The 142,787-nt window shown below is 45.3% G+C and overlaps 4 protein-coding genes and 3 pseudogenes across 9 annotated transcripts; all 7 read right to left on the reverse strand.

Moving 5' to 3' along the window:
• Positions 1-20,494: 20,494 nt before the first annotated feature.
• On the reverse strand, positions 20,495-31,946 carry LOC111755550 (leukocyte immunoglobulin-like receptor subfamily A member 6; annotated as a pseudogene).
• A 6,623-nt stretch (positions 31,947-38,569) lies between these two features.
• On the reverse strand, positions 38,570-45,375 carry LOC101787420 (leukocyte immunoglobulin-like receptor subfamily A member 5; annotated as a pseudogene).
• Positions 45,376-57,705: 12,330 nt separating this feature from the next.
• On the reverse strand, positions 57,706-60,419 carry LOC106025054 (leukocyte immunoglobulin-like receptor subfamily A member 5; annotated as a pseudogene).
• Positions 60,420-60,562: 143 nt separating this feature from the next.
• Positions 60,563-64,849, reverse strand: LOC100726540 (leukocyte immunoglobulin-like receptor subfamily A member 5). Of its 3 annotated transcripts, XM_063253272.1 has the most exons (6): positions 64,738-64,849; positions 64,543-64,578; positions 64,068-64,352; positions 63,622-63,924; positions 62,633-62,866; positions 60,984-61,119 (listed from the first exon to the last, which is right to left on the reverse strand). In XM_063253272.1, the coding sequence occupies exons 1-5, from the start codon at positions 64,769-64,771 to the stop codon at positions 62,706-62,708; spliced, it is 819 nt and encodes a 272-aa protein (XP_063109342.1). In that variant the 5' UTR covers positions 64,772-64,849; the 3' UTR covers positions 60,984-61,119; positions 62,633-62,705. The 3 variants fall into 3 exon arrangements, with proteins under 3 accessions (XP_063109341.1, XP_063109342.1, XP_063109340.1); XM_063253270.1 differs by lacking the exon at positions 64,738-64,849 and having other exon boundaries at positions 64,543-64,731; XM_063253271.1 differs by lacking the exons at positions 62,633-62,866; positions 64,738-64,849 and having other exon boundaries at positions 60,563-61,119; positions 64,543-64,731.
• Positions 64,850-102,086: 37,237 nt separating this feature from the next.
• LOC134476912 (leukocyte immunoglobulin-like receptor subfamily B member 4) lies at positions 102,087-107,126 on the reverse strand. 2 transcript variants are annotated; one of them, XR_010048720.1, is made up of 5 exons: positions 106,902-107,126; positions 104,689-106,303; positions 103,934-103,986; positions 102,778-102,909; positions 102,087-102,700 (listed from the first exon to the last, which is right to left on the reverse strand). XR_010048720.1 is itself a non-coding variant. In XM_063253274.1 (5 exons), exons 2-5 carry the CDS (start codon positions 104,774-104,776, stop codon positions 102,575-102,577), a joined length of 399 nt encoding a protein of 132 aa, XP_063109344.1. In that variant the 5' UTR covers positions 104,777-106,303; positions 106,441-106,722; the 3' UTR covers positions 102,087-102,574. The 2 variants fall into 2 exon arrangements, 1 of the variants encoding a protein (XP_063109344.1); XM_063253274.1 differs by lacking the exon at positions 106,902-107,126 and adding an exon at positions 106,441-106,722.
• A 1,760-nt stretch (positions 107,127-108,886) lies between these two features.
• LOC100726268 (leukocyte immunoglobulin-like receptor subfamily A member 5) lies at positions 108,887-119,321 on the reverse strand. The gene is made up of 9 exons (XM_023563214.2): positions 119,024-119,321; positions 118,889-118,924; positions 118,465-118,743; positions 118,044-118,346; positions 117,638-117,748; positions 117,216-117,344; positions 116,970-117,016; positions 115,960-116,115; positions 108,887-115,881 (listed from the first exon to the last, which is right to left on the reverse strand). Exons 1-9 carry the CDS (start codon positions 119,052-119,054, stop codon positions 115,690-115,692), a joined length of 1,284 nt encoding a protein of 427 aa, XP_023418982.2. The 5' UTR covers positions 119,055-119,321; the 3' UTR covers positions 108,887-115,689.
• A 9,704-nt stretch (positions 119,322-129,025) lies between these two features.
• LOC100725991 (leukocyte immunoglobulin-like receptor subfamily A member 6) lies at positions 129,026-134,946 on the reverse strand. Of its 3 annotated transcripts, none has more exons than XM_063253277.1 (6): positions 134,750-134,946; positions 134,615-134,650; positions 134,191-134,469; positions 133,770-134,072; positions 133,368-133,466; positions 129,026-129,991 (listed from the first exon to the last, which is right to left on the reverse strand). In XM_063253277.1, exons 1-6 carry the CDS (start codon positions 134,778-134,780, stop codon positions 129,963-129,965), a joined length of 777 nt encoding a protein of 258 aa, XP_063109347.1. In that variant the 5' UTR covers positions 134,781-134,946; the 3' UTR covers positions 129,026-129,962. The 3 variants fall into 3 exon arrangements, with proteins under 3 accessions (XP_063109347.1, XP_063109346.1, XP_063109345.1); XM_063253276.1 differs by lacking the exon at positions 129,026-129,991 and adding an exon at positions 131,326-132,149; XM_063253275.1 differs by lacking the exon at positions 129,026-129,991 and having other exon boundaries at positions 132,008-133,466.
• Positions 134,947-142,787: the final 7,841 nt, after the last annotated feature.

A 142,787-nucleotide genomic window follows, 5' to 3' on the forward strand; every position in this document is an offset into this window, starting at 1 on the left:
CATGCTTGGGTACTGGACTGAGTAAGGGTTTCCCTTCCCCAGCTCTCCTTGCTCTTTCTACTCTGTCTCCATGATTGTTTCTGTGTTGCTGTCCCCTCTTCCTGTGTCTGCCCACATTCTCTTGTGCCTTTTTCAGTTCCTGTCTCTAGAAACTGACTCCATGCCCTGGGGTGCCTTTGGCATCTGCTGCTTGAACCTGGGCCACTGAGGCTACACCTTAAGCCTCTATCAGCAGCACAGGCCATGCTCTTGTGGACCAAGTGGAATCCCTGGAAGGATGCAGAGCAGGTGACATGGTCCTCCCTAGTGTCACCAACTCAGCTCCTGGAAGGATCCATTGCCATGTCTATGCCTTCTCTATACTCTAGCCTCCATGGGGCAGCCCTGGGGCTGGGTCCAGGAGCTCCCCACTCCTAGCCTGGTGGTAGCTTAGGCATCTGGCCCTTCTGACCTCTGGGTCTAACTGGCCTCTCAAGTTAGCGTCCTAATTTGGCCGTGTTCTGGGAACCTGGGTGAGTTGCTTAAAATAGCACAGATGTGCTCCTTACGGGCTCTGCTGTCAGAAGCCGGGGGTGGCGGTGCTGCACTGGCCAGGTTGGCTCATTGCTCCTGGGAGCCAGGGGAGAATCCACTCCTTTGCTCTGCAGCTTTCAGAGGCTTCTGTGTCCTTGGCTCACAGCTCCTACTCCCCCTGCAGAGCTATCGTGGCTGGTGGGGTCTCTCAGGCTCCACTGACCTCTCTCCCCAAACTCATCCTCTCTCCTGTGGGGCCTTGTGGTCACTCAGAGCCCTCTGGATAAGTCAGGAAGTCTTCCATTGCAAAGGCAGCTCAGCAGCTCCCTGAATTCCTCCTCCCCTCCTTCCCATCACATGATCCAATGCACACAACTGCAGGGTTAGATTGTGGACATCCTTTTGGAGCCATTGCTCTGCCTAGCATAGGACCCAGTTCCCTATCCCAAATCCTCCTTTCCTAAACACCTGAGATTGTCCTGGTCACTCTCCTTGGGCCCTGAAAGACACTTGTTCTGGAAAACAAGGCGGGGCAAAGCACTGCATTCAGGACATGAGCTGTCTGACCTGTAATTGTGAGGACCAGAGGGTCGCTGGGTGCTGAGAATCTGTGAGGAGAATGGAGAAAAGAAGAGGAACATCTGTAGGACCCTGCGTGTGTTGGTGTCACAGGCCCCAAGAGGACATCTTTCTGGAATATCCTATCCTCGATCTCTGGGACATGAGACCTGTCTTCCTTGTAGAGTTGGAATGCGTCAAACCCTTGAGAAGAGTCACATTTGAGAACCACGTGCTCTCCTTGAGGAATGATGGAGCTGGGCGGGGCGGACAAGGTGGGCTTGTCAGGATGTCCTGAGGATAAGGGGGCACAGGCTCCAAGAGGCAGATGTGAGGGGCCCCCATCCCTGTGCTCTGCCTCCTCTTCTTTTCCTGTCTGAGGCTCCTTTCCGTATCAGTGGTGCTGAAGCTACAGGGAGACCCCTATCACACAGACACTGCCTGTCTTCCTGCAGTCAAGTATGGAACCTGGGGATTTTAAGCATTACAGAATAATTTGCGCTTAGTAGGTTTGGTCCTGCAGAGTCAGTTATCCACAACAGGCCAGCTGAGATGTGGCAGAAGGCAAGGCCTGTGCAAATGAGGTGATGCCAGCTGGAGAGAGATGCCAGCAAGAGTGTGGAGCTGGAGTCCTCTGCTGTCACAATCACCCACCCAGAGACCCAGCTGCGCACAAGCACGGGTGCACTGCTGTGAATGTCCTAGGCCTCAGGGCCAAAGCACGGAGCATCACTGCGGGAGAAAGAGAGGGGCAAGTCTTCTGGTCACGAGCCCTGCCTCAGGCCTCTGCAGTGCTGTGTATGCAAAGACATCCTGGTTCTGTGGTCTCTGCTTCAGGACAGGTGAGCTGAAGGCTCATGTTGCACTTCTCTCCTATTCTGGGACCATTTGTGGGTGCTTGTGTGAAAACTTGGGGAGGAATAACAGGGTCAGACCATTTAATGCTGATTGGAGACTAAAGATGCGTGTGGGGCTCACAGTGGCCTGCACAGGAATCTTGGGAGTTTATTCAGAGATGCAGGTGCTGCTCCAGAGAACACAGCAGCCCAGCATTGCAGGAAACACTGTGCAGGCTCAAGACAACAGCATCATTCAGCCAGGCACTACTTGCAGTCCCGGTCCAGCCAGGGACAACCACAGATCCCAGCCCGCTGCTGCACCTGACGGTGAGTGTAGCCCGCAACCTCGCTGGACTGCGCAACAAGACTGTAGACCTCGGATCAGGAGCAGCAGGTCTGGTGAGGAAATGTGACACTGGGTCCTTCTAGAATCCAAGGCCAGCATGAGCAGGTCCATCACCCAGAGACCAGCTGCAGGAGCCAGAAGAGGAGCTCATGTCCTCAGACATGCAAGTGTCAATGTGAGCTCACAGGGATTATGGAGAATCAAGTTTAACAAACAAGATTAGTAAGCCTCCAGTGTTAGATCCAGAAGAAAAATAGGTCTGTGAACTGACTGAAAATTCAAAATAATCTCCTTAAAGAAGGTCATGAAACCAGAAGAAAATATGATAGAAGATTAAATTTGATAATCAATTCTTAAGCAACATGAGGAATTTGCCAAAAAATAGCAACAATAAAAAGAAACTATGCAGGTGATGCCCACAGTAACTGATTTGCAGAAAAATTAGTAGAAGGCTTCAGAAGCTTTAGTAAGATTTGTTGAGACAGAAGAATCACTGAGCTCAGTTATCAGAAGAGGAAGAAGTAACGAGAAGGTAATAAGAAATTACAAGATTTATGGACTAGCAGGAAGACAGTCAATGTTGTCTTTGGAATTCAAGAGGAGTTACAGAAAAGAAAGCAGTAGAAAGCTCATTTAAAGAAATCATCCCACAATGCTTTCCAAGTGTATAGAAAAATGTAAATGCACAGGTAGAGAACAGTCAAAGGGCATCATTAAATTTCATCCAAACATGAGTATCAAATCATCAAAAGATTAGAGGCACAGAAGACCCTGAGCACAGCCAGAGAAGCCCAATAGCACAGGCTTGGCATGAGTCACACCCCATATCTCTGCAGAAAGGTTAGAAGCCAAGAGCGAGCAGGATGACGTGTTCAGGCTGCTCAGAGGAGAAGCTGCCTGCAGGAACAGCGCACTCCACAAGGTGTCCTTTGGAAATGAGAGGAAAATGAAAACTTTCTTAGAAAATCAAGTGAGCTGTCTATGTGGAGTGTGGTGTCCTTCAAGTTGAAAGACAAGGATGTTACTGCTATGACCCTTTCCTTAGAGGGGAGTGTTAGAGCTGATAAAGAAGCTCCGTCAAGCGGTGAGTCAGCATCAAAGAAATAGAAACAGGGTCTTCCTTTTCTCTGCATCAGAGATGCACTAAGAAGATTTCACCAAGAAAGCCTTTCCATTTACTGTGGCTTTGAAAAAGGAAAACACTTAGGAAGAAGCCTCACCATGGGAGGGCAACACCCATGCAGCAAAAGCCAGGAACACTGAAGAAAAGACTGACTACAGTGCTGGAGGATGGAGAGACCTCTCTGATTATAAATTGGCAAAATTAATGTTGTTAAAATGGCCACACGGCTAACAGCAACCTAGAGATTTAACACAATCCCATCAAACCACCAAGGATATTCTTCGTTGGAGCCAAAATTACCCTAAAACTCATAAAGAAATGAATAGACCCAGAATAGCCAGAGCAGTCTCACACAAAAAGGATAAAGCAGGAAACATCACAGCGCCTGATCTCAAATGCAGTGTAAATAGTTGGTAACAAAAACAGCGTGGTGCTGGCACTGGCACAGATACAGGCACGTGGACACATGGGACAGAGCAGGAGACACAGAACAAAAGCCATGCACCTGCAATCATCAGATTCTTGACAAAGCATCCCAAAAGTATGCATTGGAGAACAGTCTCTTCCGCGAATGCAGCTGGAAAAACTGATGTCCATGTGCGGGAGATGGAAAGTAGATCTGTATCAGTTACCCTGTACACATCAGCTCCCAAGAGTTAAGTAGCTAGGTATGAGATCTGAGCCCTAATGGGGCTGGAAGAAAATGGGAAATGTTTGAAATCACAGGCACAGGTAAAGACTCCTGAGTAAGACATCAATGGCACAGGAAATAATAGCAAGAATTGCCAAATAGAATTTTGTTAGATAAAAAGCTACCGCACAACATATTAAAGAACTGACGGGGGTGCAGAGACAGCCTCCACGGTGGGAGAAAGTATCTGTCAGCTACTCCTTGGGCAGAGGGTTTGTATCCAGATAGTACAAAAATTTAACCACTTAGCAACAACAATGAAGCCCAACAAAAAATAGTAAATGAACTGAGTAGACACGTCTCAGAAGAAGTGCAAATAGCCAATAAATACGTGAAAAAGGGTTCAACATCTAAGCTGCCTTGGCAATGAAACTCAGAACTACATTGAGGTGGAAGGAGAAAGAAAATGTAATACAAGCAACAAAATACATTCAGCCATAGAAGAATGAAATCACGTCCATGGCGGGAAAATTGATGGGACAGGAGATTGTTATGGCGAATGAAATCAGCCAGTAGTAAAGTCGGACAGCACAGGTTCTCTCTTGTATAAGGACTACAGAAGAAAGGTTTAAAAAGAGAAGTTTCAAGGAAGCAGAGAGGAGTCTATGGGAGAGGTAGTAGGGGCTGGTGGAGTGGGTGGAAAAGGGTGAAGAGTGATGGGCTGTGTTTAGAGTGTCATGTGCAGGCAGAGGTCTGCAAAGATGACTCTGCCATTCTGTGCAGTTAATATGCACTTGGACACAAGAACAATGTTAACACATAACAAAAAGTGTTGAGAGGTAGAGACCTCCCCGGGAAGTAAGTGTGAAGCCACACAGAATACACTCATCATGGACTGGCTGTGTGCAGAATATGTTGTCTCCAGCATGAGGGTAAAACACAAATCCTAGAGCCGTGCCTAGCCATCGGTGTGCAGAGGAGGAGCTGGGCGGATCTGAAGTGCCTGCAGAAGTCCCTTCCTTTGTCTGGAGGACTGAATATCTCTGCAAGCAGGGAGGGATCGCAGGTTCCTGAGACACCTCGGCCTGTGGTGAGTGCTCGGCACACTCTGCCCAAATCTCAGACTGTTCCGGACCCCCCAGGCTTCTGGGTGCAGTGAAGTGGAGCAGTGGGTTGGAGGCCACTGCATCCCCCTCCCCATCCTGGCTGAACTTGGAGGTCTGCTGAGCTTCCGACAGGTGGGCGGGCCCACACTATCCCCCGAGCGCAGCCTGTTTTGCTGCCATGCCTTCCTTTGTCTGGAGGACTGTGGATGTCTCTGCAGGCAGGGAGGGATCACAGGCTCCTGGGGCACCGCGGCCTGTGGTGAGTACCCTAACCCAGCTGTGATTGAGGAGCTGTGGAGCTTCCAGGGGGCAGGTGGGCGCACAGTGTCCCGGGGGCCCAGCTTGTCTGGAACTGCAGAGTTCTGAGCAGGCAGAGGAGGGCCATTGGTTCTGCGGGCCCAATGGCTTGGGGTAGCGTGGTGCCAGAGTCTCAGTGGCTGCAAACATAGAAGGGGATTTTCAACAGATCCTGAGGAAGTTTTCCAATAACACTTGAAACACAGATATATAGGAAAATGACAAAACGAAAGACCAAATTACAACCTCAAACCTCCAGCCCATCTCAGGAAACCCTAGGAGGAGTGTATTTAGAAGAAAATATATCCCATCCACCTCATATATCAGACACAATAGCTACTGAAATTGACAAGCAACTCCAGGAAGCTTTAAAGAAATTCAAACTCGAAATAATCTCCCAGATAAAAGAAGAAATGATAAAAGAAATGAAAGAGATTCTAAATATATCTAAAGAAAACACAGATAAAAAATTGGAGGAACTAAACAAAAAGATAGAATCCCTAGACGAGCAATATAAGAAACAAACAGAATACATAATGCAGATGCACAGAGATATACAGGAAATAAAAAACTCCACTGAAAGTTGTAAAAACCACCTTAATGAAAGTGAAGATAGAATTTCAGACCTTGAAGACAGGATTGCAGATAGTGAACAGGAAAGGAAAGATCTTTTAAAAATAACAAGGAATCAGGAAACAACAATTCAACAACTGCAAGACGATGCAAAGAAGAATAACATAAGAATGATAGGGATTAATGAAAAAGAAGGAGACAACATAAAGGATATCAAGAGGATATTTAGAGAAGTAATAGCTGAAACTTTCCCAAGCATGAGATCAGAAACTGACATCAGGATCAGTGAAGCATATAGAACTCCAATAGTCATAACCAAAATAAAACTACACCCAGACATATAATAATCACCATCCCAGAAATCCAACACAAGAATAGATTATTAAAAGCTGTCAGAGAGAAAAGACAGATCACTTATAAAGGAAAACCTATCAGAATCACAGCAGACTTCTCATCACAAACAATAAAGTCAAGAAGAGCATGGAGTGAAGTATTCCAGATCCTAAAGCAAAATGATTTCCAACCTAGACTGATATATCCTGCAAAACTATCATTCAAAATAGATGGTGCACTATGATACTTCCATGACAAAGAACAGCTGAAGAACTTCATGAACACCAAACCAACCCTGCAAAAAATATTGAAAAACAGTTTAGATACACAAAGGAAAAAAACCACTAAGCAAAGCAAATAATTAAACAGAACAGAAAGATAAAGATGCAACAGCAGAGAGATAACATTCCTACAATTAACCAGCATTTAACAGTAATAACCATTAATGTAAATGGTCTCAATGCACCAATCAAAAGAAACAGACTAGCAGAATGGATCAAGAAACAAAATCCAACCATATGCTGTTTACAGGAAACCCATCTAACCCAGAAGGATACTCACAGACTGAAAGTCAAAGGATGGAAAACAATTCTTCATGCAGCAGGAATCCAAAAAAAGTCAGGAGTAGCCATTCTGTTTGCAGACAACGTGAACTTTAAACCAACAATGACCATTAAGGATAAAGAAGGTCACTACATACTCGTAAGGGGAAAACTCCAAGAGGAAGAGATAACTGTCTTAAATATATACGCACCAAACTCCAGAGCACCCAGTTATATAAAACAATTATTAACAGAAATGAAAACTCAAATTATCAGTAACACAATTGTAACAGGAGACCTTAATATGCCATTGACACCAAGGGACAGATCAACCAGACAGAAAATGAGCAAAGAAATAACAGAACTGAATCATACCTGTGAACAAATGGGTTTGATAGACATATACAGAATGTTCCACCCAACAACATCAGAATACACATTCTTCTCAGCAGTACATGGATCATTTTCTAAAATAGACCATATATTAGCTCACAGAACATATTTAAACAAGTGCAAAAAAGTTGAAATCATCCCTTGCATGTTATCGGATCACAGCGCTATGAAATTAGAAATTAATGATAAAAGGTACTGCAAAAATCCCACAAACACATGGAAACTGAATAACACACTCTTGAGTAATCAGTGGGTCACAGAAGAAATTAAAGAAGAAATTAAACAATACCTAAAAGAAAATGAAAATGCAGATACAACTTAGCGGAATCTGTGGGATGCAATGAAAGCCATCCTGAGAGGAAAATTTATTGCACTGAGTTCCCACATCAGGAAAACAGAACGAATACAAATAAGTAACCTGATGCTACACCTCAAACAGCTAGAAAAAGAAGAGCAAGTCAAGCCCAAAGCCAAAAGAAGAGAGGAAATTATAAAAATCAGAGCAGAAAACAATGCAATAGAGACTAAGAAAACAATCCAAAGAATCAACGAATCAAAGAGTTGGTTCTTTGAAAGAATAAATAAAATTGATAAGCCCCTAGCCAACCTTATTAAAAAAAGGGAAGAAAAAGCTCAAATTCATGCAATAAGAAATGAAAAAGGAGAAATCACTACAGACCCAGTAGAAATACAGAAGATCATCAACACCTATTTCAAAAACCTCTACTCTCAAAAGTTTGATAACACAGAAGAAATAGACAGATTCTTAGAAGCATATGAAGTGCCAAAGCTAGATCAAGAGGATGTAAAACTGTTGAATAACCCAATCTCTGTTACTGAAATTGAAAATGTAATTAAGTCCTTACCCACCAAGAAGAGCCCAGGCCCAGATGGATTCACTGCAGAATTCTACAAGAAATACAAAGAAGACCTAATGCCGACACTCCTCAAACTATTCAATGAAATTGAAAGGGAAGCAATCCTTCCTAAGTCATTCCTGGAAGCAAATATTACTCCAGTACCAAAACCTGAGAAAGACCCAACTAAAAAAGAGAACTATAGACCGATCTCCCTAATGAACACAGATGCAAAAATCCTCAATAAAATATTGGAAAATAGGATCCAGCAAATCATCAAGAAGATTATACACCATGACCAAGTGGGATTCATCCCAGGAATGCAAGGATGGTTCAACATACGCAAATCAATAAATGTAGTCCACCATATCAATAAAGCCAAAAATAAGAATCACATGATCATTTCTATAGATGCAGAAAAAGCCTTCGATAAGGTCCAACATTTATTCATGATAAAAACTTTACAGAAAATTGGAATAGATGGTCTTTACCTCAATATAATAAAGGCCATTTATGACAAACCAACAGCCAGCATCATATTAAATAGCCAAAAATTGAAAGCCTTTACTTTAAAATCAGGCGCAAGACAAGGATGTCCTTTATCACCACTCCTATTTAATATAGTACTGGAAGTACTAGCCAGAGCAATTAGGCAAGAAAGAGAAATAAAAGGGGTAAAGATAGGAAAAGTAGAAGTTAAGTTATCATTGTTTGCAGATGACATGATACTCTACGTAGAAGACCCCCTAAACTCCATTGAAAGGCTCTTAGATACAATAAATAAATTCAGTAATGTGGCTGGATACAAAATCAATACTCAGAAATCAATAGCATTCCTATACACAAACAACAAAATCACAGAGAGGGAAATAAGAGAAACTGGACTATTAACATTAGCAAGCAAAAAAATGAAATATTTAGGAATTACTCTCATGAAAGAAGTGAAAGACTTATACAGTGAAAACTATAATACACTGAAAAAGGAAATTGAAGATGATCTCAGAAAATGGAAAGACATCCCTTGCTCATGGATAGGAAGAACAAACATTGTGAAGATGGCCATTCTCCCAAAACTGTTATACAGATTCAATGCAATCCCAATAGAAATACCATCAACATACCTTATAGATCTAGAGAAATCACTCCTAAATTTCATCTGGAACCAGAAGAGACCTAGAATCGCAAAGGCAATTCTAAGCAGCAAAGACAAAGCAGGAGGCATCACAATCCCTGACTTGAAATTATACTACAAAGCAACAGTAGTAAAATCAACATGGTATTGGAATCAAAACAGAGCTGAAGATCAGTGGAATAGATTAGAAGATACAACCACAACCACAAACACACTCAACCACCTTATCTTTGATAAAGGAGCCAAGCAGGTTCACTGGAAGAACGACAGTCTCTTTAATAAATGGTGCTGGAAAAACTGGCTCTCCATTTGCCAAAAAATAAAGCTAGACCCATGTCTATCACCATGTACTAAATTAAAATCTAAATGGGTCAAAGATATGAATATTAAAACAGAAACACTAAATCTATTGGAAGACAAATTGGGTAGAAACCCTGGAGACATAGGAGTAGGTACAGAATTCATGAACAGGACTCAAATCACACGGGAAATACTTCCCAGAATCAATAGCTGGGACCACTTCTTATTAAAAAGTTTCTGCATGTCAAAAGAAATCTCCAGCATAGTGAAAAGAAAACCCACAAACTGGGAAAAGATTTTAGTGAACTCTCTCTCAGACAAGGGACTCTTGTCTAAAACATATAAAGAATTAAAAAAACTCAGACCTCCAAAATTTAAAGATCCAATCCAAAAATGGGCATCTGAGATGAATACGTAATTCTCAGATGAAGAAATGCAAATGGCAAATAAACACATGAAAAAATGCTCATCATCATTGGTCATTAGAGAAATGCAAATTAAAACCACACTGAGATACCATCTCACTCCTGAAAGAATGGCCAGGATCAAGAAGGCCAGCAACAAGTGCTGGGGAGGCTGTGGGGAAAAAGGAACTCTCCTGCACTGTTGGTGGGAGTGTAGACTGGTACAGCCTTTGTGGAGGTCTGTCTGGAGATTTCTCAAAGAGTTGGGATTAGAAATCCCATTTATTCCAGCTATTCCACTTCTAGGCATATTCCCAGAAGAACTGAAAGCATCATACCACAGTGATATATGTGCACCTATGTTTATAGCAGCACAATTTGTAATTGCCAGATCTTGGAAACAACCCAAGTGTCCATCAACTGAGGAATGGATAAAAAAGTTGTGGTATTTCTATACAATGGAGTATTATTCAGCTATAAAGAAGGATCACATTGAGAAATTTTCAATAAATGGGCGCAGCTTGAGACCATACTCATAAGTGAAATAAATCAATCTTGCATGTATGAATACCGAATAGTTTCCCTAATGTAAGTAATGATTCAAATATATAAAAATATGTGGTAATCATGATTCCCCATTATGTGGCCTTGAAGCCTTATAAAATTTTCACTTATTAATTAGAAAGGCTTTATTCTGGGCTTCTTGATATGGAAATATTTGAAGCTATAGTATATGAAGTTTTATCCAAATATTTCAAGGAAAAAGACAGACACTATGGTAACTACTATTAAATCGGGTTATTTGGTGATAAAGCACGAGGTTGCTGAAACAGTCATGCTTTGACCTCTATTGTTATATTGTTATGTCCTGTTTTAACTCAATCTCTCCCTTATTCTTTAAAAAAATTATTTAGTTATTTCTTATGTTTGTTTTAATTAAGGGGAAAAATTTAAAAAAAATTAGTAACTCTTTCTGATTTCCTATTAACTTGTTTTGAAGTCCTGTAATACTACCACGATCTTGTTTTGACTGATTAGACTCTGTTTCATTCTGTGCGATAGTAGCAAGTCTGAGGGTATAGGCAACTACTTTGAAGGCAATAAGATTCACTAGGATGCCCATTCTGGTTTGACTATTGTCTCCTTTGGAAGTCCTGTAATGTTTACAATGCCTCAGTTTTATTGGTCTTGTTCTCTACTGTTTTGTCCAACTTTATAATATCTAATGAGATAGACAATTCTTTTTAAGGAAACAAGAGACAACGTTGATAACCATTGTTGATAACTTTGTACTCTGTTCTCCATCATGTGCTATGTCTATCCTTGGTTTTGACTGACAGCTTTGCTTTGCCATATTTGACTTTATTATCTCCCCCCCAAAAAGTAATAAGAACTAAGGAGTAATAAAATCCAAAATGTGTAAATTTTGTTGTAAAAAAGAGAGGGAGGAAAAAAAAAGAGCTCTAACGGATATAACAGCAAGTATGTTTAGGGGTGTTAAATAGCTGACTATATTAATGTTTTTGGATCATTGAACACAGCTGTTTGCAGTCTCTCTGTTTGAATGTCCACTTTGTATTCTTTGATACTGTGATTTGAGCAACTATTTCCAAGATGATAATATGTAATCTATTAAAGGTGATTTCTTACTGTTATGTTTTTTTTTGTAGTTCTGTATTATGTGTAACTTTACACCGCTTTGTTTTGTTTTGTGTTTTTCTTTTTCCTCTTAAATAAAATTAAAAAAAAAAAAGAAAACACAAATCCTAATGCTGATAGTTACCGAGTGACCTGGAGAGGTCTGGGGACAGACGGGGCCATGTTTCAAGGGCCCCACTGTGCCAACCACAGGTGAGCCACACCCAGGTGTTCCTGATATCAGTTTCTAGTCCCAGCCTTGTGCTGCCTGCCCTCCTGTCACAGGGGTGCCTTCTATTTGGGGACACACTCACCCATCAGTGCCCAGATGCTCTGGAACAAGGAGAACCCTGTAGAGAGAGATTCCTGTTGGAGGGTGCGATCTTTGCAGAGCCCACTCTCTGCTCCTCTTTCCCCTTGCAGCTACGACCTCTGCAGTAGACCCTGCTTGGTGAAGGCCAACTCAGCACCAGCACGCACCACCCCTGGAGTCAGGGCTCCCTGGGGGCAAAGCCAGCCCCAGGCCAGCAGGCCCAGCCCTGGTTCCATGGCCTGAGTTCCCAGCTGGTCTCACCAGGACACAGCAGGCTGAGGACAGTGGGTGACATTCTCCTGCTCCTGCCCACAGGAGGCAGTGAGTCAGGAGCTGCACAGGATGCCGGGAGATCACAGGGTGACCACAAGAGAAAAGTGGACGTGAGGGGCTCTTCCTGCTTTGCAGATGTGCATGGCTTCCTGGAAGTGATTCAGATGACAGCTGTGTCTTCACAGCAGTTACAGAAGCTAATCACTGGTGCATTTCAAACTTAATCCTTCCTGTGCAGAGTGATCAAGGTGTGTGTGTGTGTGTGTGTGTGTGTGTGTGTGTGTGTGTGTGTGGTTGCATTAAAAGCTTTTGATGCATTTTGCTGTTTAAATCTTAGGTTTTACTCTTCCTCATGTATCACTTGCAACACATCAAATAGACATTTTTGACTACCATCTTGGTGACTTTTTTCTCATTGCTGGGACAAAACACTTGACACCAAAAATGAAGGAAGGGAAGGTTTATTTAGCTCACTGTTTATGGAGGTTTCAGTCCATAACCAGCTGGCTCCTGGGCAGGGTGGCATGGCACAGAGGCAACACTGCAAAGGCAGCAGCCAGAGCAAAAGGGGGAAGAGCAAACCTCTTTTCGTCCCTTATATTGTGCACAGGCCGCCCCTCCCCACCCAGGGCAGCTGTAACACTCACTAAATTTCTGTGCCCTCCTCTTGCAGAGGCTGAGGACATTTACAATGTAAGGCTGGCTCCCTGCTGAGTCTCTTAGTTCAACTTATAAATTTATTAAGTTGACAGAATGTACCAACCATAACAGTTACCATGACTCCTTTTGGAACTCTCCCCTGTGTTCTAGACCAGGGTATATTTTTATTGTTGCTCTTTTCTCCTTTTCTCTTTTGTTCATCCTGAGTTCAGTCTTCAGAGCCAGTTTATCCCTCACTCCTTCACCTCTCACTTTGAAAATAAGCTTTTAGCACCATTGTTAATATATAATAATTTTTATGCTTTTCATTGTATAAATCAAAATAATTTTCTTTGATGGTAATTATAGGATTGAGCCTAGGATAGTTGAATTATTAAAATTACCATCAGCTGATTATAACAGAATTTGTCTACTAGCAACAGAAGCATATAAATTCTGGGTCTTACAACTTCCTCTGAAGTTTGTTTCTTGACCCAATAATCCAAGGTTATTATTCTCTTCCTCTCTCTCTCTCTCTCTCTCTCTCTCTCTCTCTCTCTCTCTCTCTCTCTCTCTCTCTCTCTGTGTCTGTCTTTCTCAATCTTTCTCTTTTTCTCTCTTTCTGCCTTTGTCTCTGTCACTCTGTGTCTGTGTCTTTGTCTGTCTATCTCTCTCTCTCTTTGGTTTTTTGAGAGCATGCCTTGCTGTTGTAGCCCATGCTGGCTTCTAAGTTGTGATGATTCTCCTGCCTCAGCCTCCTGATCTGGGAAGCCAGGGTTTTCATAGTTAATCCTTTCTCTGGAGGACCCACCTTTAATACCACCACATTGGAGACCAACTTACAACGTGAGTTTAGGAGGGCCAACTACTAAAACTGAGACAACATTTATGCATTTCTGTGTCTAAAAAATGTTCCGGATCAGGAGAAGATCCTTGTCTAGAAACTCATGCTGTGTGTGGGCCACTGCCAGAGTGAAGACAGCCAGACTCAAGCCTCTCCCCTTGAGTCAGTGCCATTCATGGACTGTAGAGGGGGAGACAGAACCAGGCCTCACTAGGAGATAATCCCTGCCTGGAAATCAGCACCATGCACAGGCATTGCCAGAGAGGGGACAGCCAGATCCAAGCATCTCTCCAGAGTCAGCACCATTCCCAGACTGTGGAGGGAGAGAACAAGGCCTCAGTAAAAGTGATCCCCCCATGGAAACAATATCATTTTCATTGTTTTGTTGGGTTGGGTTTTTATTCTCTTTTGTTTTGTTTGATTATGTCAAATCCAGCTATTTCAAAGATAGCAAGACATATTATGGTAGCCATTTTGGAATTATTCTTATCTTGTTTTGAAGTCCCTTATTGCATTCATTGTTTTATTTTTATTATTTCTATTCTATTCTGTTGTGTTCAATATTTACTATATCCTAAGGTATCTGCAGCTGTTTTTTTGGAGGGGGGGGGACCTGGGATTGAATTCATGACCTTGCATTTGCCAGGCAGGCATTTACACCACTGATCCAGATCCCCAGCCCCTATGCAGCTATTTTGAAAACAATAAAAGGCATTATGTTAACTATTGTTGATTTTGTAAGGTTTTGAAGTCCTGTATCACTTATACTGGTTTATTTTGATTGGTTTTATTCTGTTTTATTTTCCTTGGTTTTATCCTCTTTAAAATAGAGTTCTCAACTCCAAATTGCCCATTTTATCCATTTTAAAGAGAATAATCTGACATTATATTAGACCAGCAACACCTGACCATGGAATCTAGCCCAATATCCTATCACCCCAAAACATCATGTGTCTCTATTTATTTGTCTCAGGGATTTCTCAGATACCTGGGTCCTGTGCTCAGAGAATGATTTGTGGGGAAATCTGTTTAAAAACCAAAGACAAGCCAGGGCTGATGGCACATGTCTGGGATCTCAGCACTTGGGAGGCTGAGGCCAGAAGACTGCCATGAATTCAAGGCTAGCCTGGGCTGCATAGTGAATTCAAAGCCACTCTGAACTACATAGTAAGACCCTGTCTCAAAAACAAAAACAAAATTCTCCAAAAACAGAAAACAAAAGACATAACCAAACCAAACCCTGAAAGAGTCTGAGTTCTCAAACAGTGATACCCTGGGTCTATCCTGGCCCAGCTCTCAGCCTCACGAAGGAGATTTGCTGTTCTCCCCTGGTAGGATGTGGTTCAGATGGCTGACGGATCTTAGTGTCTTTAGTGGTGGCTAAAAAGCCTGGGGTGAGAGGGGTCACCAGGGTTGGGCCCAGTGTGTCCTCCACTGTTATGCCTTTTCCTCCCTTCATGGCCCATCCTGCATACAGCAGGGTCTCTGGGGACAGAGCTGATAGACTCCCGCTGGCCTTGTCCTGGTCCTGCTGGCCCCTGACTACTCCCCAGCGTGCACTGCTCTTGCTGTTTAGAGACACAGGCTCATTGCCGGGAGAACTTTCTTGCATCTCATCAGCGTCAGACTTAGGCAGCAGGTGCCTCAGCCTCGAGAGTGGAGCTTTCTCAGCATTTGCGCCTCCTGTGTGTCAGACACACTGTATCCTCTATGCTTGGTTGGTTTGGGACAGAGATTTCCAGGTTAATCATTCCCAATGTGCACATCTCTAACTGTGTGTGTCTAGGATCATGGGCTTTGAAGCTGCCAAGGAAGAAAGCTCCCATGTGAGATTTGTCCTGAAGCCTGGGCAGTTCATTGTCTCCCTCTGAACCCTGTCTCTCCCTGAACCCTCACTCACGGGGAGCCTTCATCTCCCCGTGAGTGAGGGCCTTTCTGGGGGCAGGGGTTGTCCATCTAAAACTAGTGCCAGGAGATATTAAAGTAAGGTCTCAAGGAGTTAATTGTGAGCCAAGAATTCTTGGCTTATTAGAAACTTAGGTGAAGGGGTCACCAGGAGACAGATCTCCAAGCAGCAAGGAGGCCAGGATAAAGTCTTCCCATTGGCATCACATCTCTCACATTTACCCCACAGTGTCAGTCTTTACACTCACGAGGATGAGGATCCAAAAAGAGGTCGATTTCTTAACTATCAGATGTATTTCATCTTCCAGTGATTGTAAATTTTATCTCTTACTTACTATAAAACACAGCATTCAAGTGTTTAATGTAGTGAGAAAAGCTGGTCTTTCCTGAGCCTCAAGCTTCTAGGTGTTTTACAGTTTTCAAGCTCGGTGAAAGCAATTTCACACAATGTAATGCAGTTAGAAGAGGAGCCAATCAAAGAGAAGAAAGTGAAGGAAAGTATGAGCAAAGAACTGGAAATCACAGACACACAGATATACACGCAAACCACACACCAGAACACATGAAGACAAATACACGGTATGAGAACTCAGAGTCAGCTAAAGAATAATTAAAATCTGTCTTCTAATGAAGATCCTTGTTCAAAAACACAGAAATAAATGAAAAATTAACAAATAGCTTTAATTTTGCTAAACTGTTAATTTATCATCCTATTAGTAAAGGAATAATTGACTTATATACAGATAGTTTAAACAGACCCACCCTCCCTGAAGACAATCAGTGATTGGGTAAAACAAAAATGTCACAGAAAGTACAATGATAAAGCAGTATTTGCATTCAAGAATGGAAGAAAGCTATGTTATTACAAATAGTTATCTGTGACAATAATATTTAACAAAATGTGATTTAATGCAAATAATGGAAAATTGATATTTCATAAATAAACAATGAGGAAGATATGACACATAAAATTGTTTTATGTAGTCATGTTCTTGAGAGACATCTAGACATAAATTGATGCATATTTAATGCATAGATGTAAGTACTGACTACACAGCAATGGAAATATCACTGGATTGTTACAATTTGGTATCTTGTGTTTCTGTAAGCAGTTAACCATTAACAGTAAAGGATGCTATAAAAACACACTCAGTATTGTTCAACAGGCATGGGATATACATTTGAATTCATGAAGTAGAAATAAAAAGACATAGGGAAATTACAATATATGAACACGTAAGATGCCATAAGAAAGAGGAGACACAAGCAGTATCTATATCAGGGAAAAATGAGAGGGCTTCAGTGCTGGTGTTATAGACTTCAAAGAAGCTGTCTCTGCAACCATGTGCCCCATGGGTGGATGACACAGCTGTGTATGCTCTGTGTCTTGTGCACTGGCCATGAACTCCATGCCTGTGGATTATGTGCCCTGGTCTCAGTAACCTGCCTCAACTGAGCCAGTTCTGCATTTGGTTTCCCCACAGCATAGGTAGCAAAAGCACCAACCAACCGACTGACCATGGATGAGGCCAATGCCTGAGGCCAAACCCAGAGGACTGAAAGGTCCAGGGAGAAATTACTGACCTGGCCATGGGTATAGCCCCCCAAAACCTACAGTTATTGTAAACTACAAAAACACGGTGAAGTTTTACTCTGAAGGTGGCTCCCTCATGGCAGGCTGGAGTTGGGGAAGAAACCCAGTGCAGTGCTTGCCACATTGCCAGAGAGTTTCATCAGTTCATTTTGGGAAGGACTTGATTGTTTAAGACTGAATCACAGAGCAATAGCACAACTTCACTCAGGGTTCCCAAAGTTACCTTCCCACAGTGACTGGGTGAGAGACAGCCACAGGAGATAGCAACATGGATGGTACAGGCTGGACATAGACTCCCTGAGAACTTTAAGCTCATGCCAGGAAGGACATGAGTCTTGTCCTTTAGAGAGAGAAACCAGGCCCAGAGAGGGTGTCTTTTAGAGGTGGCTGGAGTCCAGCATAGTGCTTAAAACCCTACCCTGCAGCCTATGAACAGCAGAGTCCAATGGCCTGATTTCTTTCCCTAACTGCCAAAGTGAGGAAAGATGTACTTCAGCTTGGATAATTGCCACAGTCTGGGGTGTATGGACAGAGGTGTACCATACAAATCACAGACCATATAGCTAGGAAAAGAAGCTTACAAAGTAGTTAACAAAATAGCAAGCATAAGCCTTACCTGTCTTTAATAAATCTTGAATGTAAGTGGATCCAATCATCCAATTAAAAGGCATAGGATGGCAGATAGATAAAAACCAAAACAGACAAATGAAAAACCAGATGCAGTTATTCACCAGCTGTGAGACAGCTGCTGTACCTGAAAGTGCGCATGCAGACTGAAGCCGATGGTGGTGAGGACAGTCCCCGCACGCGGGAGCCCTGAGCAGGCAGTGTGGCAAGCAATATTCTCTTCCACTTCTTCACTGGCCAACTGATGATCAAGGAATGTGTTGCTTAGTTTCCATGTACTTATAAAATGTCAAAAGTCCCTTCTGTTATTGTGTTCCAGTTTTATACCAGCAGGGGTGAGTAATTCTTTACAACTTCTCTGAAGCAGAGAGCACCATAGCTGTGTAGGCACAGGAACTGCAGAGGGGAAATACTGGCTGGCAGGGAGCCCTGAGTGACCAGGTGAGCAGTGCATGGCCCCTCCTGCGTCTCAGGTGTGTACTGAGTGCAGCACCCATAGGTGACTCTGCAGGGACTGGATGATGGCAGTGGCAGAAGTGCATCTTCTGGGTTCTGATGCTGATAATTGGGGCAGCCGGACTGAGTGGGGCCTCAGTGTTCTGGGCTTAGTCTGAACTCACTACTGTACAGCTCACTCCAACTCCACTCTTCAGTTCTGTCAGTTCTGATCCCAGAAGGAGACTTCCCATCCACTATCACCCTGTCAGTAGAAAGATGCTCCTCTGTCCACTTCATGATGTCCCCTCATGATGTGGTGTCCCTGAGTTGTCCTAGAGGCAGGGCCATGAGAATGATTTTAGCTAAAAAAAAAAAAAAAAAAAAAAGAGAGAGAGAGATGAGGTTAGAGCTCCTCAGCTGAAGCCACAATCATCAGAAAGGAACTAGGCTGTGACAACAGATGCAGGAAAGTGCTGTGAGAGCCATAGCACCTATAGTTCCCCCTGAGGTCTGAGCTTGCAGCTCTCATGGAGAATTCTTCTGGGACTGCTGGGTCTCATTCTCTTTTGAGGACACTGTGGATCCTGGCTGCACTGAGAGGGAGGGTGTGACTGGAAGCTGTCCTGGAGAGGAGGTGGTGAGAGGCTACCCCAGCTTGTTCTGAGCTGAGGCCTCAGCAGTGCTGTCTCTGAGGACCCTCGCTCTCTGTCTGTTTCCATTTCTTCTGACTCTGTCCCTGCTGGCCTCCCTTGTCTCTATATCTCTCTCCCTTCCTGACACCCCAGCCTCACCCTGGCCATCACCTTCTGAGCTCCCTCCCTAGAGTCTGGGTCCCTGACTGAGCCCTGGGCTCCTCACCAGTGATCAAGATGTCCAGGGGGTCACTGGAGGCTGACCACTTGGAGCATCTCCTCCAACTACACCTGTAGTGGTCCCTATGAGAGCTCCTCCTAGGGCCTAGGTGGAAGTTAGCCTGACAGAGCCCAGCATGGGGCTTCCAGCCAGGTGCTGAGGGAGGTCACCTGCCCCCTCCTTGGACAGAGTGAATCTGTCATAGCCAAAGTCAGAGTGACACTGGAAGACCAGGCTGTGTCCAGGGTCCAAGACAGAGCCCTACCCGATCAGGAGGGTGGACTTCCTGGACAGCCCTGGAGGGAGGAGGAGTCAGGCTGAGGGGCTAGTTCTGCCACATCCTTGCCTTCCTGTCCTACCCTGTTGGGTCTCTGTGTCTCATACTCAGGGTCTCTGGCTCAGGATCACCCATATCCCTCTATCACTTCCCACCTACAACAGTCCTGTGAGAGGACTCATAGCAATGTGTTTCACATTTCAAAGATGACTGGGTCAAAAATGCGGCTTCCTCATTCTGGTCCTTCGTCCAAGGACAGTGACAAGCTATAAAAATCCCTCATGCTAGAAGGTTACGAGGATGCTCACAGGGCTAAGAAGAGAGCTCTTCCTGGACCCTTTGGCAGACCCAGCACTCCTCCTAGGAAAGCGAGGCTCCAGCATGAATCACCCCAGTTGCGGATAAGCAGTCACCGCCAACCTCATTCACCGCAGCTTCCACGGGTACCCGCATGGACGCTCCGTTTTCAATCAACTCCACTGTGTGAGCAAACTTGCCAAGCACTGGCTCTTGTGTTCTAAATAAGTCGCTGGACTGTGTCCTGCACAGGAAGCCTGACCTGCTCTTCCTATTCTGGTTCTTCGTCCCCTACAAGAAGATAGTACAGTTAGTTTCTCTCTCCTCGTGAACACACAGCTCAGTGGTCACTAAATCTTCTCTCATTGCTTTCTAACAGCTTTCCTCTTAGCCCAGCCCGTGCGCAGCAGCACTCCAAGGCAGCTGCCCTCCGCCCCCCCGAAGCCCGAAGGGGGCGCGGAGCACGGGGCGCACCATTCTGGGCATCGCCTGAGGTATCCTGGGTTGTGTCTCTCCCAGAAACAGGACAGGAGGCTGGGCGGGGCTACTCCGGGTTGGGAAGGGAGGCGGGATAAGATTCTAGCACACATGCGCGGAACAGTCCCCAAAGCCCCTCGTGAGGACTCTTGAGAGAACTGGAGTCCATTTCCCGTAGGAAGGTTGGAGCTGTCTGCAGCCTGGACTTGCACACTGAGTCTTAGCACTGTGTCCTGTCCTGCATGGTGGCCGTGCCCACGCTGCGTGATGCACTTCTTTTTCTAGGTTTATTTTGCTCAAACTTGCTCTGCAGAGCCTTTCTTTTCCACCTTTTATAAAACTTCATTACCATTAGAAACAATCAAAAACAAAGTCAAAAAATAAAATGAGGGGCTTCCTTGACTGGGACCAGTAGCTTGAGGTGGTCACTGAGCTCCGACCACACTTGGGGTTTGCTCCTATCCTAGCCGTAGCATCTAAACGTCTTTCTGTGATTGAGGGTCAAGGGGCCCATAGGGAACGGGGCGGGGCCTGCGCACTGGGGCCTCACTGTGAGTCTAGAGTCCGGGAGAGCTTGTGTCCTCCTTCCTTAGTCAGAATTGTTATACTAAGATGCTAAAAATTAAAATAATTGATCAAAAGATAACTAACAAAAATAGTTACTTAAAAAGATAGTTATTAGTAATATTGTCATTCTGTATTGAGCTCATTACCCTAGTAACCAAGCACCAACCACATAGTTATAAATTAACTGACCGCATCGTCGTTCTGCTGTTCTGTAATGCGTCATCCCCCCCACCTTAGTGACCTGTGTGCTATGTCAACGTTTGTTCCCCTTGTAAGAGACAAATGATGCTGTGTCAACCACTGTTCCCTTCACGAGAGACAAATGTTCCTGGAATTGGCAGACCAAGGGCTATGAATTGGCTAACCACCCACTGTGAAATGCCTCTGACCTCAAGCAAAGGGGAACAAAGGCCCACCTTATTTCTGTTTCTCATCACTATGTACTTAATGATCAATGAGCTAATCATAAATGAACTATAAAAGTCAGTCAAAACTCTAACTCAGTTGCACAGCTTTGCAAATTCCACCTGCACTGTGTTGCTGGGCCAGCTAAAATAAAAGCGCTTCTTTTAAAAAAGACGTCTTGCCCTGTTTGTCATCTTGGGGTCTTGCCCTGTTTTTCATCATGGGGCCCTGTTTTTTGAGTAGAGTACAACAAGAATGAACCTGCTCAGTCCCTGCCATGAGCTACACTGGAGGGTGATGTTCCCTCCTGAGGTCACCAAGGGGTGGGCAGGGCTGAAAGGCTGAGTTTGCTATAGAATCCTAGGAGAGAAGAAGGCAGGATGTGAAATGGACTCACACCTCCCACACTGTCCCAGGGCTGGGCTGTGAGAAGGGGACACTCCTCAGAGCAGACTTCTTCCTCAGAGGAAGAGCCTGGGGCTGGGAACCCGAGTGTCTCTCATCTGTCACCACCAGCTCCAGGGGCCCACCATGCCCTAACCAGATAGAAGGGGTTCGGTAGTAACACTGATATCACCCTGCATGTCAAGGATGGGATGGAGAACTTGCCCTTGTTCCCAGGCTTCAAGGACATGTGTGTTTTCCCGGTTCTTGGAATACCCTATTTCCTGATGGTACTCCTGGGCCTCCAGGGTCTCCTTGCACCAGAGGGTCACATGTTTCATCTATGGTATCACAGATTCTGGCTTAGCCCAGAGCCTGGGTTTGAGGAGGGTTGCCGCGACCCAATATGGCTCCTTAGTGTTTAAGGACCTGTGAGAGGATGAGAAAAATAAAAGACAAAGCTGGGGTCAGGTGGAGCCCTTCTCCTCCTGATGGGAAGAAAGGTACTGCTCAACCAATGCAGCATGTTTATTTATATACTGGGAAAGATGATGTCAATTTCAGGCCCTCTGCCTAGCAGCCCACTGCTTGGCAGGCCTGGGCTCCTTGCTTTCTTGGTGCTGGAACCACTTGTTTACATAGCTTGTTTTGGGTTTTCTGTTTTTTTCTGGGCTGGCCTTGCTTTAGCCCCACACATGTGATCAATCTTCAGCTTCAATGGCTCCCTACAGGGAGTCTCTTTGGGGAAATCACAGCTGGATCCCAAGACCTTCCTTCTTCCCACAGATCCCAGCTGTCAGCCCTAGGACCCTCCAGAACTCCCAGCACCAGCATACCTGCTGTACTCCATACCCACTGCCCAGGGGTGGCCCCTTGTGCCCAGGTGGAGGAGGGACCCAGGACAGCTGGGAACACACTCATCTGCCTGCACTGGGGTCCTGGGCCCAAGACTCAGCCCTGGAAGAGAGTTTCCTGTGAGAAGTTTGCCCTGGAGCCTGAGCAAGTCCTCTGCCCTCTGGAGCCTCCTAAGCCCTGTGTGTCCTGATGGTCCAGGGCCTGGCTTGGGGTAGCGTTTCTCCGAGACCAAGGTATCCCCTGCCTTCTTCCCATCTCACCCAGGCAGAGTAGAGCTATGAGAGTGGGTGGTCATTGTGTATCCTCCCACTCACAGAGATTGCAGATTTCTGTGACCTCAGTGCCCAGTAAGGTGGACATACACAGTGTCCTCACATCAGCAGCCCCACAGGAAGGGGAACTGCTCTCCCCAGAACCTGGGCTCTCACTTCCCCTGGCTGGGATCAGTGTGCTCACCAAGTACTCTGCTGAGCTTCAGGCGGACACAGCACCTCTTCTCCCCCAAGGGTAAGTTCCACCTGGCCTGTCCCATTCTTCACCCAGGAATCAACACATATTGCTGAGTATTTGCACTGTATGTTACAGAATAATGTAAATGAAAACTCATAGCTCATAGCTGTCCAAGCCCTCAGATATGCAGTATGTTTGTTACTAATTCTGGTGTATAAATAATGGCTTGAAATCATACAGCTTCCTGTTTTTCTAGGCATGGAGATTCCACATCCAAGGACCTGCCTGAGCTCGAGCTCCCCTCAGGGCAAGCTCCCCTGCAGACCCAGGCAGACACCGCTCTCTTAGCTTCTGCAGTTTTCACATTCTTGGCTTCCACCTTCTGCCCTGTCTCAGAGCCAGGACTCGTGTGGCTCCAACCTCTGCTGGCATGCTGTCACCTCCTCCCTCACATGGTTCCTCCGGTCTGTTCTTCTTTTATAAAGCCTTGTGATTACATCAGGCCCACTCCAATCATCTCCCAACTAAGTACATTGGCAAAGTCACTTTTTCTTATGCATGTCATGTAATGAATGTTCTGGGGTGAAGATGTGGACACCTTCAGTCGTCAACAGGCTGCCCACCCTGTGCTTCGTGGACTTTCTCAGCCCAGTCTCCCATGTTTCACTTGTTATTGTTGAAAGAGGGCAGCTGAGCAAGTCCAGATCTGGGCTGATTCTTCAGGCAACACCCAGTTCTGAGGGGGAACTCAGGCTAAATGATAACTCAGGGATTCCGAGCCAAGTGTACAGGGTCTAGTGCAGGAGCTGTTTCCAAATAGGGGTGAGGCATGATTGAACTGTGGTAGGATTTGATTCCCACACTCGGGAACACATGAATTTCACAGAATGCTTCCAAAGGCTGCTACTTTCTGTGAGATCCACCCAGTAAGGCTCCCTCAGTGTTTGGGCCAGAGGCGTCTGCACAATGGAGGGGGTTCCTGCATCTGCAGAGTAGATGGCAGAGGTTGCAGAGGCATCAGTGACCCTCAGCTTTTACATGTCGGCCCAGTGAATGCAGACTTGTGCCAGAGCCATAACTGTGGAATATGTGGCAGGGTTTTTGTAGATTTGTCCTAATAATGAAATTGGAGTCACCAAGGAATTTGTAGCACCTCCCCCCATGCTCCAAGCTCCTCTGTTTTGCAGAAGCCAAACGGAAGTTGGATGGGGAGGTGGTGACCTGGATGAGGCCAGAGACACACTCAGTCTTCCTAGGAATATGGAGTGACACCCCTTGTCCTGGCAGGGAGAGGCCCCTCCTGTTCTTCCAGGCTATCACATCTCTCACCGCAGGAGATTGAGAACCTGAGCCAGGGTTTAAGGACGGCTGTATCCTTTGGTCCCATCAGAGCTCCTATAACAACTGCACAGGGGGTTCAGCAACCAGCCATACCTATCCGTCAGCAGCACCAGTGCTGACACACAGTAGTGAACACAACTGAAAGGAAGAGGGGTCTATTTTGGCCCCCAGTTTCAGTGGGTTTAGCCCATGTTTGGATGTCTCCAAGACAAAAATGTGTGATCAAAGAGCATGGCAGAGGAAAAGTGCTGACCACGGGGTGACTAGGCAGGAGGAGAACACAAGACCTGGCTGTGTATATATACCCTGCCAAGTCATACGCTTGAGGCTGAGCCCACACAGCCCCCATGTCTGAACGTGAGACTTTTGTTTTAAATTTTCCATTAGAACCATCACATTTCCCCCAGAGCCAACAAAAGTCTCTGTGTATAGCATATTTAGTCCATTTATAAGAGCAAGAGTTGCTGAAGATTTAACAGATAAAATGGGGCTCCAAAACCCAAGGACAAAGTGGACTAACTCTTAGCTGTGAGCTCCTGTTAAAATAAAAAAGAAAGAGAAATACAGATGAGAAAAATATTCCTGTTCCAAAGGAAGAATAAGGTGACAGAAAGGAATGGAACCAGGACAAGACAGAATGCCCACATTGCACGCACTAAATCACGTAGCTTCACGTCCAGCACCTACAGCAGAGTGGGGTCAGGTGTGGTCTCTGAAGCACTTGGGCAGCCCCGCTCCTGTGTCCTTCCTGGCTGCAGCACCGCTGGCCTCTCTGTGCAGCTGCCTTCAGTCCCCACCTGCAGCTTTCCTGAGCAGACAATTCAAGTCCCTCGCATCTTGTCTCCTGGGGTCTCACTACACTTTTGGCTTCACTCTCACAGCTTCATGCACTTCCCTCTCACAGATGCCTTGCTCCCTTCCTAGACTTTCTTCTGGATGCTTCACTGACCCCAAAACTCTTCTACAACTTTCATGCCCAAGAAACCATCACCATGCGGACAAATGTCCGCTCTGTAATTAGTGTAAGCAGCAGCCAGGTGTCCTCTGATTTCCTGTATGTGTGGACTGCAGGAAACACTTTCCTCTGTGGCCCTGCATGAACAGGACACTCTGGGGTCTCTCTAATCAAAGCAAAGACATTCAAACTTGCTCACCCTCATAAACCCTTAAACCCAGGAGAGTGGAGTCTTGCCAATTTCTGAGCTGCCTTCATGCCATCTTTCTTAAAGAAGTAATGCAAAGTTCTTGGCTTCTTCTCGGTGTTGTGAAATTTTTCATATCCTCCAGTTTCGTCTTTTGCCTCTGATTTTCACTGTAGATCTGGCTAAAAATAGCCAGCATTACTCATGCCACAGCCTGAACATATTGCTCATTTAGGGTCTTTTCTAGCCGATTATTTAGACTGCCACATTGAAATTCGACCTCATATAATGTTTTAGAACATGGACAAAACAGAGACAGCTTCTTTGCTAGAATCCAACATGCATAGCTCCTAGGCCACTTGGCAAGAGTGCTAATTTCCATGCAAAATATCTCCAGCTGGCCTTTACTGTCTACGATTCATTTTATTTTATTGGGAACAAAACAGAACAATAAAATGAAATAAAATAGTGACAAGACAGTAGGAAATCTACAACAGCTACTTTAAGTTTTAAAGCTTGTCTAGCTGGCCTCTTCAAAGCTTTCCAAATTCTTCTGGAAAACCATACCCAAAAGCTTTTAACCACAGGTACGGATACGGCCATAGCAGTGAAAGCCCTTCTGTGAAATTTCCATATTGCTCAGCTTGCTACTAACTCGGACAAAATTTCTAACACCTATAATTCAAAGGAACAAGGTTTGTTTTGCTGCACTGTACAGTTCCACAGTTTCACAGTCTATGGTCAGCTGTCTCTAAGGGGAAACAGCAAAGTGAAAAACTTGGCAGAGGAAACCTCTTCCTCTCAGGGAAACTAGCAGTGAAGGAAAGAGGAGCCCGGGACAGGAATATTCCATTCCAGGTCTTGCCCACAGTGACCACCTCCAGTCAGACTGCACAGGAGACTTTTGGGTCACATTTGAAACCTGAACTATAACAACAGACTGCTCCTGCCTACCCCTCACTCGTCCACACACTTCCATTTTTCTGTACACACATCCACTCTGACCAGGAGCCCGGAGCTATTGCGGTCTTGGGGTCTCCAGAGATGATTCTGCAGGATACTGAACAAGATTGTGAGGTCTACAATGAACAGTACAGTAGTGAGAATGTAAGGGAGACATACTGTATTTTATCAATAAGAAAGGTTATGATATGCATAATTTCACAAAAGCAATGACCACTACAGTTGACATTTAAAGGTGCCTACACACTGAGCATTGATCTGCACCAAAACGCACAATTTTCTGTATCAGGGAGGCAAGTGAACCCAAGAATATATGGTAATGCTTCTGTAAGACTTCAAATAGGAGAAATTAAGCCAGTAAAATGTCCCACTGAATTCAAAGTCACATCTTTCTCCTTGAGAACACAAATCACCTGGAACTCTGCATTGTGTTCCAGCATCCAGAAGAAAGGAAATGGACATGTACCAAAGAATTAAACATTCTACTAATGAAAATGATTCACTGTTCCTCAATACTTAGTTAAATATTATTTATTAATTAATAATAAATGGATTTCAAGGTGGTGAGAACAGTAATCAGAGGGATATTTATTAGTACGTAAATGGGTAGGCACTGGTTAATTTCTCACAGTGCTATAGGAACCAGCTCCACAGGACTGCAGCTACCTAGCGCTATTACCACTGAGGTTGCCGAGGCCCCTTGGGCTGTTTTCCCCACGTGGTTCCCAGCACACTGTGTTATAAGTGAAACCCCTTAGAGGTATCTGGGGCTCCATGACCAAACCTGGGCACCATCATCACAGGAATTTGTTGGCATCTTTGTTATTATCTAGAGTTAACTCAGCACATTGATGGCTTAGGTGAGGCCTCTCTTGTCCTGAGCTCTATAGGAGCCTCCTCTCTCTGATGCAAAGCTCGTAGGTCCACTGGTCCTACTGCTGCCCAGGACCTTGCTTCTGTCAGTCAGTCCCCAGGAAACTGCACTCTGCAGTCCTATCTGTGTCTGCCTCTTTCTTCAGTCTCACAGAGTCCTGCAACAGGATCTCAGAAAGTGAGACAGGATTTTTACAGAACTAGTGTTTAATTTAAAAATAAGTATGGTAAATATTAAATGAAAACATGCCAGTGGGAAGACCATCATGTCAGCTGCAGATCATCATGAGAATAAAAGTAGAGAAATATAATAAAGCTGTGACTAGGCCAGAGATATAGCTCAGTGGCATAAGCACCTGCCTAGTAAATGCAAGGTCCTGAGTTCCATTTCTGGTACCAAAACTAAATGAACAAAGGAAGAGAGAATGGAAGAAAGGAAAAAAGGAAGAAAGAAAGTAAGAAAGGAAGCAAGCAAGCAAGCGAACTGTGACTCTGTCTTCTACATGGAGAGGGCATAGCTGGGTGGTGAGATTTCAATCCTGGTGCACTTCTCACCCATCCCGCTGGGTGAGGGAGAGAGAAGAGAACTGGGACATCTCAGTGGTGAGAGGATGTTGATGGTCTGTTTCAAAACAAAATGTTTTAGGGGAAGCAAAACAGCTATTTCTCAACATACCAGCATCCTCAGTGGTTGTAAACATAATGCACGATTTCTTTTTTCTTGAGAAAAAATTTCTACTGTCACAGATCCTAGTTGTACATCTTAGGCCTTTTTCAACTGTGTCATAGAGTAGATAAAGCCTGATGCCAAAGGGGCGGGAGCAGAATCCTTATACCAAGGAGCTGCTTCTCCCTGACCTCAGGAGTTGTGGCTGTCTCCATGTTGTCCTGGTATGAGATCCTGTGTGAACTGATGGTGTAAGCCACCATGTGAAAGGACCTTGGTGTGACCTTCCATATGGCTGTAGCTCACAGCCAGTGCTAGTGAGTGAGGTGACTGAGAGCTGATCGAAAAAAAGGGGATTCAGGGCAGGATTTGGAGCTGCTGTGATCCTGGGGTCTCCGGAGATGCTGCTGCAGGATGCTGAGCAAGATATTGAGGTCACTGGATAATTCCAAGGACAGAGCCCTGTCCAGTGCCTGGTGATGACATTCTGGGCTTTCATTCCTGGCTGGAGCACCTCTCCAGTGATATTATCCTTCTCTCCTCCTGATTGGTGATTGTTTGCTTCAGTTGTTTGGATAATTTTATTCCTACCAGGTTTCTCCCCAGTAAGATTTCCATTTGCATTTTCATAAAGAATTGATTTATAGCAGGACATCTTGATCTACCATCTTGTAATACCATATCCTCACTTAATTTTAAGACCACTGATTTACAGTGATCTTGGATTTTATCAGATGTTACAGCAATTTTGGATTTACTGGTGACACAGGTAACAGAGTATGCCAACAGGCCCAAAGGGGGTGCAGTTCCATCCCAAAACTGCTGCAATCTTTGGTTAAAAGATAGGAGAAAGTAAGAGCATAATTGTACCTGATTGTACTGAGCAGGGCTCAGTCTGCGTTGAGTCCTTGGAGGGGGAGGTCTCTGGGTGGTCTGTTTTTCTGTCTCCCTGACACTTATACTTAGGAAAAGCTTTTCCTGTCCCCAGATGCACTCCTTTGCATATAAACAACATTGTTCATGGTTCCTTTTGCTTCTAAATCTCTGTGGAATGTGGTTGTTCTTCCCAGGATCCTGTCTGTAAGGATACACAGAGGTATCTCAGGTTTCTTCTTTCTTTCATTTTGATATAAATATCTAGTTTTCTCCAGCACTATTTTTTCCTAGTGTTAGTAACTTGTTCTTTTTACTTAACAGTACATCCTGAAATTCCTTCCAGACAGAGGCAACTTTTTTATAGAGACAAATTTCTCCCTGTGGAGCATGAATTTAACTCATTCCTTCAATTTTTGATGTCATTTCAAGCTTCTTTCCAAATGGTTCACAAGTAGTAGCAATGTTTCTACTAATAAACTTTGGGGTATGGATTTTTATATTGTTTAAGGTTCCTTTTCAGTTTTTGAATATATATTTTTGGAAAAATGATATGTACACATTCTGTTTTGGTGGATATTGACTTTTCCCCCTCATTTCGGACTCTCCAATGTTTCAGTTCTACCAGCAGCACTGACATACCTGACTATACTAATGATTACTTAAGTTAGTAGGTAAACAGTTTCTGATTTTATCACAAAGGAAGAAATTTCATTTTGTTGTTATTTAATTTTGTACTTATCCTTGATATAGATAAATGTGAAAACTTTTCATGTGCAAACATGCCCTTTTAAGCAATTTTATTAATTACAGTTCATATAGTTTGCCATTTGTCTATTTTCTTAATAATTAACATTGATGTGCATATGTGTTTGTGGATGAATGTTAATTTCATGTGTACTATATAGTTATAAAATGAAATTATGTATTTTTAAATCATAGTTTAGTTAATAATGTTAGTTGCATATAATTTCATAAGCAATATATAGTTTCCAAGTGTGACACTGTCTTCTTTTGTGTGCGTGTATGATGTGAGTTTATGTCTATTTTATGTTGCCCAATTTCCAATATTTTCTTGATATCTCATTTTTTCTAATGACAGTTTCAAAGTCATTCCTTATGCCAGTGTTATAACAGACTACCATATTCAAACTATTTGTATTTGTGTAGTTGATTCATTTCAAATTTATCTTATGTAAGAAATGTTTTTGAATTTATTTTTATTTATTTTTTTTTGACTTTCTAATTTTTCTTTTTTTTTTTTTTTTTTTAATTTAAGAGGAAAAAGAGAAAAACACAAAACAGCACAAAGCAGTGTAAGGTTACACATAATACATAACTACAAAAAAAAACATAACAGTAAGAAATCACCTGTTAATAGATTACATAATATCATCTTGGAAATAGTTGCTCAAATCACAGTATCAAAGAATACAAAGTAGACATTCAAACGGAGAGACTGCAAACAGCTGTGTTCAATGATCCAAAAACATTAATATAGTCAGCTATTTAACATCCCTAAACACACTTGTTGTTATATCCGTTAGAGCTCTTTTTTTTTCCCCTCCCTCTCTTTTTTATAACAAAATTTATACATTTTGGATTTTATTACTCCTCAGTTCTCATTACTCTCTTGGGGGGGAGAGAATAAAGTCAAATATGGCAAAACAAAGCTGTAAGTCCAAACCAAGGATAGACATAGCACATGATGTAGAACAGAGTACAAGGTCATCAACAATGAATTTAAATAGCTATTGTCTAATTAAAACTATTACTGTAAAATGAAAGCCCATTAAATTTATTTAAATTTAATTTTAATTGACAATTCCATATGATTATGGTTAACCGTTAGATACATACTGGTATGTTTACATGATTTGATGATGAGATCAGTATAATTAATAAATAAAAATCCTGAAATATGAATAATATGGAAAGCAGTACAAGCAGACCCTTCTCCCTGGCAGAATTTCTGTGGACTCTTCCAGAGTTGACAAGCTAGGGCAGGAAGTATTTTGGCCAGTGCCCTTCCATTTCCTTGGTCTTTCAGAAATACTATTCTGTCTTGTTCTGTTGTATACTTTCAAAATAAAATTTAAAAAAAAGAAAGTCAGAAATACTTTCATGTCTCTTCCTGTACTGAACCCAGCTGTGTCCACTCCTGGCAGTCTCATGTGTTCCTGACCACACACGGGAAGGTCCAGGCAGGTCACCAATACCTGTTTCCTTCTCTACCTCACTCACTCAGCTGTGTCAAGAAGTGAAGTGAGTCAGGCCCACAGGGACAGGTAGCACACAGTCTCTCCTACGTGTGGAAGCTGAAAACTTAACTTCATGGAGCAGAGAGCAGAGGGGTGGTGACCAGGGGCTGTAGGGCTTGGGTGAGGGAGTAAGATGATACTGGCTGAAAGCTACAGCATTTCCACTGAATGAGATTACATTTTTGCAACCCATTGCTCATAATGGTGCTTAGAGTTATTAATAATCTACTCAATATTTCAAAATTGCTCACAGGGGAGCTTCAAAATGTTCTTACCATGAAGATGTCATAAATATGTAAAGTGACAGATACGATAGCTGCCTAGATTTAACCATCTGCCAACATATGCATGTATCATATTGAAACCCATCATTATATACAATTATCTGTCAGTTAAATGTAACACAAAACAAAAATATATAAGGTAAAATATTTTAAAAACATAAAATAGGATAAAGGAAAGTAGCACACCAAAAGGCCAGAGTGTCTCTAACCTGGACAGGGGCTCATGCTGGGACTGGGATTGCACAGTCCCCATGCACACCAGCTCCAGTGGGTGGACTGTGGGTTTGAAGTTGTGGTCAACCGCAAGTAGGGACTTTTCATTTTTGTCTCTCTCCTCCTTGAAAGGATGCAAATAGCTTCTAATTCCAGAACTGAAAGAGGATGCTAGGGGAAAGAGGAAGCAGGAATGGAAAAAAGTGTGCCCAATGTTTGTTCACTGATGGTGGATTGCGAGTCCTTCTGCATATTCCAGGAAACAACGGCTCTCATGCTGCCAAGACTGGATGAATTCTCCAAAATGTGCACCAGAATAACCCTTTCCTGATTATAAATATTCACGGTGACATTGTAGAACCTCCTGTTCAGTTATCTTAGTCATTCGGTCACAGTGATGGGAAGCTGACTTCACCTGGGAAAAATGGTACTGAGAAAGTGGTCAGTGCTGTAGCTGACCTGGGATGATGGCGAGGGCCATTTGCCACCGGCTCAGGGCAGGAGTCTGGAAAATGTTGGAGAAGTGCACTAGAGAGCACCTGGACATTGTGAGCAGAGCTCCTGGGCAGCACTGGGAGGGGTTCAGTGACCAGGGGTAGAGGGAAAGGTGGACATGAGGTTTATACTCTCAAGGAAAGGGCTGGCGAGAAGACTGTGCTGCATGCAGACGAAGTCACCTCTGCATATTGTTTCATATTGTTGATTTTTGCGAGAATGAAAATGAGGAAAGGGGAAGTAAATAAGGAAAGAGGGAGACGAGGAAAGGAAAGAGAAACAAGTCTTATCATGTATACATACCATTCCCCAAGGTGACTGCAAACTGCTTGCACTGCAAACAGGTACTGATACAAAGAAAAACTAACTCAAAAATGAATAAAGTGGTTCTGAGCAAATGGATCTATTATTTTTAATAATTCAAGAAAGCAAACTTTTATGTACCTCACCAGAATTTAAAATATTTCAAAAATATTAAGTGAAAATTGCAAATTTGATCAAAGCAACATAATCCAGAGGAGGAGAAGATGGGCTCACAGGAAGCATGGAAAGTATGTGTGGAGAATCCTCACCCCAGACACAATCACCTGGGGCGGCCTCAGCCTCCTCTGTCCTAGTGAAGCCCCTTCTAGTGGCGGAGCCTGGCTGTCCCCTCTTGGCTCTTTAGGTTTGTGGGGAATGTGGCCACTCTGGATGCTCTCAGGCCTGCCTTTTCCACCTCAAGAATACTAAGTTTGACTGAAGAATTCCCTCCCTAAGAGTCCTCAGTGGATGCTGCTTACCAAGACATTTCCTGTACTCTGCCTTCTAGAGAGCTCTGGGAAGCTTCTCGGAAGCTTTGGTGCCTTGTCCTCTAGGAGGGCTTCTCTGAACTCCTTTCCCAGGCAGTGCACCCTGTGCTGCCTCTACCATGGCTCAGTTCAGTTTCTGCCAAGTAGGAACAGCACAGTGTGTTCAGAGTCCCCAGTGCATCCTTTCTTTTCCTTTCCACACGGAGTGCTACGTAGGTTTGGACGTGATTCTTCAGCCATATTTTATTACAATCTTTTCAGTATTTCTCAAGACTGGGATTTTCTTTATATCTTATCTGCCATGGTTAAAGGAAAAGACCCTAGATTTGGCAAGGAAGGAGAGTTTATTTTTATTGTAGGAAATTTCTAGGTTTACATTTGTTTCCAGCATGGAGAAAAGAAAGTATTGAAAATTTAAGGCTTTCATACTTGGAGAAAACAGCACTAGCTTATGACCTGGTTAAGGCACAATGATAATGTGGATGATGCTTATTGTAGTCAGGGGTTATGAGGAGAACAATTACATACAGGACACAGAATTCATAGTACCATTTTATGATGGTCACCCAGAGTTAAAGACAAGAAAGTGCAGGAAATCTGTTCACAACACTAAAGACAGAATATTCAGCCAAGGGCCTGGGCCCCACAGCAATGTCCTGCATGAGTCCAGCTGAAGACCCAGAGTCATGACAAAACCTCCCACAAGTCCAGTTGGAGGTCTAGAGCCCACCAAGAACTCATGCCAGTCTGTCTTCTAGATCTGCACTGGGAAGGCCCAACGTCAGCGATGGAAGCTAGAAAGTCTATGCCAACAGGGTGAAGGATCTGTGCCAGTAAGTTGAGGGTTCTACACTGGGGCCAAGAAGTGATATTCAAAATAAGGGCCAGGGCTCCCCTGAAAACTATCACAGCCATCTTCAGTGACAATGAGGTCCAGAGCTCCTCCGATGATGAGAACAGTCAAGTACATGTCAGGAAGCAAGTGTGACAAGGTTCCCCTCTAGATTAAATAGCACGCATCTTCCCCTTCAGATCCAGAAAGTGATACTTGATGTAAGGAGCAAAGCTTTCTCAAAGTGAACCACAGCTACTGTCAGCGACAAGGTCCTGAGCTTCTTCTATGATAATGACTGAACTGATATTGTGGAAACCAGCATGAGCCTCAGGAGGACCAACAGCTTGAAACAGCAACACTCAGGAGAACCCACAATGCCTTTCTCTTCTTCTGCACATCTCTCTTTATGCTGGAAACTTCCTCAGGTGGGCCATCTACACTCAGCACCATACTGATTTAATTAAGCTGATGCTAAGTTGACCACCAGTTTTTAATCTGTAACACTGCTATTGCTGCTGCTGAAGAAGATGATGGTGATTATGATAGCATGAATGTCAGAGATGGTGATGATGGCAATGTTGATGGCGGTGGGGATGTTGCTGCTGCTGCTGGTGATAGTGGATATAGTGGTAATAGGAAGAGTGTGATGGATCATGAATAGTAGGAGGCTGGCAGCTACTCTGAAGCTGTGGGCTTGGAGAATCAATCTTGAGTTTCTACATGTGCATGAGGATCAAACCAGCCTTGCATATCTGGATGAGATTCCCTATTGTGTGGTCTAAAGGAAATGAGTTGTGGATAAAAGGGAATCGTTACTGAGCCATGAATGCATGCATACAGAGCCGCACTTCTGAGAAGGAACTTCCTATACTCATCATGTTGGGTCTCTGGAGCCATGCCACACACCTTTCTCTGGCCCTTCACACGAACTCTCTTTTTGACTAAAGATAGAGTTCTGTGAACACCTTTGTTGACCTCAGCTCCAGTGGGGCTGAGCACCCAGTGACCTCCTCCTCCATTTTCCCCAGGCCCCTGTGAACCCGGGGCTCACAAACAATCTGTGAGTTTGCAGATGTCTGGGGCTTTGTTTTACACTCATCCCTCAGATGAGGGAGGGGAATGCACAGACTTTGGAATGCCTAAGAATAGTCTCCTCTGTCTCAGACTCATCTCCCAGTCAGCTGAGCCTGAATTCAATCTCTTGAGATCCATCTCCAGGAACTCATCAACTGCTAGTGCAGAATCTGTGGATCCGTGTGCAGCTTCAGACTGTCCTGAGTCAGGAACATGTAGGGTGTTGTCACTGCATCTGTCTTTCCTTCTGTTCTGCCTCATCTTGTTCCTCTGCGTAGAAATATAGTAATGATGATAGTGACCACGTCTCTTTCCATTCCTTCCCATCCATCCCTCCTATCATGTGATTTGTGATGAAAGGGTTGCCATGCCCCCTCATTTTTTACAGGAGAAAAACTAGAAATAGTATTGAACATATTTCACCCTGAACCTCTGGTAGCTTTCAGATCCAGATGATATCTTGGCTAGAAGGAGTTATGGGGAGCTAAATCCACTTCCCTGAAAGGGAGATTTTGAGTGAGGACCTCTAAATGCTAACCATGATGGGAGATGAGTGTGGCCTGGAAATCTAACCAGGACTCAGACTTCAAGATGTCTAAGTTCTGGTCACCTGCGTGCATTTCTCTCACAGAAGAGCAAACTCTAAGACCCTTGAATTCAGAAACACGTGAAAAGGCTTTTAACGTCTTTATCCAAACTCCTCCTTGCCTTTCTTCCTCGAGTTGACCATAGCAGCTTCTGAGAGTTCCCAGTGTGAGTGGAAATACATCTACCTTGGCTCTTTCCTGCACATGATGACCACAGCTGCTGCTGGGCACGAAGCAGGTCCAAGCAGCTCTAGAGCCTTAGGAAAGATGGTTCTGACTCTGCCAGGGAAGCCCCTGACCACAAGTTCACACCTGCCTGACTTCACTCCCTGCAGCATGAACTATGGACCATAGGGCTGTCTTGGCCTGAGCAGTGGCACTGGGTGGAGTGTGCTGTCCCTTTTTCTCCTCTCAGTTGCACCTGTTCTGGGCTCCAGATATGTCTGGGAATTCTCTCCTGGGCTCTCACAAAGCTTCTGTCATCCCTGGTGTTGGTCACAGGTGCTGATCTTGCGGGGTGCTGATTTCAGAGGTGGCAGAGAGCTCCCATTCTGCCACTTGCTCTTGTCATTGCCTCAGTAGGCATCTCCTGTGACACTGGACACTTTGTTTCCTCTTCATAGGGGGTTTCTCACCGGGGCAGGTACTCTTTGCCTGCTAGGACTCAGGTGAAGCTGACTGGGGAAATCTGGAATGCATTCTGATGGAAACCCGACAGCAGCATTGATGCCCTGCACCTCCCGAAGACCACACTTGCCTTCTAACTTCACCTAAACCACACTTGACTCTGTATGATCCTGATGGCTGTGTGCTAGGGGTGCACCCCTGCCACCCACAGCACATGGATGGTGAGACCCCAGGGGACAGGCAGGGAGAACTCTGCAGCATTCTAGCAGCACTATGGTTTCCATCTAGGACCAAAGCTTCCAACATGGTGCTGTGTCGGCGCAGAGCGAAACATCCTGCACTCCTACTTCCTTATGCAGGGGTTTATGTTCAGATGCCTCCCTAAGGAGCATTTCCTGCTTTTCTTCACAGTGCAGTGGTTTTCACACTTGTTTGCTTTGCTCACCATCACGTTTCAGACTTGGCCAATAGTGCTGTGAGTAGTTTCAGTGTTTTTAGTTTCTCTCTGTGTGTAACACACCAATGTCTGTTCATTGTCGAGTTTTCATTTTCAAGATTTCCTTGCACAGACTTTGTTTTACACCCTTGGCAACATAAACAATACTGTGACTGGTTTCCCTGGGACTGTATACTACTGTAGGTGAGCATGCTTTTCTCCAGATTGTATACTGAGACGTCAGTTACAAGGATATCTTCCTTTTCACTACACAATTTTCATCAATTCACCAAATTTATTGAGTCAGTTGATAAACCTGACATTAATTCATGAAAATTATAAGAGATTATAATTTTGTCTCAGTATGATGTTGCTCATTTCTGTTTCCTCTCATGTGCACTTGACAGGGCTTTAAAGCATTGTTTATTGAATAGCTGCATCACACTGGGATAGGAATTGTGTTAGAGACAGCAGGGAGCCCAGGCACATTCTGAACCAGCAGATAGGAGAGGAGGCTCCCCACACTCACATTAGTGTCATCATGTTGCCACCCAGAACAGATGAGGAGCTGTTTACACCACAGCAATGTACCCTAAACTCACACTGTTTGATAAACGATGTTTCCAGAGCATGCTTTAAAAGCACAGCACTGCAATGGGGCAATAAACACCAGTGTGCTGACTCCAATTCACTTCTAGAGAAATGACACAGGGCCATTCCATGAAGTGTGGCTGGGTCAGGGCATCATTTTGGATGTAACTGTTAGACACTGGAATCTGATTTTTTATTTGTACCTGTTGGCAATTCATAATGATGACACCCATCATGGGGAGTGGGTACAGGTACATAACATGGTTTACTTCTGTTTGTCCCCTACTGCTGCCATGCCTACCTGCTCCTCCAAGTCTTAGTCCCTTCCCTACTTTCAACCATCCTATTTCTGTTTTCGTACAATTCTTTTTCCCCATTCCCTTAGCCTCCCCTCCCTCCTGGAATCTGGTTTTTGCCCAATTCTGTTGTTACTAAGACCACATCCTCTGTTGGAGCTGAAGAAATGGACTCAGCGTCATGCATTAGGGAATGCGGTGATGGCAAAAAGAGTGGGACCCACTGCAGGAAAGTGCAGCAGAGAGTGAGGAGTGCTGAAGTGCTCTGGCTGAGAGAGGACCGGGCTGCCCAAGAGAATCCATTAATGGAGAGAGTTCTCCTCAGACCACACCAGACTCCTCTAAACCCAAAAATCTCGTCACCTCCCTCAGACTTCCCAGTGGATGAATCACCCAACTTTGATCTAGGACTTTCTTCTAGAACTACCTTGGCATATAGGGTTTATTTCCCAGGCCCAGCTTCCTAGCGATCACTTGTGGGAGACCCGCTCTCTAGATAGATGAAGCTTTCTGTACCCCAACTTTCTTTTTTTTTTAATTTTATTTAAGGAGAAAAGAAAAAAAAAAAATAAAACAGTGAAAGGGTACAAGTTATACAGATTTACAGAAGAAAAAAATGAACAGTAAGAAATCACTAGTTAATGGATTACATATTGCCATCTTAGAAATAATTGTTCAAGTCACAAGATTAAAGCTTGTAGAGTGGACATTCCAACAATGATACTGCAAACAGTTCTGTTCAATGATCCAATAAAACTCTGTGATATCATTTTCTATCTTATACACTTACATATACATGCAGTTATATAGTTTAGAGCACTTTCTTTTCCTCTCTTTTGTACAATGACTATTACACATTTTGGTGTACCCCAACTTTCCCTGATCTCTCTGCTTCACTCTCTTCACTGAGATATTTTGAGCTGGCTATTTTGAAACAAATGTTTCCATTAATAGCAAAGCAGCAACATGTGGGTGAGCACAACCCAAGCGTTAATGGCTGTAATGGAGGCTCAAGCAAGGGTTTGTGAGAATCCAGGGTAGGATATGAGATAACATGTTAGCTGAGGCCTTAGAACTGAGAAAAAATTATTACTTCCTCATAGCAAAGGTGCCAGACTTGCATATATCAGACTATCCTTATGTTGCTAATTGGAGATGTTATACTTGGTACAAAATTTCTCTGTTTCTCTTCATAGCCATGCTTGCAAAATTTGGTTTCCCTAGCACTTTGCCATGACCCCTATCCACCTCCCTGATTGATACCAATAAAAGCTATGAGACATGGACACAAGGCCTTTTGTTCCAAAAACAACATTGAGTTCATTCCAGAGCTCCTCAACAGAAAAACCTCTCTTTGTCTTTATTTTGCATCTATGTGCCATAGTGTAGGGCAGGACAGATTGATATTCTCCACGGGGTTTTCAGTAAGCACCGATTGCTATTTCTTGTGTTCATCTTGGGTCCTTCTCTGACTGTATAGAGTATGGAAGAGCAGACTCCCAAGGGCTACCAGGACCAGGCCAGCCAGGCCCATCCGGATGAGATTCCTCACTGTGTAGTCCTGGGACTGTGAGGCTGGGATGGGGACAAAGAGGGCACAGAGGTCAGGACAGACCAGCATCTCCCCTGGATCCTGGCATGTTCACCTGTGCTCCTGGATGTGACTTGAACCCTATGTCCAGCCCCATAACACAATTCTCCTCCTCTCCTCTCTTGGGCTCTGAGCTCTGTGATGGGCTGACGGTCTCAGGTGCTCCTGGGAACCAAGGGAAGACAAGTGGGACCTATGAAGCTTTGAGCAGACACGAGCCTCTCCCCACCTCCACATCCTTGTGTCTCAATATCATGACAAACGTGATGCAGGCTCATAGTGAGCCTTTGCTGCTGCAGCAGTGTCACCTCTGGTCATTTAGACACATCAGCCTCACTGCTGCGTGAGCTCAAGACTTGCATCTGAGTCCTTTTGGAGCAATGTTTAGGTGAATTCACAAAGCCTAGGATTCATGACAAAAGTGACTCCAATTCCTAAGTAGTGTGAGCTCTGTGCTCAGCATAGGACAGAGGACGTTGTGAGAGACCTCCCCTGCACAGGAGTTTTCTGATAACTAGCTGAGGATCTGGGGCCCAGGGATGAGGACTGGTCCTCAGGGCCCCACAGCATCTCAGAAGCACAAGGGGTGAAGTCCAGGGGACCCCCTTCTCCACCCAACCAGGTACCCTGGTGCCTCCTCCTCCCTGTGACTTCAACTAACTCATCATCACACAATTATAAACACCTGTAGTGCAGTGCACACACAGACATGTACATCACATGTACAAGTGAGGCAGTAGTGTCAATGCCTCATGGAAACAGTGCTTCTATTTTTCAGAAGTTAAAGGCTATGTTGGATTACTAGATGATCTTAGCAATGAAGACAAGAGAAGGTGTTGTCCTGGGATCCCTCTGGGCACCTTGTCACTGATCACTGTCCAAAATCACCCCTGAGGTTTCTCCAACACATTCCCCTGCCCATGTGGTACTTTCAAATCAAGCCAGTTAGATGGACATGCTTTGGAGAAGCCCTGCTGGCTTAGAGGAAGAAACCTCCCCTGGCTGGAATCTGTAGGTCATCCTCACTCCAAGTGAAAAACAAATTTCCTTACAGGTAAAGGGATTAGAGACCATTTGAGCAGAGAGAGGACAGGGACAAGGCCTTCCAAACTGGGACCAGGAGCTCCAGGGGATCACTGGGTATGGACCATACCTGGGGTCTTTTCCTGTAATAGCCATAGCATCTAAAGGTCCACCTGTGCCCAGGCATCACGAGACCCACAGGGAACAGAGCCTGGAACTGTCCATTGAGAAGTCACTGTGAATCCAGGGTCCAGGAGAGCTTGTCTCCTCCTTCCTTAGTCAGAAAGAACCCACCAAATTTGTTGTCTTGTGATACACTGGAGGGTCACACTGTCTCCTGATGTCACTGCATGGCTGGGCAGTGCTGAGAGGCTGTGTTTGCTGAAGACTCCTAGGAGAGAAGAAGGCAGTGTATGAAATGGACTCATACCACTCACACTGTCACCAGGGCTGGGCTGTGAGAGGGGGACACCCCTGAGAGCAGACCCCTTCCTGAGGGCAGAGCCTGGGTCTGGGACCAAGAGTGTCTTCTCACCTGTCACCATCAGCTCCAGGGGCACACTGGCTCTGACAAGCCAGCAGTGCTCTGATAGTAGCAGCCATATTGCCCTGGATGGGCATTGGTCATGGATGGTATGGAGAACTTGGCCTTGGTGAGCAAGAGTGACATCTCCAACATCCTGGATCTTCCTTCTCTGTACAGATTGTACTTCTGGGCTCCCACATTCCCCTGACCCCAGATGCTCACAGAGCTCCCCCAGGACAACACAGAGCCTGGCTCAGCCCAGAATGTGGGTTTGGGGAGGGTCCCTGCAAGGAAGTCAGAGGCTAGGCCCAAGGCCTTCTCCATTCCCTACATCATTCCAAGGCAGCTCCCCATTCTCATGCTCAGGCCAAGCCTCTGTTCCTCCAACTGAGGGCCAGAAGCTGAGGCTGAGGCAGAACACAGAGTGCTGGAGAGGACTCACTTGCAGGTCTTTGCAGCACCATGTGCAGATTCAGCCCTGGAAGAGAGTTTCCTGTCCTGTCAGGGGTTCTGTCTGATGTCTCACTTGATCCCCTTCTCTGTCCCATCCTGGTGGCTTTTTCCCCAAGTCCTGACCTAAGCAGAGCAGAACATCCATGGTAGCCACTGAATCACCTCTTCTGACAGTTCCAGCTCCGACAGAGGAGACCTCAGTGCTGCAGGACACACAGAAAAACGGAAGTAGAAAGTCAAAGCTGCTGCAGCCTCTTGTCTCCACTTCTGTGGACCCAGTGAAAGGAGACAGACAGCTCCCTCCCTGGACTGGGCTCTGCCTTCTGCAGGATCAGGATCCAAAGCTCTGTGGGGAAATTTTATTCTGCATCTGAGCTCTCCTGGTCCCAGACCTTCCTACATGGCAAGAGGCCAGGCATTAAAGGAAGCACCCCAGCTCTGTCCTTCATGGCCTCAGAAGCTGGATTCCAACCAGGAAACTCATTTTCTGAGAGCCTCCTCTGTACTGTCACTCCTGGGCCATTTTTAAATGAGTGTTTATTTAGGAGAGTTTTCCTGGACTCCAGAAATACCAAGCAGTCTGAGGAGCACATGGCCTGCATACTGAGAGGGAGATCTTCAGTGGGGACCCAGCGTCTGATCACTCATCCTGCAGGAACAGGAGATGGAGGGGATCTCTCCCCCCATCAGCTTTCCTCCTTCTATAGTGGCTGTCTCCAGGATTTCACTACAGTAACCACACACTGACTGACTCAACAACTGAAATAAATGTGCGCTCCTTCCTGAGCTCTGATTCCCATTTCCCATGTTCAAGATTTTCTTTCTAGGGCCCTGAAAGATGACTCCTTTCATCTGATCCAGAGTGAATTACTGCAATTGTCCCCACACCTGTCCTTGGGCTGAGAGCTCAGCTGGGCTTCACTTTCCCCAGGGCCTGGACTGTCCTTGAAAAGAGTGCTGTCCTGAGTAAATAGGAGGTGACAGGTTGAGCCTCACGTGCATTTCTTTGTTTTCTGTGTGCTTTACCATTGGGATGTTCACCGGTGTGTGAGAACAGTGACAGTTGGTGCTGGGCACACCCAGGGACAATGGCTGCTCCTGCTGCTCCCTGATGCGCTCCCTCCAGGGCTGAGGGCTCTGCTGGGGCTAAGGAGGCTCTACCTGCTCAGGGCCTGTGTTGGATACAAGGAGAAGGAGAAGGGCTGCCGGGCTTCACCATAGCTTGGAGAACAACACTGTCCATTTGACAGAGCCTGGGGAGCAGAGATCCCATCCTTGTCCTGCCTGGAGAAAGCACTGAGAAAGGTGACAGCACTGAGGGAACACTGAGCAGAGAGGCTCCCTCTGAGACTCCCCAGGCAGGGTCACTGTCCTCGATGTGTGTAGGGCCTCTGTGCACAGGGACAGGGGCTACAGCTGGCAGGAGCACCTGACTGTGAGACCTTGTGTGCACCTGGGGTGAGCATGGTGACTGTTCCCGGACAGGAGGCTCAGGTTCCTCAAACTAAGAAGTGCAGTGACACAGTGGGCCATGGTCCCTGTGTTCCAGTATGAAATTTTATATGGTTCAGAGCAGACAGAGCCTCTGGCAGAGGTGACCTGTGTCCAGAGCAGTGTGACCAGAGCACAAGGAAGCAGGAGGTAAACCTGCAGTGGGGGAAGCATCACCCTTGGATGGATCAGGAATGGTCTGGGGTCACATGAACTAAGGGCAGCATTGTGGCTGTGGAATTGGTCTAGGAATGGAATCTGAAAAAGTGGGAAAGAGTAGACAGGAGGCAGCCTAGAGTGCTAGGGGATAGGGGTTCTGGTGAGAGCTTAGAGCATCAGAATCTGGAGAGATGTGGAGACAGTAAATGTGATGCTCAGGAGTCTTCAGAAGGAAATGGACTATGTGAGGAAGTGGATCAAGGGCAGCTTTTTAATAGTTTTGGGGAGCTCTTGTCCTTGTGACAATCAAAATTGAAACAATTTTGTGCCCCAAGAATTTAAACTACCACAGAAATTCTATGAAAAATTCATATAGGATGAAAAGTATATGCTACAAAACTCAGGGCAAAGAAACAACAGAGAACAGTGAAACAGACAGTGAAGAGAATTCCCCTCCCCAAATATATTTGACCACTGTATTTTCAGGTCAGGTGATCATTGCTTGCAGGGAAGAAGATAACAATTAGAAAACTTCTACCAGTGGAAAATCGGTTAACACGTTTTCCCCACATATGGTGGTTGGCAACTACACTTAAGTATGCAGGGTAAATGTTGAGCACAAAAATTTAAAAATGTTTTAAGGTGTAATTTAAAAATGTTTTAAAGGTGTAATTTGTAGTCTATTCTTCATCACCCTTGAGAAAACATAACCCACAGAATGTAACTCTGAGTAGGTAGTTGTGCTGTGCTGCAAAGTTGAGAGTGTTTGTTGCTGGTGCAGCTTCCTCTTAGCACCAGGCCCACTTCCATGCAGTGTCTGGAGAGAGAAGGGTGTGGACATCTGTCTGTTTCCCCTCACCCCATCCTCTGCAGTGTGGGCCTTATGTGTCCTGCAGCATGGGTGGCTGTCCTGCACACAGCAGACTCACAGTATGTGTGGACTCCTCTCTGTCTATGATCAGTGTATGCTTCTCAGCCACAAACCTCAGATAGCAGAGGAAGTGCCATCATCCTCCTGCCCCTAGGGAGACAAGAGTGAGTGGGTCACATTAGAGGGTCCTGGGGTCCGTGCAGTCTTCCTCTGTCGGGATGGACATCAGTGCAATTCCCCAGCACTCGTTGATGCAACCTCATGTTGACAGGATACTTGGAGGACAGCTGGCTCAGAGAGGTAAATGGGAATCACCTGGGCCTCAGAGCACTGATATTCCAGATATGAGAGGCAAGGGAGATTGGGTACTGAACAGTGAAGTATGCACTAAGGGCCACAGACACTGTGGGGTCCACAGATCTTCCTTCCTGAGGCTGAGAAATGAAGGGAAACTGTGTCTACAGTGAGTGCCCCAGAAATATGGGGAATTCCATGGGAAAGGAACCACATGCTAATTCCAACAGCTAGGGAGCCCCTAGTTCAGAGTAGCAGGTCAGGACTTGTCTTGCACAGACACTGATTCCAAAGAAGAACAGGGATGAAGGGAGCCTTGGGCAGTCAGCAGAAACCCGCTTCCAGAGCACACTGGGTATGGAGAGCAGCCATGGCTCCCTGTCAAGACACAGGGCTCAGAACAGGTTCACAGCCTCAGCACTGGGGTAAAGCCTCTATCACAGCAATTTCCAGGAGGACAGGAGGTGTGAGACAGTACAGGAGGGATTCTGCTTGTTACCTGATGCCAGGAGACAGTCATCCTGCCATTAACGTCAAATGTTATGACCTGTGAGTCTTGCATGTGAGACCCAGTTCCGTGATGAAATGGATCTATGATTCTAAATTCCCATCATGGACCTACAGCAGGAGGGAAGTTGCTGCCAAGGAAAAGAACTGAATTCCTGCCTTTTGACATCTCATCCTGTCTTCCCACATGGTGTGATCACCTGAGTTCTGGTGAATTTGGCCAATGAACTGAATTTTAGGCTTCTTCATTTATTCTAATCTTCATGTATGTTGTACCCATCACTGGATGTTGATGTATATGATAGCTCAGGTACAGAATACACTTCATCACTGTAAAGTTTTATTGGGTAATTTGTAGAAAGAATGACCTGGCCATCCATATCAGGCACTTTAGGATTATTACAGGAGAGTTTCAGGAAATGTAGCCATTAGCAATGAGAACAAATGTGGCTCACGTCCTCACACATCTATGTCACTAATGCAGTCATTGGAGGTTGGGGATCACTAAGGGACTCTGTAGTTTTTAACATAGTCAAATCCTGCACTGATTATCCTGGAGCCACCCCTAGAAGCAGCATCGCTGTGGAGGAAAGCTGCCCCCGAGAGGCCTAGGTCCTTGCCCAAGGTGCTTTGTAGGCTCAGGGTCTGGGATGGACTGGCTCTCACATGGGCTTGGTGGGTGCTGAGTTCCAGGTGATGCTGGACTCTTTTACGAGGGGTCTATGGTTTCACTTCTTTGTCACTTCCTGTGTGTCTTTGGCTTCTGTGTCCTGAGAGGAGGAAAGGGAGGGATAAGAGCCCAAGACTGCACTCCTGAAGTTAGCATGATGGGATGTGCCTGGGTTGTCAGCTGCAGGGAAGTGAAGTTGTCAGCTCATGGAGCTCCTGTCTCACTCACCATTTGGTCCTTTTTGTGCTGTGGTGTCAGATACAGAACAGTGCTCAGTGAGCTTGTTGTTTAGAAATCCACTGTGGAGCTAAGAGATGAGGATCCTAACCTGTGTGAGCATTGATGATCACACAGCATCACATCATCTCAGGGAAAAGAGGGCTTAGCCAAGGAGGTAAAAAAATTGTGGTAACCATGTAGGCCTCATGGTGACCATGCTTAGAGAGGAAATATGGAAGGCTTTCCTCCTCATAAGGTGATTCTAACATACCCCAGACCACAGACTGAGCATCCAGGCTCCTGCAGGAGACTGGCTTAGTACAAGGCAGAGCCATTTCAGCTACTGAACCAAATGAGAACCTCAGTTTCTGGGACACCTTGCATGTGTGCTGCCAGAGAATTCACTGGGTGGCCTTCTGTATCACCTGTACTCACCCCATACCTCCCACCTGGACAGGAGGAAGGGGAAGGATAAGAGCCCACGATGACATCCCTTTGTGTTTGAGGAGTGAGCAGGGGTGGGGACACATCATGTGGCACAGGGAACCTGGGCCAGATGACATCATGGAGAGACAATCACACCAGAGATGCTGCATGCCCATATGGACTCTACCCTAGATGACTGTGCCTGGCCTTGGGTGGTGGCATGGGCTGATCAGGCTGGGCACCAACAGTGCAGAAACTCATCCTCTCAAGTCCCTTTCTCCAGCCTGGGCTCTGTTAACTCCATGTTTGAGTACAGGTTTCTCCTCCATGACCCTCTGCTACCTTCCCTTCCAGGAATTACAGGACATGGGAGGCTGAGTGATTTGGGGCATGATATTTTTTCTACAGAACAGGAGGTAGGAACTGAGGAGAGGTCGAAAATAAACAGGATGTGATTGTCACAGTACCAGGTCACACTCCAAAATGTTCATTGCCTGCTGCCCACACAGGAAGATGACCAGCTCCTTCTCACACATAACAGTGGGGGCAGGGGCTTGGGAAACTTACAGATGAGGCCCAGGGTGCAACAGCTACAGGCCACACTGAACCCATTGCCAAACAATCCCAGTGCGTGCACACTGCATATCCCAAACTGCTGCACCCGGAACCACAGGGAGACATTGCTGTGTATTCACTGCCCTCCGAGAGACCCAGATGGGATTCTGCTCCTCTAGGCAGCATCTCCTGCCACATGAGCATAGTGATCAATATACAAATATTGAAAATTTATCAAATAAATGTTCTGTATTCATTACATGCATCTTCTTGAAGTTCAGTAGAGGATTATGTAATGATCTGTCTTCCAATTCCATTTTATCCTGGGTCACTATTTTACTTATTTGTTCATTTCTAGCCTTTCCCTGTACTCTGTAAACCCTGTAAGCCTTGGTTCCCTGTTCTTTGTATAATTTTCAATGTTAGCATTTTAAAAAAATCTCTGAAAACTAATTTCTGCTCACTTTTCTTGTGATGTTTGTAAAATGGGTGAAATATCTCCTATGAACAAATAATGTATTTGCAAAATTGCTTCTGTTTTTAATTTCATTTTTTCAGAGAATATCATAGTGCGTTTAATTTCTCTGAGGTTTTCATATACTTTTTATGAATAATGCCTATTCTTATAAACAGTTATTTACTGTAGTCCTTTGAAGGGTGTGGGGTTTTTTTGTACCAAGAATAGAACTCATGACCTCACATTTGCCAGGCAGGTGTTCTGCCACTAACACATATCCCTGGCCCAAGGTTTTAATTTTTGATGGTAGTAGAGAAGTTTAAATTTTGCTTGATCACATAATTTTTTACTTTTAACAAAGGAGAGCTACTCTGAAGATGAGAGCATGGAGCAGGTAGCGCACTGGGCAGTGAAATTCTCCTGTCTTCAACCAGAGAAAGACACACAGTGCATCTCTTTAGATTTTTCCTTGTGCCCAGTGGAGAATCTCTTCATTAATCCCTTTATCTTGAAAGAGAACACACTTTTCTCAAAAGAAGAAAAAGACTTCCTCAACCACAGCTGTGTGAGGTGTGGTCAGTATGGTATGGACAGATCTCCATGACTCATTCCTCCTGCATCTACGTAGGAACCGTGACCAACATCTCTCCACTTCCCCATCACAGCTCTGCTTTACTGCAGTTACCAAAATGGTGCTGCACACTTGAGATCTGCAAAGAGCCTGAGAGTCAGTGTTTCCTAGCAGTGAAAAATAAAAGATGGAAAGAAACTGTTGAAAATCAAAGAAACTGGAAGAGAGAAAGGTGAAAAGGAAAGGAAAAGCAAATATATATATATATATATATATATACACACACAGGATAGTTATGATACTAATTTCTCTTTGTTTATTGGAAAGAATGATTTGTGCTAATATTGTATGCACAATAAAGTGCCTGTATCTTGCACTCTAAGTAACTAATTTAAAGATAACAACACTCAATTTATTAACCATCCTTACTCCTATATTATCCTACTTTGAAATTTTTGTCTCCTTACAGTACAATTAAGAAACAATACATAAATGCAGAAAAAAGAGAAGAAAAATCACAAATGCTGTCTGCAGGTGTGTTGTTCTAAATTGTGTCAATCAGCTAGATGGTGGCAATATTTTACACTGTGCTTATATGGAAGACATCAAATTCTGTACCTCAAATACATGAAACTCTTCTCAGTAATGTGGTAATAAGGCTCACAGTGAAGCTGGACAATATGTCACTTCAATCACAGGATCTCAAGTTGAACTGCTCTTTAACTTTCTTCATTTAATATTCATAACATGTAAATATTATATTAAATGTTTCTATCAAATGTGGGGCTGGGGTTTTCCTGCAGTGAGCAGGAAACCCCTTTCCTCTTCTTGTGTTGTCAAGGATTTTAGTTTTGGACCATGTTATACAAGCTTGAATTGTGCCTTGAAGATAGCCTGATAAATACATATGTATAATAATTGTGATTAATTTGTGTTTGTTTGAATGAAAGCCATGACAGGTGTCACTTTGCGGTTACAGCTACCCCCTCCCTTGACACACAGTCTCCTCCCCAGGCAGTGCAGTCCTGGGCCCTAACACATCAGCTGTGCCTGACTCACCCTCCACTCTCCTTCTGATGTTATGAGTACCCAGCCGGGATCTCCCTGTGTCTAGTGATGGCTCAGGTGACTGCTTTGCACCCCTTGCACTATTTCTGGAGAAAGACCTCTCACGGTGTGCAAAGCACATCTTAATGTTCCCAACCTCTGAGATGATTCAGAAGTAGAAAATATCTACAGAAGGTTTTCTATCACCTGGGTCCAAATAGTCCAACCTGGTCATGATTTTCTCTGCCAAATTATTTGATTGAAGTTGAAATCTACTGACCCTATTTCTACCAATTGTGCACTGTAGATTCTTTCAAGATGTTAGTGTACCAACAAACAAACAAAAATATCCTTGGTGATGGTTGATAAAAACTCAGGAGCATACCAGAACCTCTCCTGGACCAGAAAGCCAGACTCCCGGAAAACAATGACTTGCAGAAGTGAAAAGGAACTATAGCCATGGAAATCAAGGAATATCAATCAAAGAAAACTAGAAATCACAAAAAACTGGAAAAACTGAACTCAATGCAGAGAAAGAAGAAAGCAGCCCAGAATGCTAATACCGACTCCTGAGAAGGGATCCTATCTCTGTGAACAGGAGATAAATCTGAACAGGTTTGGAGGTATCAGAGAGAAACAAGGAAAGAACTGGCAGTGCTACCCCAAGGAAATCCTGTGGTTGCTGAACAACTATAAATACAATGCTGTGATTTACTTTTGAAACCAATTTCTTCCACATGAGTTGAAGAAGAAATCCATTGTAGACTCTGCCACATTTGACTGTGATTAATCATGACATATTTGGGGAGCAGGTTAATTGCTTAGGACTAAACTGTTCCAGGAATGAGAATTCACAATGTAACTACCATCAGGGTTTCTGGATCACCCTACCATACCTGCTGGGTGTGAGACAGCCAGCGGAGACAGTGACAGACATAGACTCCCTGAGATATTTAAGCAAGGCTGAGCTCAGGTCAGATATGATTTAGTGGTCTGTGCCTTTCATGATAAGACATGCTATTTGCATGTGATTTTCTGAGAGGTTCACATGTGAAAGTGGAAGGCACAGAATTTGCAGACCTGTTTGTTTTTTCTGTATGCCAGTGTGGTCAAAGACATGCTTCATCTTGGACAGCTGCCACCTATTGGAGTATGTGGACTGAAAGAGCTCTGGAGAAGGGATTTGCATAGGACCAAAAACCATGAAGCTGGGTGAAGATGGTAGTGAGTTGGGGCACACAGGGTCACAAACACTGAGAGCTGCTTAGAATGAATATAGTCATAAAGGGAGACACCACATTATTGACACTGCCCAGTAGGAAGTGTGAGGCAGGACTCAGCACACATACAGAAGAAATGGGTAGAAAAGAATAAGCTCTTTCTGTGACTCACTGCTCCCCCAGTGTCTATGTATTCCATTCCACAGACCTTGGGAAGAAACCATCCACCCAAACACAAAGGAGAATTTGTTTCTTGTTGCTGTTTGCTTTGTTTTTTATTTTATTGCTTTTACTCTTTTTTCTTTTCTTTTTTGATTTATTTTTTTCTAGTACTTTTACCCTAATAATACTAACTTCTTTCATTCTTCAATTGGATATTTTACCTTACAATTCTCTTCCCCTTTTATCTTGCTTTTTGAATTCTTCTCTACTGTTAATGATGCCAGAGTTAATGTGTTGAGTACATATTTGTTGAATGTAAAAATTTGGTTTTTCTTTGCATCTATATTTCTCAGTAGACCTGTTTTCTAGGTTTTAGAGTGGTATAGCTACAGCTTATTCATTCTTATGTCATGTCAATGCATGAGTAAGTGGGGCTCTATTATCTTCACTGATTTCCTTTATATTGTTAATGGTGGTATGATAGTCCTTTTCATTGCTTTTCACTGTAGGCTAATAATCGTCTTTGTATCAGAAACAATAGTGCAGTTGTTCTCCCTTCTCCGTGTGATGGTGGGGATTGAACCTCCATCAGAGTGCTGGACATTATGAAACCCCTGGAATACTGGGCTTAATAGGCTGAACATGGGGGTTAACCCACATGCGTAATGAAACTCAAAAGACCTCTCAGAAAGACATACTTATTGCCACGTCTTCACCACTATGACTGTGCAGTGAGTGTTCTCATTCACAGGTTCAGCTCCTGGCTGCATGTGGATCCTTCTTTAGCTGTGCTGAGCCTGGAATAGTGGAATTCTGAGGACCAGGTGAACAAGGCCCATCCAGATTAGGATTGTCCACTGTGTAATCCTGAGGTTTGCAGATAGGAGCTATCGAAAAAGAGGTCACAAAAGACCAATATTCCCCCGGGATTCCTGAATATCCATCCACCTACTACCCTGAAGAAGATTTCACCTTGTGAATGCAGCTCCATAACTGAGAAGAATTTTACTCCTCTGATTTGGAGTTTGACTGATTTGTCATGGGCTGAGGGTCTCCACTTTTCCTGAGGATCAAGAAAGGGAAAATATGGGTGAATCACTGAAGGACCAGAGCCTTTATTCTGGGCTCTACAGCCTCGTATCTTACCGTCATGACACGACTTCATGGCCATCCACAGGAACCCTATCCCAATGTAGTCTTCACTCTCACTGCATTCTGTGAATTCAGAACTTGAGTGGAAGGCACTTTGGAATAAAGGCAGCCTGAATTTAAAGAGCTCAGAGCTGGGAACAAATAAGATTTCAAGTTGGGAAATAACCGTGGAGTTTTGGTTTATCTGGAACACAGGACAATGTTCTCCTGGAGGTGAATTTCTTTTCATTTACTGACCAGATATGGAGCTCTAGTCCTTAGGACTCTTGAAATTCAGATTCATGAGGGTGAATGTATAGGGCTGTGATCAAGCCTGGAGCTCTGTCCCTATCTTCCCTGTAATCTCATCCTAACTGATCATCTCATAGTTTGAAATACCTATAGCATCACACACACATACACACACACACACATTTGTATCTGTGTTTTACATGGTGGAAATGTCAGGGGTTCCTACAATCAGTGTTTCTAGTTTATAGATGTGTAACAATGTAGAATGACCTATTATAAACATGTAAAAATGCAACTGGAATAAATGAATAATGAGGTTAAAAGGGAAAAGAAATGTAAACACAAAACACAATGAGCACAATTCTTATATATGTGCTCCTAGGACACTCATCCCATGTTAATTTCTGATTTCTGAGTCTCTGCCTACAGGATTTTTCTGAACAAGTGATCTCTTACGTTCTGCTATAGAAAATATAAACACATTCAGGATTTAACATTTAATCTGTGCAGTAAAGTCCCTACCCCAGTGCAGTAAAAATGAAAAGAGGGAGAATATGAATAAACGTTTAATACAAACTATGTAGAACTAGCTATAATAATATATATCACTATATGTAATAATAACTGAAGTAGGCATGCAATTGAGAAATTAATTTTACTTGATGCATATTTCATCAATAAATCATAGGAGATCATTAAAAAGTTATTGGAAGATAATTTTAATATGAATTACCAGTAATACATGCAAACCAACAGCTTTGTTTTATAATGTTATTATTCAGAAAACATAAAAACACATTCTTAACTTATCAACTTTTAAAATATGGAATCATATTACAAAATTTTTGTGAATATAAGATTTTCAGATAAATATGAAATATTTCTAAAGTTCAGAAGTAAACCTCAATTTTCGACATCTTGAATGGAAAGAATTGGCATTAAAAAGTTGTTCTCTGCAATTGATGTATAAATCTCATAAAATTTCCAGAAATTAAGGGTGTAATTACATTTTAAGGACAAGTTCATGTATCACTTACTTTTCACAAGAATTTATTATTTTTAGTTTGAGACACTGGCAGTAACGATACACAAGTGTGAAACCCAAATGCATAACAGAACTAAAGAGCACTTCACTCTAGACCTGCTGGGCAGAGACCCCAGTGACTGGGGGAGCAGCACCGGCCCCTCCCAAGTATCAGGTGAGCACTGAGCACTGAGGCTCCAGGGGACTCAAGAGGGGCTGTGCCCAACAGTGCTTGCAGCCTGGTGCTTCTCTCTGCAGGAGCAGCTGTGCTGGGGGCTCAACCTCACCTGCAGTTGGATTCCTATGAGGCTGAGCAACCTCCTGCCTGTGTCTCACAGGGCTCAGGGACTGTAGGTATGGGAGGAGCTAAAGCAGAGAGTGAGGAGTGCAGAGGTGCTCAGGGCTGAGGGAGGACAGGACTACCCTAGGTGAGCCATTTAACAGAGTGTGAGTTCTCTCCAGATCACACCAGACTCCCCTGCACCCATATCTTGTCACCTTCCTCAGGCCTCCCAGTGGTGGGTCACCCAACTTAGATCTAGGATTTCCTTCTAGAGCCACCCTGGCATGTAGAATTCATGTCCAAGGCCCAAGCACTGCCTGCACTGATGGCTCTTTCTTGTCCTCACATCCTGGCTGCATCTTGAGACCTTCCCTGACTGCAGTCAGCTTGGAAGAGCAGAATCCCGAGGGCCACCAGGACCAGGCCAGCCAGGCCCATCCATGAGATTCCCCACTGTGTAATCCTGGGGCTTTGAGGCTGGGATGGGGACAAAGAGGTTACAGAGGTCAGAACAGAGCAGCATCTCCCCTGGTCCCTGCATGTTTACCTGCGCTCCTGAACATGGCTTGACCCCTGTGTCCAGCCCCATAACAGAATTCTCCTTGCTCATTTGTCTTGGGCTCTGAACTGTTCTGTGATGGGCTGATGGTCTCAGCTCCTCCTGGGAAGCAAGGAAGATGAGTGGGATGTGTGAAGCTTTGAACAGACGCGAGCCTCTCCCCACCTCCACATCCTTGTGTCTCAATATCATGGCAAACGTGATGAGCCTTTGCTGCTGCAGCAGTGTCACCTCTGGTCACTTAGACTCATCAGCCTCACTGCTGCATGAGTTCAGGAGTCGCATCTGAGTCCCTTTGGAGCAATGTTTAGCTGAGTTCACAAAGCCTAGGATTCAGGAGAAAAGTGATCTCCAATTCCTAAATAGCCAAGCCCTGTGAGCTCTGTGCTCAGTGTGGGACATAGGATGATGTGAGTGACCTCCCCTGGAGAGGGGTTTCGTGACCATCAGCTGAGGACCTGGGGTCCAGGGGTGAGGCCTGGTCCTCAGGGCCCCAGAGCATCAGGAGCACAAGGGGTGAAGTCTGGGCCACCCCTTTCCCCACCCAGGTCCCCACCAGGTCCCCTGCTGCCTCCTCCTCCCTGTGACTTCTGATAACTCATCATGACGCAGTTAGAACACCTGCAGTGTGGTGCACACACAGATACAGACACTCGTGTGTCCAAGTGAATGTGTGTGTGTTCCACATGGAAGGAGTGTCAGTGCTTCATGGTAACAGTGCTTCTACTTTTCAGAAGTGAAAGGCTATGTTGGATGACTGATATCAACAAGGAAAAGCCAGGTAGGGTGGTGCATTTCCTGTAATTCCAGCACTGGAGAGACATAGGCAGGAAGATCAGGATCCTTGCAAGCTGGAGACCAGCCTGGGCTACAAGGTGAACCCAAGACAAGCCTAAACTGCATAAAGAGACCCTGTCTCAAAAAGATAAATAAATAAATAAACAAGGAAAAATGTATCAGTAGAATCATACTGAGAGTATGGATGAAAAGCTCTAGTTAACCAACATAATAAATACAGCCTGATATATGAAAAACTACCCATTTTTACATATTCAGATTATAGTGGATACATGTGTAACCACATACATGGGTACCTGAAACAAGAACATCAGTATACAACTGAGATTATAGAAAACAGAATTTCCATTTTAGTGTACTTGACATAAATTTTATCAGTAATCAGAGCAAATTGGTTGAGAGCTATAAGATAGCAGCAAATAAAAAATCATTATGGAACAAAAAGATTACACATAAATCAATATGTTTTCTATTTATACTGTTTTGTTCAGAAAATATAAATCAAAGAATTTACTTAAAAATAATCAAATCAGTTGGCCAATTATAAAACTGCCTGTAAATATCAATAATTATTATGAACAGAACTTTGAAATATTTCCAAAGTCCACTAATAAAGCTCTGTGTAAACATCTTAAGAAGATGTGATATGAAGAAGTTATTCTCTGTAACTGATATATGAAGATAGTTTATTCCCATGAAAACAAAGATGCGTGTGTTTAACTGTATTTAGGGGATGATGCCTTAGGTCTCTAAATCTATTTCCACAGAAAAGCATTGCATTACATTTCCAAAAACAGAGCAACAGCACAGGAAATGTGAGATGACTCAAACAACATTGAATAGCAGCCCTGCCAGGTGTGGACCCCAGTGACCAGGCGATCAGCGCTGGCGGCTCCCAAGTCTCAGGTGTGCACTGAGCACAGAGTCCCCAGGGGACTCAGAAGGGACCCTGCCCAGCAGTGCCTGCAGCCTGGTGCTTCTCTCTGCAGGAGCGGCTGTTCTGGGGGCTCAGCCTCACTTGCAGTTGGACCCCAGTGAGGCTGCCCTCTGCCCTCCAGAGCCCTGCTTCCTGCCTGGACCTCAGATACCTCCAGCTGTCTGACCACAGGGCAGCAGGCACCCTGTACTCAGGGCCCCAGGAAGCCACTGGCTCCCTCAGTGTCCCCCTCCCCACTCCTCTGAAGACTGATCCTGTCCTGAAAATCATACACAGCACTGCCATGTGTCCTGGACTCCTGGGGGTCAAGTGACAGTGTCTCCCCCACCCATGTGGGCAGGGCCGTGGCTGAGGTGCTGGGACAGCAGAGCAGCTGACTCTGCAATGATAACATCAGGAGGAGAGGGCAGGGCCCTGTCCTCTCCCTCAGTCCAGTCCCACTTCCTCTCATCTCACCTATGTCACCTTATGTCTCTCCCTGCCCACTAGCTCCTTGGGAGACTTCAGGGTGGGAGCCTGAGCAGGGAGCTCCAGCCTACATCAGCCTCCTCATGGGGGGATGGTCCCCTATGGACCCTCCCTTCCACTACCACCCCTTCCTGGGCTCTAAGACCCCTGATGAGGACAAGATACAGAGTGACCTTGTTGGCTCAGAGGGGAGAGAGATAGAGCCCCTCACTGGGACATAAAGTCATGAATGGGATCTGGGTGGTGACACCTCGGGTGAGTTCTGGGCTCTGGGTGACAGAGAAGGAAAGGACAGGTGGGGACTGAGCCCAGGGTGACTGACTCCAGCCTCCTTCTCCCACCAGAGCTGAGTTCCCTGAGCTGCAGGGTGAGAATCTGAATGCTGCTGCTCTCCCTGGTATCCTCCCCACGGTCATTGTCACTGCTCACGGGGACAGGATCCCTGCAAAGTCACATCCTGGAGGCTCCCATGGGAGGCTGCCTCTCCAGGGCTCACAGAAAGATCAGCACTGTGGAGAACTTCAAGGTTGAGGCCAGGTTTCTTCTCAGCACCTTGGGACACTGAGGCCCACACAAGAGGGGTTGGCCAAGACAGCATCTTCAGAGGGGTAGCAGCCCCACAGCTCAGCCCTTGCCCAGATCCCTCCCAGCAGGGCCCTCACTCTCCATGTCCAGCCTATTTTTCTGATGTTGGGCTGCTGTCTGGCTGACCCGAAGGGCGTCCTGGGGTGTGATAGGGAGGTGAAGGGCTGAGTTACCTGCTCCCAACCTCAAGGGTACTCTTCACTGAGGCTGGGCCCCAGCACCTGCACTCTTAAACTCCCTCATGCTGCTGCCCAGACTCTGAGCTCTGTGAGCCTGGTGTCTTTGTTTACATCTCTGTCTGACCCTCAGACTCCTGAACACCAGCAGAGCCAGGGTTGGAACCAGGACGAGATGGACTGAGAGTCTCCAGGTAGCCTGGACCTAGGACACTGGGACAGACCCAGGAACTCCTGCTGTGAAGCTGGGTGCTGATCCTGGGGATTGGGGCCCCAGAGGATCTTGGAAATGCACAAAAGGTGGGTGAGGGCCTGGCGCTCCTCCTGTGGAATCTGTACTGGCTCATTCTCTTTCACTTACCCTGTGGCCTCCCTATACTCCTCCTGCTGCCCACCCAGAACCTCTGCCCATCCAGTTTTGTGGTCATGTCTGAGAGGATCCAGGTGCCCTCCTGCTCCCTGAGGGGTGCTTCCCCCTCTGGATGACCTGGCATAGGGTGCTGAGCTCTGATCCCAGCCAGGCTATCCTTGGAGCAGTGCCAAAAGGATCCCATACCCAGATTGATGGGGTCCAGGATGCGTCACCTGAGATCATGAGCTCCACAGTGTCACTGGGGCTGTGACAGCAGATATGGAGCTGAGTCCCGAGCGCCATAGCACCTGTAGGTCCCCCAGAGGGCTGAGCTCGCAGCTCCCATGGAGAATTCTGCCTGGGACAGCTGAGCTAGGGACTCAGATCTCAAATGCAGTGGGGGATTGGCTACCCCCTCCTTGGACAGAAGGAAAGCATCCATCGGAATCCATGACTGACATAGCAGGGTCACGTTCTTTCCTAAGGACACCGTGGGTCCTTGCTGCACCGAGAGATAGGGTGTGGCAGGGAGCTGTTCTGGAGAGAAGGAGGTGGTGAGGGGCTGCCCCAGCTTGTGCTGAGCTCAGTCCTCAGCAGGGCTGTCTTTGAGGATCCTCGCTCTCTGTCTGTTTCTGTTTCTTCTGACTCTGCCCCTCCTGTCTTCCCCTGTCCCTGTGTCTCTCTCCCTCCCTGACACCCCAGCCTCACCCTGGCCATCACCTCCTGGGCTCCCCTCTAGGGTCTGTGCAGAGTCTGGGTCCCTGACTGAGCCCTGGGGTCCTTACCTGTGATCAGGATGTCCAGGGGATCACTGGGGGCTGACCACTCACAGGAGAGGTTGTACCTATCATAGTATCTGTAGGGACCTCCATGGGAGCTGCTACCACTGCCCAGCATGAAGTCCACCTGAGAGAGCCCTGCCTGGGGCTGCCAGAGAAGGCTCTGGAAGAGGTCACCTGACCCCTCCTTGGATAGAACGAATCTGTCATATCTGAGGTCGGTTATGGAGGGTCAGGTTATGTCCAGGGGTCAGGAAAGAACCATTCTGGGTCAGGAGGGAAGGCTTCTTGAACAACCCTAGAGAGAGGAGGAGCTGAGCTGAGGGGCTGGTTCCTGCCATGCTCTGCCCATATAGCCTGCCCTGTGGGTCCCCTTGTCTGTCACACTCAGGATTTCTGGTTCTGGAGCTTGCCTGGGTCACTGCCAGTACAGGTACCATTGAGTTCAGGCTCTGTCAGTGTGTTTGGTGATTCAAAAGCTGTTGAATTAGTCAGGACTTTCTCACCTGAGATTAGAGCTCCAAGGATTCACTGGGCTCTGACCACACCTGGGGTTTGTTCCTGTAATGGCCATAGCAAGTGAATGCCCAACTATGACCAGGGGTCACAGCGCCCACAGAGAACAGGGCCTGGATCTGCTCATGGGGATGCTGTTGTGAGTCCAAGGGGAGCTCGTGTTCTCCATCCTTAGTCAGAATGAACCTATCAAATTGCTGCAGGGAGCCACAGTGGAGGATGACGTTCCCTCCTGGGGTCACCAGAGGGCTGGGCAGGGCTGAGAGGCTGGGTTTGCTGTAGATTCCCAGGAGAGAAGAAGGCAGCGTGTGAAATGGACTCACACTCCCCAGGCGTGGGCCGTGAGAGGGATACAACCCTTAGCAGAATCTTCCTGAAGGTAGAGCCTGGGGCTGGGACCCTGAGTGTCCTTTCACCTGTCACCACCAGCTCCAACAGTTCACTGGACTGTGACCAGGTACCAGAACTCCTGTAGTAATAGCGATACCACCCTGCATTGTTTATTGTCATGGATGGGATGGAGAATTTAGCCTTTTTCATGGACTCTGCTGAGTTCTGTGTATCCCAGAGCACGGGGCTTCCATCTTTATCCAGATAGTTCTCCTGAGCCTCCAGGGTCCCCAGACACCAGAGTGTCACAGTCTCCCCCAAGGGGATCACAGAGTGTGGTTCCGCCCAGAAGGCGGGCTTGGGGAGGGTCCTTGCAGGGAATCAGGGGAGACTGTGTCAGGTTGATTCTGCACAGTGCACAGTGAGGGTCCACCAGAGATCATTTGTTCTGACCCATAAAGAGCAGAGGAACCATGAGGAGCCATTTAGGTTTCCTCTCCTTCCCCCGTTTGACACTCACTTTCTCTGTCTACCTGGATCCTCTATCTTAGGTCTCACATCCACCCTCCCATGCTGTCACTGAGCTCAGGGTCCCTGGCTCCTCTCATCTCCATAGCCTTTCTTGGCACTGGGTCAGATCCTCAGTCACTCAAAGGAAAGGCAGTGCCTCCCTCACCTGAAACCAGGAGCTCAAGGGGGTCACTGGGCTCCGACCACACCTGGGGTTTGTTCCAATAGCAGCCATAGCATCTGAACGTCCACCTGTGGTTGGGAGTCACAGGGCCCACATGGAGTAGGGGCTGGGCCTGCCCACTGGAGCCTTGCTGTGAGTCCAGGGTCCAGGAGGGCTTCTCTTTTTCATTGGTCATAATGAACCTGTCAAATCTCTGCTGTGAGCCACACTGGAGGGTCATGTTCCCTCCTGAGGTCACCACAGGACCGGGCAGGGCTGAGAGGCTGGGTTTGCTGTAGACTCCTAGGAGAGAAGGAGGCAGCAGGGTGAAATGGACTCACACCTCCCACACTGTCCCCAGGGCTGGGCTGTCAGAGGGGGACATCCCTGAGAGCAGACCGCTTCCGGAAGGCAGAACTTGGGGCTGGGATCCCGAGGGTGCTCTCACCTGTCACCACCAGCTCCAGGGCATCACTGTGTTCTGATGAGCCAGCAGGGCTGTGAGAGTAACAGTGATATTGTCCTGCATCATATTCTGTTATGGAAGCGATGGAGAACTTGGTCTTGTTCCTGGGCTCAGGTGAGTTCTGTGTGTCTGTGAATGCTGGGTCACAGGTTTCCCCCGTAGTATCACAGATCCTGGCTCATCCCAGAGCCTGGGTTTGGGCAGAATCCCTGTAGGGAAATCACAGCTGGGTCCCAGAACATTCTTCCTCCCCTCAAATCCCAACTCTTAGCCCCAGGACCCTCTAGACCTTCCAGCACTGGCCCACCTTTGCTGTGCTTCATCCCCTCTGCCCAGGTGTGGCCTCTTGTCCCCAGGAGGAGGAGGATCCAGGAGGGACACACTCACCTGCCTGCACTGGGGTCCTGGGGTCCAGACTCAGTCCTGGAAGAGAGTTACCTGTGAGAGCTTTGCCCTGGAGCCTGAGCAGGTCCTCTGCTCCCCTGAGTCTCCTGAGACCTGTGTGTCCTGATAGACTAGTGCGTGGCTGTGGTATATGGAGTCCCTCCCAGACCAAGTCATCCCCTATCTTCTTCCCATCTCACCCAGGCAGAGCAGGGCTATGAGAGTTGTGTTCATGTCGTATCCAACCCCTGATCTGGCTGTGTAGCTCAAGGAGACCACAGTGCCTGGCAAGCCACACATACAGGGTGTGGCTACTGCACGACATGTCAGGTGCCCCCAATCACAGGGTTGTCAAATCAGTTCCTTATGAGAAGAGGAACTGCCTGTCCTGAGTCTGGCTCTTGTTTCTATAAGGCTCTATCTCTGACAGAAGCTTACAGGCTGGGGCAGACAAGTCCTTTCTCTTGCAGACCTCCTGTCACTACCACTGTGTCCTCCTGCCATCGTCCTGGGCTCCGGGGACTCAGACCTTTGAAGTCAGATGATGGGTGCTTAACAGAAGGAGCACAAAAGGAGCAAGGGGGTGATAGGATACAGTATCAGATGGAGGGCAATTTCAGATCAGGGCAAATCTGCAGACAGGAGGGGACACAGGCAGGACAGGACCAGGGCGGGGTGAGAGCTTCCTCTGTGAAGAGGAACACAGAGAACTCAATCACTCAGGGTGCGGCCTCAGCCTGTTGTTGTCCCATGTCGGAATGAGTTTCATCTTTAAGGAGACAGAAACGTTTTAATATGAACACATTTCTGGTTTCTGAAGAGCATCACCGGTGGGGACGCCGGGCAGTGGACTGCAACCCTGGAAACCTGTGGTGACTGTGGAAGACAAAGCCCTTTGGAAGCTCTGGCTGGTGAGAGTGGAGTCCCTCCCAGAGAGTGGAAACAACAGAGGCCTCAGAAGATGGAGCAATGAGCAGTGTGGGAAGCAGAGCCTGGAGTGGGGCAGGGAGAGGCCACTGTGGTGGCACAAATAAGATGGCCTGGGTCCTCACTGGGGCTCACAGGGTGCTCAGGACAGGGAATGGGGAGAAGGAGGCTTGGGGTGCAGGTGTTTGCTGTTCACCAGTGGTCGTGGAGGGGAAGACAGGACCCATGCCTGCTGCTCTCCCTGCCTGGATGGACTGGAGAAGCCAGGGGACAGTGACAGCTGGGTGATTCAGGAAGGAGGAGGTGGGAGAGGTGCCCCAGTCTTCATGCAGAGCAAGGCCTCACTTCCAGGCTGGGTATGTGGTGTTCTCTGTACAACACCCAGTTAATACTTTAATCCAGTTGACACTTTAAGTGGGGTAATGATTACAAAAGATGACATTTCTTGTGAAACTGCAAAGTAGCTTCAATGAAGAATGAAGTATCTCGAGGTCTTCAGAGAGTGCAGCAGCAGCATATTACACTTATATTTGGAAGTCTGGGATCTACTTTTTGCCTAGTTAATCCAGATTTATTTTCACAACTGTGTAGACAGATGCACTAGTACATATCAAGGAATGCACAGATGGAGATGAAATGAATTACATAGAAGAGGCCTGGACTATGAGGCCAAAAATGCATGGTCACAAACTGGGCCTTGGGCTGGGCCCTCCTGTGTTGGGGGTGAGAAAAGAAGGGACAATTGGGGAGTCTTAGCACCAGGAAAGAGGGAAAGAGTCACAGAAGATTGGAAGAAGCGTCTTTCACAGCCCCTCCCAGCCATTTTTCCTAACCATAGGTGAGTTTATTCCTTTCAGCTGACAGTCCCCAATTTATAACCCCAGGACCTTTCCAGAATCTCCCGGAAACATTGGATTAACACCCAGGCTTCTGCCCCTCAGAAGATGCGTCATCCTTTGTTTCTCGTGTTCACCTTCTGGCTCCATCTCCGAGGCTTCTCTGGCTATGCCAAGCCTCACATAGCAGAATCCCAAGGCCCACCAGGACCAGGCCAGCCACGCCCATGCGCACCAGGTTCTCCACCGTGTGATCCTGGAGGTGTGGACCTGAGAAGAGTGGACAAAGAGGTCACAGAGTCAGGAAAGCCCAAGGTCCACTCTGCATTCCTGGGCCTCCTCCCAGGGCAGTGCCTACTCTTGGTAGCCCAGTTCCACAGCCGAGAGCTGTGCGATCTGACTTGTTCTTTGCTGGTGCAGTTGCTAGGAATGAGCATGAAGCCGAAGGATGGACAGGAGTTCCAGACCCCTGAGCCAGTGTCTCCCGGGAATTCTGTGTCAAATCCACTCCCCTTCTCCTGACTGTGACATGGGTCACAGAAAAGCCTTCCTGTGCTGTTGCAAATGTATGCATGCATTTCAAGTTTATATCCTCATGCAAGGTGTGTATGTACACATGTGCAGCTATGAATATTCAGACAATGAGGTGTAAGTCAATATATACCTACATGAAGTGAAAAAGTAGTGTGTGACTTGGAAACAAATGAAAACTTCCATTCCCTGATGTACATAAAAATTTATCAGTATAAAATCAGAGACACATTGAAAATCCATTGAAGGGGACACAGTGCCCCAGTAAGTTTACAGAAATCCACATTACCTTAACTGAAAGGTTTCTTATATATACTTGGGTATTTTTCAGTGATATAAAGAATCAAGCCAAGGGTAGTGGAGCACTCCTGTAATCCTAGCACGTGGGAGGCTAAGGCAGGAGGGTCACAAGAAGTTCAAAGCCAGCCCGGGCCACAAAGTGAGTTCAACACCAGCCTGAAATGCATGGTGATACCCTGTCTCAAAAAGACACACACACACACACACACACACACACACACACACAAAGACAAAAAAATAAAGGGAATCAAGACATCTTTTACAAATTACTAAAGTTGAAGAATTTTCAGAATTAGTTAAAATTTGTATATGTTATTGGACTAAATCATGAAATAGGTAAGTGAAACTTTTAAATTTTAGGTGCCTTATTAATAAAACAACATTGGTAAGAATCTATTTAGTCAAGGTGAATAAAAAGAAATCTCAACAAATACTTATAGAACCCCACCAGAACATGGGCAAAAAGAAGACAGGAGGAAAATTACAAAAAATGACTAAGCAACAGTAAAACAATTCACAAAAAGGAAGTATAAGCTTAATCTGTCAAAACTCTTGGACAATAATGGATTAAATCCCTCAAATAGAAGTCTTATTTTAAAAAATTAAAAGTCTTGTAGTGAAAAAATGATTTAAGTAAACACCAAAGAAAGCAATAACAATGCCCAACTGTGTACTGCCTACAAGACACCCAGATATTTTTGAGAATGCAGACTGAAATTGAGGGAGTAGTAAAGACATCTCAAGAAGAGACAAATTATAAGTCGGCAGGAACAGCTGGAATAGTAAGTCAAAATGACATGAAGAAGGTTAGTATATAACAATAAAGAAACTTACCCAACAGTGATACACAACAACTGTAAACATGTACAAATATGTATACCAAGTGGAAGATAGACCATAATAGATTAATAGTAAGGGGTTTAACCATGATTCACTTTAATATGATGTATACCTTTGTTTCATTAAGTCTTTAAAGCTCTCTTTTAATTTCTTCATTGATTCACTGAATATTTTGGAACTGGGATTCAGTTCCCATGTCTAAGGGTGCAGGGATCGGCTGCCCCCTCCTTAGACAGAATGAAAGTGTCCATCAGGGTCCATGACTGACAAAGCAGGGTCACATCCTCTCCTGAGGACACTGTGGGTCCCGGCTGCACTGAGAGGGAGGGTATGACAGGGAGCTGCCCTGGAGAGAGAAGGAGGGTGGTGACGAGCTCACCTTTTTCTGAGCTGAGGCCTCAGCGGGGCTGTCTCTGAGGACCCTCCGTCTTTGTGTCTTTGTCTCTGTTTCTTCTGACTCTGCCACTCCTCATCTCCCTTGTCTCTCTATCCTTTTCCCTCCTTGACACCCACGCTCACCCTGAACATCACCTTCTGGGCTCCCCCAGCAGTGCTTGTGCAGAGTCTATGTCCCTGACTGAGCCTTGGGCTCCTCACCTGTGATCAGGATGCCCAGGGGTTCACTGGGGGCTGACCACTCAGAGTAACTCCTCCTCCATAGCAACTGTAGCGGCCCCCATGGGAGCTGCTCCCAGGGCCCAAGGGGAAGTCAGCCTGACAGAGCCCATTCTGGGGCTGCTGGCCAGGGCACTGGGGGAAGTCCCCTGCTTTCTGTTTGGATAGAGCAAAACTGTTTAGCTGAGGTCAGAGTGAAACTGGAGTGTCAGTTTGTGTGTAGAGGCCAGCACAGAGCTCTGCTGGGTCAGGAGAGAGGGCTTCTGGGACAAATCTAGGAGGAGGAAGAGCTAGGCTGAGGGGCTGATTCCTACCACACCACTGCCCTCCTGTTCTGTACTGTGGGTCTCCCTGACTGTCATATTGAGGTTTCCAGCTCTGTAGATGTTATTTATGACTTAAACTTCCAGGAATACTGTTCAGTAAGGACCCTGTCAATCAATTAGGGACCCAAACATGACTGAGTCAAAGAAAGAACTTTCTTACCTGAGACCCGGAGTTCCAGGGCGTCACTGGATTGTGACCATACTTGGAATGTGCGTCTGTAACAGCCATAGCATCTGAATGTCCACTTCTGCCTGGGGGTCACAGGGCCCACACGGAACAGAGCCTGGACCTGTCCACTGGGGCTTTGTTGTGAGTCTAGCATCCAGGAGAGCTTGTCTTCTCCATCCTTAATCAGAAAGAACCTGTTGTATCTCTGCAATGAGCCACACTGGAGGGTCACATTCCCTCCTGAGATCACCACAGGGCTGGGAAGGGCTGAGAGGCTGGGTTTGTTGTAGAATCCTAGGAGGAAAGGAGGTAGATGTGAAATAGACTCACACTTCCCACACTATCCCCAAGGCTGGGCTGTGAGAGGGGGACCACTGTGAAAGCAGACCACTTCCAGAAGGCAGAGGCTGGGACTGAAATCTTGAGTGTCCCCTCACCTGTCACCACCAGCTCCAGGGCATCACTGTGCTCTGATGAACCAGCAGGGCTGTGATAGTAACAGCGATATCGCCCTGCATCATATTCTGTCATGGAAGTGATGGAGAACTTGGTCTTGTTCCTAGCCTCAGATGAGGTCTGTGTATCTGTGAATGCTGGGCTTCCTGTTCTGTACAGATGGTACTGCTGGGCTTCCGGGGTCCCCTCACACCAGAGGGTCACAGGTTCCCCCCGTGCTATCACAGATCCTGGCTCAGCCCAGAGCCTGGGTTTGGGCAGAGTCCCTGCAGGGAAATCACAGCTGGGTCCCAGCCCCTTCTCTTCCCCTCAGACCCCAGCTCTCAGCCCCAGGACCCTCCAGACCTCCCAGCACCAGCCCACACCTGCTGTGCTTCATCCTCACTACCCATGGGTAGCTCATTGTCCTCAAGAGGAGGAGGAGGAGGGGCCCAGGACAGCTGGGGATACACTCACCTGCCTGCACTGGAATTCTGGGGTCCAGACTCAGCCCTGGAAGACAGTTCCTTGTGAGAGGTTTGCCCTGGAGCCTGAGCAGGTCCTCTGCCCCCTTGAACCTCCTGAGCCCTGGGTCTCCTGATGGACCAGGGCCTGGCTGTTGGGTGGGCTCCCTCCCAGACCAAGGCATCCCCTGCCCTCTTCACATCTCACCCAGGCAGAGCAGGACCAGGAATTTGACTTCCATGACATCTCCTTTCACTGGCCACAGCTGTGTGGATGGAGGAAATCACTTTCATCAGCAGGGTGTGACCACAGAGAGGCGTGGTCCTGCTTCTGATTATGTTACATCAGCAGCCCCAGAGGAAGGGGAACTGCTGACCTCTGGATGCTGGCTCTTGTTTCCAGCCTGGGTGGCTGAGGACAGATTGCCTAGACATGTCAGATGGGACCACATCTTGTCTTACCCTGCCTCTGTCTTCCCCATCTGTCCTCATCTCATCAAGTCCAGGAACTGAGTGCAAAGAGACCTGGAGCTATCCCTAGCTGCATCTTCTAGGGGATGACGCCCTGGGCTGGTCCTTCCTCTCAGAGCCTCCCATGGGTCTTCTCCCTTCTGCAGCCTGTCCACTCCACAGCATGGTGCTGCTCGATATGGTCATCCTCCCCCACTTCTGGAGATGCTCTGAGGAGGACACAGGCTAAGCCCAGAGCATGACCTGTGCAGGGTCAAAGCTTCCTCCATGAAGAGGAACATGGAGAACTGAGTCTCATGCAGCATGTATGGCTCCATTCCTGGGGTCCCCTGTATGATTGAGTTTCATCTTTAAGGAGACAGAAAAGCTCTAAACATGTACACTTTTCCGGTTTCTGCAGAGCGCCACCAAGTGGGGACGCCGGGCAGGAGGACTGCACCTCTGGAAACCTGTGGTGACCCTGGGGCAGGAGCCTGAGCCCCAGCAGGGAGCCCGTGGGGTGTCCTCTGTGGGAGTGTAGGTTTCCCCTGGGACCTTGCACAGACCCAAACCACTGCTCACGTGCAGTGGAGCAAGGTGCAACTGGAAGACTTCTCATCCTGCAACACATATGGAGGGTAGGGTGGTGCTTTCCAGCTCCTCTTGTCCCAGGGAGCCATGGTGAAAAGGCACAAGTGTGACAGTGACTCAGAGATGGCCTGCCTGATTATGAGTCTGTGTGCCTGTGTCTGTCCTTCTTTTCAAGGGGCAGGTGGGGAGATCTGCTGATGCTGCACTGCGCTGACATCACAGAAACTGTGTGGCTGGAGGAAGATGGAGCCTTGCAGCGGCTCTGGCTGGTGAGAGTGGGAGCAACAGAGGCCTCAGAAGATGGAGCAATGAGCAGTGTGGGAGCAGAGCCTGGAGTGGGGCAGGGACAGGCCGCTGTGGTGGCACAGACAGAATGGCCTGGGTTCTCGTGGAGCCTGCAGGGTAATCAGGGCAGGGGGTGGGGAGAGGGAGACTCGGGGTGTAGGTATTTGCTGCTCACCAGTGAGTGTGGAGGGGAAGAAAGGGCCCATGGCTGCTCCTCCCCCAAAGTGGGTGGACTGGAGAAGCCAGGGGGCACTGACAGCTGGGTGAGTTAGGAGGAGGAGGAGGGAGAGGTACCTCAGGCTTCATGCAGGGGGAGGCTTCACTTCCAAGCTGGGCCTGTGTTGTTTCCCCCTCTGCTGCCGATTCCAATTCCCCCATCTCAGGAATAGGCAGCACCTCCTGCACAGGCTCCTCGTTGGCACTGCTGGGCTGTCCCTGCTTCTTCCCCCTCTGCTGCAGACCTAAGCCCCTCACGTGACACTGGGCTTGCTTTCTGTGCTGCACACAAGACATCCCTGGTTTCTAGGTAAGATGTGGGTGACATTTACCCATGGCCGCCTAGGGCATGTGCCATCCTACCCTTCTAATTTACAGTAGGAAGATGGCAGTCACCTCACTTCCCAGGGGTGGTTTGGGATCAGCTCTTCGAAAGCACTCAGTGAGGAAGAATTTCCACTGTGAGATGCAGACACCTGGCCAAGACTCAGAGGATGTGAGAGGCTCTAGCTCAGCCTGAGTCCTGCACAGGGACGCTCCATCCCTGAGTCTGATGGGGATGGGTCACCAGGAAAGGACACCCGAACCTGGACATCTAGGGCTTCCCTGCCCTGGTGGGGTCATGCTTCATTGCTGGGACATTGGAACCTTCTCCTAGGGTCAAGAGTTTATAGGTCATCAGTGTTTCTTATTATTGTTCTTATTACAACTTAAATGCTGTTGAGGAAAATTCTGTGACCCAATATAGAGCCCGTGGCCAGTGGTGCCACCCTTTCCCTCCCTCCACTGCTCTCAGCTCCTACTTTCTGTCCAGGAGCTCACTTGTTTCTGGGGTGTGGTTTGGACAGGTCCCACAGCACAGGAAGCTCTGGGAAGCACACACGACTCAGTTCATCACTCCTCTCTGCTGTGCAGTGTAGCTGTGTCTCGTGCTTCTTTGAGGGAACAGTATGGCATTCTATGAATCACAATTTCTTGCCCTATTTTGAAACCTGAACCGATTCTGAGGCCCTGAACACAATCATACAGGTCAGGATCCCTTGGGCTCTGAATTTGCATTAGATTTGAAAGATTTTAGCCACTGTATCTTAAAAAGCTTCTCCTCAGCCCCCTTCTGAGGTGTCCAGTTACATTTCTGTTATGTGGCTTCAAGCCTGTCCACAGGTCAGCAGCACTGCTTCATTTTAATGCTGCCTCTCTCCCTTTTGTCACAAGAGTCTTGTGGTATCATCAAATCTAGTCATGGAGGGGTCGATTCTGCAAAGCACAGGGTCAACTGTGGCTCATGCCCTGACTGACTCCAGTCAGCACCCAGGAGTTCCTGGAGGGGGACTGGAAGCAAGAGATGAGGGGTCACTGGTAGTGAATGAGACTTGGCCCAGGAGCTCTGCATCAGGGCCACTGTACCCCTTTCCCAGATGATATCACAGGCCTTGGATGTCCCTCTCCTTTAGCACCCCAAACCCTGGTGCACAGCCCAGTCTCACTCTGAGCAAGAGGCCCCTGGGCCCCCAGCTTTGGAGGAAGAAGATCCTATGACCCCAAAGGGATCCTGAACACAGATGGCTCCTGGACTCTGATGTCAGGAGCTGACACAGGGAAGAGACGGTGGGTCCCCAGCCTCCTCCAAGTCACCTCCTACCCAGATAGCAGTCCAGGAGGGAGCAGCTCAGGTCTCAGAGTCCTGAGAGGAGAATAGCCTGGCTTCCTTGTGAGGGGTAGGACTTGGTAGTCCCACCTCATCCCATTCCACTTGCTCCTGTGAGCCACTGCATTGTGGCCAGAGCTCCACATCACACAGGAGACTTGGCCACCCAAGACCTGGCTCTGGGCAGCACACAACCTTGTCTCCGACATGAAATGGGCCCTGACACTGAGATTCCAGGAAGCAAAGTGTGGCAATAAGGTAAAGAGAGACACTCCCTTATTTGCACATTTCCTGACCTCTCAGACTGCAAACAGATGTCATGGTTGGAGCAAGAGCAGTCATCTTGCAGCAAGAGGAGCACTGATTGTGGTAATCCAGCATCACAGAGGAGAAGTTTGGAGTTTGTGAGGAGCAGTGGGTATGGATGCCCAGATCTGTTTGTGCTGATGACTGCACAACCATGTACACATTGAATCTGTGGTGATTCCTGAATGCAAGTGAGACCTGAGCTGGAAAATGGGCCCAGCTCTCAACTGTATGAATACAGCCCAGCCTTGGGGTCTGCTACGTAGGCCTTCAGAGAGGCACCTGCAGGGAGAGTGGTTCCCAGGAGATTCTCAAGGTAGCTGAGCAGCCACAGCACACTTCAGGGTTCTGTCTAGGTCTCTGGAATGGTCCTGTTTGGTAACTGGGTCCCTGGAGACAGCCAGGGTCTGAGTTCTGTCTCTAGAAACTGCCGGGGGTCCCTGGAAGAAGCTGGAGTACCTTCTTTCCCAGGACTCTTCACTGTAGCAGAGAGTCCAGATGTTCAATCTCCTGGATGTGGGTAGAGCCCACCAGCTCCAGCTCCCAACTCATGAGAGCTAACAGTCTGGCTTAGCAAACCTGGGTGCTCTCAAGGGGAGCCCTCCTGTGGTATTGCACACTTTCCAGAGTGACTTCCTGAGGCCTCAGGTACAGGAGCCAGTTGGGTTGGGTCTGTGTCTGGTGAGGATGGCTCCCATACTAACATCCGTCATGACCCCTGGGGCCATGGTGACACTGCTTGGGCCCTGTTTGAGGGCTCAGTGTCCAGCTGAGGTAACCTCCTGGAGTTCTGCAGCAGGGACTGCCGAGAGAGCTCCCCCTGTGGGGGGGGGTTGGAGGCAGGCGGCTGGGACAACCATGTCTGAGGAACCCTGATCCACAGTGCAGTAAAGGTGCCACTCACCATGGCAAGTGAGACACAGTTGACACAGGCAGAACAGTTCCACATTTCAAAGGCAGACAGTTTCATCCATTACAGACATGACAGGATAGAAAAGAAAAGCACTTAGAAATGACACATGCTTCCACAGAGAAACCATCTAATCCTTGGCCAAACACATTTATTATGAAAACAGTAAGTTAGGAGCAGATGTTTCTTAACCTATTGTGGTTGCACACATAAAGCCTGAAGCGTGCCTTGTATTTATCTCAGCCTAACTGTGCATATGCACATAAAGCCTGAAGGTTTTCTGCTGAGCTCTGTAGATGTCATATGGGTACACAGTACAGGATTTGCTCAGTTGTCCAGTGGCCACTGATAGCGGGTGGCTCCAAAGTTTAAAAATGGAAGCTCAGGTTCTCTCAGCCACTCACCCAGAATGTAACAAAGAAGTCAATCATAAAGCAGAATTGGTTATTCTGCAGTTTTAAGTTTCTCCAAATGGGGCCCTGGCTATAGGGAGGGATTGTACTTCCCTTGGCCCATGGAAATCCTCCCTGGGCAAAGTCCTGCTTCCACCTCTTAATTTGGATTTGATAAGTGAGGCTGACCCCTGAGACTCCATCTTGGATGCTGGGCCTTCCAAGCTACCCCATGATGAGCTGAATTGCTAACTTGCTTTGTACAGTCTCCCTCCAAAGATGCGTAGCTATCTGCCCTGAGGGAAGGTGGACAAAGACACAACTAGCTTCTCCCAGCTGAGCAGGATCTGAACAGGTTGGGTGGTAATCAGGGCACTCCTTGGAGGGTGTCTCCAGTACACTGGCTACACAATCTGCTATGTTGATCATTGTCCCCATCTGGGTTACAATGAGGACTTTAGCAGCCCTCAGGGGAGAAGAAAAAACTTCACTAAGAGTATAGAAAATACAACACAGCATATAAACTATGATAAAAAGAGAGACTGGGATGAGTAAGAGAAGGAGCCACATCTTGGCCCTCTTTCCAAAGGGTTGGAGCAGGGGTGTAAACAGCTGGGTCAAACATCTTCCTGATTCTGGATGTTTTCTATGAGTCTGATGCTTCTTTTTACTGTTTTAAGGTCTTCCTCCCCATCATGTAAGTTAGTTATCCAAAGACAGTAAGTTTCCTTAATGAGCTTGTGAGACCCTCTGGTTTTGGTGTGAGGCAGATTATGTAGATGATCTGTCATCTTGAAGGGCCATTTCAGTGAAGCAGCACAGGCCCTAGATGTGTCTCTACACTGCCACTGTGACCTTGTAGTCTTGAGCCACAATGGTGATGAGCAATGGATGTAATGAGACTCTGGCATGGGCTAGTGCAGTTTGGAGCCTAGGATTTTGCTTTATATTACTGTTACTCTGTAAGCCTTTTCTGTTATATTTTTCCACTGGGTATTTAAAACCAAGTCATAGTAAGACATGTTAAGTGAAACTAATTGCTCTATCAATCTATCAATCTATCTGTCTATCTATCTATCATCTATCTACTGACCCATCTATCTCGAGGTCAGTGAAAGCTCCCCAAGGATTACTTTGGGGCAGTAGTGCAAGCTGAAGGCCTGCACAATGAACTCCACCCAGCCATGCAGCCTCAGTACCTCACTCAGAACCTGATAGGACCCCACCCAACATCCCCAAACAGACAGGGACATTTACTTCTTTGCTCAGGTCATGGTTGGGTGCCACCCAGCAACCCCACATTGTTGAGTGGCATAAGCTGAAGGCCTGCAAAGAGTACTTCATCTAGCCTTTTAGCCTTAGTACACCACAAAGAACCTTGTAGGGCCCCACTCAGAAATCCCAAGCAGCCAGGGAGCTTCTGTGCACCACATGGGGTGTGCTGGCATCTTCCCAGTGTACTCCCCCCATTTAGGGTGCCTTTTAGTGCCACTAGGGAGCTGGTAAGGCCTGCCTAATGACCCTTCCTCAACTGGAGAAACACTCTGCAGTACAGACAGCCATCCTCAACCCAGGAAACAACTGAGACTGGATTTGGCTGCCCCAGGGAAATACAGAAAAACGAACAAAATAAAGAGCAAAATGCAATCTTAAACCTCCAGCCAAACCCAAAGAAGCCTGGGAGACATGGACATAGAAGAAAGTGTAAGCCATACACCTGAAACTTCTGAAATGATAGCAACTGGAGTAAAGAAATAATTCCACGAATCTGTAAAAGAATTCAGATCAGAAATAATCTTGCAGGTAAAACAAGAAATGATAAATGTAATGAAAGAAATGCTGAACACATCTAAAGAAGACATAGGTAAAAAAATTGAGGAGCACTACAAAAAAATGGAAATCTTGAATGAACAATTTAACAAACAAACAGAATGATGAAACAGATTCAAAAGCATATATAGGATATCAAAAATTCCATCAAAAGCTGGAAAAACCACCTAAAATCAATGTTAAGATAGACTTTCAGACCTTGAAGACAAGATTGCAGCTAGACTTCCGGGAGAACATGGTGGATAGATAACAGCACCTATGGAGGCTCTCTAAGTTAGCCAGCTTAGAATCCAGGAATGGTGTGGTGTGAGGAGTCCTAAGCAAGGGGAGATATACCCTGCTGACCCAGGAACGAACTAAGCTGAGAGAAACCAACTGGAAATGTAATCCCGGTGCTATAGCCGGAACAGATAAAATCTCAGCCCCAAAGCTGGAACCTGCGCCTCTGGAATCTGTGATTTGAATTTCCTGCTGCCGCAGCTGCATCTGAATCAGCACAGCAGGGAGAGAGATGTGAAAACTCTGAGAGCGGGAATCTGTGGAGTTGAGAGCATGACTGGAGGGGAGCCCTGCATTGACCTGTGGTGAGTGAGAGGAACGGGGACCCTTCCATAGACTAGGAGGCTCCAACAGAGGACATTCTGGGACCCGGGCAGACTAGCTGGAACAGGACGCTGCAGTGACTTTAGTTGCATATTCCACTCTCAAGCCGGATTGGTGGGGAGCGCTTGGCCTGGGTGACGCTGCAGACTAAGACCCAGTAGGCTAGCCCAAACAAGGTCCCAGCACCTGGCAGTGCACCCTAGCAGTGAAGCCTTCAGTAGGTTGACTGACTTGGAGGGGTGGGCCCAGCAGAGGCTGCCCAGGTCTGTGTCTCCCTAGTACACTGCAGTGGGCGGAAAGACCTAGCCGGTGTAATTCAAACAAACTGTAACCAACAAAGAAAGAAACAGGGCCTCCTATATACACTTGTATGGAAGGAACAAAAAGTATAGGAAGAGGGAGCAATAGGAAAGGGTCCTCAGTCCTAAATCCTGAGAACACTGATCCAGGAAAGGTAAATGCAAAGGAGAATGAGGACAGAAAACATGCAATATCAGACATGGCACCAATAGACATAAAGCGATATCTCCAGAGCCTCATAGTCGAGTTCAAAAGTGAAGTATTTAATGAAATAAAGCAAGATATAAGTAGAATAGTTAGAGAAATCCTAAGCACTGCCCAAGCAAAAACAGATGGTGGAATGGAAGAACAGAAAAATAGGGGAGAATTGTTTGATGGAGAAAATAGAGAAAACATAGAATACGTGAAGCAGGTTCAAAGAGATTACCAGGAAACTAAAAACTCTACTGAAAGCTGGCATAACAGCTTGAAAGAAACTAAGGATAGATTAACTGGAGGACAGATTTGTAATGTGGGAGCATGAAATGAAAAACTTCTTAAAAATAACAAGAAAACAAACAGCAATAATACAAAGACTAGAAGATGATAAGAGGATCTATAACTTAAGAATTAAGAACATAAAAGAAGAAGTAAGGACACAAACAAATGAACTACAAAGGCTAGTCACAGAAACAATCCAGGAGAATTTCCCTAATTTAGCAAAAGGTAAAGATACTCAGATGTATGAGGCATACAGGACCCCAGCCACTTACAACCCAAACAGAACAACACACAGGCATATAATAATCAAAATTCCAGAAATCTAATATAAGAACAGAATATTAAAAGCCATCAGAGACAAGAAACAGATCACTTACAAGGGAACACCCATCAGAATTACAGCAGACTTCTCAGCACAAACCATCAAATCACGAAGAGTGTGAGGGGAAATAATTCAAGCTTTGAAAGATAATAACCTCCAGCCAAGATTGATATATCCTGCACAACTGTCCCTAGAAATTGTTGGAAAAACAAGGTGCTAACAGGATAAAGAGGAACTAGAGGAATTTGCAACCACCAATTCAACTCTACAGAGAATACTTCAGGACATCCTAAAAAAAGAAAAATACCAAGATTCCAGAAACAATGGCAGAGAGGCCACAATGAATGGAGCAGAAAGTGAAATGAAGAAGACAAACTGACAACTAATGACAGAAAAAGAGCTCAACAGAAATGAGGCAGAGAAGATTGGATGGTAGGAACAGCTATTTTGGAGAAAACAAGACATCATAATAGCTAGTGCTGATTCAATATCATCTTGTTTTGAAGTCCCATCAAGCTTTTGTTCTTCTGTCTCCATCAATCTTAACATGTTGTATCTTATTGGATTTTATTATATGTGATAATATAAACAAAAACATTTATAGACAAGGAGATTATACAGAAACCATTGTTCATTTTCTGTTAGTTCTAAATACCCTGTAATACTGTCATTCTCTTGAATGGTTTTACATTGTCTTGATATGTTTGATGCTAGAGTATATGAAGTTATACTCAAAGATTTCAAGGAAAGAGACACTATGGTAACTATTTTTATGTTGGGATATCTGGTGGTGAAACACTATTTTGCTTAAATGGTTATGTTTTGACCTGTGCTGTTTTAGTGTTATGCCCTCTTTTATCTCAATCTCCTTTTTTATTATTTACTTTTTTATTTTTATCTTTTTAATTAAGGGAAAAATTTTTAAAAAGCAGGATATATTATAGTAACCCACTCTATTTCCTATTAACTTGATTTGAAACCCTGTATTGCTCTCACCATCTTGTTTTGACTGATTTTCCTCTATTCTGTTTTGCTTGATAATACCAAGTTTGAGAGTATAGGCAACAGCTGTGAAGACAGTAAGATTCATTATGACGCCCATTCTGGTTTGACTATTTTCTTCTTTTGAAGTCCTGTAATGTCTCCAATGTTTTGGTTTTATTGGTTTTGTTCTTTACTATTTTGTTTAATTTTATTATAACTGATGATATAGGTAGTTCTTTTTAAGATAGCAAGAGGCATTGTGGTAACCAATGTTGGTCACCTTGTATTTTGTTTTGACAGTATGTATTATTATCCATCCTTTTGATTTGACTGACTCTGTTTTGTCATGTCACATTTGGTTTTATTCTCTTCAAAAAAAGTTAGAACTGTGGGAGTAATAAAACCCAAAGTGTGTAATTGTCATTGTACAAAAGAGAGGAAAAGAAAGTGCTCTAAAGGATATAACTGTGTGTATATTTAAGTGTATAAGATAGATAACCATATTACTAAGTTTTGTTGGATCATTGAACAGAACTGTTTGCAATCTCACTGTTTGAATGTTCACTTTATATGCTTTAATTTTGTAACTTGCACAACTATTTCTAAGATGATAATATGTAATCTATTAACTAGTGATTTCCTGTTTATTTTTTCTGAAATTCTGTATCTCTTGTACCCTTTTTCTGTTTTTTTTTCTTTTTCTCCTTAAATAAAATTTTTAAAAAAGATTGCAGCTAGTGAACAGGAAAGGAAAGATCTTTTAAAAATAACAAGGTATCAGAGAATAACAGCTCAACAGTTTCAAGACGATGCAAACAAAAGCAATATAAGATTGATAGGTGTAAACAAAAAGGGTGACAACACAAATGATATAAAAACTATTTATGTAAGTGATAGCACAAAATTTCCCAAACATGAAAAAGGAATCTGTCATACAGATAAGTGAAGCATATAGAACTCCAAACCATAACTAAAATCTACACCCAGATGTATAATAATCAACACCCCAGAAATTCAACATAATAACAGAATATTAAAAACTAGTAGAGACCAGAAACAAGTCACCTATAAAAGAAAGCTCATCAGAATCATAGCAGACTTCTCAACACAAACAATCAAGTCAAGAAGAATGTGAAGTATTTCACATCCTAAAGGAACATGACTTCCAACCTGCATTGATGTACCCTGCAAAACTACACTTCAAAACTGATGGAGAAATAAGATACTTCCATGACAAAGAACTGAAAAATTTTATGACTACTAAATCGACCCTTCAAAGAATAAAGACATTCTAGATAGACATAAAAATAACTATGGCTTCAAGAACACCAACAGAAAACAAATCAACAAGCAGGGTAAACAACTAAAAAGAAATGAAATGTAAATAACCAACAGTAGAAAGATAACATGACAAAAATAAGCAATACATGTCAGTTATAAACATTAATGTAAATGGCCTCAATTCACCAATTAAAAGGAACAGATTGGCAGAATGGATCAAGAATCAGCATCCAACCATATGCTGCATACAAGAAACCATCTAACCCAAAAGGAAATTCATAGCCTGAAAGTCAAAGAATGAAAAACTATACTTCATGCAACAGGAATTCCCCCTCAAATAAAGCAGGCATAGCTATTGTGTTTGCAGACAATGTGACCTTCAAACCAAGAATGATCAAAAGAGATAATAAAGGTCACTACATGCTTGTTAGGGGATAACTTCAAGAGGAAGAGATAACAATCTTAAATATAAATGCATCAAATATGGGAACATCCAGCTATGTGAAACAAAGATTAATAGAATGAAAAATTAAATAAGCAACAACTCAATTACAGCAGGAGACCTTAACGCCCCATTGACACAAAGAGACGGATCAACTAGACAGAAAATCACCCAAGAAATAACACAACTCAATAAACTAGTGAACAAATGGACTTAGTAGATGTATACAGAGTGTTCCATTCAACAACATCAGAGACTGAAAGTCAAAGGATGGAAAACAATAATTCATGTCCCAGTTACCCACCCCCTCAAGGCAGGGGTAGTTAACATACATTGTTCTCAGCTTCACGTGGGACCTTCTCTAAAACAGACCATATCCTAGCCCATAGAACATGCTTAAGTAAATGCAAAAGAATTGAAATTATCCCATGCAGATTATCTAATCATAGTGCCATGAAACTAGAAATTGATGACAAAAGAAACTGAAAAAACGCCACAAACACATGTAAATTAAACAATACACTCCTGAACAATCAATGAGAGACAGAGAAAATTCAACAATATCTACAAGGAAATGAAGATACAAATACAACTTACTAGAAACTGTGGGATACAATGAAATCAGTGCGCAGAGGAAAATTTATTGTGGTGAATTCCCACATCAGGAAAACAAAACAAACACAAATAAACAACCTGATGCTACACCTAAAACATCTAGAAAAAGAAGAGCAAGTCAAGCCCAAGCCCAAAAGAAGGGAAGAAATTGTAAAGATCAGAGCAGAAATCAATGCAATAGAAACTAAGAAAACAGTAGAAATGATCAATGAGTCAAAGAGTTGGTTCTTTGAAAGAATAAATAAAATTGATAAGCCCCTAGCCAACATTATTAAAAAAGGAAAAAAAAAACCCTCAAATTCATGCAATAAGGAATGAAAAGGGTAAAATCATTACAGACACTGTTGAAATTTACAGAAGATCACCAATACCCACTTCAAAAACCTCTACTCTGATAGGTTTGACAACACAAAAGAAATGAACATATGGAAACATATGAATTACCTGGAAACATATGAATTACCTGGAAACATATGAATTACCTGGAAACATATGAATGTCCTAGAAACATATGAATGTCCTGGAAACATATGAATGTCCTGGAAACATATGAATGTCCTGGAAACATATGAATTACCAAAGCTGGATCAAGAAGATGTAAAACTGCTGAATAACCCAATTTCAATTAATGAAATTGAAAATGTAATTAAAACCTTAACAACAAAGAAAAGCACAGGTCCAGATAGATTCACTGAGGAATTCTACAAGAAATTCAAAGAAGACTTAATTCTGACACTGCTCAAACTCTTCAGTAAAATTGAAAGGGATGCGATTCTCCCCAACTCATTCCTGGAAGCAAGTATTACTCTAGTACCCAAACCAGAGAAAGACTCAACCAAAAAAAAAAAAAAAAAGAAAAAAAGAATTACAGACCAATTTCCCTAATGAACATAGAAGCAAAAATCTTCAATACAATAATGCCAAACAGAGTGCAGCAAGTCATCAAGAAGATTAAACACCATGACGAAACGTGATTCATCCTAGGAATGTAGGTATGGTTCAACATATGAAATTAATAAATGTAATCACCATATCAATAGAGCCAAAGATAATCACATGATCATTTCAATAGATGCAGAAAAGTCTTTTGATAAAATTTAACATTCATTCCTGATTAAAAAAAAACCCTACAGAAAATCAGAATAGATGGTCTTTACCTTAATCTCATAGATGCCATCTACGATGAACCAACAGCCAGCATCATATTAAATGCTCAAAACCTGAAAGCTTTCACTCTAAAACCAGGAACAAGACATGGATGTTCACTATCACAACTCCTTTTCAGTATAGTGCTGGAAACATTAGCCAGAGCAATTAGACAATAGAGACAAATAAAAAGAATAAGGATAGGAAAGGAAGAAGTTAAATTATCATTATTTTCAAATGACATGATTCTCTACATATAAGACCTCCAAACTCCATTGAAAGACTTCTAGATGTAATAACCAGACTCAGTAATGTAGCTGGATATGAAGTCAACACTCAAAATCAATAAAATTCCTGTACATAAACAACAAACTCACTGAGAGAGAAATAAGAGAAACCATACTTTTCACAATAATGTCTCAAAAATGAAATACTTAGGAATCATTCTAAAGGAAGTAAAAGATCTATTTAGTGAAAATTACAGTACTCTGAAAAAAGAAATTGAGGAGGATCTTAGAAAATGGAAAGACGTCCCTTGTTCACGGATAGGAAGAACAAATATTGTGAAAATGGCCATTCTCCCAAAATGGTTATCCAGATTTAATGCAATTCCAATCAAAATACCATTAGCATACCTCATAGATCTAAAGAGCTCATTCCTAAAATTCATCTGGAACCAGAAAGAAACTACAATAGCAAGGGTAATTCTGGGCAACAAAGACAAGGCACAATCCCTGACTTGAATTTATATTACAAAGCTACTATGATAAAAATCAGCATGGTACTGGAATAAAAGCAGACCTGAAAATCAATGGAACAGATTAGAAACTACAACCACAACTGCAAACATACTCATCCATCTAATCTTGACAAAAGAGCCATATTTTACTGAAAGAAAGATAGCCTCTTTAATAAATGGGGCTGGAAAAACTAGCTCTCCATAAGCTGAAAACTAAAAATAGTCATTCACTAAGCTAAAGTGAAAATGGATCAAAGATCTAAATATTAAAACAGAAACACTAAATCTGCTGGAAGTAAAGTAAGTAGAAATCTTGAAGACATAGGGGAAGGAAGATAATTTATGAACAAAAATTAAACTGCATGGAAAATATTTCCCAGAATCAACAACGAAGATCTCATCTTACCAAAATGTTTTTGTGTGTCAAAAGAATTTCCAATAGAGTGAAAAGAAAACCCACAAACTGGGAAGAAATCTTAGCTGTCCATCAGGCAAAGAACTTCTATCTAGAACATATAAAGAATTAAAAAAAATCAGGCCCTAAAATGCAAAGACCTAGTCTCCATGCTATAAATGGGCATCTGAGATGAATGCACAGTTCTCAGATGAAGAAATACAAATGGCAAATAAATACATGAAAAAATGTTCAGCTTCTTCGGCCATTAGGGAAACGTAAATTAAAACAAAACGGAGATTCCATCTCAATCCAGAAAGAATGGCCAGGACCAAGAAAGCCACTAATACCTAATGCTGAAGAGGATGTGAGGAAACAGTAACCCTTCTGAACTGTTGGTGGGTGTAGACTGGTGAAGCCACTGTGGAAATCAGTCTGGAAGTTCCTCAAAAATCTGGGATTGGAAGTCCCATTTGATCCAGGTATCCTACCTCTGGGCATAGTCCCAGAAAAACGGAAGACATCAATCATATCATAATGACATATGTTCACCCATGTTTACAGCAGCACAATTTGTAAAGCTAAATCCTGGAAACAATCCAAATTCCCAACAACTGAGGAATGAATAAAAAAGATGTGGTATTTTTATACAATGGAGTATACTCAGGTATAAAGAATGATCACATTGAGGCTTTCGTGGGTAAATGTATATGACTGACACCACACTAAGTGAAATCCATCTAACTCACATGTGTATTGTATTGTCTCCCTAGTGTAAGAAACTGAAAGAGTAAATAAGGTACAAAATTTTCAATAAATATTGTGAAAGGGCAAGAAACTGCTCAAAGGAGAAAAAAAAATAGGGAAAAGGAGAAGAGAAGGAAGGGAAAATAAAAAAGATATAAATTTGTATATACACTTAAGATAGCTAAGATAATTGTACTATTAATTCAATTAGTCCTTGTAACAAAACAGTTAACATTCATTGAATTGGATCTATTTTGCACGTCTACATCTGGTAATCTAAGTAACTTTTTTGAAGTGATTATGCAAAATAGCAGCCTTTGTTATATTCCTATCACCTTGTTTTATTTGTTGTTATCACCTTATTTTGGTTTGTTGTTATTTTTTTGGATATTTGTTATTTTTATTTATTTGTCTCTTTTGTTTCTTGTTTTTCTTGTATTTTGTTTTGTTTTCCCTCTAATACAGAAAGGAGAGATGCACATGTTATAGCTCATAATGCCTAGAACTTCTCCTAAAGAGTTTACTATTGATTTTGTTGTGTGATGGTATGAACAGCTACTTTGCAGAAAACGACATTATGGCAGTCACTGCTGGGGAGTAACTCTGTTACAAGCACCTGCCATCAGAGGGTTGATTGCTGGAACTTGGTGCTCAGAGCAGCCATGGGTTGTTTTCACTTCAGAGCTCCCAGTGTTATACAGTGACTTTATGAGAGCCAGTCACAGCAGGCTGCATCTCAGGTCCTTTTCTGGTTGCACTGGATAATCTCTCTGATATATTTTTGTGTATCTGGAGAATGTTTTTTTTTCTAACTAAAAAAGCTGTTATTGTGACACTTCCCAACTAGTGTAAATCCCCTCAGAGGCTTTTATTCAGTGGTGGGGGCCTCCCAATGGGACATCAAAAGGGATGTACTCAGCAGATCCAGGTGAGATTCTGACTTTTAAAAGGACCATGGGTAACAAGTCCACCTGTGGTGTCTCAGTTCCTTAATAATACTTTGTCAGTATTGACTTTAAGGTTCTGTTCATTTTCTCCTCTTTGCCTGAGCTCTGAGGCCTATAGGCAGTATGCAGATTTCTTCTGACTTTTAATTCTTTGGCTAGTTTTTGAGCTATTTTTGCCAGACATGATGGCCCACTGCCACTACCTATAATAAGTGGCAGGCCACAACTGGGAATAATTTTTCTTAACAATGCTCTGAACATCTCAGAAACCATTTTAATCCTTTTTGTGCATGCCTCTTGTCAGTCAGAATGAATACAGAGAAGAACTAGCAAATACTTATAGCCCAAACATGGTTTAACTCCAGTAAAGCCTATTTAAATCTCCTCAAAAGTAGAGACTCCTGTGTGCTGGATTCCAGGTGGTGGTCGAGGGCCACTTAAGGCCTTGGACCTTGCACAGATGTGACATCTTTTGTTAACATCTGCAAAAATTGTTGACAATCTGGGGATATAATAATGTCAATCAACATCTGGGCTGTAGCCACCTTTCCTCTGAAAGGGTTAACTCCCTAACTCCCCAGAGCTATCAGAGCAGAGCAGAAAGGAATGCCTAACTCCCCAGAGCTATCAGAACCGAGCAAAAAAAAAAAAATGCACCTGCAAGGTTGTTCTGTCTCAACGAGATAAGTAAGACAAGTAACTGTTCTGTTCTGGGCACATAGTGACTGGGCTAGGACCCCCAGTCTCCATGGTTACTCAACCCCAAACCCCTCCAATCAACTTCTGCCAAGTCCTATCCTGCTCAAAATTAACCAATGCAATCTGCTTCTGTAAACTCGCTTGCCTCCCGTTTGCGCCCTTAAAAACCCTACACAATTCCCCCTCGGGGCCCTCCGCACTTGTTTGCCTGGAGGACCCCATGCGCATGGAAATAAACTTTTTACTCCTCACTACGAGCTGAGTCCTTGGGGTCTTCTCCCCTGTGACACCGGTTCTTACATATGGAGGCCCTAGCGAGATAGTACGTCTCACGGGAGACGACCTCAACGGCTCCGCCTTACACCGCGGGTGAGTACGACCGGTCACTTTTGTTTACTTTCATTTTGAGATCGATCTACCAGTACTTTACGCCCCGAGCCGAGCGGCTCCAATCTAGGGGCAATTTCTGTTATCTGTTCTCTGGTGACCGGGGGACGTCCCACACGGTTTTGTGTGACTCACCGTCTGCGATAGGATTTTCCTATCGGTCTGGGGAATTTCATTCCCAATCTGTGGTCCTTCTGGGCCAATCTGGGGAATTTCATTCCCAATCTGTGGTCCGTCTGGGCCAATCTGGGGAATTTCATTCCCAAAATGTGGTCTGTCTGGGGGAATTTCATTCCCAATCTGTGGTCCGTCCGGGCCAATCTGGAGGCACCCCCTAAGGTGACTCATCTGATGTGAAACTCATGCGTGAGAGTGAGATGGCCGGCCTGTTTGTCCTGTGTGTTGTGACTGTTGTGATCGGTTATTTGTTGTGTCGCGCGTACGCTAACCACTCTTTGTCTTCAGAACACCATGGGACAAAGGACATCGTCCCCATTGTCCCTCACCCTCGACCATTGGTCAGAGGTTCGAGAGAGGGCTCACAATCTCTCCTTACAGGTTAAAAAAGTAAATGACAGACTTTCTGCTCCTCTGAGTGGCCCACATTCTCCGTGGGTTGGCCACCAGAGGGGACTTTCCACCTTCCCCTCATCTTAGCAGTTAAGAACATCATCTTCCGCCCCGGACGAAGAGGGCCACCCCGACCAGCATGCCTACATCTTGGTATGGCAGGACCTCAGGAAAGAGCCCCCACCGTGGGTAAAACCCTTCCTTCCTCCGCCCTCTCCTTGGTTGCCTGTTTAAACTTGTTACTAACTTAGGGGCTTGTTGCCCATTTCTGTTGCAGGATCCATATGGCTTATTAGATTCAAGGTTCATGATAAGAAAAATTATTTCTTTTATCTGACCAAACTATGCAAGAAGCTCCCTTTGTTTGTGTCTTTAATGTTGTGGCATCTTGTTTAATATGTAAGACTTCAATTGATTGCTTGCAACCTCAGCATACCTTTTAAAAGGAGTATTTTTTCCTCTCTGGTAAAAATGTAAACATGTGCACATATATATGTATATCTATGGTTATTAAAAATCATATCAACTTTACCAAGTAAAAACCAGATGGTAGTATATTTGAGCCAGTTAAAAGGTTACAGTTTTGTTTTTAAAATACAACATTTTTATGTGGTAAAAAGACATAAAATAAACATGTTTTAGACTACTAAAAGGTGACTTCAAGGGTTTTGTTAAGAGCTTTGATGTTGTCTGAGAAGTGAAAAAAAAGTTAATTGACTGGTAATAGTAAAAAGAGGGACAAAGAGAGTGGTCTTCAAGTAAAGGTGTCTGGCTATGCCAAAATGTGAAAAAAGATTAAAGCTTAGTTTGAGAGGTATTATTGTAAGTTGTAGAAGGCTCAAGAGGATGTGAATTTTATTTGTCTTGATTTATAGTACTGCAAATAACAGGTTTGACAAGAAGTAAATGTGTTTAAAATTTGACAGTATTAGATCAGTTTTGGTAAAAGTATACATAAGATTGTACTTTGCTGCAAAATGTTTCCATTAAAATGAGATTATAGGTGATACTACAAATAAGATACAAGTTCTTACATGTACTGTGAACATCTGGGAGATTATGCAGCACAATTTTGTTACCTATAAAAAAGCCCTTTTTGTTAAGAATATAATTTTAGTAAAATGATGGCCTGCCACGTGACACCCTTGGACAAAAAGCAGTATGCCATCCAGATGAAGCCGGCTCTCTGATCCAGAATGCCAAAACCATGTTCTCCTTTTGTGCTACCCTGACTGGACATCCAGAGGTAAGGAGGTTTCCCAGTATCGCCAGTTGTTCTCTTTGTAACTCAGTCGGCCCCACATGTTAGACAAAAATTACAAAGGTTTGAGAGGTTTAAGGAAATGCCCCTTAGCCAGTTAATAGAGATAGCACAAAAAGGTCTTTGAAAACTAAAAAATTTACAAAAAGATAGCCAAGATGTTAAAATTGCTCTATAAAAAAAAACTTTTAAAAACAGACGAGAGTTTCTGGGGACAATTGGATACTGTAGGCTAAATTTTACTAAAATGCTTGCCTCTATATGACTCCCATAAGGGAGAAACTCAAAATTCGCTGAACTGGACTGATAAATGTAAACAGGCCTTCCAACAGCTCAAGTGGACCTTGACAGAGGCCCCAGCCCTGGGACTCCCTGACGTTACCAAGCCTTTCATCTTGTTCATAGATAAACTCAGGGACATTGCCAAAGGAGTCCTAACTCAGGACATTGGCCCTTAAAAGAGGCCTATAGCCTACCTCTCCAAAAGACTTAATCCAGTAACAGGAGTATGGCCCCCTGCCTTAAAATACTAGCTACTGTGACAATGTTACTTAAGGAAGCAAAAAACACGCTTTGGGCAAGTGATTTCTGTGGTAACCTCTCACAGTTTAGAGACTCTTATCAAAACCCCTCCTAAAAAAAAGGCTCTCCAATGCCAGAATTCTACTGTCAAGCCCTGCTTCTAGACCCAGAGTCAGTGATATTCAAGACTTCTTCAGCTTTAAACCCAGCCACCCTTATGCCTGATGATGACCTGGAGGAACAAAGGACACCTCTCCATGAGTGTGCTGACATCCTCAAACTGCAGCGGAACCTACAGGCTGATCTTACTGACCAGCTTTTGGAAAATGCCGACAACTGTTCGATGGAAGCAGCTTCATCCAGAACGGCAGAGACAGATGAGTGGCCGGGACAGCAGTGACCACCAAAAAGGAGGTACTCTGGGTTAAAGGGTTAGAGCCTGGCACCTCTGCCCAAAAGGCGGAGCTCATTGCTTTGACTGATGTACTAAAACTAGCCACGAAAAAGAGGGTAAACATCTATACTGATAGTAGATATGCTTTTGCTACTATACATATACATAGAGCCATCTATTAAGAGCGAGGTCTCTTAACCTTGGCCAGAGCTAAGATTTAAAAAAAAAAAAAAAGAAGAGGGCTCCACAAATCCTGAATTTGCTGGCAGCAGTCTGGCTGTCAGCAGATTGCTGCTATTCACCTGAGGAAACAATTTGGCAGATCAGGCCGCTAAAAGAGTAACAATCACATCAGAGAGGCCAGCCGAAAAAGTAACTGCTCTGATGCGAGTCCCCCCGACCTTATCAGAACCAGTCTACACAAAAAAAGACTACACTGGTTGTTGTGAGCCATCTAACGGATTCCAGTCCCTGTGACTAAAAGACAAGTACAAAATTTCTAGGAGCCACAGGACTGATCCAGAGTTTGGGACCCTGGCAGAGGCCTGTTGCCTACCTTTCCAAGAGACTTGGTTCTGTGGCAGCCAGATGGCCACCCTGTCTGCAGTGATTTCATCAATGGCCCCCTCATAAAGGAGGCTTAAAAATTGACTTTTGGACACAAACTCTTAATTGTTTCCTCCTATTCACTGGAGACTCTCATCAAGGTCCCACCAGACTGATGAATGTCTAATTCCTGAGCCATACATTATCAGGCACTATTTCTGGAAACAACAGCTTCAAACTCGGCTACTTTGCTGCCTGAGGATGACCCCTCGTTGCCTCATTGATCACCTCACGGAACATCGACCTTATCTAGTTGATAAGCTACTGTCTAGAGTTCCATCCTACTTCTCTGATGAAAACAGTTATGTCTCTCAAGAGCCCATTTGCACTTAAAAAGACCAGCATCTGGCAGATCAACTTCCAAGAGATTCCGGGGGCTAATATCAAGCTAGCCCAGTCTGTGAGCTTCAGATGCCCTCAGTGCCAATTGGTAAATCTAAAAGTACTGCAACAAATAAAAACCACTGGTTATCGTGGGACTATGCCTAAAAACACTAAAAAATAGATTTTACAAAAATAAAAAGCCTAAACTTCAAAAATATAAGTGTTTTCTACTTAGTCTGAGTCAGCTCTGATAGCAGTTTCTCTGATTTGGTCTCCCTTTTTATCCGTGGGGTCCAACAATGGCCTGGCTTTTATAGCCTAGTAACTCAAATTAACCTAAGCTTTACAGATCAATTAAAAAAAACTCGATTGGGCTTACCAGCCTCAGAGTTCAAAAAAGGTAAAAAGATAAGTTAGATTTTAAAGACTATAATTACTAATGGCCTTAAAAACTGGCGAAAACTGGGTGAGTCTCTTTTCCTTCTGCCCCTTTGCATGCGTGATACACCCCCTATGTTGCAGATATTTCCTCTTTTGAGGTTTTATGTGAGGTTTCTAGAAATTAGCTAATTTAACTAATCAAGATCTTATTAAGTCTCCCCAGACTTTTCAGCTAGCTGTGACTTCCATCCACTGGTTACTTCGCTGCTGCCCACTGCAGCTAAAGAGCCTAGGCACCTGGACAAGCGACCTCACCGTAAATCTCTTGAGAGCGACCTCACCGTAAATCTCTTGAGCCGCAATGGATTGTCAAAATAGCTAAAAGCCTGCCTGGATTCAACGTTCCCAATGCAGACAAGTCCCAACTTCAAAAGACCATCAGCCTACAAATAAGTAAACTGTCATTTCTTCCAAGGACACTTTAAAGCTTAAGATTGTCTAATATAACTGATAATTTTGTGTTCTCCTCCTTTATAGAGACCCCAAGGAGGCCTCTGTCTGACTTAAAAATTGTTACTTGTATGATAAAACAGAGTAAATTTAAATGTTGGTTTTCTTTCTCCTTTTGGTTAACAGCTTTAATGACAGCTACAAGACCTTTGTTAATCCTCCTACTGGGCCTTATGTTGTAAACAAGTTGATAAACTATGTCAAAGTTCTTAAAAGCTTGTGATTTTAAAGACACATACAAGGTTATAAACAGATGCTAATGAGTCAATCAATGGAAAATGTTGTACTCTTAAAAAATAGCTTCGTTATATGTATATTATAACAAACCTGTAAAGTGACTTACTAAATGTTTTTTTTATCCTTTTTCCCTAACTGATATGTTAAGTGACCTAATTGATATGTTGAGTAACACTCTCCTCTGTAAAAAATTACAAGAATCTCACCTAATTGATATGTTAACCATTGTTGCCCTCTACAAACTACAAAAGCTGTACTAAAACAAGCTAACAAGGGTTGTTAATCACTGCTAGGCGCCTCTATTCTCCGTTAAAAAAAAACTAGAATGGCAATTAATTTACATTTGTTTAAAGTAACCTGCTTGTGTGCAGAGAGATTTGCGTGTGAGTTTGGCCCTTTACTCTGACCTTGACACATAACCGCCGTTTTCTGTTCTGTATGGCGCCTTATTGCCTCCCTCTCCCCTCACCTATCTGTCTAGGCCATAAAAAATTTGGGTTTCTGGTGACCTCCTCCCGACCCGGTGATGACCTGTTATAAAATAAGCCTGCCCCAAAGTTTAAAAACTGTTTAGCTTCAAAAAAATTACCGGGTAATACTATGGCCCAAACCCCAATCGGTGCTTTCCTTTTGTTCTGTATGTATCAAATGAGTTAGATATCAGATCTTTGTAAAACTTAAGTTCCAGTGTCTCATAACTTGTGACCCCTTCACACTCACTAGCAAAGACAAGCTGTCCTGAGATAATTAACTCTCCACTTTCTTCTCCAAATATTGCTGCAGACGTGCCACTCTGAGATAACGTCAGTCTGCAGGATGGAAATAATTTAAAAAAAACATCGGGGGCTCCCGAGATTGTCAGAGCTACGTAAACAACAATACAGTTTCCAGACTTGGGTCAACAAGTTTGATGGCTCTACAGGTTTCATTATAAATCACATAACTCAGTTTATTAACTCCCAAGTCTCTCAGATAAAAATAATGGTCCTTAGACAACAACATACTCCCTTAGCTATAACTGACCTCTAAGATTAGAGGTATTATGCAGAAGAAGGGGGGGATGAAAGGGTTAACTCCCTAACTCCCCAGAGCTATCAGAGCAGAGCAGAAAGGAATGCCTAACTCCCCAGAGCTATCAGAACCGAGCCAAAAAAAAAAAAAATGCACCTGCAAGGTTGTTCTGTCTCAACGAGATAAGTAAGACAAGTAACTGTTCTGTTCTGGGCACATAGTGACTGGGCTAGGACCCCCAGTCTCCATGGTTACTCAACCCCAAACCCCTCCAATCAACTTCTGCCAAGTCCTATCCTGCTCAAAATTAACCAATGCAATCTGCTTCTGTAAACTCGCTTGCCTCCCGTTTGCGCCCTTAAAAACCCTACACAATTCCCCCTTGGGGCCCTCCGCACTTGTTTGCCTGGAGGACCCCATGCGCATGGAAATAAACTTTTTACTCCTCACTACGAGCTGAGTCCTTGGGGTCTTCTCCCCTGCGACACCGGTTCTTACACCTCCATGGGCGATCTTGTGGTGCTGTCTGACCCAGCTATATGCTAAGTGTTCTGGAATGATTACTCGTTCATCTGGTGGGACCCAGACACCATTTGGGCACTCACTACCCCTTTACTGATTACCCATTCTTTTCACCTGCAGTATACTGGAGAGAGCCTTTGGGCAAATTAAGAACAGTGTTTTGGTGGAATATCATGTTGAATTTCTCCATGCTGGACCAAATCATTTTCTTCCCAGTTTGAGATCTCAGAAGCCAGTTTAGTGGCCTCATTGGCCTTATGATTGCCATACTTTTTGATGTCCTTTCCAATGGATAACAGATACCGTTTTAGGCTTCCAAGTTGCAGTCAGAATTTGAGAGATTTCATCCTTGTTTTTAATTTGTTTCCTTTCATCTGTCAGGAGTCCATTTTCATTGTACAATATCCTGTAGATGTAGACTGCAGCCAAGTCATACTAAGAATCATCTTTTGCCCAGTCGAGGTTCTGTATGAGTGCCCAGATTTCAGCCTGTTGAGCTGACTGATTTGGGGGAAGAGGTCCAGCTAGGAGCACCTCCTCAGCAGCCACAACAGCACAGCTGCCCCCACCTTGCCCATTTTTAACAGAGCCATTTACATCTGTGAACAAGTATCTGCCAAAGGCTCCATCTGTAGCTCAGGGCAGTTAGCAAAGAACTCATTTGTAAATGCAAGGCAACCATGAACTGGCTGCTCGAGCTCTGTGGGCAGATAAGTGGCTGGATTTAAAGTCTGTGTTGTATAGATTCCTAAAAAACTCCTTGGAACTGGGTGATGCAGCTATTTGATACCAATCTGTGTCCCAGACTGTTGAGAAGCTCAAGAGCTATATACAGCACCCTGGAGAGTCACGTTTTGCCACAAAGTGTCTTGGTTATTTTTCTCTCATTGCTGGGACAAAATACCCAACACCCAAAATGAAGGAAGCAAAGATTTATTTAGCTCACTGTGGAGGTTTCAGTCCATAATCAGCTGGCTCCCAGGAAGGGTGGCATGGCACTATGGCAATGCTTCAAGGCAGCAGCCAGCAAAACCAGCCAGAGCAAAGGAGGGAAGAGCAAGCCTCTTCTCCTCCCTTATATTGTAAACGGGTTACCCCCTCCCAGGGTTGGGGTAGCCCGTGTGCACCTCTGTGCCCTCCTCTTGCACAGGCTGAGGATGTTTACAAAGTAAGGATCCTGGCTCCCTGCTGAGTCCCTTAGTTAAACTTCTAAACTTTTCAAGTTGACACAATGTATCAGCAATAACATAAAGTTAATTTGACTGCCTCTTTTAACAGGAGGCCAGTTGCTGCCAGTGCCCACAAACAAGGAGGCCACCGTCTGGATACTGTCTAAAGTCATAGACAAGTAGGTGACTTGTCTCTCAGGATCCCACCATTTGGATCAGAACCTCTGAGGCGAGGTGTTGTTTTTTATCCAAAAACAAGGTGAATGGATAGGTTGTATCTGGAATCCCTAAAGCCAGAGATGAACCCAGACCCCTTTTGGTCCATTTCAATGCCTCAATCTCTTTTAAAGCTCAATTTTTTATTTCTGTCTCAGTTTTTGATTTTTTAACATGTTAAAATGTAAACTGGCTTTTTCTGCATAACCAGGTATCCAAAATCAGAAGAAACTAGCTGCCTCCCCACAAAACTCTCTATTTTTTTTTTCTTTTGATCACTTCATGAGATGGAGCAAATAAACTTCTTTTCTTTATGGGCCCAAATGTTGGAGCATTTTCTCCAAATCAAATCACAAATACCTAACTTTTTGCTTGAGGGTTTGAGTCTTTCTCTAAGAGACTTTGTACGCAGTCACACAAGTGATGAAGGAGAGTTAATGTTCCCCTCCAACAGCCCCCTTTACAGGGGTCTCAGATCAGGATATCATCTACACATTGTAGAAGAGCACGATGGAATCTGCTGTGGGGGAACATGGCTAGATCAGCTGCCAAGGGCTCTCTGAGTAGCACGAGAGAATTCTTGAACCCTTGAGGAATGTGTTTCCATGCGAGTTGTCCCTTTCACTCTGTGTTAGGGTCTTCCCATTCAAAGGCAAAAAGAAGCTAACAGTCTATGAAAATCCCAGCTTGTTTTTGCCTGAAAATATTGGACTGAATTCCTAGATGTGTCTCCCAAGACATGGGATATTGTTTTAGTACAATGGGAACAGTTCCTGGCTTAAGTCCAGTCATCAAAGGGGCAGGGTTAATAATCAATCCTGGGGACCAGATTTCCACCCAGACTTTAGGAAACATAGTCTTTAAAACCTCAGGAATACAGTCGCTGGGCATTTCTGTCAGAGAGAGTCACCACTCTTCTTCTTAGGGTAGTTAGGCTAAGTATCAAACCAGAGTTGGTGGTTCAAGGGCAAGCGGGGACGGTTGACTGGGAGGAAAGGAGATTGTCATTCCCAAATTTCATGGGAGATCTCAGCCCAGCAAGGAACAAGACATTCAGGAAGCTATGAAAATTTGTGTTAGATAAAATGTGCTCTGAGCTCACTGGGTCTGCTTCAGCAGAATCTTTTATCAGCAGACGTACCCCAGTTAACTGGATTTGACAAAAGGTCAAATGAGAAACAGCTTGGGTGACAATTGAAGATTCAGCCTCACTGTTGATCATAAAAGGTTTTGTTATTTCCCTGACTTTCAGTGTGCCTGGAGGCTCTGAGGCCTAATTTAATACCATCTGACTGTTCCTCTCGGCACCATCAAGGAGCTAAAGAAGGGGTTCAGGTAGCGGTAGCAAGTTCAGTGCTGCCAGAGCCTGTTGGTCGTTTGGGTGCAGTGGGTGTTTGTCTTTCCAATGTCCAATTTCTTGCATCTGGCCCACTGGTTTGGGTCCAGAGCACAGTAATGGCTGTGTGTTTGGTCTTGGGAACCCTGTGAGGCCTTGTTGCTTTGGATTTTGCTTCACCATTGATCAGTCTGCAACCCTTCTTGTAGTGACTTTCCAGAAAGTGCAGTCAACATAGCAGTCTGATGATGTTTATATTCTCTGTTTCTTCTTCCTCTCAGTTTATGAAAACCTCTTGGCTATTTGGAGTAGTTGAGTAGTGCTGATGCAGAGAAGCCTTCTGTCATTTGGATTTTCTTCCAAACATTGAGACATACTGCGACACACAAACTGAGTTTACGATCTGCTGCTGCTCAGGGGCCTCAGGGTGAAACGAGGGGTAAGTCTGAGGAGCCTCACACGGTGTCTTGTAGGGTTTCATAGGCTTGTGTTTTGCTCTTGGTTAATGTCAGCCACCTTAGACATGCTGATGAGCTTCTCTCCCTGGTCTTATTCCCACCAGGGATGCATTTAGATATCTGCTCAAAGCTGTACTGCAGTTTTCAGTGTTAAAGTCCCAGTCTGGTGGGCGAGCAGGACGGCAGCCTTCACCAAGGCCTCTGGTCAGTAGCACCCTCAGGAACTTGAGTTCTCGGCCAAGTTTGTCCACCCTCCGCATTGTGAGCTTGCTCCTCCCTGTTCAGAGGGTCAGAAGAATTTGTCGGGAGCCCTCCCCAGTTGGCTGATGTGTCTGGAAGATCAAAGTCAAGAGCTTGACCTGACCTGGGCTTTTCTGAGTATGAGGATAATAATATATCCATTGGAGAAGATCATTGGAACTAAAAGGCTGGTAGTGGTTTGCTAGTGGTTGATTTGGTCCCCCTGTACTAGGGATTTCTAAAGAGGCACCTGGAGGTGGGATGAGCCAACCCAGTGACTAACAGGACTCAGTCTGGGCAGGACTAGATGGTGACCTAGTCCTGCCAGGACTAGGTGGTGACCTAGAATAGTCGATGGGGAGGAGTGAGGCTGTGCAGGTGGTGACTGGTCGGAGCTGTGGCTGGTCTGGGGGTGATGGTGGAGGATCTGGCAGGCTTGCACAGTCTCCCATGTATGGAGGAGGGCAGTCATCAACAGGATCATCAGGCAGGGTAGGACAAATCTTTTTTTAAAATTTTTTTTAATTTTTTTATTTTATTTAAGAGGAAAAAGAGAAACACACAAAACAAAACAAAGCGGTGTAAGGGTACACGTAATACAGAACTACAAAAAAAAATCATAACAGTAAGAAATCACCTGTTAATAGATTACATATTATCATCTTGAAAATAGTTGCTCAAATCACAGTATCAAAGCATACAAGGTGGACATTCAAACAGGGAGACTGCAAACAGCTGTGTTCAATGATCCAAAAACATTAATATAGTCAGCTATTTAACACCCCTAAACACACTTGCTGTTATATCTGTTAGAGCTCTTTTTATTTTTTTTCCCTCTCTTTTTTACAACAAAATTTACACATTTTGGATTTTATTACTCCTTAGTGCTTATTACTTTTTTGGGGGGGAGAGAATACAGTCAAATATGGCAAAACAAAGCTGTCAGTCAAAACTAAGGATAGACATAGCACATGGTGTAGAACTGAGTACAAGGTTATCAACAATGTTTATCAACGTTGTCTCTTGGACAAATCTTTTTGGTTTTAGTTTTGGGGGACTTTTTTGATTGTTCGTAAGATTTTTTATTTTAAAAAGTAAAGCAGGAAAAAAAAGGATAGAAATGATACAGAATTTCAAAAAATAGTAGAAAATTAACACTAGTTAATACATTGCATATTGTTAGCTTACTAGCAGTTGTTCAGGTTACAAGATCTAGGCATAAAAATGATCGAACAGTCACACTAACAGCACAAACTTATTTTTAATGAAATAACAGAGATTAGTAGTATAGTTATCTATCTTGTACATATACACACATACATTTATGTATGCATACCTACATATATATATATAATCACTTTCTTCCTTTTTCCGTTCCCTTATTCCAGTTGTTCTTTCTTTTTGAGCACTTTATTATTCTTTCATTATAATATCTATTGTACATTTTGGATCTTATTACTCTTTCAGTTTTTTATTTTTTTACACCAGGGAGACAATATAGTATTTATAAATGTGAGTTTGATTTATTTCACTTATGAGTATGGTCTCAAGTTGCCGCTATTTACCTATAAAAGCCTCAATATTATCCTTTTCACAGCTGAGTAATATTCCATGGTATAAAAATACATCTTTTTCATCCGCTCTGCAGTTGATGGGCATTTGGGTTGTTTCCAAGATTTAGCTATTACAAATTGTGCTGCTATGAACATGGGTACACATATATCACTGTGACATGACATTTTCAATTTTTCTGGAAAAATACCCAGAAGAGGAATAGCTGGATTGAATGAGATTTCCAATCGGAGGATTTTGAAGAATCTCCACATTGTATTCCGCAGTGGTTGCACCAGTCTGCACTCGCACCAACAGTGGAGCAGTGTTCCTTTTCCCCCATAGGCCCACCAACATTTGTTATCAGTCGATTTCTTGATGGCAGCCATTTTTCCCAGAGTGAGATGAAATCTCAATTTTTTAAAATTTTCATTTCTCGAATGACCAGTGATGGTGAACATTTTTTCACGCATTCACTTGCCATTTGTATTTCTTCATCTGAGAAGTGCATATTCATCTCAGATGCTTTGGGGCCTTTTTATTTTGCTGGTTGTCTTACCACTGGTAGAGTCCCCTTTTTCCCGGCAAGCATAAACCTAAGTCTTCTCGGGGGAGTTTCACACAGTTCCTACCATAAATCAATGTAAGGAAACTGATCAGGAAGGAAGGCCTATGGGTGCAGGATCCACTTTGCCCCGGACTCCATGGAGGATTTCTAAATTCAGGGTTCCCTCTGGTGGCCAAGCAGGGAATAAGCTCTGCTAGTCAATCTCAGAAAGTACAGAGCCGCTGTGGTGTCACTTTAACTCCGCTGTAGGAGAAAGAGCTCTTCCTCAAGTTTTCTACCACGCAGTCCAGCACAGTGAGCTCACTCTGACTTTCACCCATTTCTAACTCCCTATGGTGCGTGTGATGCTCCTTTAATGGAGTTGCCACAAAGACTGGGAACCACTTCCGGAGGAGTGATCTTTCAGATGCCTTCCTAGCCATACTCCTCGCAGGGACTTAGGTGCCACTCGGGTGCCAGCCCTCATTATGCCATACGTCAATCAGCACGGAACTGCAGGTGAGGGTCCATCTGAGCACTGTGACCCGGGCTTCCCAGTCCTGGTGCACGGGCGGACCAGTCTGTGGCTCCCACTGGTCGGTGTCACTCAGCCCTGCATGCATAGACACACAGAGTACACTCCCACCCCCAACCCCGGGGGCCAGTCCAGCTGAAACAGCGGCTACAATGGACTCAGACAAGAACAGGACCCGGATCAGGTGTCAGATGTAGCTGCTGGGGGGTGATTGCTTTCTACTTTGTCCACACTGGGGATGGTAACAAGCAGCTCAGTAGGGTAACTGTGGGACTAACCCAGGGCATGCCTGCCTTACCGGAGGGCATGGCCTTGTCGTGCTCCGATGGCTCCCAGGTCTGATGAGGTTCTCGCCCTCCATGGCATAGGAGACTCCAGGAAAAATCTGGAGGGTGTGCCTTCTCCTCTGCAGATGGATGAGCCAGGCAGCAAGCAGCAGGCCTACCCCAGCGACCATAAGTGATTATTAGCACAGCACTTCCCCGGCCAACAGTAGAAGGGGGTCTGACTACACTCCTTTCCCTATCTCCCCTACATAATAGGGCAAAGCTAATTTCCAGCATGTCATCTGTATAGGTCCAGGTTTACCATTAATAATGGCCTGTGCCAACGGGGGAGGCTGAAACCTGCCCCTCCCATCGTCAGTTTTCCCACAGGCACAGTCTGTTTGACAGATGCATTTGTATGACTCCAGGGCACATCATATTAACCTGATTGGTTATCTTTTCTGCCTCTTAACTTTCCTTCGGAGGCCCAATCAATAAATTCATAATCATTTAATCACTTCTTTTGTCACCTACTCCTTTATAAATGACCCAAAAATGGGAAGCATGATCAACTGATGCAACCCAAAATGCAGTGGTGATACAAGGAGGTACACAGGGAATATAGGAAGGGAACATTCCCTGGAGATGCTCACTGGGCTCTGTATTAGTCAGGGTTTTACTAGAGAAAATAGATATAACACAAGATACACATAAACAACAAGATTGGCTTCCTATGGTCAGCCAGAGTCTGATGAGGAAGTGTGCAGAGAGTGTCTACGCACTGGAGGCTGAAGGATTCAATCCAAAGCCTGGAGCTCACCCTGGTGTCTTGTGCAAATCCACACCAGCAGGCTGATGGGTCTGCGGCAGAAGGCCAAAGGCTCTGTGATGAAAGGCTGAAGAGTCTATGCCAGAAAGCTGAAGAGTCTACACTGGAAGCCAGGAGACGATGTCCAAATCAAAGGCGAAGATGAGCTTCTCCCAAGAATGGAATGCATTGGTCCCTCCTCCTTCCCTTTCATACCTCCAGCTGATGAGCCACCCTAGGGTAGCTATTTTTTTACATCCTTGGGTGTACAGTTGCTAAACCCATTTAGTTAAGCTTCTAAATGTCTCAAGTTGACAATCAACTACTCCAGGCTCCTTCCCAGGAAAATAGTTGGGCTGGGACCAGGAGCTAATAATTATATTGTAAGCATCTATATTCAGTGCATAGAGGTGGATATATAAAGTGAACAGTGTAATTTACATTAGCACTAGAATTTATAGCCTCTGAGGTGAAGAAAGGACTGAAGGCCTGATCTAATTGATAGTGGTAGATTTTAGGAGGAAAGTACCACCAGACAGCAAGTGTATGCAAAGGAAGGTTAGGTTATATGCCCAATATTCTCCCCCTGCAGTGGGGGTTATGCATACAGTGTGCCATGGTGGTCACCATAACAGCAGCCATATTATCAGGAAATGGTGGGCGGTCTAGTCATGACACCAGCATGCTGGCCTCCTGGGCTGCCCCCAGATTATAGGTCTTGCAGGGGATATCATTTTGAGAAGTTGGGGTGTTGGATTCTTTTCTATCACTAGCCTCAAGAAAGCTCATACGAGGGGGACTAGCAGGCTTCAGCAAGGTTCTTGATTTTTCCTTCCTGCACTGCTGCATGTTATGGATGGCACCCATACTTACATTCCATTATCCGTTAACATACAAACACACCCTCTTTCACAGGCTATGAACTGTGTGGTTCCCTCCCACGTGCCTGTTTGGTGATCTATCCACAGGTCCTGTGCATGGGGTGTATCTATGCATGCATGGTTTTTGCAGTGAAGCTCTGGGGGCATGCATTTGTTTTCTGACCATAGATTTAAAAAATTTAAAAGTGAAATTGGCAAGATCTAATTTTGCTTGTGGGAGTAGCTATATTCTCGCTTTTTGTTTTTGAACTTGTGTTTTTAAAGAGAGAGGAACATGCTCTATAATAGCTTGGCCCTTTATTATAAGGAATGTTAGTGATTATGTTTAATATGCCAAGCTGAAAGAAGGACGATAAAGTCATACTAACATATGAGGGAGGGTCTGTTGTCTTTTTATTGTAAAAGGAACCCCCATGACAGCAAATGCAGAAAAGCCCTAACTTTTCACCTCCATTGCATGCACCTCCATTGCATCTATAGAAATATAAACATATTATACTATTCCGTTACGTTTGACATTATTGTGTGAAGATATGGCCAACTATTTTGAAGAAAACAAGAGACACTATGGTAGCCTCTGTTGATTTCCTGTCATCTTGTTTTGAAGTCTTCTTGCTTGCATTGTTCTGTTCTGACTTGCTTTGTTCCGTTTTGTTATTTTATTCTCTTTAAAAATTTTTTAAAAAGTAAGTTTGTTCACCTGGGAGAGATTTTAAACATGTTGCTTAGGGTGTTATACATAAATGTTAGAAAAAAATGAAAGACAGGATCCCTAGGGAAATGATTATCAGTTTGATCTATGAAATCAGCAATTTGACAATGCTACTGTGACAAGTTTGAACACTGAGAAAAAAGTCCAAATCCAATATATATTTATTTTTTATTTAAAGGAAGATTAAACAAAACAGAAAATAGGTAGAAATAGTACATACATACAGAGAAAATAAAGAGAGTAAGAAATCACTAATTGATTTTGTTGTTTTACAAATGGTTGTTCAAGGTACAAAAATGGAACATGTAAAGTGGGAGTTCAAACAGAGAGACTGCAAGAAGTTCTAATCAACTGTCCTACAAAAACTTAGTAACATGGTTGTCAATCCTATACATTTAAACATACATGCAGTTATCCATATCTTCATTTATGTTTAGATTAAACAAACTAAAGCAAGTTAAAATCATTTTGAACAAATAATAATAGTATTGCTAGATTTCACTTCATGACACTCCATGATCAGCACTGGGTACTGTAGTGTCTTTTTTTAAAAACTGAATTTAAAGAAAGACTAAAAAAACAGAAAAAAGGCAGAAATAATACATAATTTCAAAGAAAAATAAACAGTAAGAAATCACTAGTTGATGATTACAGATTGTCTTCTTACAAATAGTTATTCAAGATACTAAATTAGAGCATATAAAGTAGGGATTCAAACAGTGAGATTGCAACCAGTTCTGTTCAACTATCCAACAAAAACTTAGAAATATGGTTATCAATCCTCTACACTTAAACATATATGCAGTTACCCATATCTTCAATTACGTTGACTTTCAATAAACCCAAGCAGGCTAATATCACTCTGAACAAAGAATAACACTATTTCTGGGTTTCACATTATGACACTCCAGGATCAGCACTGGGTATTTTAGTGTCTTCTTTTCTTCAAAGTATCTGTTCATTTCATCAATTGTCATAAGATCAGTTCTCATAAACTGTTTATAGATTCTACACATGAATGGGTTTTAACATGTATTTTTTAATTTTGAAAGTAGCAAATATGCAACAGCACAAGACAGAACAAAGCCAATTGAGACAATGCAGTGAAATTGGTACAGGATTTCACAGTAGGATACTGGGATAGTAGTACTAAGTACTACGGTATATCTCTTTAATTTAACAATAGCTATCCAGTCAATTATGTATTGTAAAATCAAATAGAACATTGTAAAACCAATTGAGAATACTGAATAGAGCAAAAGAAACATAACAAAAAGTGAAAACAATCTATGCCTTTAAACAGAAGAGAGAAGGAAATCCCCCATATTTGCTATACTGCATATGGTCATCTTCCCAAGAGATGTTGAAATATCTATCCCCAGTAGGTAAGGGGAGAGGGGGCAGGTGGGAGAAGGGTGCTTGATTTTCAGCTCTCGTGGAAGTTGGCTCACAGGTAATGGTTCTCCTCCAGGCCCAAGCTGCAGGTGCTTATCAAGAGGGCAGGTGAATAAGCTGCCTGAGTCCCTCCATGGCCAGAACTCTGGAGCTCTGTTCTCCTCCTGGCCCGAGTTGCAGACGCTTACCAAGAGGGCAGGTGAATAAGCTGCCTGAATCCCTCCATGGCAGGAACTCTGGAACTCTGTTCTTCTCCTGGCCCACGTTGCAGAAGCTTACCAAGAGGACGGGTGAATAAGCTGCCTGAATCCCTCCATGGCAGGAACTCTGGAACTCTGTTCTTCTCCTGGCCCACGTTGCAGAAGCTTACCAAGAGGATGGGTGAATAAGCTGCCTGAATCCCTCCATGGCCCCAAATCCAATATTATTACTGATGGATCACCACCAAACTACTGATTAGAATGAGTTCTTCCATCTACTACAATTGTAGCAATTGGTTTGTATATAATGGTAAAGTTTTCACCAAGTGGTTGGTAAATAAAGCCACTCAACAGAGGACAAATGAGAATTGTAGAATTGTCCCAAAATCCCTGTGAGAGAGTAAGGGCAATTTCAAGCATAGAAAATGAGGAAATAGTAGTTATTAACATTGCAGACTTGTCTTTCTTGCAATAACTTTTTAAAATCAATAGCTATTTCCTCTCTTCTTTTGAAATTAACTGTCATGGAGTTAATTTGAGGGTCTTGCAAGGTATTATAAAGATGTTTTAATTGGTAAGTAACAATACCTAAGTTAGGGTGGATCTAATAAACATCTCTCCAGAATTCTTGGAAATCATTTAAAGTTTACGACTGATCTTGTCTTATTTTAATAGTCTGAGGCCCCTACTAGAAAGGGGGTTGATAACCTATTCATGAATGATCCAACTGAGGAGCGACTTCCAAGAGCTCAGGAGTGATATATAGATTTTTTATCAGTCCTAAGCCTGATTGAAAGAGTTGCCATCCTTATGCTACTTAGAATGGTAATGTCTTGACCAATGGTTCTCCTTTCCACAGTGGGCACACAGACTGGGAGCTGGCTCTGTATTCTGCTTGGGAGGATCACTGCATCCCTCACCAGCAGGTATGAGTTTTCCCATCCTGTGGGAGCAGTGAATTGTTTTCAGAGGTGTCTCATTTTTCCAGAATTCAAATATGTAACATTAGTACCTTTCATCCCTTTTGTAAGGCTTCACATGGTGTGTCATACCATTGAGCTCTTGTAGGACTCAGTGCTTGTATGCTGACAGTCTTTTAAATAATTTCTCAAACTTTTCATGGCCCTGACCAGTTCCAAGACCTGTTTATGGTCTTATTTGGCATTTTCAAAAGCAAGCTGAACTGCAATGATATTTGCTTCCTGTGCATGGAGGATCTGTCTATGAACTGTCTCCTGCAATCTGACAGTAATTTGAGTATATGGCTTGTTGGAGCCTTGTAAAATATGTAAAAAGGACATCCCATCCACAGGAACAGAACTCCAGGATCTTTTCATTATCAGGCTAATTTGCTCCTAATTCCTTAGGATAAGCTAACTGCTGTGCAAGGTCTTCAAAAGGCTGTTCTCAATCACATTTCCTCAGTGATATTTGCTCTATTTACTGGTCTTTTCTTAGCAGCTCGCTTAGCCACAAGCTTCTGTAACTCAACACTGAGATAAAGAGATTGAGCAGCTGATAACCAGGAGGGAGCAAGGTATCTGATATCCACTGGCACCAGATGTAAAGCTCCCAAAACTGAATCCGAAGGTCCCAGTGTGAATGATCCCTGAACTCCATTTTTCATAGGGTTCTTCTTGAACTGCTTAAGAATTTTATATTCAACTCCTCGGTGCTCTTACATCATTTGTGGTTGGTTATTAGGGTCAGGTCTGGTTATACCAGGAAGGCAGCATGGCCCCGTCAAGACCTCTCATCATAGCAGTCTCCTGTATGAGCTGTTGGTACCTGGACAACAAAGGACCATGCTGAGATTATCAGGGTGCAGGCCAAGGGGTCGCTCTTCTTTGTGCCTCAGCCTCTGTGTCCTCCTCTGGTAAAGAAGGATCCATGGCCATCACACAATCATTTCTGAGTGCTTCCCTTTCTCTGTGACAGGAGTGGAAGCACCTGATGTGCTGGTACATAGTGGACCCAAAAGTGATCTAAGCTCCACACTGAAAAACTGCTGGATTTGTTCTTCCTGAAAGCATGAGCCTTCTTTAAGGTTTCACCCACCTCATCCTGATTTTCAACATCCAAGTTTCTGCCTGTGGAAACCGTGGGTTATGTTCGGTGATTTCCTGAACCATGTTTGCTGATTTGTGGAAGGTGATCTGAGTTCTGACCTGAATTGATAACATATGCAATAGTTGCACATATCTTTATTAGTCTACTGACAAATTTTGCCCCATTTTCTAGATTTTTTTCCCCACAGTGCCAGATGCTTAGTTTCTCTTTCTCTGTTACATTTCTGTGTCACTCTGGTGGATTCTCCCCTCAGTCCTCAGAGTCTCTGTCCCCAGTGCCAGCTTCCAGGCACTGACCAGATCTCAGTTGCCCGCTTTGCGGGTAGAACAAATGATCAAGAAAAGGACAACTTTTAAAACATGAAGGGCACAGGAGGTTAGTGCCTCAGGATAGTCAAAAACAAGACCTCTCAGTGGCCTCCTTTTATTTGGCAAGCATAGGCATAAGGGAGGGGTGGTGGTGGTTCAAGGAGTCATGGGGCAGTGATCATAGCAGGCTGGTGAGATAAGGAACACAGCACACTCAGACAATAGGGGGCAGGTTAGTAGGGAACCTGTGTTTCCTTCCCTGAAGTGCATGCTTGTGTCTATAGCATGGTTTACAATGGTCAGAGTGACCTTAGCAGATGGGATCTTGCCCCAGGGTGTCAGGGTTCTGTGGGTCTCCCCACCATGAGAGCTGGGAGGAGTTGTCCACTTTCCTCTGAGGTCTCTGGGCAAGACACACACAGACCTCCAGGTGACTCAGGGTGGGAGGGGTCTGTGCTCATTGCTGTGTCTGCAGCCCCCATGAAGCCAGGTCAGAAGGAAGCCCCTGAACGGGTGCGTGGGGCTGCTCATTCACTCAGGATCCTTCTAAGACTGGGGAGGGAACAGCCAGACAAAGACATCCCCTAGTTACACATTCTGGGTATCAACAGAAAGCGCCATATAATACTAATATCAGCACTAACGTATGTGGCTGTATGCATTTCTTATTGGTTGCTATAATAAATTACCACAGACTCCATAGTGAAATCGATGCAAATGTGTTACCTTACAGCTTGAGAGGTCACACGTCCAAATCAGTCTTGTTGGGTAAAGTAAAGGAGTGGGGAGACCTCCTTCCTCTTCATCCTGGGACAGAGCTAGAAGTCTGATGTGGAGTTGACCCTGGCATGTTGGCTTAGTACCCCAGGGACATTGAAAATGCCATTTTGATCTGAGTGAAGGGACTTTGTGTCATGTTACGTCACATTCAGGCAATCGTCTCGCTGTGAGTGATGCAGTGTGATGCTCACCGCATCCCTGCTCCCCAGCCCAGCTGTGTGCCTGGCTGTGCTGAAGAGAAGCCCAGGCAGGGAGCATGTGGGCTGCTCCCACCTGTGGGGTGGACTTCAGGGACTCACCCGGAAGAGCAGGAAAAGGTGGAAAACTCTCCTTTCCTGTGATGGGTTTTTATTTTTACTATGGATGATTTATGAAAGGCTTCTCTGCATCTGTTGATAATTTTGTGAGCAGTGTTAATGCATCTCATTTGGTACTTTTAAATTTTAAGCTACTTTTGCCTTTCAAACTAAAAACAAAAGCAAACCCCCCACAAATGTTATCACAATGTTTTATGTTTTAAATGCATCACTGGAAATTCTTTTTTTGACGGGTGACCTTGGATTGAACGCAGAGAGCACTAAGTTACATCCCCAACCCTTCCTGATTTATTTTCTAACAGGGTCTCGCTGAGTTGCCCAGGCTGGGCTTCAGCTTTGAACCCTCCAGCCTCAGGCTCCCGGGTGGCTGAGCTGACAGGCAAGGCTCACCACGGTTCACTGAAGGGCTATTTGTGGGGCTCAAATCTAGGCTGATGTGAGAGTTGTGCAGGTGGCTTTCGCATTTTGTAGTTTCCTTGTCAAGTTTTACTATAGTAACTTTTCTTGTCTCATAAAGTATCTTGGGCTGTCTTTTCTCTGTCTGTTTGCAATAACTATCTGTGGAAGCTTGAGATTTGTGTTTCTTGAATGCGAAAGGGCTCACCAGCAAAGATAATTAAACTATAATTTGCATGGCAAAGTGTTTTAGTTACAAGATCCAAGCGCTCAACGCCCATGGTATGATTCAGATTTCTCTTTATCTCCACTTAGTAAATTTGGTCAGTTCCACCTATATCTTTTTGACCTGTTGGCAAAAATTATTCCTAACATCCTGATATTACTCCTATAAAACAGATGGACTCTGTCTTGATAGCAGCTATTTTCTGATGTTGAAATGTGTGTCCACTCTTAAGTTCTCATTTGTAGCTAATATTAGTTTTTCATTGAATTACTTAGAATTATATTGTATATTTTTCTAACTTTTTGAAGTGATGATTTGTGCAGAGTGTTTTCTAATATATTTGCCTATGGTTCTTCATCTTGTTTCCTACTCATGTTGTATCATGCTGTCATTAACATCATCACTCATTTCAAGCATTCTTTCCTGGGGTTTTGTTTCGCAGTTCACTCAGTGGTTATGGAAGAATCTCTGACTTTTATTTCCAGCACACAGAGATGTGAGCTCTCTCTGACTAGAATTAGGCGAGTCTCAGAGGGTTCCAGAATATCTGGAGGTCTCTTTTAGGTGTCCCTAATAAGCAGCTTATACACTGCACTCTGCTGGGAGGGCCACGTCCTGGGAGGAAGGAGGCACAGCTGTCCCCTGTCCCAGCATCCAGCTGCCCACTTGGGCATAGGCCACTTCCTGTGGACTCTCACTGGCAGCATCCTGCAGGGGAGAGGAGGACAGGAGTGACTTGTGCTTGATGTGAGGGAAATCTAGGGCCTGGGGAGCACAGACCCCACCTGAGCATCCATCTGCCTGTCTTCCCCTGAATGTCTATCCTTGAGTGAAGGAGGGAAGTCCCCACTCCTCCTGGGTTCTGAGTGCTTCACCTGGGCACACGTCACTCCCTGAGGGTCCTCATCAGGTGGGATCTGTAGCAGGGAGACAGGATCAGAGATGGGGTTTCCTTGGTTCCTCCCTGGTTTCCTCCAGCCAAGTTCTTACTCTGTGGCCAGAGGGATCCTTTAGAAATTAAACCAGCCTATATCCTTTCCTCATGGATCTTCAGAGGCTTCCCAAGGCTTGGAGAGTCTGTTCACTTCCATCCTGCATTGTTACACTTGCATCCTGCCTCAGACCCTGCTCTCCAGGCTGCAGCCACAGAGTTCATCTTCCTGAAGGAACCCATCCCTACCTCAGGACCTTTACATCTCCCTCCACACTCTCACAGTGCTGCACATAGGATCATCAACACCCTCATGCAATTTGCTGAGGAGGAAACGGAGGCTGAGAGAGGGGAACTGCCAGCCCAGGGAAACCAGCCCAGGGGAAGCCGGACTTCCACCCTGCTCTTTTCAGCAGAGCTGAGCCTCCTGATCTAAAAAGGAGGAGCCTGGATACCTTGCCCTGGACTGTGCTCTGCCTGCAATGCTGATGCATCAGAAGTCCATGTGGCCCTTTCCATTCAGGCTTCCGTTCAGCACTCACCATACCAGAGGCCTCCCTGTGAGTCTCACTGGCTCTCCTGTCCTCAGCCCCATTCTCTGCTTTATTTTCTTTCGTAGCTCTGTGCTCTCCTGACACTGGCCTCCCACCTCCAGGTGACTCAGGGTGGGAGGGGGCTGTGCTCACTGCTGTGTCTGCAGCCCGCATGGAGCCAGGTCAGAAGGGAGCCCCCATGAACGGGTGAGTGGGGCTGCTCATTCACTCAGGATCCTTCTAAGACTGGGGAGGGAACAGCCAGACAAAGGCTGAGGGCCAGGAAGGGGACAGAAGGAGGGGACCCTGAGGTCACAGGAAACCAGCAGAGGGTGGGGTCACAACTGGCAGAGGTTGGGGCTTCCAGAAGGGAGGGCTCAGCTGAGAGTTCCTGAGAGCTGAGTGGTGAAGGACAGAGCAAGGTCCTTGGGTTTAACTGGGAGACAGGAAGTCCCTGTCTCCTGGATGGGGTCTCACCGGAGTGTCCAGCTCCACCCTGCCCTCAGGCTCTGTGATCTGCACAGCAGCATCTGCAGGGACAGAAGAAGGGTCACCACCTGGCCAGAGTTCTGGGATCTCTCAGCCCCCAGGCCCAGCCCTATTCAGCTGGGAGCATGTAGCCAGGGAGCTGTGTGATGTCCCCCAGCTTACAGAGTTGGATTCCTTTGACTCAGTCCTGAGCCCAGTCTCCCCTGTCCCTCTGATGCTGAGACCTCAGGGTGTCTCCCTCACCACACCTCTCTTCCTCTCACAGAGGTTTCCTTCCTGGGTGGCAGTGGTTGGGCTTGAGCTGGGGATCCCTGGGGGTGTAAGGTTGCCCTGAGGGTGGCAGGTGGGGAGTCTGGGTCCTCGGGCAGGAAAGACCTCTTCTGCAGGTCTCTGTCACAGGGTCCTGACCCCAGGCCCTGTAGGACATGGAAAGTCACCTCTCTCTGTCCCCGGGAGATGGATAGAGATTCATCCAGGAGATCAGAACCACCCAGTCCACAGGCCACACAGGGCAGGAAGGAAGCCTTGGACCCCCGGACCAGGGAGCCGATGGGGCCTGAGGTGGAGAAGCTCAGACCACAGTGGAGACTTCCACAGGGATGGGCCTGTGTGCTCTGCACTTGACTCTCTGCTCCGAGGTTCTGCACAGGAGATTCTATGCAGACTTCTTCCCTAGGACTGGTTCCTCGGGGACCATGCCACCCACAGCTTCCTGAGGCCCAGGTCTCACCCTCTCTGCTCACCTGCCTTCTGGCTTCTTCTCTGACGCCAGAATCGAAAGAGGAGGAGGAGGACAAAGAGCACCAAGGAGGAGGCCACTGAGACCCCCATCAGGACTGTCAAATACTTTTGCAGACCTGGGCCAGGGGTGCTGTCTTGAAAGAGGAAAATTGCCGCTTCGCTGAGCACCTAGTTTGGCACCTGCCCACGCTGGGCCTTTGCATCCCCCCTCACACTCTCACAGCACTGCACATGGGATCATTAACCCCCTCATGCAGATTGCTGAGGAGGAAACAAAGGAGTAGAGAAGGAACTGCCAGCCCAGGGAAACCAGCCCAAGGGAACCAGGCAAGCCGGACTTCCACTCTGCTCTTTCCAGCAGAGCTGAGCCTTCTGATCTAAAAAGGAGCCTGGATACCTTGCCTTGGCCCTGTGCTCTCCCTTGGACATTGTCACTGTCACTGTGCAGAGAGACAGGACCACAGCAGTGTGGGGTCCTGGAGGCTGCCCTGGCAGGCCACCTATCCAAGGCTCACAGCAAAGTCAGCACTGAGAGGAACTTGGTCAAGGCCAGGCCTCTCCTCTGCACTGGGGAAACTGAGGCCCACACAGGAGGGGCTGCTCCGAGAGTCAGCATCTCTAGAGGAGGCTGCAGCAGAGCCACAGCTCAGTCCCTGCTCTGGACCCCTCCCAGCAGGGCTCTCACTTTCTGCTCTGAAGCCCCAACTCCATAGGGTAAGGGGCTGATCCTCAGGGCATCCCAGAGAGTTGGGGAGGTGGGGGGCTGGGCTCCTTGCTCCCCACTTCAGCTGCTGATCCTCTCCAAGCTGAACCCCAACCTCTCCCTCAGTTTTGAAACCACCCCATGCAGACCTGATTCTGAGCCTCTGGGCATCTGGGTTCCTGTCCCTCTTCTCTGCCCTTAGATGGCAGTGGAGCCGAGACTGAAACCAGGACTGAGATGGGCTGAGCATCTCTAGGCACCCTGGACACAGGAAACTGAAACAGGGCCTGAGACTCCTGCTGTCGAGCTGGGCATTGAGGGTGGGGACCTGGTTCATCCTGGGGATGAACATTTGAGGGAGTGAGGGACAGGGCTGCCCTGAGGATGGACCTCGTCCTCTCCTCTGCCTGTGCTATGGCCTCCCCAGACCAGCTTCTGCTCACAAAGCACATTCCATAGAGGTAGGGTGGGAGGTGACAGTGTGCCTAGGAAGAGTCCACCTCTGGGTGCTTCTCCCTACAGGACCTCATGCCCTCCCAGGCCAGGGCTGTCCTGGGAGGAGGCACAGAGGAACCCTGAGCTCAGCTATGCTGGACTCACAGACTGCGCACCTGAGACCAACAGCTCCAGGGGCTTGCTGGGCTCTGACCACACCTGGGATATACTCAAGATGTAGCCATAGCATATGAATGTCCAGTTATATCTGGGAGTCACAGGGCCTACAAGGAATAGGGCCTTGACCTTCCCCATCTGGCCTCACTGTGAGGGCTCTGTCCAGGAGGGCTTGTCTTCTCCTTGGTGAGTCAGGATAAACCTGTCAGACTTCACATGTGACCTACACTTGAGGGTCACGATTGCCCCGGAGGGCACCACACGCTTGGGCAGGACTGAGAGGCTGGGCTTGCTGTAGACTCCTAGGAGAGAAGGAGGCAGCATGTGAATTCACACTGACCACACTGTCCCCAGGGCTGGGCTGTGAGAGAGGGACACCCCTGAGAGCAGACCCCTTCCTGAGGGCAAGCCTGGGCTGGGACCCTGAGTGTCCTCTCACCTGTCACCACCAGCTCCAGGGGCTCACTGGGCTCTGATTGGCCAGAAGGGCTCTGATAGTAACAGTGATATTGCCCTGCACGGTGCTGGGCCATCAATGGGATGGAGAAGTTGGCCTTGTTTCCAGACTCCAGTGCCATCTCTTGTTCCCAGGGTACTGGGATTGTTTCTTTTTCCAGATGGTACTCCTGGGCCTCCAGAGTCCCCTCACACCAGAGGATCACAGGTTCCCCCAGTGTATTACCGATGCTGGCTCAGCCCAGAGCCTGGGTTTGGGCAGGGCCTCTGCAGGGAAATCACAGCTGGGTCCCAGCACCTTCCTCCTCCCCTCACATCCCAGCTCTCAGCCCCAGGACCCTCCAGACCTCCCAGCAGCAATTCAGAGCTGCTGTGTTCCACCCCTACTCCTAGGGGTGGCTTTTTGTCCCCAGGAAGAGGAGGGACAGCTGGGTATATACTTACCTGCCTGCATTGAGGTTCTGGGGCCCAGACTCAGCCCTGGAAGAGAGTTCCTGTGAGAGCTTTGCCCTGGAGCTTGAGCAGGTCCTCTGCTCTGGAGCCTCCTGAGACCTGAGTCTCTGATGGAGGGGTGCCTTGGGTAGGGGTGGGATCTCTCCCAGATCAGGGTGTCCTCTCCCCTCTTCCCATCTCACCCAGGCAGAGCAGGACCATGAGGGTGGGGGTCATGGTGTGTCCAACCACTGTCATGGCTATGCAGATGGCTGTGATGTCACTGCCTGGCCGTCACACAGACATGGGGTGTGGCTACTTAGTTGCTGGGTTCTGCCCATTTAGGGATTGTCACATCAGCAGCCCTATAAGAAGGAGGGCTGCCTTCCTCATTATCCACAGTCCTGGGCCAAGCATTACATATTATGGGATTTTTCCCTTCTGAAATTTTTGGTTAGCCATCAAGTCCTTAAGGGCTAGGATACAGTGGCCAACAGACTCCATGCCTTCCCAAGCTGGCCTCTTACAAGGAATGGTGTCCAGGGCTGGTCCTTCCTCTCAAAGCCTCCCACGGGTCTCCTTTTTCCCTCAGCCCCTGCACCTGCACAGCACAGTGCTCCCCACAGTGGCCATTCTCCCCCAGCGCTGCACTGGAGATGCTCCAGGGAAGACCTTGGTTATTGCTGCAGGTGGACGGGAGTAGAGATCTGCTGAGCCTTGGTTGTGCTGCTCACCTGGAGCTGTGTCCCAGGGAGATGATCAGAAGGAGGCTTTAAGGAAAGCAGCTCTTTTCCCGAGTTTAGCTGTGGGTTTCCTGTGCTAAACTCCCCTGCATGTACTTCCCTTTCCCAGCGCATGGTTTAATCCCATCTCCTTGTGAAAAAAATTCTGAGCCGTTCTCACATCTTCAGTGCCCCTGACTCCTGGGTAGAATTCTCCTGAGTTGGGTGGTGGCTGATTTCCTTCTCATGCCTTTTCATCATTCTCTGTCCATGCTGCCCGGACCTTAGCAACTCTTTCTGGGCCTCAGCTTCTGCTTCTGTTGTACTCATCTCACTCCCCCAGTGGTTATGAGGTCAGCAGTGCCTGGACATGGGAGACTCAGCCAGGGTGGTTTTCAGATCGGGAAGCAATGGACCCCTCATATCACCAGTGCATCAGTGAAGGCCTGATGACAGTAGCTCCCCTCATCTGGGACATCATTGTAGCTGTCTGACAAACACTAAAGGGCACCAGGTAAAAGTGATTTGCAGAATACAGCAAATCTCAAAATGAGACATGGAGGAGGAGGAACTGGACTTGTTAGAAGAGGGGCTCAAAGCCAAAGTGGACACGCCAGCAGCAGCAAGAACAGTCGGGCTGTGCCAGGGTGGGTGGAAACTCAAGAGAGAACCGGGATGTGGCCACAAGATCCAAACACACTGTACACAACATGGGCGAGGCCTCACCATGGCTGATAGCAGATGAGATATGACTAGGAGGAGACATCCAAGCCTAAGGATGCATCATAGAACCTCAGAGCTGAACAAGGACTGAGGGACAAAGGGGTGACACGGAGCCATTGTATGCCCTGGTGCATGGGAAGATGTGAGCTATTTCCCCTGGAGATGAGTTTCCCTGATTCACCAGGCCCAGGGTTGAGGGCTGCCCCTCAGGACCCTAAAAATTAGGGGCACAAAGAGTGAAGTCTTGGGCCTTTACCACCCAGCCTGGACCCCTGGTCCCTCCTCCTCCCTGTGACTTCTGTTAGCTCAGCATCGCACAGTGAGGAGCACCTGTAGTGAGTACATAGTGACACAGAGCTACACACACAAATGTGAGTGTTTTTCAGGAGGGGATGAAGTCAGAGGCTCATAAATGCAGTGTTCCTGCCTGTTACAAGTGCACGTCCATGGTGAATGATCAGTACTAAGCATGTGGATGTGTACACATTCATAGGAGGGTAGACAGATGTAAAGCGACACATGTACATAATTGAAGAAGGAAAAACCATAGTGAAATTTACAAACCACAACATAACATTTTTATTTATTTCATTTTATTTCTATTTTTGGTACTGGGAATGTAAGTGATGACTTCATGCTTGGCAGGCAGATGCTGTGCTGTTGAGCTATATCCTCAGCTAAAGGGAAATTTTTGTCTAATTTTCTTTGATACAAAATTGTTTTAGTACCGGGAATCAAACTTACTTGCTGTGCTGCTGAGCTATATCCCCAGCCTTGATACCAATTTTATCATTAAATCAGAAGTGATCAGTTGAAAATCAAGAAGCAGAGAATTCTAACTTAACTAAAAATAATAGTAACGTACCCAAGTAAATAGTTTTCCTATTAATACTTTACATGTAGCACAAAATTTAAGCAATTAATCCAAATTGTAGTTAGAAATTATTAAAGTCAGTGAAAAATTCTAAAATTATGCATGCATGCATGCATAGAAGTTTTTGAATTAGGTTTATTTTTTTTATTTAAAGAAAAGGAAACAAAAAATACATGGAGATAAAAAAAGGGTAGAAATAATACAAAATTACAGAAAAACAAATGGTAAGAAATTGCTGGTTGATAAGTTACATATTGTCATCCTAGAAATAGCTGCTCAGGTTACAGAATTAAAGTATTTAGAATGACATTCAAAAAGTGACACTACAAACAGTTCTGCTCAATGATCGAACAAAAGCTCAGTAATATGGTTATCAGTCCTACACATTTGTTTTACATCTCAAAGAGGGTAAGGTTAAACATATCAAAACAGTAAAAAAAACAATTTAAAGAAATACAGATTTCAAAGCAAGTCCACTGGAGATCTTCACTATCTATCTAACTGTCTCCAGTTTCTTACAAATAGTTGTCCCCATTTTCACCCACTTTATATACTTATTGCATATTATAGAACTAATCAAATCACTACAGGATGATGAAGGCTTTTTAGGTCTTCAAGATCTAACATTAGGGAAGACAATAATAGCCACCATCGCATCTCTCATTCTCTTTGTAATAGCTGTCCCCATCTCTACATATGCTGAAATTGAACTCAAGAAACCAGTCCAATGTCATTCTAAGCGAACAATAGTATTGCTAGAATTTATATCTTAATGCTACAAAATTAGCCTCGGGTTTCTTAGCATCTCTTCCTCAGAGTGTTCATTACATCCTGTGTTATATAATTAAAAAAAAACCCATGTGTGAATTTCTACATATATATCTATCCTCTCTGTATTATAGGGAAAACCAAGTCGTAGCAAGACAGCAAAACAATTTCCTAGAAAATCATGCAATGGATAAGACATATAAGACCACAATATAGATGATCTTCCGTAGTTACTATGTTTCCTCTTGTTATTTTCAATAGATTTGCCCACAACACTGGCTTATTATAGTTAAACATAGTATTACCTATTTTTATAAAAACTTTGGAAGCATTGTAGGATTTAAGGGCTGTTAATAGTTAATACCAGTATGGATATCCTTTACATCTTGTCATCTTCAGAGTAGTTGCCTCTACTTTTAGGGTTGATACTAACAAGCATACCAAATTCAAATAAAATCAGCCAAGGCCAACCCATAGTCTTATGATTCAGATTCAATTAAAATCAGTCATAGTAATACAGGATTGTAATACAGGAATGTAATACAGGAATGTAAGTAATACAGGATTTCAGTTTAAGGTAATAGGAAAGTAAGGATAGTTACCATGGTATAACCTGTTATTTTTGAGTCAAGATGTCTGTGCCCTCAAATCTGACATGAGTGGACAGACCAGAACAAATTAAATTCAAACTAAATATGGCAATAAGACTACTGTGTCTTTTAAATCCTTATACACCATTAACAATGACCTCTGCCTTTTTAAATAGTGTTTCAGAGCTGTCTATACTAAAGACTATAGCTTACCGTCTCTGCCTCATGTCTGCTACTCCACTTTTCTGCTATAATTTGTCCACCTTATTCTCTCATTCCGCTGTCTGCCCTGTTCATTGAGGCCTCTCTGCCACTGTTGCTGGAATCCTGGTATCCCTTCCTCTCTTTCTCTGGAATGTCCTTCAGCACTCTCTGTAGGGTTGGATTGGTGGCCACGAACTCCCACAGTTCCTCCTTGTCTTGGAAGCATCTTATTTCTCCATTAATTTTGAGAGAGAGTTTTGAAGGGTATATGAGCTTTGGTTGCATATTATTTTCTTTCAGGACTTGGAATATTTCTCCCCACTCCTTTCTTCACTTAAGAGTTTGTGTTGATAAGTCTGCTGTTATTTTGACAATTTTCCCATTGTAGGTAATCTGCATCTTTTCTCTGGCTGCTTTTAATATTTTGTTCTTTTGGTGGATTTCTGGAATCTTGATTATTATATGTCTAGGCGTAGGTCTGTTTTGGTTGTAGGTAGCTGGTGTTCTGTATGCATCTTTTATCTGGATATCATTTCTTTTTGCTATACATGGGAAATTTTGCTTTAATATATCTGTGAATATTCTTTGTATTTCATTTTTGGTTGCTCCTGCTTCCTCACTCACATGCTTTATTCTTAAGTTATGTATCTTTTTGTTTTTGAATTGTTTCTTTCTGGTTCCTTGTTATTTTTAAGAGGCTTTTTCTTTCACGATCATATGCCATAAATCTCTCTTCAAGTTTCAGAAGGCTGTCTTTAGTTTCTGTCAAGGCATTTTGCCAGTGTTCAATGGAGTTTTTAGTTTCCAGGTAATCTCTTTGGATCTGTTTCATGTATTCTAAGTTATGTTTAAATTCTTCAGAAGTTTCTCTTTCTTTTCTGATTTCCTCAGTTCTTCCATCTGTGTTCTCTTGGGTGGGGCTTGTCATTTCTTTAATTAGTATCTTTATATCTTGCCTCCCCTGGATCAGGAGTACAGCTTTAAATTCATCTATGAGGTCATGAAGGTATTTTTTAATTTTGGCTGATGCTGTGTCGAGTATTGGATGGTTACTGTGCTTGTTCTCTTCAGTGTTTACTTCTCCTGGGCTTATTTTCTCATGTTGGGCAGCTGGAGATTTTTAAAAATTTTTTATCTCTTGTCATGTTTCTGGTTTCTTTCAGACTGGAGTGTCCTGGGGGTCTCTGGCTCTCTCCGTATTGCTTAGGGCCTTTCAGAAGCGTGCTGGCTTGAGTTTTTGCTGTCCTCCCCAATTTGCTGTTATCTGGGGTAGGCTGGGATGCAGGGGCGGTACAGGCTAGCCTCCAGCCTCTGTGCCAGTCAATCCGTAAATTAGGCTGTACTTTCTGGATGTCACTGAGTTGTGACTATTTTGTATCTGCTTATTGGGCCCCAAGCAGAGGCTTGGTTTAGCCCCAGTAGCTCATGCCAGTTCTCCCTGTACCAGAAGCAGCTGACTAATGTCACTATGGCACAGGTTTCAGCCCAAATCCCAGCTGTTCTCTTCCAGACCTCTCTGTGACAGGAGTACCAGGAGAGCAGGCCTGCCCAAATCCAAGATGTCTACCACTAGTTCTCTGTATGACACTGAAGCCAGCACGGCGTCAGGCTCTGCCCAATTTCAAGATGTCTTCCACCAGATCTCCCTACAAGGGGTCTCGGTAATGTCACCGAGCTGTAGGTTCTGCCCAACTCTAAGATGTCTGCCACCAGACTCTCTGTGTTATTGATGTCCCCATGGTGGCGGGCACTGCCCAGTTCCAAGATGTCCTCTGGCCAACCCCAGAATCCGCAGGGTCCCCAGTACTCACCAGGGTTTGGTGCAGGTCCTCCTCTTGAGTCTACTGCACACCACGCCGCTCGCCCTCCCTGCATGCTCGGCACAGCGTGGAATGGTCAGAAAACTGCACAGCGTTTGGCTTTGGAGCTTCAGAGCCTTTTGCAATCTCCTCTGGTGCAGCGGGGCAGTCCTGGCTGCTTCTCGGGGTCCCAGGTCTCAGTTTCCAGCAGTCACCAAAAGCCAACACAGCTTTTCCTGTTGGGTCCCCGGGTCAGTTCGCTGATTTAAAGGTGCGGGATTTGCAGCCTCCCACTATCAGCCTTCACAGTCTCAGCACAACTTTAAATCCTCCACCTGTGCTGTCTTGGTTAATAAGAGGGCCATTCATCTGGCTCTCTCCATGTTGTCATATTCTAGCTTCTAATATGATTTCTGTGGAGAGACTCTCTGCCCAATCCCCTAGCAAGCCACCATTTTCTCAGTCTCCCTGAATTAGGTTTAAAAATACTCCTAAATTTTATTAATAAGAAACAGTTTTAATTGTTAGGATAAGAAGAATTGATACTAAGAAGTTATTTATCACAATTAAGGAATGTAACATCCTGATTCTCTGAAAATTGGAGAATTGTTATTTACGTTTAAACTGTATACCCATTTGGAGTCATCCCAGGATGTAGGTTCCACATATGTAAATCAATAAATGAAATACATCATTTTAATGCAAACAACATGTAATCATCACAATAGATGAAGGAAAAACTTTTGACAAAGCTCAACCACATTCATGATAAAAACCCTACGGAAAATTGGCATACATGGTCTTTATCTCAATCTGACAAAAGCCATCTATTACAAACCATGAGCCAACATCATACTAAATGGACAAAAAGTGAACGCTCTCACTCTAAAATCAGGACCAAGACAAGGATGCTTACTGTCTCTGTTTCTACTCAGTATAATCCTGGAAACTTTAGCCAGAGCAATTAGACAAGAGAAAGAAATGAAAGGAATAATGATAGAAAAGGAAGGAGTTAAATTATCATTTGCTGATAACATGATACAGCACTCAAAAACTCCACTAAAAGTCTCCCAGATTTAATAAGCAAAATTCAGTAGTGTAGCTGGATACAAAAATAAATACTGAGAAATGAATAGCCTTCCGGTACATGAATAAAGAACTCACTGAGAGACAAGTTAGGGAAACAACACCTTTAATAATAGCATTTAAAAAACTGAAATACCTAGGAATCAGTCTACTGCAGAATGTAAAAGATCTCTACATTGAAAATTATTCTGAATAGTACTCTGAAGGAAGAGATTGAAGAGGATATCAGGAAGTGGAATGACATCCTTGCTCTTGGGTAGGAAGAACATATATAGTGAAAATGGCCAGACATCCAAAATTGATGTACAGATTTAATGCATTTCTGATCAATATTCCAACATGTCTCACAGAATCAGAGAATTCTAAAATTCGTCATTCTTACCTGGAGCTGTCCTGAGGAACATGTCTGCAATTAGCTCCTTGGTGTCCTAGAATTCTTTTAGACAGGACCGAGACTTCCTCACCTGAGTCCAGGAGACCCAGAGGGTTACTGGGTACAGACTATGTCTGAGGATGTCTCCTGTGATAGCTATAGAATTTAAAAGTCCACCTTTGGCTGGGAAGCATGGGATCCACATGGAACAGGACCTGGAATGTGGCACTGGGACCTCACTGTGAGGCCAGGGTACAGGAAAGCAATATATACAACTCAATATCTTCCCTATATATGCCTTATAATTATCTACAAAATTCAAACAATCAATCCAAATTTTAGTTAGAAATTATTAAAATTAGGGAAAAATTCTAAAATAATGCATGAATATATAGAAGCTTTGTGAAATAGTTTTAAAACATGCCTAAGGAGAGGCAGTCTCCAGGGTCCTCTCACACCAAATGTCACAGGTTTCCCCCATGGTATCACAGATCAACCCAGAGCCTGAGTTTGGACAGAGTCCCTGAAGGGAAACATAGCTAGGTCCCAGGACCTTCCTCTTCCCGTCAGATCCCAGATCTCAGCCCCAGGACCCTCCAGACCTTCCAGTGCCAGCCCACACCTGCTGTGCTCATCTCCACTATCCAGGGATGACCCCTTGTCCCCAGGAGGAGAAAGGACCCTGGACAGCTGAGGATATACTCAACTGCCTGCCCTGGGGTCCTGGGGCCCAGACTCAGCCCTGGAAGAGAGTTCCCTGTGAGAACTTTGCCCTGGAGACTGAGCAGGTCCTCTGATCCCTGGAGCCTCCTAAGCACCTGGTCTGCTGATGCACCAGGGCCTGGCTGTAGGGTGGGATCCTTCCTAGACTGGGTGTCCTCTCTCCTCTCATTTCACCCAGGCAGAGAGGGCTGTGAAGGTGAGGGTCATGGTGTCTGTATGCACTTTCCTGGGCTGTGCAGATGAGTGAGACCATGGTTCAAGGCAGCAGGGACAGAAACACAGGGTGGGGCTGCCCCAGGCCTAGTTCGGTCTTTCACAGAGCTGTCCTGTGAGCAGCCTGAAAGGGGATGTGCCCTCTCTAGGTGCCAAGTTCTCATTTACTCATGGTGGGCACCAATTTTTCAGTGGTTTTTCAGACAATGCTTCTTCCCTTTCAAACCACCAACATGTGGAAAAGGCAAATCTCACAGTCCCACACATCTGAGTTTTGTTAGCTCGAGCCTGAGGTGCAGAATCAAATTACTCTGCGTATTATGATTATTATTTCCTTCTTTCTATCACTTTCAAAATCTCATTTGCTCTTTCTTGTGGTGTGCACCTTGCATTGTTGATTTATCTTCAGACATTTTTCTGTTTCTGAGTTTCTATTTAAGACATTGAGTTACATTAAATTACTTCAAATTTTGCATTTCAATAGTTTCATGTACAATTTTTCATTACCATACATTTTGCACTAGGTTTGGAGTTTCTTATTTTACACAATCATTATTTAGAAAATACGGTTGTTATATATCCCAGATATGCTACATTAGCTATGACTCACTGCAGAATCAAGTTATTTTAAAATATCAGGGATCCTGGGCTGTCCATGCCATGGGTCCCGGGAGCTGCAGTTCACAATCTAAATGTCCATGGGGTTGATCTGCTCCGACTTATACTCAAGTCTCAGTACTTGCACTCTGGGATCTGAAATCTCTCCCGTACTGATGAGTGGCCAGGCAAGTGTACACACAGGATGCAGCTGGGTGCTCCTCTTCCTGGGAGGAAGGGGTTGTGGTTGGCTCCCGTCCCTTCTTGAAGCTGTTCAGCTGGGTGTAGGTCACTCTCTGGGGACTTTCAGTGTCAGATTCCTGGAGGGAGAGAGTGTAGGGATGAGAATGTGGGTGCAATGTGTGAAAGATTGGGGACCAACAGGTGATGAGACTCACCTGCCTGTTCCTGAGCCTGTCCTCTCCTGTGGGTCTCATGCTCAGGTCCTGGAATGGCCTTAATGTGGGGTCAGCAGGGGAGACCTTGCCGCATCTCCTTCTGGAGGGCTGCACACGAGTGTAGGTCACTTCCTGGAGGTCTTCATGCTCAGGGCTCTGCAGCAGGCAGAGAGTGACAAAGGCTGCTCCCTGACTCTGATCTGTACCATCACTTAGTGCCACAGGTACCACAGAGTGAGCACTGTGACAGCAGTCAGCTTGAACCTCCCGGAACAAACTCCCAGTGGCTTCACGAGCTCCATCAGAGCCCAGGGACACTTGCGACTGAGCCCTGCCAAGCTCTGCATCTGGGCACTGACACTTCTATCCTCCATCCATCACCTCGAGTGACCCTGGACCTCAGCCTGCTCCTGAGCAAGGTTCCATGCCACCACCTGGACTCACACTTCCTGCTCCCTAGCAAGAATGCTCATCCCTGGGACAGTCACAGTAGTGTCCTGTGTTCAGGTCTCTGCTGAGACACATGTGCTCAGAGAGTCCTCTCTGCACCATTTCCTGGAGCCCTTCCTGGTCTTCCCACAGACACTTGCCCTTCCTTGCCATGTGTGGCTCACAGTGCTGTGCATTGCCTGGGTTTTTGTGCCTGGTCAGTGCTCCGTCACCACTGTCTGTCTGTCTCCTGCTCTGGGCTGCTCTGAGGACACAGACTTGGTGCTGGTGGGCATCAGCCACACTCCCAGCCTCACAGACTGATCCCTGGAGATGGCAGCACTCCCTGTGGGGCTGGTGACGGAGCCTGCAGGGAAGAGAGGCAGGGCTGCAGGACACTGTTCCTCACTCTCTAGGCAGCAGCCTCCAGGGAGCTTGGTGAGGTGCAGGGGTGAGACACATAAGAGAGTCTGCCCTCAGGGAGCTCAGGGCTTGAAGGCAGGGGGTGTAGACTCAAGCAACGAAACCATGTGGTAAGGAAGTATGGAGAAAATAGCAGAGTGGAGGAGAGGACAATTTACCTCAAAGCTGCAGGAGTCTTCTGGGGAGGTGGCAGCAGAGCTGGGTCCTGGTGACAAGAAGATGCAACCCTGTGACACCTGTGTGTTGCCCTTGCTCACCTGCCATGTATTCTCCAGATTCTTTCAGCTTTTGGGGTCTTGAACCCACCTGGCATGGAATCTCCAGATTCTTTCAGCTTTTGGGGTCTTGAGCCCAGCTGCTGATCCCTCCCTGGGTGCAGCCCAGGCCATCCTCTCCCTCCTCACCTGCCTTCCTGAAGTGTCCCTGATGCTGGAGTCGCAAGAGCACAAGGAGTGCGAGCAGGAGGAGGAAAACCACTGAGATCCAGGCCAGAACTTTCAGGTTCCTTCCTTGACTATGGCCATGAGTGATGTCTAGATCAGGAAGTTATGTGCTTACTGATGACCCTGCCCTGTGTGGGGTTTGCATTTATCACCTCAAACCCTCACAATCCTGTGATACACTGCTGCCCCCACCCAGGCAGTCTACAGATGAGAAAATCAAGGACAGTAGATGATACTCTCCTGCCCAGGTGCTGTCCACACCTCCACTTGAAGCCCAGGTTTCTGTACACAAGTGGACCTGAGACTGTGATGAGGGCTGAGATGGGCTGAGAGTCTCCAGGCAGCCTGGACACAGGACACTCGGGGCAGAGATCAAGACTCACCTGTTGTGGAGCTGGGAGTTGAGGGTGGGGTGCGGGGGTCCCCAGAGCATCTTGTGGATGAGCCTGATGTTGTGATGGGCTCTGTGGTTGGGGGGCTGGGACTAGATGCCTCTGGCAATGAAGATAAGAAAAGGGGTCATCACGGGATCCCTCTGGGCACCCTGTCACTGACCGCTGTCCAAAATAACACCTGAGGTTTGTCCAACACCATCTCCTGCCCATATGGCACTTTATACATTAAAATTAAGCCAGTTGGGTGGGCATGCATTAGAGAAGCCCAGCTGGCTTAGAGAAAGGAACCTCCCCTGGCTGGAATCCTAGGTCATTCTCACTCCAACTGAGAAAAAATTTCTTTAAAGGTAAAGGGATTAGAGACACTTTGAGGACAGGGACAGGGTCTTCTCACCTGAGACCATGAGCTCCAGGGGGTCACTGGGTATGGACCACACGTGGGGATTTCTCTTGTAATAGCCATAGCATCTAAATGTCCATCTGTGCCCAGAAATCAAAGGACCCACAGGGAACAGGGCCTGGAACTGTCCGTTGGTAAGTCGCCGTGAGTCCAGGGTCCAGGAGAGCTTGTCTCCTCCTTCCTTAGTCAGAATGAACCCACCAAATGGTTGTCTTGTGATACACTGGAGGGCTACATTGTCTCCTGATGTCACTGAATGGCTGGGCAGTGCTGAGAGGCTGGGTTTGCTGTAGATTCCTAGGAGAGAAAGAGGCAGCATGTGAAATGGGGTTGGGCTATGAGATGGGGACATCCCTGAGAGTAGAGCCCTTCCTGAGGGCAGAGCCTAGGGCTAGGACCCTTAGTGTCCTCTCACCTGTCACCACCATCTCCAAGGCATCACTGTGCTCTGACAAGCCAGCAGTGCTCTGATAGTAGCAGTGATATCGCCCCGCATGGCCATCACTCATGGATGGGATGGAGAACTTGGCCTTGTTGTTGAGTAAGAGTGACATCTCCGAGATCCTGGGTTTTCCTTTTCTGTACAGATTGTACTTCTGGGCTCCCACATTCCCCTGACACCAGATGCTCACAGAGCTCCCCCAGGGCAACACAGAGCCTGGCTTGGCCCACAGTGTAGGCTTGGGGAGGGTCCCTGCAAGGAAATGAGAGGCTGGGTTGAGGAAATTCTCACCTCCTGCATCCATCCCATCCTCATGCTCAGGCCAAGGCTGTGTTCTACTAACTGAGGGCCAGGAGCTGAGGCTGAGGCAGGACACAGAGTTCTGGGGAGGACTCACCTGTGAGTCCTTGCAGCGACATGTGCAGACTCAGCCCTGGAAGAGAGTTTCCTGTCTTATCAGAGGTTCTGTCTGATGCCTCACCTGATCCCGCTCTCTAGCCCAGCCTGGTCTCCTCCATCTCCCCATTCTCACCTAGGCAGAGCAGAACAGGCACGGTAGGCATTGTGTCACCTCCTGTGATGGCTCTAGCTCTGACAGAGGAGACCTCAGCGCTGCAGGACAGACAGAGGAACGGAAGTGGAAAGTCAGAGCTGTTGCAGCCCCTTGTCCCCACCTCTGTGGACTCAATGAAAGGAGACCAACAAATCCTCCCTGGACCAGGCTCTGCCTTCTACAGGCTCAGCATCCATAGTTCCATGGAGAAATCTCTGCCTCTGTGATCTCCTGGTTCCAGGACTTCCCACACGGCAAGATTCCATTCATTCAAAGAAAGACTGGTTTCCATCCTTCATGACCACAGAAACCGGACTCCAACCTAGGACCCTAACTTTCTGAGAGCCTCCTCTGTACTGTCACTCCTGGGCCATTTTTAAATGAGTTTTTGCTTAGGAGAGTTTTCCTGGATTCTAGAAATAACTCAATGTCTAGCGGAGTACATGGCCTGCATGCTGAGAGGGAGATCTTTAGTGCGAACCCAGTGTCTGATCACTCATCCTGCAGGAACAGGAGGTGGATGGAACCTCTCTCCTCATCAGGTTTTCCTCTCTCTATAGTAGCTGTCTCCAGGATTCCGCTAAGGTAACCACACAATGGGTGACCCAACAGCTGAAATAAATGTGTGCTGCTTGCTGTGCTGAATTCAGGTTTCCTATATTTATGGTTTTCCTTCTGGTTACCTGAAGGACGACTCCTGTCCCACGCTGCAGAGTGACTCACAGCAGCTGTCCCCACACCTGTGCTGTAGGCTGAGAGCTCAGCTGGGCTTCACCATCCCCAAGACCCGGTCTGTCCTTGAAAAGAGTGTGGCCCTGTGTGAATAGGAGGTGGCAAGCTGAGCACTGCATGCAGGTCCTTGTTTTCTTTGTTTGCTTTACCACTGGGATGTTCACCTGTGTGTGAGGAAAGTGACAGTGGGTGCTGTGCACACCCAGCAACAGTGGCTGCTCCTGGTGCTCCCTGATGTGCTCCTTCCAGGGCTGAAGTTTCTGTGGTGCTACAGAGGCTCTGCCTGCCTGGTGGCCTGTGTTGGATCCAGGGGAAAGGAGAAGGCTGTAGGGCTTCACTATGGCTTGGCGAACAACTTTCTCCATGTCACAGGGCCTGGGGAACAGGGAGCCTGTCCTTGTTCAGTGTGAAGAAAGCACTGTGAGGGGTGACAGCACTGAAAGAGCACCCAGCGGTGAGGCTCCCTCTGAGCCTCCCCAGGCAGGGTCACTGTCCTTGGTGTGTGCAGAACCTTTGTGCACAGGAACAGGGACTAGAGCTGGCAGTAGTGTCTGGCTGTGGGACCTCATGTGCATCTGGGTGAGCATGGTGACTGCTCTGGGAGAGAAAACTCAGTGTTCTCATTCGGGAAATGCAGGGGCACAAGGGCCCATAGTCTGAATACCTGCATAGTCCAACACGGCCAGAGCCCCCTGGTAGAGGTGACCTGTGCCCACAGCACTGTGATCAGAGCACAGGAAAGCAGGAGGCAATCCTCCAATGGGAGCAGCATCTCCCATGGATGGATCAGAATCATCTGGAGTCACAGGAGCTAAGGGCACCACTGTGAATGGCTGTGGGGTTGGTCTAGGAGAGGAATCTGGAGGAGAGTGGAGTATCAGGCAGGATACAGCTTAGAGTACTGGGTGTTGGGGAGTTTAACAAAAGTTTGGAAAGAGCTCAGAGTACTGGAACCTAGACAGAAGTGGAAATGGTGAATATGATGCTCAGTGGTTTAGATGGAAACAAGCACTGTCTCAGGAAATGGGTCAAAGGCAGCTCTTAATAGTTTTGGGACCTCTTGTCTTTTCCAAATTGAAATTTAAACATCTCATACCTCCCAAGAATTAAAAGTACTGCAGAAATAGTAATAAAAATTCATAAAGTATGAGAAGAGTGTATTAGGAAACTCAGGAAAAAGAACCAACAGAGAACCCTGAAACAGACTGTGAAGAGAATCTTTCCCCCAAATAGCTTTGACCATTGTGTTTCAGGTCACCACATCATTGTTATTAGGGAGGAAGGTAACAGTCACAAAACTTCTACCACTGGAAAACTGGTTAACACATTTCCCCTATATATAATGGTTTGCAGCCACACTCAAGTTTACAATGGAAGTGTTGAGCACAAAGATATAAAAACATTTGTAAGGCCTGATTTGTAATCTATTCTCCATAACTCTTGATAAAGAAAACCTAGAGTCTGTAACTCTGAGAGGCTGATTGTGCTGTGCTGCAAAGCTGAGAATATTTGTTGCTGGCACAGCTTCCTCTTAGCACCGGGTGAGCTGCACCAGCCCCAGATCCATGTTGTGTCAGGCAGAGAAAGGGTATGGACGTCTGTCCTTCTATCCTCACCCCGTCATCCACAGTGCGGGCTGTGTGTGTCCTGCAGTGTGGGTGACTGTCCTGCACACAGCATGATCACAGTGTGAGTGGACTCCTCTCTGTCCACTGACCAGTGTGTGCCCCTCAGACACAAACCTCAGACAGCCGAGGAAGAGCTGTCATCCTACTGCCCCTGGGACAGGAGAGTGACTGGGTCATGTTAGAGGGTCCTGAGGTCCATAGAATCTTCCTCTGTCTGAGGTGGACATCAGTGCAATTCCCCAGCATGTGTTGCTGAAATCTTGTGTGGACAGGATTGTCAGAGGACACCTGGTTCTGAGAGGTGAATGGGAATCACCTGGACCTCAGAACGCTGATGTTCCCAGCAGGAGAGGCAGGGTGTTAAGGTACTGAACATTGAATTGTGCACAAGTTTCACAAACACCATGGGGTCTACAGACCCTCCTCACTGGTGCTGAGAGATGAAGGAAAACTATGTGTCCACACTGAGTGCCCCAGAAATGTGGGGAATACTATGGGAAGGAAACTATGAGCTAATTCCAACAGCTAGGGAGCCTCTAGTTCAGAGTAGCAGGCCAAAGCTTGTTCTGCAGCGACACAGATTTCAGGGAAGAAGAGGGATAAAGTGAGCTTTGAGTGGTCAGCAGAATCCTGCTTCCACAGCACAGAGTGCAGAGAGCGGCCATGTCTCCCTGTCTGCAGGAGCAAGGGTCAGAACACAGTCACAGACTCAGTGCTGGGGCAAAGTCTTTATCCCAGCAATTTCCAGGAAGGCAGGAGACGTGAGTCACTGCATCAGGGATTCTGCTTTATACCTGATGCCAGGAGACAAAGGCATTTGCCATTGACTTCAAATATTATGGCCTGTATGTCTCTCAGGTGAATTCTAGCTCTGTGACTAAATGAACCAGTTGATTCTAAATCTCCACCATCCCCTAGAGCAGAAGGGAAGTTGCCGCAAAGGGACAGGAATGAACTCACTGTCTCCACTCCCCTGTGCCCCGTGAGCTCCTGAGTTCCAGTGGATCTTGGTGAAGGGCTTAATTTTAGCTTTAATCATTTTTGTAATTTAATGTCAGTGATATCCACAGGTGCTGCCCTATTTGGTAGCTGACGTACAGATACACATCATTATGAAATTTTATTGGATAATTTCCAGAAAGAGTGAGCTGGCCACGTGCACCGAGCACTAAGGGATCATCACAGGAGAGTTTCAGAATGTGTGCCCACCTGCAGTGAGAACTTAAGTGTGGCTCACATCTCCACCCACCTGACATCACTAATGGAGTCACAGGAGACTGGTGTCATTAATGGTAAACACAGTCTCACTGTACAGATTGTGCTGGTGCCACCTTGAGAAGGAGCAGCATCCCTGTGGGAGAAACCTGTCCAGGAGAGTCCCAGGCCCTTGCCCATGGTGCTCTGTGTGCTTAGAGCCTGAGGTGCCCCAACCTCTACATGGGCTTGGCTGGTGCTGAGTTGTGGGTGATGCTGGGCTTGGCTTACAGTGCTGGGTCCACAGGGCAGTGGGTGAACACTGTTGTGCGGGATCTGAGGTCTCACACCTTTGTCATCTCCCGTGTGTCTTTGGCTGCAGGGTCCTGACAAGAGGAAGGGGAGGGATAAGAGCCCAAGACTGCAGAAGCTTAAGGCAGCACCTTCAGCTTCTGCATGGGTTGGCAAATGCAGGGAGTTATTTTCTCAGGGAGCTCCTGTCCCACCTAGCATTTGGTCCTCTTTGTGCTGTGGTGTCAGATACAGAACATCGCTCAGTGAGTTTGTTGTTTAGAAACTCACTGTGGAGCTCAGAGATCAGGGTCCCACCCTGTGTGAGCATAGCTAACCACACAGCATCACATCATCCCAGGGAAAACAGGGTTTAGCCAAGCTGGTAGAAAGGTTGTTAGGACCACATAGGAGAGCAGAGGGTCCTGGCTTAGAGAAAGAATGTGAAGCCATTCTTGCACTCACAGCCCTCAGTGATTTCTTCACTTGCACCCCTGTGAGGTTTTACCTATCCCAGTGCATTTACATATCCCAGTATGTGCAGGGCTTCCTGTTGCTTTGGCAACATGCAGCTCACCCCCGCATGGACATGACAGGTCTCCCAGAACAGCAATTTCCCTTAGAGAGCTGATCCAACCTTGCAAATTTTCTCTTCACAGCTTTCTTTATTAATAATAGTGAATGCATTGGAGAATAGGCTGAAATATACCAGAGTCAAGCAAAGGAAGTCAAATGTGGGATTATTTATCACAATTCTCTCACAGAGGTTGCATTTAGGCTTTGCAGCAGAGTCTATCTCCTCATCCTGGACAGGCTGGAGAAGAGCAGGCAGCTCCTGGTCTACACAGGGGTCTTAGTTGCCAGCACTGGGGCTTCCTCTTACAGAGGTGACTACAGCTCATGCCAGACTCCAGAATCTGAGTATCACAGGCTCCTGCAGAAGACTCTCTTAGCACAAAGCAGAGCCATTTCAGCTCCCTAAAAAGAATGAAACCCTCAGGTTCTGGAATAATTTGCCCATGAGTTGACAGAAGATGTACTGGAAAGTCTGCTATGTCACCTGCTTCCACCCCATATCTTCCACATGGGAAGACCTTATAATCAAGGGGCAGGTAGGGACAGGGAGGACACAACATGTGGCATGGAGAATTGGGTCAGAAAGCATCTTTGAAAGAGAATCACACGGGAAGTGACCCATGTGCATTTGGACCCTGCCCTTCCTGATTGTGCCGGGTCCTAAGTGTTGACCTGAGCCATTTGGGCTGGGCACCGACAGTGCATGAGCTCAGCCTCCCAAGGCTCATCCTGCCTCGGTCTTGTAAACCTCATGTCTCAGGACAGGCTTCTCCACCAATACCCTCTGCTGCCTTCCCTTCCATGATTTACAGGACACAGAAGGCTGACTGATTTGGGGTATGATGTTTCTTCTACAAGACAAGAGATAGGAACCGAGGAGAGGTAGAAAACAAGCAGGATGTGACTGTCACTGCCCCAGGTCACACTGTGCAATGTTCACTGCTTGCTGCCCACACAGGAAGACGACCAGCTCCTCACTATAGCACAGTGGGGGCCAGGTGCAAGGGAAAGTTTCAGATGAGGCCCAGGGTGCCACAGCTCTAACCAAGGCCACACTGAACCCACTGCCAAACAATCCCCATGTTCGCACCTTGCACATTCTGTCCTGCTGAGCCTGGAACCACAGGGGGACATTGCTGTGTACTCACTTCCCTCTGGGAGACCCAGATGTGGTTCTGCTCCTCTAGGCAGGATCCCCTGCCAACTGAACCCAGTGTCCAATATCCACATATGGACAAGCTATCAAATAAATGTGCCTCATTGGTTCCATGCATCTTCTCAAAGTTCGCAGTTCAGTAGAAGATTACGGTATTGATTTTCATTTCATCCTAGGTCACTATTTTTACTTATTTGTTCATTTCCCCATCCGTTTCCCCTACTCTGTCAAAGGTTTCAGCCTTGGTTACCCTGTGCTTTTAATGACTTACTAGGTTAGCATTTCTTTAAAATCTTTGTAAACTGTTTCTTTCCACTTTACTTTACTTGTGATGTCAGTAAACTGAGTAAAATATCTCCAATGAACACGTGATATTTCTGTGAACTTGGTTCTGTTTCACATGGTTTCATACTTTAGGGAAAATTATGGTGCATAATCAGAGGTTTTGAAGTATTTTTATTCCTGTTATTTTATAAATAATTCCTATTTTTATAAACAGTTATTAGTATAGTCCATTGAGGGATTTTCATTTTTCTTTCTTTCCTTTTTTCTTTTTGGTAAGAAGAATTGAACTCATAACTTCACGTTTGCCAGGCAGGCACTCTGCCACTGATATGTATTCTTGGTCTAAAGTTTTCATTTTTGAGAGTGCTAAAGAAGTTTAAATTCTACTTGGTCATCCTGACTTTTTACTTTTAACAAAGGAGAGCTGCTCTGCAGATGAGAGCAGGAGGCAGGTAGCCTACTGGGTGGTGTTTTCCTGACTCCAGCCACCGAAAAACACACAGTGCATCTCTTCAGGTCTTTTCTTGTGCCTAATGGAGAATTTCTTCATTAATCTCCTTATCTTGAAAGAGAACATACTTTACCCAAAGAAAGAAAGAAAGCTTTCTCAACCACAGCTGTGTGAGACATGGTCTACAAGGTGTGGACAGATCTCCATGAGTCATTCCTCCTACATCTATGTTAGGACCTGTGACCTACATCACCAGAGTCCTGTTTACTATAGTTACTTAAAAGGTATTGTATACTCTAAATCTGCAAAGAAGCTAAGAGTCAGTGTTTACATAACATGAAAATAGTGTTAAATGGGAAGAAACTGTTGAAAAGGGAAGAGATACTGGTATGGGGAAAGGAGAAAAGGAAGGGAAAAGCAAACACATACATTTGATTTGTGCTAAGATGCCTTGGACAGTTAATTGGCTATATCTTGTATTGTTATGTACCTAACAAAGATATAATAATGTTCAGATCATCAACCAATTTACTCCCTTATCGTCTCATTTTGAAATTTTGTTTTTTCTCTTTACAGTAAAATATAAACACAATAAATGGACACAAGGAAAATAGAAGAAAAGACACAATTGTTTTCTGCAGCTATGTTGCTCTGAAGTGTGTCAATCAGTGGGCTGTGGCAGTATCTTACACCACAGCTGGGTGGAAGATATCATCTTCTGTATCTCAAATACACCAACGTATCCACAGTAATGTGGTAATAAGGCTTGTAGTGAAGCTGGGCAATATCTCACTGCAATTTCAAGATCTCAAGTTGAACTGCTCTTTAGCTTTCTTTATTTAATATTCATATCAGATATCAGATAAGGGTTGGAATTTTCTTCCAGTGAGAGAGTGCTTTACCCTCACATGTACTCAAGAATTTCATTTTTGACCATGCTATAAGAGCTTAAGTTGTGTCTTAAAGGCAGCCTGATATATGCATATGTGTAATTGTTAATTATTGGTGTTTGTTTGAATACAAGCCATGAAAGGTGTCACTCTGTGGTTATCGCTCCCCTGTCCACATCTCCTCCCCAGGACCCTAACACATCAGTTGTGCCTGACTCGTGTTCCTCTCTCCCTTCTGGGCTCTGGTGTTATGAGCACTCAGCTGGGATCTCTCTGTTTCTAGTGATGGCTCAGGTGACTGTTTTGCACCCTTTGGCACATTTTTGGAGAAGGACCTCTCATATTGTGCAAAGCACATTTAAATGTTCCCATCTACTGTGATGATTCAGAAGTAGAAAATGTCTTCAGAATATTTTCTACAACCTGTGTCCAAATAGCCAAACCTGGCATGACTTTCTCTGTCAACTTATTTTATTGACATTGACACTGTTTCTACAACTTGTGCCCTCTAGTTATTTTTTTAAAAAAAGCCCGAGGATGGCAGATTAAAAGTCAGGAGCATAACACAGCCTCTCCATGACCAGAAAGCCAGATGCCTAGTAAACAGTGACTTACAGAAGTGAAAAGGAAAAATAGCCATGGAAATCAAGGAAAAGCAATCAAGTAAAACTAGAAACCACAGAGAAACCGGAAAACATGAATGCAAGGCAAAGAAAAGAAGAACACCCTCTGGAATTGTAGACCTAACTCCTGAGAAGGGATCCTGTCTCTGCAAACAGAAGATAATCCGGACAGGTTTGGAGGTTTCAAGGAGAAACAATGGATTGAACTAGCAATGCAAACTCCAAGAAAATTCTGTGCTTGTGATCAATTGTGAATACAATGTTGGGGTTTACTATGAAAATAACTTCTTCCATGTGACTTGCTAGAATTAGAGAAGAAAACCATTGTAGACTCTGTCAGTTTTGAGAGAGATTAATCACGACATATTTGGGGAGCAGCTTAGTTGCTTAGGACTAAAATAGTTCCAGGAATGAGAAGTCAGAATGTAACTACATTCAGGGTTTGTGGATCACCCTACCATACTTGCTGGTGGGAGACAGCCAGAAGGCACAGTCACAGACATAGACTCGCTGAGAAGTTTAAGCAGGGCTGAGCTCAGGTCAGGTATGACTTAGTGGTCTGTGCCTTTTGTGAAAAGCCAGGCTGTCATGTGATTTTCTGAAAGGTTTACATGTGAAATGCTGTCATTAAGCCCAGCAGACTCCCTGATCCCACCCCTTGTGCCTAAGAAGTCAGAGAACCTGCAGACCTGTTTGTATTTCCCACATGGCAAGGTGATCAAAGGCATGCTTCATCTTGGGCAGTTGCCACCTACTGGGGCGTGTGGACAGAGAGAGCTCTGGGGCAAGGGTTTGACAGGGCCACAGATCATGAAGCTGGGTGAAGATAGCAGTGACTTGGGGCACACAGGGTCACCAACACTAAGAGCTGCTAGGATGAATACAGTCATAAAGGAGACACCACATCATTGATTGACACTGCCCAGTAGGAAGTGTGGGGGCAGGACTCAGCACACACACAGAAGAAGTGGGTAGAAAAGAATGAGCTCTTGCTGTGACTCTCTGCTCCCCCACTATCTGTGTATTCCATCTCACTGACCTTGGGAAGAAACCACCCACCCAAACACAAAGGGGAATTTCCTTCTTTGTTTGTTTATTTCTGCTCTGTTTTCCTTTCTTCTTTGTTTTTAATCATTTTGTCTTTTTGATTTAATTTTTGTATTATTTTTATCCTAATTCCACTAATTTCTTTCATTGTTTATATATTTTACCTTAAATTTCTCATCTCATCTCCCTTTTAATTATTTTCAAATTTTGTTTCTCCTTCCTTTCCCCACACCTTCCATTGCCCTTTTTATTACTTGTAAGCCTTATTAATTTTTTATCTCTTTAGTTGTCTGTAGACTGTATTGTTGAATTATTTTCTGTTGTTTATAATTCTGTAGATGTTTGTTGAATGATAAAATTTGTTTGGTCTTTGTGTCTATATTGCTATAATAGTTTGGTTTTCTGGTTAACAGTGGTATAGTTATAGCTTTAATGATTCTTATGGTCAGTCAACACGTGAGTAATTTAGGCTCCATTATTTTCACTGATTCTCTTTATGTTGTTAATGGTGGCATGATAGTTTTTTTCCATTCGTTATTGATTAATTAATCTATATATCAGAAAAAATACTACAGTTATTCTCTCTTCTCTGTGTAATGGTGGGGATCAAATCTCCATCAGCATGCTGTACATTATGAAACCTCTCAAATACTGGGCTTAATGTGGTGAACATGAGTGGTTGCTGTGACCCAATGTGGCTCCTGAGGTTGTTGGAGTGAAGGATCGTGAGAGGATGAGAAAAATAAACAAGAGATAAAGCTGGGGTCAGGTGGAGCCCTTCTCCTGATAGGATAAAATGTATTGCTCAACCTGTGCAGCGTGTTTATTTATATACTGGGAAAGATGATGCCAATTTCTACCTCTCTGCCTAGCAATCCATTACTTGGATTGTCTCGGGGCTTGGTGTTTTCCTGGACTGTAGCAACTTCTTCACATGGCTGACCTAGGAGTTTTTGTTTTTCTGGTAGGATCACGTTTGGGTCACGCCCAAGGTCAATTTCCAGCTTCAAGGGCTCCCAACAGGTGACAACACATATGCAAAATGAAACTCAAAACATGTCGGTGTCACTCCCGGCCGGCAGGAAGGACACACAACAAAGTCTGGCAGTGGACAACCTTTTCTTTTATTTTCCTTCTCCGTACAGCCTGCCCCGGGAATCCTCCCAGCCGAAGCCTCTGTTGGTCCGCTCCCCGCGGCTCCTTGCGTGCTTCTCCCTACAGTCTGTCCCGAAGCCTCTACCGGTCCGCTCTCCGCGGCTCCTTGCGTGCTTCTCCCTACAGTCTGTCCCGAAGCCTCTACCGGTCCGCTCTCCGTGGCTCCTTGCGTGCTTCTTCTGCTTCTTTTGCTTCTTCTTCTTTCGTGGCGGGAGAGGCACTCACTTTTATAGGGTTACAGTGGCCAATCAGTTCAAAGCGCGCGATGCGGACTGATTGGCTAACATCAGTTGTTGCTAGGCAGACTATCTTACAGGGCGGGTTGTGAAGCAGGAGATCTTACAGGGCGGGTTGTTTACCAAGCAGGAAGCAGGAGATCTTACAGGGCGGGTTGTTTACCAAGCAGGAGATAAGCGCCATCTTAGCACACTCGATGGGAGGGGTAATCTAGCTCAGGCTTTGCTCTTTCCTACAGGCCTCACGTCCGCCAAGTAAGGCGACCGGGTTCGGCCGCGGCTCCCAACAAAAACACATCTCAGGAAGGCATATTTTTTTCTAAGTCTCCAGCACCGTGAGTGCTTAGTGAGTGTCCTCTCTCACAAGTTCAGCTCCTGGCTGCCTGTGGATCCTTCTCTAGCTGTGCTGAGCCCGGAATAGTGGAATTTCGAGACTTAGCAGGACCAGGTCAGCCAGACGCATCCAGAGATTGTCCACTGTATGATCCTGAGGTTTGCAGATAGGAGTTAGTGACAAAGAGGTCAGAGAAGACCAATATTTCCTCAGGATTCCTGAATATCCACCAGGGGCACCTGCTTCCCTGAAGAAGATTTCACCTTCTGAATCCACTTACACAAATTCTGTTACTCATCATATTTGGATTCTGACTGGTTTTAGGCTAGACTGAGGGTCTCCATTTCCCCTGAGAATCAAGAAAGAAATAAAATGTGTGAATCACTGAAAGACCAGAGCTTTTATTCTGGATTCCACAGCTTCATATCTTTACCATCATGACATGACTTCATGACCAGTCATAGAAGCCATTTTCCAGTGGGTCCTTCACCTTCACTGCACTCTCTGAACTCAGAACTTGGGTCTGAGTCTTGTTGGAAATAAGGATACCTGAGTTCCAAGAGCTCAGAAATGGTAACAAACATGATTTCAGGTTGGAAATAACTGAGTGCTACAAGCCTTTGTTTTATCTAGAACACAGGACAATTTACACTGATTCACTTGGAGGGAAATTTCCCTTCGTTCATTGTCTTAACATTCAGGGACCACATATGAAGCCCTGGTCCACAGGGTTCCCCAAATTCAGATTCATGAGGGTGAACATCTGGGGATGTGAGCAAGCCTGGGGCCCTGGTGCCCATCACCCTGCAATCTCATCTTAAGTGATCGTCTCACGAAGTGAAAAAAATATATTGCTACACCCACACACAGACATAGACATGTATGTATCTGCTTTACATGGTGGAAATGTCAGGGATTCCAAAAATCAGTGTGTCTAGTTTATAGATGTATAAATCCATGTAGAATGACCTATAATAAACATGTTAAATGGAACAAGTGGAATAAATGAATAATGTGGATAAAAGGGAAAGGAAATGCAAACATATAAAACATAGATTGTGTACACAATCATTATATATGTGCTCCTGGGATATACATCCCATGTTAATGTCCTGACAAGTGAGTCCTGCCTACAGTATTTCCCTGACAATGATCTCACATGGACTTAAAATTCAATCTGTGTAGTAAATTCCATACTCTAGCACAGATTAAAAAAAGAGAGAAATAAAATATGTATTATTATTATTTGATATTAACTATATAGATGTTGATATAATAATGTGTATTACTATTTCTATATTATACCTAAAGTAGGTATGCAATTGAGAAATCAATTTACTTCATATATATTTTATCAGTGAATCACAGAATATTAAAGAGTTCTTGCAAGAGGATCTGAATATAATCCAATGTACTAGCAATACACATAATCCAGTACCTTTGTTGCATGGTAAATTATTATTCAGTAAACATAAAGTGATCAAGTCTCACTTTACAAATTTTTAAAATATGGGTCATATTAAAAGGTTTTTCTGAATACAAAGTATTCAAATAAATAATATTCATTTAATTGAATATAAAATATTCAAGTGAATTTTGAAATATTTCTAAAGCTCATTAATAAACCTCAATTTTCAACACCTTAAATAGAAAGACTAGACATTCAAAAGTTATTGTCTGGAATTATTGGATAAATGTAAGAAACAGAAATTAGAGGTGTAATTACTTACATTTTTAAGCATAAGTTCATGCGTCTTTAAGTTTTCACAGGAAATTGTTATTTTTAGTTTGGGAAAGAATCAGCAATGATATACAAGTGTGAAACTAAAATGCATAACAGAACTAAGCAGTGCTACACTCCAGACCTGCTGGACAAAGACCCCAGTGACCCAGGGAGCACTGCCAGCCCCTCCTGAGTCTCAGGTGAACACTAAGCACAGAGGCCCCAGGGGACTCAGGAGGGCCCATGCCTAGCAGTGCCCACACCCTGGTGCTTCTCTCTGCAGGAGCCGCTGTGTTGGAGACTCACCCTCACTCTCAGTGGAAACCCAGTGAGGCTGAGCAGCCTCCTGCCTGTATCACAGAGGGCTCAGGGACCTCAGGTGTGGGGAAGGGCTGCATCAGAGAGAGGAGTGCAGAGGTGTTCAAGGATAAGGAGGATGAGGCCACCCTAGGAGAGCCATTTATTGGAGAGAGAGTTCTCTCAGACCACACCAGACTCCCTTGCACCCAAACATCATCACCTCCCTCAGGCCTTGCTGTGGATGGGTCACCCAATTTGGATCCAGTGATTTCTTCTCAAGCCACCACGACATGTAGATTCATGTCCAAGGTCTAAGCACTGCCAGCACTGATGACTCTTTCTTGTGTTCACATTCTGGCTGCATCTTGGGTCCTTCTTTGATGGCATTGATCCCAGAAGAGCAGAATCCCGAGGGCCACCAGGACGAGGCCAGCCAGGCCCATATGGATGAGGTTCCCCACTGTGTAATCCTGAGGCTGTGAGGCTGGGATGGGGACAAAGAGGTCTCAGAGATTAAGACAGAGCAGAAGCTCCACAGGATTCCTGAATATCCATCTTAGGCACCTGCACACTCTAGGCAAAACCTGATCCTCTGTGTTAGGACCCAGAACTGAGAGCCCTCCTTTCCCCATGCACTGACCCTGTCACGTTCTAGGATGGAATCAGGATGTTTTCTTCTTCTCTAAGAACCAAGGAAAGAGAGGAGGACATGAGAAGACTGAGGAGATCTGAGCCTCTCCCTGATCCCCATTCTTACATCTCTTTCTCATGTTACAGCTTTGCAAGGTCTTGAACAGTACTTTCCCTATGGAGCAGGGAGTCCTCTGATCTCTGTCCAGGATTCTTCAGCCTCAGTGGGCACTGTGAGTTCAGATCTTACATCTGAGACCCACAGGAGCAAAGTAACTGGAACTCAGGACCTCAGGATTGGCAGGAGCAAAGGCTTCCAGTCAGAAATAAAGTCCTCCTATGGATTTTGCTGTGTGGGACACAGAACAATGTGATCTCATTCTCCTTGAGATGTTTTTCTCTGATTCACCAGTGGAGGAGCCAGGGTCCAGGAAGGTGGGTTGGTCTTCAGGGCCCCTGAACATCAGGAGCACAAAGGCTGAATTCTGGGGCTGCCTCCCTTTCACCACCCAGCTTGGGCTTCTGGTGCTTCCCCATCTCTCTGTCACCTCTCGTTAGCAAATCATCATGAAGTTAGGAACACCTACAGCACAACACACATGCATATTCTAACAGTGGGAATAGTGGTGGCTTATCAAAATTTCACTTCCTGTTTTAGAAATTTAAAGCTTTCCCAAATAATCAATAATATATGTGCAGAGTGCCAGGGGTGTACCTCAGGGACACAAAAATTTCCTGGCAAGTGTGAAGCTCTGTGTTTGATTCCCACTACCAAAAAAGAAAATACTTAAGAATAATACACATGTAAACACAATGGATACTTAGGGATACATGTTTACATAGATAGAAATCAGAATCCAGCAACATGGCACTGCTGTCCCCACCCAGGAAATACACAGACAAGAAAATCAATGACCAGAGAAGGGACTCTCTTGCTCAGGTCCTGTCCACACCACTTGAAGCTCAGGTCTCCGGACACAAGAAGAGTTGAGGCTGTTACAAGAGCCGAGATGGGCAGAGAGTCTCCAGGCAGCCTGGACATAGGATCTTTGGGATGGAGGCCAAGACTCACCTGCTGTGGAGCCAAGAGAAGAGGGTGGGGAGATGGGACCCTCAGTGCATCCTGGTGTGGTGATGGGCTCTGTGGTTGGGGGGCTTGGAGTAGATGATTCTGCCAATGAAAATAGGAAAATGTGATGTCTAAGCCTGTCCCTGAGCACCGTGCCTCTGATCACTGTCCAAAATGAACCCCAAGGCTGCTCGAACACCCTCCCCTGACCATGTGGAAATTTTTCAATTCAAATCAAATGGCTGGAGTGAGCTGGCCTCGAAGGAGGTCTATTGTCTTACAGGAAGGGCTCTCCCTGACTGGAATCCCCACATAATCCTTACTCCAACTGCAAAAAAATAGCCTCTGGTTTAGGGCCTGAGTGACATTTTGAGTGGATAGTGGACAGGGACAGGGTCTTCTCACCTGAGACCATGAGCTCCAGGGGGTCACTGGGTATGGACCACACTTGGGGACTTCTCTTGTAATGGCCATAGCATCTAAATGTCCATCTGTGCCCAGAAATCAAATGACCCACAGCGAACAGGGCCTGGAACTGTCCGTTGGTAAGTCGCCGTGAGTTCAGGGTCCAGGAGAGCTTGTCTCCACCTTCCCTAGTCAAAATGAACCCAGCAAATTGTTGTCTCGTGATACACTGGAGGGTTACATTGTCTCCTGATGTCATTGCATGGCTGGGCAGTGCTGAGAGGCTGGGTTTGCTGTAGATTCCTAGGAGAGAAGGAGGCAGCATGTGAAATGGCGGCGGGCTGTGTGATGGCGACACCCCTGAGAGTAGAGCCCTTCCTGAGGGCAGAGCCTAGGGCTAGGACCCTTAGTGTCCTCTCACCTGTCACCACCATCTCCAGGGCATCACTGTGCTCTGACAAGCCAGCAGTGCTCTGATAGTAGCAGTGATATCGCCCTGCATGGCCATCATTTATGGATGGGATGGAGAACTTGGCCTTGTTGTTGAGTAAGAGTGACATCTCCGAGATCCTGGGACTTCCTTCTCTGTACAGATTGTACTTCTGGGCTCCCACATTCCCCTGACACCAGATGCTCACAGAGCTCCCCCAGGGCAACACAGAGCCTGGCTTGGCCCACAGTGTAGGCTTGGGGAGGGTCCCTGCAAGGAAATGGGAGTCTGGGTTGAGGATCTTCTCACCTCCTGCATCCATCCCATCCTCATGCTCAGGCCAAGCCTGTGTTCTACTAACTGAGGGCCAGGAGCTGAGGCTGAGGCAGCACACAGAGTTCTGGGGAGGACTCACCTGTGAGTCCTTGCAGCGCCATGTGCAGACTCAGCCCTGGAAGAGAGTTTCCTGTCTTATCAGAGGTTCTGTCTGATGCCTCACCTGATCCCGCTCTCTAGTCCAGCCTGGTCTCCTCCACCTCCCCACTCTCACCTAGGCAGAGCAGAACAGGCACGGTAGGCATCGTGTCACCTCCTGTGATGGCTCTAGCTCTGACAGAGGAGACCTCAGCGCTGCAGGACAGACAGAGGAACGGAAGTGGAAAGTCAGAGCTGTTGCAGCCCCTTGTCCCCACCTCTGTGGACTCAATGAAAGGAGACCAACAAATCCTCCCTGGACCAGGCTCTGCCTTCTACAGGCTCAGCATCCATAGTTCCATGGAGAAATCTCTGCCTCTGTGATCTCCTGGTTCCAGGACTTCCCACACGGCAAGATTCCATTCATTCAAGGAAAGACTGGTTTCCATCCTTCATGACCACAGAAACCGGACTCCAACCTAGGACCCTAACTTTCTGAGAGCCTCCTCTGTACTGTCACTCCTGGGCCATTTTTAAATGAGTTTTTGCTTAGGAGAGTTTTCCTGGATTCTAGAAATAACTCAATGTCTAGCGGAGTACATGGCCTGCATGCTGAGAGGGAGATATTCAGTGCGAACCCAGTGTCTGATCACTCATCCTGCAGGAACAGGAGGTGGATGGAAACTCTCTCCTCATCAGGTTTTCCTCTCTCTATAGTAGCTGTCTCCAGGATTCCGCTAAGGTAACCACACAATGGGTGACCCAGCAGCTGAAATAAATGTGTGCTGCTTGCTGTGCTCAATTCAGGTTTCCTATATTTATGGTTTTCCTTCTGGTTACCTGAAGGACGACTCCTGTCCCACGCTGCAGAGTGACTCACAGCAGCTGTCCCCACACCTGTGCTGTAGGCTGAGAGCTCAGCTGGGCTTCACCATCCCCAAGACCTGGTCTGTCCTTGAAAAGAAAAGAGTGTGGCTTTGTGTGAATAGGAGGTGGCAAGCTGAGCACTGCATGCAGGTCCTTGTTTTCTTTGTTTGCTTTACCACTGGGATGTTCACCTGTGTGTGAGGAAAGTGACAGTGGGTGCTGTGCACACCCAGCAACAGTGGCTGCTCCTGGTGCTCCCTGATGTGCTCCTTCCAGGGCTGAAGTTTCTGTGGTGCTACAGAGGCTCTGCCTGCCTGGTGGCCTGTGTTGGATCCAGGGGAAAGGAGAAGGCTGTAGGGCTTCACTATGGCTTGGCGAACAACTTTCTCCATGTCACAGGGCCTGGGGAACGGGAAGCCTGTCCTTGTTCAGTGTGAAGAAAGCACTGTGAGGGGTGACAGCACTGAAAGAGCACCCAGCGGTGAGGCTCCCTCTGAGCCTCCCCAGGCAGGGTCACTGTCCTTGGTGTGTGCAGAACTCTGTGCACAGGAACAGGGACTAGAGCTGGCAGTAGTGCCTGGCTGTGGGACCTCATGTGTATCTGGGTGAGCATGGTGACTGCTCTGGGACAGAAAACTCAGTGTTCTCATGCGGGAAATGCAGAGACACAAGGGGCCCATAGTCTGAATACCTGCATAGTCCAACAGTGCCAGAGCCCCCTGGTAGAGGTGACCTGTGCCCACAGCACTGTGATCAGAGCACAGGAAAGCAGGAGGCAAGCCTCCAATGGGAGCAGCATCTCCCATGGATGGATCAGAATCATCTGGAGTCACAGGAGCTAAGGGCACCACTGTGAATGGCTGTGGGGTTGGTCTAGGAGAGGAATCTGGAGAAGAGGGGAGGATCGGGCAGGATACAGCTTAGAGTACTGGGTGTTGGGAAGTTTAACAAGAGTTTGGAAAGAGCTTAGAGCACTGGAACCTAGACAGAAGTGGAGATGGTGAATATGATGCTCAGTGGTTTAGATGGAAACAAGCACTGTCTCAGGAAATGGGTCAAAGGCAGCTCTTAATAATTTTGGGAGCTCTTGTCTTTTCCAAATTGAAATTTAAACATCTCATGTCTCCCAAGATAAAAGTACTGCAGAAATAGTAATAAAAATTCATAAAGTATGAGAAGAGTGTATTAGGAAACTCAGGGAAAAGAACCAACAGAGAACCCTGAAACAGACTGTGAAGAGAATCTTTCCCCCCAAATAGCTTTGACCATTGTGTTTCAGGTCACCACATCATTGTTATTAGGGAGGAAGGTAACAGTCACAAAACTTCTACCACTGGAAAACTGGTTAACACATTTCCCCTTACATATAATGGTTTGCAGCTATACTGAAGTATACAATGGAAGTGTTGAGCACAAAGATATAAAAACATTTATAAGGCCTGATTTGTAATCTATTCTCCATAACTCTTGATAAAGAAAACCCAGAGTCTGTATCTCTGAGAGGTTGGTTGTGCTGTGCTGCAAAGCTGAGAATATTTGTTGCTGGCACAGCTTCCTCTTAGCACCGGTTGAGCTGAACCAGCCCCAGATCCATGCTGTGTCAGGCAGAGAAAGGGTATGGACGTCTGTACTTCTATCCTCACCCTGCCATCCACAGTGGGCTGTGTGTGTCCTGCAGTGTGGGTGGCTGTCTTGCACACAGCATGATCACAGTGTGAGTGGACTCCTCTCTGTCCACTGACCAGTGTGTGCCCCTCAGACACAAACAGACAGATAAGGACGAGCTGTTATCCTACTGCCCCTGGGAAAGGAGAGTGACTGGGTCATGTTAGAGGGTCCAGAGGTCCATAGAATCTTCCTCGGTCAGAAGTGGACATCAGTGCAATTCCCCAGCATGTGTTGCTGAAACCTTGTGTGGACAGGATTCTCGGAGGACAGCTGGCTCTGAGAGGTGAATGGGAATCACCTGAGCCTCAGAACGCTGATATTCCCAGCATGAGAAGCAAGGGAGTTAAGGTACTGGACAAATGAATTGTGTACCAAGTTCCACAAACACCATGGGGTCTACAGACCCTCCTCCCTGTTGCTGAGAGATGAAGGAAAATTATGTGTCCACACTGAGTGCCCCAGAAATGTGGGGAATACTATGGGAAGGAAACTATGAGGTAATTCCAACAGCTAGGGAGCCTCTAGTTCAGAGTAGCAGGCCAAAGCTTGTTCTGCAGGGACACTGATTTCAGGGAAGAAGAGGGATAAAGTGAGCTTTGAATGGTCAGCAGAATCCTGCTTCCACAGCACAGAGTGCAGAGAGCGGCCATGTCTCCCTGTCTGCAGGAGCAAGGGTCAGAACACAGTCACAGACTCAGTGCTGGGGCAAAGTCTTTATCCCAGCAATTTCCAGGAAGGCAGGAGACGTGAGACACTGCATCAGGGATTCTGCTTTATACCTGATGCCAGGAGACAAAGGCATTTGCCATTGACTTCAAATATTATGGCCTGTATGTCTCTCAGGTGAATTCTAGCTCTGTGACTAAATGAACCAGTTGATTCTAAATCTCCACCATCCCCTAGAGCAGAAGGGAAGTTGCCGCAAAGGGACAGGAATGAACTCACTGTCTCCACTCCCCTGTGCCCCGTGAGCTCCTGAGTTCCAGTGGATCTTGGTGAAGGGCTTAATTTTAGCTTTAATCATTTTTGTAATTTAATGTCAGTGATATCCACAGGTGCTGCCCTATTTGGTAGCTGACGTACAGATACACATCATTATGAAATTTTGTTGGATAATTTCCAGAAAGAGTGAGCTGGCCACGTGCACCGAGCACTAAGGGATCATCACAGGAGAGTTTCAGAATGTGTGCCCACCTGCAGTGAGAACTTAAGTGTGGCTCACATCTCCACCCACCTGACATCACTAATGGAGTCACAGGAGACTGGTGTCATTAATGGTAAACACAGTCTCACTGTACAGATTGTGCTGGTGCCACCTTGAGAAGGAGCAGCATCCCTGTGGGAGAAACCTGTCCAGGAGAGTCCCAGGCCCTTGCCCATGGTGCTCTGTGTGCTCAGAGCCTGAGGTGCCCCGACCCCTACATGGGCTTGGCTTACAGTGCTGGGTCCACAGGGCAGTGGGTGAACACTGCTGTGAGGGATCTGAGGTCTCACACCTTTGTCATCTCCTGTGTGTCTTTGGCTGCAGGGTCCTGACAAGAGGAAGGGGAGGGATAAGAGCCCAAGACTGCAGAAGCTGAAGGCAACACTTTCAGCTTCTGCATGGGTTGGCAAATGCAGGGAGTTATTTTCTCAGGGAGCTCCTGTCCCACCTAGCATTTGGTCCTCTTTGTGCTGTGGTGTCAGATACAGAACATCGCTCAGTGAGTTTGTTGTTTAGAAACTCACTGTGGAGCTCACAGATCAGGGTCCCACCCTGTGTGAGCATAGCTAACCACACAGCATCACATCATCCCAGGGAAAACAGGGTTTAGCCAAGCTGGTAGAAAGGTTGTTAGGACCACATAGGAGAGCAGAGTGTCCTGGCTTAGAGAAAGAATGTGAAGCCATTCTTGCACTCACAGCCCTCAGTGATTTCTTCACTTGCATCCCTGTGAGGTTTTACCTATCCAAGTGCATTTACATATCCCAGTATGTGCAGGGCTTCCTGTTGCTTTGGCAACATGCAGCTCACCCCCGCATGGACATGACAGGTCTCTCAGAACAGCAATTTCCCTTAGAGAGCTGATCCAACCTTGCAAATTTTCTCTTCACAGCTTTCTTTATTAATAATAGTGAATGCATTGGAGAATAGGCTGAAATCTACCAGAGTCAAGCAAAGGAAGTCAAATGTGGGATTATTTACCACAATTCTCTCACAGAGGTTCCATTTAGGCTTTGCAGCAGAGTCTATCTCCTCATCCTGGACAGGCTGGAGAAGAGCAGGCAGCTCCTGGCCTACACAGGGGTCTTAGTTGCCAGCACTGGGGCTTCCTCTTCACAGAGGTGACTACAGCTCATGCCAGACTCCAGAATCTGAGTATCACAGGCTCCTGCAGAAGACTCTCTTAGCACAAAGCAGAGCCATTTCAGCTCCCTAAAAAGAATGAAACCCTCAGGTTCTGGAATAACTTGCCCATGAGTTGACAGAAGATGTACTGGAAAGTCTGCTATGTCACCTGCTTCCACCCCATATCTTCCACATGGGAAGACCTTATAATCAAGGGGCAGGTAGCGATCAGGGAGGACACAACATGTGGCATAGAGGATTGGGTCAGAAAGCATCTTGGAGAGAGAATCACACGGGAAGTGACCCATGTGCATTTGGACCCTGCCCTTCCTGATTGTGCCGGGTCCTGAGTGTTGACCTGAGCCATTTGTGCTGGGCACCGACAGTGCTTGAGCTCAGCCTCCCAAGGCTCATCCTGCCTCGGTCTTGTAAACCTCATGTCTCAGGACAGGCTTCTCCACCAATACCCTCTGCTGCCTTCCCTTCCATGATTTACAGGGCACAGAAGGCTGACTGATTTGGGGCATGATGTTTCTTCTACAAGACAAGAGATAGGAACCGAGGAGAGGTAGAAAACAAGCAGGATGTGACTGTCACTGCCCCAGGTCACACTGTGCAATGTTCACTGCTTGCTGCCCACACAGGAAGACGACCAGCTCCTCACTATAGCACAGTGGGGGCCAGGTGCAAGGGAAAGTTTCAGATGAGGCCCAGGGTGCCACAGCTCTAACCAAGGCCACACTGAACCCACTGCCAAACAATCCCAATGTATGCACATTGCACATTCTGTCCTGCTGAGCCTGGAACCACAGGGGCACATTGCTGTGTACTCACTTCCCTCTGGGAGACCCAGATGTGATTCTGCTACTTTAGGCAGCATCCCCTGCCAGCTGAACCCACTGTGCAATATCCACATATGGACAAGCTATCAAATAAATGTGCCTCATTGGTTCCATGCGTCTTCTCAAAGTTCTCAGTTCAGTAGAAGATTACGGTATTGATTTTCATTTCATCCTAGGTCACTATTTTTACTTATTTGTTCATTTCCTGCCCTTTCCCCCTACTCTGTCAAAGGTTTCAGCCTTGGTTACCCTGTGCTTTTAATGACTTACTAGGTTAGCATTTCTTTAAAATCTTTGTAAACTGTTTCTTTCCACTTTACTTTACTTGTGATGTCAGTAAACTGAGTAAAATATCTCCAATGAACACGTGATATTTCTGTGAACTTGGTTCTGTTTCACACGGTTTCATACTTTGGGGACAATTATGGTGCATAATCAGAGGTTTTGATGTATTTTTATTCCTATTATTTTATGAATAATTCCTATTTTTATAAACAGTTATTAGTACAGTCCATTGAGGGATCTTCATTTTTCTTTCTTTCCTTTTTTCTTTTTGGTAAGAAGAATTGAACTCATAACTTCACGTTTGCCAGGCAGGCACTCTGCCACTGATATGTATTCTTGGTCTAAAGTTTTCATTTTTGAGAGTGCTAAAGAAGTTTAAATTCTACTTGGTCATCCTGACTTTTTACTTTTAACAAAGGAGAGCTGCTCTGCAGATGAGAGCAGGAGGCAGGTAGCCTACTGGGTGGTGTTCTCCTGACTCCAGCCACAGAAAAACACACAGTGCATCTCTTCAGGTCTTTTCTTGTGCCTAATGGAGAATTTCTTCATCAATCTGCTTATCTTGAAAGAGAACATACTTTACCCAAAGGACGAAAGAAAGCTTTCTCAACCAGAGCTGTGTGAGACATGGTCCACAAGGTGTGGACAGATCTCCACGACTCATTCCTCCTACATGTATGTTAGGACCTGTGACCTACATCACCAGAGTCCTGCTTTACTATAGTTACCTAAAAGGTATTGTATACTCAAAATCTGCAAAGAAGCTAAGAGTCAGTGTTTACATAACATGAAAACAGTGTAAAATGGGAAGAAACTGTTGAAAAGGGAAGAGATACTGGTATGGGGAAAGGAGAAATGGAAGGGAAAAGCAAACACATACATTTGATTTGTGCTAAGATGCCTACGATAGTAAATTGCCTATATCTTGTATTCTTATGTACCTAAAACAGATATAATAATGCTCAGATCATGAACCATTTTTACTCCCTTATTGTCTCATTTTGAAATTTTGTTTTTTCTCTTTACAGTAAAATATAAACACAATAAATGGACACAAGGAAAATAGAAGAAAAGACACAATTGTTTTCTGCAGCTATGTTGCTCTGAAGTGTGTCAAACAGTGGGCTGTGGCAGTATCTTACACCACAGCTGGGTGGAAGATATCATCTTCTGTATCTCAAATACACCAAAGTCTCCGCAGTAATGTGGTAATAAGGCTTGTAGTGAAGCTGGGCAATATCTCACTGCAATTTCAAGATCTCAAGTTGAACTGCTCTTTAGCTTTCTTTATTTAATATTCATATCAGATATCAGATAAGGGTTGGAATTTTCTTGCAGTGAGAGAGTGCTTTACCCTCACATGTACTCAAGAATTTCATTTTTGACCATGCTATAAGAGCTTAAGTTGTGTCTTAAAGGCAGCCTGGTATATACACATGTGTAATTGTTAATTATTGGTATTTGTTTGAATACAAGCCATGAAAGGTGTCACTCTGTGGTTATCGCTCCCCTGTCCACATCTCCTCCCCAGGACCCTAACACATCAGCTGTGCCTGACTCATGTTCCTCTCTCCCTTCTGGGCTCTGGTGTTATGAGCACTCAGCTGGGATCTCTCTGTTTCTAGTGATGGCTCAGGTGACTGTTTTGCACCCTTTGGCACATTTTTGGAGAAGGACCTCTCATATTGTGCAAAGCACATTTAAATGTTCCCATCTACTGTGATGATTCAGAAGTAGAAAATGTCTTCAGAATATTTTCTACAACCTGTGTCCAAATAGCCAAACCTGGCATGACTTTCTCTGTCAACTTATTTTATTGACATTGACACTGTTTCTACAATTTGTGCCCTCTAATTATTTTTTAAAAAAGCCTGGAAGATGGCAGATTAAAAGTCAGTAGCATAACACAGCCTTTCCATGACCAGAAAGCCAGATGCCTAGTAAACAGTGACTTACAGAAGTGAAAAGGAAAAATAGCTATGGAAATCAAGGAAAAGCAATCAAGTAAAACCAGAAACCACAGAGAAACCGGAAAACATGAATGCAAGGCAAAGAAAAGAAGAACACCCTCTGGAATGCTAAACCTAACTCCTGAGAAGGGATCCTGTCTCTGCAAACAGAAGATAATCTGGACAGGTTTGGAGGTTTCAAGGAGAAACAATGGATTGACCTAGCAATGCAAA

Source organism: Cavia porcellus, unplaced genomic scaffold (genome assembly GCF_034190915.1).
Source record: "Cavia porcellus strain 051 isolate PalLab524CR breed Dunkin Hartley unplaced genomic scaffold, mCavPor4.1 scaffold_7, whole genome shotgun sequence".
Classification (NCBI taxonomy): Eukaryota; Metazoa; Chordata; class Mammalia; order Rodentia; family Caviidae; genus Cavia; species Cavia porcellus.

What these genes read in the sequence shown, in the direction of transcription:
- LOC134476912 (XM_063253274.1), bottom strand. Translation starts at nt 104,776, where the DNA reads ATGGGGGTCTCAGTGGCCTCCTCCTTGGTGCTCTTTGTCCTCCTCCTC. An exon ending in GAGAAGAAGCCAGAAGGCAG is followed by an intron (nt 103,987 to 104,688) that starts GTGAGCAGAGAG and finishes CTGTCCCTGCAG; the next exon opens with ATGCTGCTGTGCAGATCACA. An exon ending in ACAGGCAGATGGATGCTCAG is followed by an intron (nt 102,701 to 102,777) that starts GTGGGGTCTGTG and finishes TCTCCCCTGCAG; the next exon opens with GATGCTGCCAGTGAGAGTCC.
- LOC100726540 (XM_063253270.1), bottom strand. Translation starts at nt 64,714, where the DNA reads ATGCCTTGGTCTGGGAGGGAGCCCACCCAACAGCCAGGCCCTGGTCCA. An exon ending in CAGAATTCCAGTGCAGGCAG is followed by an intron (nt 64,353 to 64,542) that starts GTGAGTGTATCC and finishes ATTTCCCTGCAG; the next exon opens with GGACTCTGCCCAAACCCAGG. An exon ending in CCTGGAGCTGGTGGTGACAG is followed by an intron (nt 63,925 to 64,067) that starts GTGAGGGGACAC and finishes CTTTCCTCCTAG; the next exon opens with GATTCTACAACAAACCCAGC.
- LOC100725991 (XM_063253275.1), bottom strand. Translation starts at nt 134,780, where the DNA reads ATGCCTACCGTGCCTGTTCTGCTCTGCCTAG. An exon ending in GCCTGTTCTGCTCTGCCTAG is followed by an intron (nt 134,651 to 134,749) that starts GTGAGAGTGGGG and finishes ACTCTCTTCCAG; the next exon opens with GGCTGAGTCTGCACATGGCG. An exon ending in GGCGCTGCAAGGACTCACAG is followed by an intron (nt 134,470 to 134,614) that starts GTGAGTCCTCCC and finishes ATTTCCTTGCAG; the next exon opens with GGACCCTCCCCAAGCCTACA.
- LOC100726268 (XM_023563214.2), bottom strand. Translation starts at nt 119,054, where the DNA reads ATGCCTACCGTGCCTGTTCTGCTCTGCCTAG. An exon ending in CTTGGAGATGGTGGTGACAG is followed by an intron (nt 118,347 to 118,464) that starts GTGAGAGGACAC and finishes TTTCTCTCCTAG; the next exon opens with GAATCTACAGCAAACCCAGC. An exon ending in ACAGGCTCAGGAACAGGCAG is followed by an intron (nt 115,882 to 115,959) that starts GTGAGTCTCATC and finishes CTCTCCCTCCAG; the next exon opens with GAATCTGACACTGAAAGTCC.